We start from the raw sequence: 140,412 nt of genomic DNA, 5'->3' as shown, positions 1-140,412 counted from the left end.
CCAGTTGCCAGCGTCATCCCACTACAGCCCCTATGGAGCCCACCACTAGCTCCTGGGACTCTTGGGAAGCAGCTTGCCCTCAGCCTGGTACTTCTCCTGCCAGGTCCAGCTCCCGGCTCAGAGCAGTGGTGGGAACCACCTCCATTTATCGCAGAAGAAATAGTGCCATCTACTGACATTAATAACTCTGTTCCTAGAAAGCGAGGGGCGGGTGCTTATCTCCCTGATGCTCACGGGCATTCGGGGTCATGCCAGCTCAAGAAACACTCACAAAGGGCTATGGTGGTGGGGCAACCCCATGAGTGACCCACACACAGGGCTGGGGCATGCAGTACCCTGAGACCCCTGCAGACATCCATGGTGGGTAATGGAGATGCAGACCCTGAGCACCCCTGATGGAGTGGAAGGTGGTGGTCACTGACACCCAACAGGGTTGTCCCCTTCACTATAATTAATTAACATAGATAAGCCCCTCCAAAAGGCTGCTCTTTGAGAGTCATCTCCCATCCCATACAATTCTTCAGTGTAGCTTTTTCCTCCCTGATCTCTGGTCCTTCCTCTTCTGATCCTGTGCGGTGATGCTCCTGGAGGAGTTTTTGGAACAAGTCCCTTGGATGGTATGGTAAGGGCTGAGATTTATTTTACTGGTCTTCCCCAGCCTCATGAAAGCCTCAGCACCCATACTAGTCCCTGGGAGGTAACTACAGTCAGCATTATGGTTCCTATAGGAGTTTCAAACTAGATATAAGTGAGAACTTGTTATGATGGGGATGGTGAAACACTGGAACAGATTGTCTAGAGGGGTGTGGATGCATGAGGTTGCACGAAGGTCAGGCTGGACGAGGCTCTAAGCAGCCTGATCTAGTTGAAGATGTTCTTGCTCATTGTAAGGGGGACTGGACTATGTGACCTGTAAAGGCCCTTTCCAACCTAAACTATTCCATGATTCTATTATATATGTATTTATATATATACTATATAAATAGTATATATATTACGCAGGAACTATGGCAGGACATACACCAGTCTCAGACACTGGAAAAGCGGGAGTCCAAAACTGCAGGGAAAAACCCTTCCCTGGGAGTATCCTTTCCCATTCAGGGAAGCACCAAGACCCAGCTGGGAAGACCCCAGTGACAGGGAGCTGATCCCACCCTCCCACCTCCTTAGGGACACGCAAGTCACAGGAGACTGGGTCAAAAGGAGGTGGCACCAGCTGCAACGAGTGCCTGACTCCTGGTGGAGCTGGGCTTGGGAACTGCCCATGGAAAGCAAAGCTGCTGATTTTCTGACTCTCCGAGCTGACCTTCCAATGGAAACCATCAAAGCAGGAGGCGCATTCCTGAGGTCTGACCCAGCACGGAAAAAGTCAAGGAAAGGTTCACACTGAACTCAGCAGACACTGGACCACAGCCACAACACTTACATAGAGCCAAGATTTACGTGTTATTCCAACCCCCCCACACCAGGTTTTATCCAAGGCTTCATCCTGCCAGGGCTCTGTCTCATCCTGCAACAAGGAAGTCAAATTTAACCTACAGGGTCATTTTAACACAATAGATAACCAAATATATATATAGCTAGGAACATTACTGTGTATGTATATATATAGAAAACACACATACATACATACAAATAACCTCTTAAGTGAGAGGCCAGCATAAAAAACAATCGGAGTAAACACTGTAATAATTCTAATTATGCAACATATTCTGCCTTACATATTTATTTTTAATGATAGTTCATTTTAATAGCTCTAAGGCCCTGAATTAGCCCAATATGTTCTTAACTACCTTCACTTTACATACAAATGTTAATGACTTTTTCAGAGGGTCCAGCGCCCTGAATGAGCTTGCTGCACACCAGTATATTCCCCTTTACATGTTTACTTTTAATAACAGGTTTAATGATGCACTTGGGGCCTAATAACCATGTTTAGTCACAAAGAGAATAACCAGCTACAAAATACTTTCTCTAAAAACTAGGCTACAGGGGATTGCTGCACCATTTCAAAGCCACACTGCCCATCCTTTAATGTGCCTCTATGTGTTTTGGCTCTGCCTGCATCCGAGATGGAGACCCTGGTCACGCATGAGCATCCCGGGTTTTGGAGGCTGTTTTAGGGTGACTCGGTGCAGCAGCAGAGCTGTCTGGGGTGATGGATGGCCGCTGAATGTGGCCTCGCCTCCTCCCACCAGCAATTCCTGGTGGTTGGATGTGGGGAGACGCACAGGGCGGGTTTCAAAGGAAGGTGCTCCTGGGTTTTGGCGGAGGCATCCCGGGGCTTTCACTGACGTCGCCGGTAGAGATGTGCCAAAGAGGAGCGCGTTTGAAAAATCACACCCACCATCAACCCAAAAACCCCAACAACAACAGCAGCAAAACCCCAACTCCTACCTGCAGCTTTCCAGCAGCTAGGAATACACCCAACCTAAGAGGCAGCAGGCAGCTGCTCTCTGCTTTTGTGCCCACAACCCACCCAGCCACCCTTGTGTCTCTTGGGACAGGGGTTGGGAGCAGGCAAGACCCTTTGGGCACATCCAATCTGGCCGAGAGGTGCTTTTGGCTCCCCAAAAGAGAGGTTCTCATTGTGGTGCATCTGGCAGGGGTTCATTCTCCCCAGCTATGTCCAGACCTGTCCAAACCCAGACCTGTGTCCAGACCTGTGAGATCTCACGCGCCGGGGAAGATGCTCGGAGCCGCCTCCGTGACCTACAGGAGTAGGAGCAGCCCAACCCATCCCTTTCCATGCACAGTTTGAAGGGTCACCCCATGGGGTTTCACCAATGTCCCTAATGGATGGCAGCTTTGCAGCAGCATGTGCTGGTGGGGCTGAAGCTACCCCAGCAGCAACACTTTTTCCCCTGCATTGGAGCATCCTTAGACATGTATGTTACACCAAAAAGCCTTATGGATGGTCCTAAATATAACTGCGGCAGACCTCGCCTAACTTCAGCTCTGCCTGCATGAAAAACACAAGGCTTGAACCAGCTCTAATTTGTATACCGTCTGCCCCAGGGCCCGAGAGAAAGGGGAGGGTGGAATCCAGTAGCATGTTGTGCATAAAAAGATGATGCCAAAGATAACCTTATTGCTAATAATAACCCTGGAATCCGATCCTGTGAATAGGCCCTATTGAATGTTTGAACACAGGCATTCCTCGGTTAGGGTTTTTTTCTGCCTCCAAATATTTCGCTCGAGTCTTTAAATACTAATCACAGAATTCAGGCGAAGGCTTTTTATCTTCAAAGTGCTGCAGCAAAAAAAAAAAAAAAAAGAAGAAATACATTAATTCATTAATCAAAGATAATTAAAGGGCACAAAATACGCCTTTTGCAAGCGCAGGGAGCCAACCAACCCAGCATGAAGCCATCACGGGGACTCCGAGCATCATTCCCACCGTGAACGTGATTCCCCCGGAGCGGCGCCCAGGCAGTAGCTTTGCTTGTTCCCAGCAGCTCCGCTCAAGCTGTCTTCCTGACATGTGTTAGGCTGTATGTCTGCCACGCAGGAAATAGGGTTTGAAGCTCACAGCCAGGAGCAAAAGCTGAGATTGAGGCTTTAATGAAGCTGGGATTGAGTGGCTAGGGTGGTTCAGTGAAGCAGTAAATGCAAACACATTATCACCTGAGAACTTGCTCCAATTTCACACCAATTAACTAGGAATGAGAGAGGAGGGCTGGGGCTGGCTGCAGAGATGGCTGATAATCCTGTGAATGGGCAGAAATGGCTCGTAGGAGCCGTGCTTGTGCCAAAAGGAGTTTGTTAGATAAGGCCAGTCCCGGCAATTTTGTCTTGGGAAGAGAGCATGTCACTACTGGAGCTGCTTTTATTAGCAAATATTAAAAACATTTGCAGAAATACAGATGCCCGGGAGGGAAGTAGGGGTGGAAAGTAATAATGCAATAGCTGGTTGTTTTATTTCACTGCCAATGCATCATATCACAGGGGGAGGGAAGGGGCAAGGGGAGAGGGAGAAGAGGGTTGGAATGCGAGGAACTGCTGGTGCAAAGCCAGCAGCTCATGGAGGGGAATATCCCATCCTCAAAGAGCCCCTTTGGATGCTCATCTCTGGGTATGGCATGGGTTTGACACATAGAGCACTGCCTGCAGATGTTTGTATGAAGTCCACAACGGGGGCAAGAATACATCCCAATGAAGGACCCATCCATCCCCTCCATCTGCACCCAGGAGCCATCTCACCCTCACTGCATTTTCATGTTTGAGCTATTCCCCTTCTTTCCTGCTGGGATCATTTCCAGGTTAGGAGTTCGGGTGGAAAAGGATCAGTAATTTAGGAGAAGCGCTATTAAATGGGTTTCTATGGGTTAGATACTAAATTAAATCCTGCCTTCAGTGTGTTGGGCCCCACATTACCCCTTCATTAACTGCTGGTTTCGATGCATGTGAGTGACCAGCCTGATCCTGCAAACCACACCGGCCATGAGACATCCTGCAGGTTGAACTAGAGCAACTTCTTGTGTTTAGATGAAATCTTATCTTCATTTTAAAATGCATCAGTGGCAAAGAGATTACTACAAATGCAAGGACAAGGACACCTGGCAGGGTTTCATGGTGAGGCACTGGGCTGTGCTTGAGAAAAAGTGGGATTTTTGGGCTGTTTTCTCACTTGTATTTGAGAAGTTTCCCATGTCCTGCTGGAGAAGGTGTTCCTCATCCTCTTCAGCACAAAGTCAGATGGATGCGCATCATGCACCACCATTGCTGCTCAACTACCAGGCTCATCCCATTCATCAGAGGGATGTGAATGAACCATTCATGAGCAGCAGCACCTTAAACCATGGCAAAGCAACAGCCTGGCTAGCAAAACACAGTGATGCCCTTGGGCATGTGAGTCTACATGGATTGGCTTGGATGCTCTGAGGGGTGTCAGTGGCCTGGCAGCACCCGGGAAGTCGTGTTAACCCTGAGAACTGGCCTATCCTGCTCCCTGGTGGGGAGCTCCCACAAAATAATTGAAAGGAAGCTGCACACAGGGGAAAAGCAGTCACAGCGCTCCTCTCATTCAAAACTGAATTACTCCAGGCTACAGCAGAGACTGAGACATCTCCCTTTAAAATCAGCAGGATGTTTTCTCTGGCAATGGAGGATGGATAATGGCCAGTGATGGACAAGGACAAACCACAGTATCCTAAAGAAACCCCAACTACGGCCTATCTCACTAACAGCCAAGGAGAGTGCTGGGGCTGGGTGCAGTTAATGCCTCATTTCTGGGCAAGGGGTGCTCCTTGCCTCTCTGTGAGTCTGATTTTGGCATCCTGCTTGCTTTAGGTGTCCATTCCCTTCTGAATGGGCTTGTGAAGGAGGAAAAAGCTGTGGATTCAATGAGCAAGAGTCAGTGTCTACGGAGCCAGGTGCTGGGGGATGCTCTCCCAGTGGGATGCAGGAGGATTGCTTGCTCCAGTTGTTCCAACCCTGGGGAGTGGAGTACTGTGGTCCTTCCTCCTTGTGGTGTGCAAACTGCTCTCACAAGGAGGAAAACCACTGCTAAGAGGCAAATCTCCCATGTGTACCATACACAACAGCGCGCCCAAGCCCCAGTGCAAATCCACAGGGCTCTTCCTGGCTGCTCTCTCCAGCCTGTAATTATCTTAAAGGCAACAATTAAAACTATTGAAACGCATGTGATGGGTTTAGGGAGCATAGCCTGGTTAATCCCCACAAGCATCCTGCAGGAGTGGAAGTGAGGAGATCCCAGGGGCTGGATGCTGGTGCTTTGCTGGGTAGGTAGGGACCAGATGGATCTGCCGAGGTCCAAGCTTGCAGTGAGGAGGTGGCAGCAGCCTGGTCCACAGACAGTGTTCGACCATAGGAGATGCCCATAGGCAGCACACAGGCTGGTGCCAAGGGCTGGGTGGGCTGTGGGAGAGTTCCCCTGGTCCTCACCCCATCTTGATGCTCCTCAGGGTCATGCAGAGTCAGCAACAGAGAAGGCCCATCCTCAAAAGCTACTCTTTTGTTTAAAGCTCTGATAGCAAACTTCAATGGCAAAAGCATCATCCTTCTGTTTCCGTGTTGGTCCAGCACTGTGAGTCCTGCTCTATTCCATATGTCAGATACCAAAAGAATGCTGTCTGCATACACTGCCCCTTCTGCCTTCCCCATCCTTCCCTGCAGCATCCCACTGTTATATCATAGTAGTATGCAAAAGGTGCAAACATCCACCCTGCTGTCTGCTCAAGAAGTTCCAAAGCAAGAGCAAGTAGATGAATAATAAAGAATTGCATCAACATCACTGTCCTCCTGTGCTCATCACTTATTAATTACCTTTTTTCCCCCAGAAATAGTTATTTTTGCTGTTTTTCTGATAACATCACATTATATGTGATTTTCCATGCTGCGTTCTTTAAGAAGCAGTTTCTAACCTGCCCTAAAAATGCTGAAGAGCTTTGGGAGCCCCCAAAGTGTGAAATTAAAGAGCAAAAAAGAGAACACAAACTCTTTGTTCTCAGTATCTCATGATCTTAAAGTGCTCGGGGTGATCTCAGGGGTGTCAGGACAAGGACAGAGCCACGCAGGGCAGCCACTGGCTCTCTTCTTTCTTAGCAAGGCAACACTTCTCCTTTCCCCTATATCAGTTTTTTTTTTGCTCTATGGTGTTTTAAAGTTTTTTAAAATTTCCAAAATCTCTAAATTTCCTTCTCAAAACTCAAACACAATTTTAACTATTTGGTCAAAAAATGATTAAATTGGCTTCAAAATATCCTCCTTTTTTTTAGCTTAAAATAGTTTTTTAAAGTTTCTGCTCCAAGTCAGCTCATTTTTTGATGGAACAAACATTTTTTTTTAAAATCCAAAGAAATTCAAATTCATTTTCAAATCAATATTTAATTTTTGAACGCAAGCTTTGTTTTTTTCATTTCCCCTTTTCCCTTCTCATTTGTCTCCCCCATTTCTGAAATACAAATAATTAGGAATAATCTTCTTCTGAGCTAATTCTGCTGCTGCTAACATCAACAGCCCCAAGGATGCTCCCAGCTCTGTACTCCCTTCACCACGGAAGGAGCCTGCGGAGAGTCCAGGACACTGTTCCTTGTTCCCCATTCCCTGTGGGTACCCATTGGGCTACACCAAAACCACAGGACAGGCCCAGACATGGGGCTGGGAGGACAGGAAAAGCCCATGGCAAATCCAGCCTTGAGCTGATAGGAGCCTCAGGGATCATCAAGGCAAAGAAGCATCACTCAGGGTGCCTTAAGGGCTGCACTGCCCCAAATTGAGGACCCCTTGCAGGCAGGCAATGCATGTCTTATATTCTGCATATATTTATTACATGTACTCTACAGATCTCGGGTTATAAAATACACAAATGCATCCTTAAATGTTTCCATTCAAAATAAAACATATGTGTAGCTGCTGAACACAGTTCCTGCTGTCTTTGCCATGGTGAAGCTCTTCATTGTCACTATCTGACAGGCTGATGTGTGGATTTGGTGACCAGCAGGAGCTGGCCCTGTTTCCCCTACACCTCCTCTTATGCTCTCCGGGCTCCCTGCAGTGATTGTGGGACAGAAACATGTCTCTCATGGTCCAGCTCTGAAATGGGCATCATTTGAACGAGCTGCATCTTCCCTTACCACTCTTATAAGTTGTACAGCAGCCAGCCAGAGTCTCTTCATGTATTTATTGATTAGAAGGAGCATTGTAGATAAGTGAAGCCCTGTTGCCTTTGAGGGCAGGAATAACATTGGGTATAGGTGTCATTCAGCATTGTAGGCATATAATAAATTTCATTTGGGGTTGTTTTCCATCACGTGAGCATCTGACTTCTTTATTTGCATAGGGGGCTTTAGTGCTGAGTTTCTATTTGAAACCAGAGAGAAGAGAGGGCAGCAAGGTTGGTGGGAGCTCAGGTCTACCCAGGAAGCGCATCCTACACTGGGTATTGACGGCAGGAGCACATGGGGATGGGGATTTACAGCAATGCATGTTTTTTCACAGCAAGGGTGAGAAAAACTGAGGATACCAGGAAGCAAGTGAGAGGGATGGACTCCTATCTCCAGATCTTCAGACTGAGGTGCTCATAAGCCAGCAAGTTGCTGGGCTCGATGAACATGGCAAAGTGATGCTCAACGCCCTGTGTCGCACGGGAGATCAAACAAAATGATCTCCTCTGCCTTTCAAATGTATGCAGCTGGAAGGACTTAAGGGCATACAAACTTACTTTGATTGCAGGGCCGGGATCTTGGAAGTCACATTCTTTTAATTTCCTTTAGCTGGTTGCTTTCCCCGGGAAGGACATGCACAGAGAGGTGAGTTTCCAATGGAAACTGGTTTTGCTTCATTTTCCACTTCTCTCCTGTTACAAGGAAAGGAGTGCAGAGCTCCGGAGGCCTGCCTGCCTCTTTCTATGCAGACAGAAAGGGCTGGGTGTCTGTGTTTAATTACAGCCTGAAAGAACTGCATTTAAAAGACAACAGCAAGCTATTTAATTAATACTTATCATTAGCACACATAGGAATGCCCAGCAGCAAATTGCAACAACAAAGCAAGTCCTGGGTTTTTTTTCCTTGCACTTGGGATAAATTAATTTAAAGAAAAAAGAGTAAACAGATGATTTACACCAGATTTAAGATGACTTTATATGGAGGGAGAGTATTGGGGTAGCAGGTATTACCCTAGGAGAGCAGAGATCTATAAGAGCAGGCTTTTCAATCTCCAGCTTTCCTGGCCAAGAAGCTTATCTTCATCTATCCATCTATCTTTCTATCTCGGCATTTACACTGGGCTCATCCCCACGTCTGAGCGCCTACTTGTCTTCATACCTGTCCATAAATTACACAGTGCCCCCAGGGCATTATAAATAATAATTCAATTCCCAAACCTCCTGTTTAAAACACTGTTTTAAAGCATTGGCTTATAATTCACCATGTTACGGACTTCTCCTTCCCATAAAGGTAAGGCTGCAGCAGAAGGATGTGACACCACGGTCAGTGGAGTAAATGCCCCCAAATCAGTTCTTTAGGTTGGAGGGCTGGGGTGAGTGGAAGCTGGAAGATGGGGATGGACATCATGGCAAAGCATGGGGGAAGGTTGGACCATTCTGCTCATGGGAAATAGCATCCTCATCTGTAGGACTGGGGATTTCTATATCCCTCTGGATTTCAGCTCAGCCAGTGTTGCAGCCAGCCAGCCATGTCCCCCTTAAATTAATAGCACTATTAATGGTTGGGGTGATGAACCACATCAAGGTTCTGCTGCTAATGTCTCCAAGGGCTGCAATGCTGGAAGGTGGTCACTGGCTCATGGCCATCACTGTCTCCTGGATCATGTGGGTTGGATCTGCCTGGGGTGAGGGCCCTGAAATTGGACTTTTTTTCTGGAGAAAAGCCTAAGCAGTGTTGTACGAGATGAATTATTTCACAAGCCTGTCCCAGGTTTGTGATCAGTTCTGGAAGGTGCAGGGCTAATACATCATTAACCCTGGGAGCACGTCAAGCTGACAGGGCCCGCAGCCACCCATCGAAGTGCCAGGTGAGGAGGTACTGCCTTTCTGCATGACTTTCCTTTCCCTCTTTTCCATCTTTGCATCAAACAAAGCAGTTTCTGTCTCAGCTGGAGACCTGAGGAGAAGCAGGAAGAGCCCTGAGCACCTCAGGCCTGCAACATAAGAAGGATGTGGAGCTGTTGAAGTGAGTCCAGAGGAGACTGAGACAATGCTCAAAGGGCTGGAGCAGCTCTGCTCTGGAGACAGACTGAGAGGGCTGGAGTTGTTCAGCCTGGAGAAATCTCTGGGGAGACCTTAGAGCAGCTCCAGTGCCTAAAGGGGCTCCAGGAAGCCTGGAGAGGGGCTTGGGACAAGGGCCTGTAGGGACAGGCCAAGGGGAATGGCTTTAACCTGCCAGAGGGGAGACTGAGATGAGCTCTTAGGCAGAAGCTCTTCCCTGTGAGGGTGCTGAGGCGCTGGCACAGGGTGCCCAGAGAAGCTGTGGCTGCCCCATCCCTGGCAGTGTTCAAGGCCAGGTTGGACACAGGGGCTTGGAGCAAGCTGCTCTAGTGGAAGGTGTCCCTGCCCATGGCAGGGGTTGAGCTGGGTGAACCATTCCCATGCTCATCCCGGAGCACCCAGGCTGCCACGCGTGGCCGTGCATTGCCCTCTGCGGGAGCACGGCCGCCCTGCAAGCCGAGCCTGTCTGTGCTCCCTCTGCCTCCGCTCCAGGCATGGAACAGGCTTTTCCTGCTGTTCTTCTGCCCCAGCAGTCACAGAGAGAGCTTTTGTAGAGTCCTGCCCAGAGAGCATCTGGTTTGGAGAAGCAGCACATTCACTCCTTAGGGATAGCTGAGAATTAAACCCTTTTCACTTTATATGGGCATCATCTGCAGTAAAGCTGGACCCTTTACCCATCCTACTGCTTCAGGGCACTGGGATGGGAGAGTGGGAGGTATTTACCATGCTTTCTGCTTGCAAAACACACCAGGGCTCTGGTGGGCTGCAGGTTCAGCACCCTTACCCCATCCTTCCCAGTGCTTTCCAGCCAGGGGGTCTGGGTCTGGGTCTGCCCCCTCACCATCCCTTTCTACTCTGGTCTCAGCCAGATTTGCAACCTCTCACTTGGATGCAGAGCTGGGTGCAATTTCAGGCCTCTCCCCCTTTATAGGGTGTCTAAAGCTATGATTAAGAGCTAAATTACAACTGGGCAGCCATCCCTGACCGGGAACCACAAGGTCTGGGGAGGCAGCTATTAAAGGTAATTGAGTCCAACGAGTATAACGTGTGCATCAACCAAAGGGGAGGCCCATGGTGGGGGTTATATGGGATCAGGGGTTCTCTTATGGGCACCACCACTGACTTCCTGCACTGCTCCCAGTGCAAAGCTACCCTTTGGGACAAGGTGATTGCTGAGGATGAGGCTGTGTTACTGCTTAAATGTATTTTGCTGCGTGGTCTGGCTCTTAAAATGAGGCGGACAATGGCCTTGTGAAGCATCAGACCACAGACATCACCAGCATTTTCTTCCCAACTGCTCAACCCATGCTGATAGTGTTAAAAGCATCCAGCATCCAAGCGCTGTGGGTTTTCGCATCACTTTCAACTAAGCTGTTTCCATCATCCCTGTTAATCGTGATGGAGCCACCTCGGAGGAGGCACAGGACCCTCCTCTCCCGCAGGGTTTTGGTGGGATGGAAGGAGGTGGCACGGGGCCACTGCACTGCGGGGGAACTGAGGAAAAGGCTGCCGAGGTGCCAGCAAGGTGGCTGGAAGCCCAGGCAAAGCTTCCCACACATTCTGCAGCATCCCATGCTGATTCACCTCACATTTACCCTGCTGAATGCCACTAAACCTTCAAGTTAATCCTCCCATCACAGGACTTCCTTTGATGTCAAAGGGGGAATTTTATTTGATGGCAAAGGAGGATTTTTTCCCCCTATGTAATTATTCCTTTTTTAAATTCCCCCCTTTTTAGGCACAAGAGATCCCTGCCAGATTCATGACTTGTGGAGGCAGCTCCCACACAAGGTATTTATATATTTATATGTACATGATGCAAACGTGGTACTGAAAGACCTGAAGTTTCAGGCAGAAGATAAGGGGAATTTCCCATTTCCTATTTGTTTCAGTGGAAACTGCCCAGGAAGAGTCTGCAGCAGGATCAGGACCAAAAGCTGTGAGATACGGCACTGGGAAGTAGCTCTTTAATATAAACACGTTCAGGGAAAACATCTTGTATTTAAGACTGAGCAAGTATTGATGCCTGGGAATGATTCCTGCCACTACTTAAATTACAGGCATGGATAAAACAGATCCACTCCAATTCTGCACGCACTTCCTGTTGAGCATCCCTGATGCTGCTGGGATTGCTGGGCTTGAACATCCCAGCATGGATGGGATCACTGAATAACCCTCAAGAAGCTGCCAACTGTGGGTAGCACTAAAGAAGCTTTCTGTAGTAGCCGGTAATGATGGAATAGGTGAGTTTATTCAGAGTTTCAATCAGTTTTTATGAACTACTAGGAAAAAGAGGATACAACTGCAGAGTTCTACTGAAAATGTTATGAAATAGTCTATATAAGTCAATAATTAAGTGTGTCCTTGCTAATAATTCATTGCATAGAGAGAGCATAAAACATGGCTCTCCTGGGAATGGAAAATGAGCCCTATGAGGCATTGGCCTTGCCCTGGTATCTCAGGCCTGTGTGACCCCCTGCCTGGTGATCTCCTGCTGTCCTGGGGATCCCAACCGACTGCTCCGTGCCTCCCACCGCTTTGCTGCAGCTTCAATCCGCTCCCTGAGCGCCTGTGCCCAGTCCTGTCCCCGCTGCAGGGGGATAGACCTGGCCTCCATCGCTGTTAAGGCAGTGATTTCAGGGGGGATCTGGGGAACCAGGCCAGCACGGAGCAGGGCATCCTGGAATTTGACTGCAGAGGCTGGAGCTAAGCAACACCGGTGCGTTCTGAAAGGGAAAGGAAAGGAAGAAAATGATTGATGTGAACGAGTCCTGAGCTGGAGATGCTGCAGGAGCAAGTGGTGCTTCTGCTCCCAGTGCTCCCAGTCGCCGCTGTTCTTACCTGTCTGGGTGTGAGTAGTGATAGTGAGCAGCCACAGCAGAGTGAGGACACAGCTGGTAGTGATTCTCCTTCCAGCAGCGCCGCATGGCTCGCACGATGTCCTCATCTGAGGCTGAGCATGAGCGCAAGGTCTCAGAGAGCTGTGGACCCAAGGGAAATGGGGAGGCTGGCACAGGGCATCACCATCCCAAGTGTTCCCAGTGGGGCTGGTGCTATGGGCACTCAGCAAAGCAGTTTGAGGTGGGGTTCCACAGGGACTGAAGGAAAAGGGGTTGCTGCTGGAGCTGGGGAATGAGGCACTGCTGGGAATGGATGGGGTGCAAGCAGGGGCTTTCCATCCCCAGGTGCTCAGAGCACGAACTAAGCTCCTCAGCTCTGCTTTGTGTTTACATGCTCGGAGGGAGTCTCTGAGGGCTTGTAAAACCCACCTCAGTTCATAGGCTCTTATTTCTTTTAATAATGCAGCTTTTCAGTATTTATCTTGTTGCTGCACAAGCAGGAGTGGGCACTGGGCAAAGGATGCTCAGGGTGAACAGTGTGTGTTGGATGGGAAGAGGCAGAGCTTTGCATCTGGCCCAAAACCTCCCAGTTTAAAAGTTCGGCTTCCACCTCTATTCCTGCTTTGTGCTTGTGCTCCCTTGTGCTGTAACACCGAGGCTGGATTGCAGCACCAAACCCATCACTTAAAGCATTACACAGGCGACTCCCAAAAAGCACCCTCAGTTTGTGCTGCCTCCTGCTCCGTGATGCCTCCGTGCTGGCGCTGCAGTGGACAAGGACAGCGTGGTTTCATATCTTACTTAAATAATTGTAGGTCTTTTTCATTAGTTTTTCAAAGAAGAAAGATGTTTCTTTAGAAAAATATAATTAAATGGGTTTTTAACATCTCCATGCACATACATAGATAGAAAACTTCTGCTCTCATCTCACATGTTTTTGGTTGGAAACTCTCTGCTATGATTTTTTTAATCCAAAAATAAGTTGAGAACAAGTGGTGGCAGTAGATCTCCTCATACACACACATAGAGTGCTGTGTGAATCTAGAGTTTTTAGTCTAGAGAAGAGCAGACTGAGAGGGGATCCCATCAATGCAGATCAATAGTTCAAAAGTGGGTGTCAGGAGGATGGTGCCAGACTCTTTCCAGTGATGCCCAGCAACAGGACGAGGAGCAATGGCCATAAACTAAAATGAAACAATTTCCACCTCAACATGAGGTGGACCAGCAAAGGAGGTGATCCTGCCCCTCTACTCTGCTCCCGTGAGACCTCACTTGGGAGTACTGGTGTCCTCAACATAAAAGGGACATGGAACTGTTGGAACAAGTCCAGAGGAGGCCACGAGGATGATCAGGGGATTGGAGCACCTCCCGTATGAAGACAGGCTGAGGAAGTTGGGGCTGTTCAGCCTGGAGAAGAGAAGGCTGCGTGGAGACCTCATAGCAGCCTTCCAGTATCTGAAGGGGGCCTATAGGGATGTTGGAGAGGGACTCTTCATTAGGGACTGTAGTGACAGGACAAGGGGTAACGGGTTAAAACTTAAACAGGGGAAGTTTAGATTGGATCTAAGGAAGAAGTTCTTTACTGTGGGGGTGGTGAGGCACTGGAATGGGTTACTCAGGAAAGCTGTGAATGCTCCATCCCTGGCAGTGTTCAAGGCCAGGTTGGACAGAGCCTTGGGTGACATGGTTTGGTGTGAGGTGTCCTTGCCCATGGCAGGGGGGTTGGAACTGGATGATCTTAAGGTCCTTTCCAACCTTAACTATTCTATGATTCTATGAGGAAGAACTTCTTCATGTTGAGGGTGTCAGAGCGCTGCCCAGGGAGTTGTGGAGTCTCCCTCTCTGAAGCCATCCCAAACCCCCTTGGACGTGCTCCTGTGTAACCCGCTCTGGGTGGCCCTGCCTTGGCAGAGGGGTTGGACTGGATGATCTCCAGAGTCCTTTCCAACCCCAGTGGTTCTGTGTGATTCTGTGAGTGAGGAACTGACCTTCCTGTGCAAATCCTCCGGCAGCTTCAGGCTTTTTGATGCGCTGAATTGCTCCATCAGCGTTTTTATCAGGCAGCTTTCGGAGCCTGAGAGCAGCCAGAGGACCCTCTCCACGTTGTAAGGCTCCTGGGACAACAAGGCAAGAGGTGAGCAGTGGAAATCCAAGCGCTTGTCTCAATGGCAGAGCACCTGTGTGGATTCTATGGTGTCTGATGAGGGTTGAGGTCCTGCTGATGCATTTGTCTTGGTGGAAGCGGCGGTGGGCTTTGTGCCTTTCCCCCTGCACATTTATATTCCAAGACAAGTCTTTGGGAACACAATGTCTTTCAGACCTCTGACCTGTCAGAGCAGTCTGGCAGTGACCATCAGATTGAGAATAAAACTAATAAAGGGATTACTGATAAATCTAAGGAGTGACCACATCAGTGCAATCACCTTGAGGAACGCAGTCTAATAACACACTGTATTTGAGAACCCGAAATATCCAGCTGTTTACTCAATGCTGCAGCATTGCAGCTCCCTGAAGGGCTGACCCATGATCTTTATGAACACACAAGGCACATATAAGACTTGACTGGCCTGTATGGAGCAATGGGTGTTGCAACACTGCAACAAAACTCGGTGCAAGACCATACAAGAGGGTCTCAATTCACTGCTCGCTGTCTCATTCTTGCACGCTCACACACACCAAGAAACATTAACCCAGGTGAATGTTCACCTTGGCCAGGAAACCTTGTAAGGATAGATAGGACAAGGGGTACCAATACCAAGTCCTCATCACATCTCCTGGGTCCAAGCATTGGTCTTGGTTCAGTTCTTTACACCTCTTAGCAGCTGGCAATGCCTATGACCTTTTGTCTCTTCATCCTGACCTACCTTAGTGAGTCATCAGGACTTACTCAGCCTTTCCTGTCCTTATCTGCATGGCTTATGGCCCCAGTCCTGTTCTTTATCTTCCCATCATCATATCCCAGAGCCTCCAGCCTGTAATCTTCAGTCTAGTTTGGCTGAGCCCTTTCCTTTAGGCTGTCCCCTGGTTTAGGCTGTCCTGAGAAGCTACGTGTCAGAGTGCTTGGACTGCAATGAACTGCTACTGGAGGTGCCTCCAGCACCCTCCTGACACAACTTCCTCCCATCCTTCCTTCTGCTGCTCCCACATCCAGACCTGTCCCTTTCCCCTCCATTCATACCAGCCTCATGGTTTCCACTGCAGAGCATTACATAGACATAGACACCAGGAAGTTGAACTGGGCCAGGACACTGGTACAAGCATTGGCCTTGCTGTTTAAGTCATGAACCAGCTCTCTGGTCTGATTTTGTCCTATGTCTCTGGAGTTGCGTAGGAGGGCAGGTCATGGTGGGGACTGCTCCCAGGGAATGTTTTGGCATGTACATACAAGCTGTGTGGTACTTTCTGACCTCAAGGCCAGAGAACAGCCCTTGGTTAGTTTAAAGTAACGCAAAGAAACAGCATCTGCTGTGATTCTCCTGAGATAGCTCCTTACAAGGCTCATTCATGCTGGACTTTCTGCTTCACCTTCATCTTTTCAGCTAGCATCTAATTGGAAAGTTTTCTCTGCTTTAGCTTAGTCTGCAGAAGAGGCAACCTAAAGAGCCTGTGCACTCTCCATCCTTGAAGGTTTCCAACACCCAACTGGCCAAAGCCCAGAGCAACCCAGTCTGACCTCAGGCCTGACCCTGCTTTGAGCAGGTCCCAGCTAGAAAAGCCCTGAATTCCAGCATGAATGAACTGTTGAACTGTGGAAATATTTGCATGGATGCTTCAGATGTGAGCTGAACCATGACGGGTGGAGAGGGATGTGCAGACGGGTCCACCCATCCAGCTCCTCGGGAATCTCTGGGCATCACCCCACTCAGCTGCCTTCCCTCATGATCCCAAAGTCTGGAATATAGCTAGTGCCCCAGGTACATGGGTTGAGAGTAGCCCAGCTACCCTTTGAGCTTTGAAGAGCTCCATAAATCCATGCCTCAGGAGGAAAGTCAAGCTGCAGACCACAACAGCCTGGTGATAGGGGCGTAATGACTTTTTGACTGCAAAGTATGGCAGTTCCCCCAGGCTCCCAGGTCCTCCCCGGCTGTTTGAACAGCTCTTGGAAAATCCAGGTAGCCTAAGGCCACAGTGATACAACACCAAGTCTTTGTCTTTCACACTTTGATCACTTGTTTGGAAGCAGGTCCAATCCCCGTGGATCACAGGGTAGGTATGAAAAGGGAGGTATTTGCTTCCAGGTGTTTGGTTTCTGTACCTCCATGACTTTTCATTTCTGAGGCCTTTGCCTGCCTGCTCAGACTTGTTTTGCTCTGAGCAAGCTGCACATGGCCATAGAGGAGGCATCTCTGGGCTTCCTTACCTTCTTCCTGGTCTCTTCCTTTCAGAAGCATCAACAAAGCCCTTGAGACATAATGGGATTTACAGCTTTCCAAGTGCTACATTCTGAGGAAACATCCCTCTCTTGCTAACCTTGCCCCAATGAAACCCCAGAACCAGCATTCCAGAATGAAGACTACAAAGTCAAGCATTGAGAAGTGAGGAAGAAGGCATTTGATCAATCTCAGCTCAGCAGTCCACAGCATAAATGCTCATATGAGTCACACCTCTTCATGCTTCACTGAGAGGCATTGCCAGTGGCAGAATTCTGCTCTCGTAAACCAGGTAGAACAAAGTACAAGGGGAAAAACATATCATATTGGATATTTTCCCATTTTGGTCAGTTCATTCCATACCTGAATATCCATGGCTGATGCTAAGGTAGGCTTCACGCTCTCTGACAGTGAGAAATCTCCATGTTGGACAGTCCTGTGAATGATGTCGTTGCTGTTCACCACAGCAACAAGGCGAACTGGGAGACCCATTTTTTGGGCAATGCATCCAGCTCGGGGAAAAAGAAGTGAAAACAAACACTTGATGAAGAAGCATTCAGAGGAGATTTAGCAAGAAGTCATTGTACAGATTCATTGGGCATATAGTTCCCAAGCAGATGCAAATGGCATTCCCTAGTGCAGGGGGCTGGAACTGCATGATCTTAAGGTCCTTTCCAGCCCAAACTATTCCATGATTCTATGACTCTGAGATACCTGGTTTTAATGTTTTGGTAGAGCACCAGATTATAAAGCCCAGGGATGAAATGCTTCACCTGCCATTGAACACTGACCCTTGGGCATCTCCGCCTTTGAAGGTGGATGGGAAGAGGACTGAGAGGTCAGGCAGTTGCTATACAAACAAGAGAGATGAAGCTTTTGGGCTCTTGCAGCTCATTAATGCTGCCTCAGATGGGCAGCCTGGAAGCGCAGTGAATGCACTTGGGTGCATCAAAACCTTTACTGCTCTCATAAGACACTTCTAGGTCCATTTTCTAGTGTGAGGTGTCCCTGCCCATGGCAGGAGGGTTGGAACTGGCTGATCTTAAGATCCTTTCCAACACAAACCATTCTATGATTCTATGTTTTTGGGATTGAGGCAATCAAGAACTCACATTTAGAAGGCCAGATTATGCAATAAAGAGTGGTTCTCTTGAGTGTACTCTATGCAAACCAGAGCAGGACTAGGCAGGACTCCACACAAAACAGAGCTGCAGTATTTTCCCTCCTTTCTGGATCAGACACATTTTATCCTTTTCCAATGTGCCCATCTTCAAGATAGCTACAGTCATCAAAGGGTGGTGTGGCTTTCCTGCACCTTCCAAATCCTCAGTGACCCCTGAATGACTAATAACCATCCATGAGTAATAAAACAGAAGTGGTGCTGAAGAAACCCTACCAGAGAGTGGGTGTATAAACAGCAATACACAGCATCTGCAATGTGCTTTTAGTCCATAGGTCAAGCACTCTCTTCCTTATCTAACCTATCTTTTTCCCTCTTTACCTGTGATATTTCCTCCTCCTCCTGTTGGCACAACAATTTCCACCACTGGCAGCGGGGTGGTACCCAGGGATGGGGCGCATTGGAAGTAAGCATAGAAATGGTGAGCAATCTGCACCATGATCCTGGACCAGTTGACTGAATTCAAGCTCATCAGATTGTATTTTCGGGCAAAATCTACATCGGCGAACAGTTCCTTGATGGGCACATCAATTTCATCGCTGTTCCCATGAGCTGGCGGAGGGAGAAAGGGAAGATTAGATCTGCCAACATCAGTGCATCAGGCACAAGGTATTTCTGCTCAGAAATGGGGTCAGCCTCAAGCCCTGCTGTGTGCTGCAGCTAAGGATGTCCTGAGATGCCCACCCGCCTTGGGAGCCAGTGGTTGAGCCATCCACTGCATGGATGCTGCATGGTTTCTGCAGACGTTGCACTCTAGGCTCTTGCTTATCCCAAGTATGTCTTAGCCAGGAAGGCAAATACCTGCATCCCCTATGAGATGACACGGTGAGACCTGGCTGAGCAGAGGCATCCATGGGACAGCAAAGAGCCCAGAGGTAATTCCTAACCATGGGGACAGCATGGTGGTAAGGGATGAGCCACCATGAAGATGAGGGGACGGGAGAAGGGGTGACCTTCAATCCTTCTAGTACCAAGAAACGGTCCTAATTCAGTGCAGCTAAACACCAATCACCTGCATAGAAGCAGCTCTGATCTATGGCCAGGAGAAAAGGAAGCCTTGAACCACTTGGTGATCAAACTGAGGATATGTGCTACAGGCTCCAGTTAGCCAGATATCTGGGCATAGTGACCATGGTGGCAATGACCTGGATGGCTGCAGCTACTAAAACTGCAACTCCCTGAGACTTCTAGAGTCATGGTTTGACACAGAAGAGCCATAAACTGGGCATTCCAACAGCAACACCAACCAGCAAAGATGTGGATGTTGTCTTCAATGACGGTGGTCATCTGAAGCTCTTGTATCTGGGTGCACAACCCCTTGGGCAGCAGAACAAAGATGTCTGTGTTCTTCTGTCCTCTCACGCTCTCAATGGCTGAGCTCCCAGTGTCCCCTGAAGTCCCTGTTTCGAGTGAGGGAGAACCAAGAAGAGCAAAAAGAATTGATGTGTCAGTCAAACCTGCATCACTGCACTTGAAGAATAAGATGCAGAGATGTTCCCTGAGATGCTTTTGGCTGGAGCAGCCACCCTGCCGTTGCCCACAGGCCATTCACCAGCCACCTATGAGGCAACATCACCCAGGGCTTCTATGGGGAGGGTCATAGGATGATGGCAATCAAGGTAAAGACCTCCCCTACACAGAGGCACACTCACCCACCAAAACAGTGACGTGCTTCTTCCTTTTCTCCAAGAAGTACTGTAAAAACTGCCCTGTACAGGACAAGGACAGGTCCTTAAACGCATAAGTAACCCCGTGCCAGAGCTCCAAAACATTCAGCCCATCTTTCAGCCTGGATAGATGGACGACATCCTTGTGTCTGAACCTGCTGAAGGCCCTGTCGACCAGGTCTGTAGGGAAGATGGTTAAAGGAGCTTAGATTGGGTAGAGGAACGTTTTTCTGACCCATGCCTTCCTGCACCATTCACACACAACCAAAGACTCTCAGTTGCTGGAGAGGTGATAGATACCCAACAACTTATTCCTAGCTATTGGGAGTAAACCAGCCCATGTTCATTGTGTTGGACAGCTGTACACAAGTAACCCCAGCCGATACCTGACACAATCAAAGCTGTGTTACAATATAAAACACAGGAAACCAGGATTTGCCATAAGGTGCTACTGCGGCAGAGGTTGTAGCTGCTCCCTGGTGCAGTGATAGCTGTTAAATGCTGAAACCACTAAAAACCAGTCTCAATGGGAGTGTGCAACAGCAGAAAGCCCTGGTGGAGGGCAGGTCTGGAGCACCCCGCAGCAAGCAGGGCCACAGCATCAGCTATCACTGTTGTAGTCACCAGAATCCCTATTTGCACAGACAGGACACCTTTTCCACAAGGTAGCAATTCCCAGCAAGGGGAGATTCTCCTCCCAGACAGAGAATAGGGTACAGAAAGCAGCAGGGAGTGATGCAGCAGGCTCCAAACTCCAGTGGCTGTGAAGAGGATGGAGCGAAGGCAGGCAGATGCATTGATCACCCCATTGATCACTCGCATCCCTGCGAGCAGCCGGTTGAGGCTCACCACTGAGTGTGCTCCGTGGGACCAGGTCAGCAGTGATGAAGAGGGAGCACAGCTCCTTCACCAGCTCCACGTAGGAGAGGCTGCTCCATCTCCGCAGGGTGTCCCGATCCAGAGAGGGGATGCGCTTGGGCATGAAGAGGCCCCCATCGGATGCGAAGCCGGAGAAGAGGGTCCTCTCGAAGTCGACGGTCCCTGCGCCTCCCCGTGTGCTGATGTACTCCATGGTGGTGCTGGGGAGACACCGCAATCACTGCCAAGGCCCTGAGCACCCCTAACTCGGAACAGTCCCGCATCCCAACCTTTGGGATGCTGTGAGGGGTCCCTGCCCATGGCAGGGGGTGGAACTGCATGGTCCTTTCCATCCCAAACCATCCTATGGTTCTATAGAACTTCCCACGCGGGCAGACAAATATCCTCAGGGAGGAAACCGCCTCCTCCCCCCAAAAGCCACAGGTTGCTGGAGTAGCCGGGGCTGGCAGAGGGCACACATGGTTTTGCAGGCACTGGAAACGCTGCCTGAGGTTTGCACGGAGCCTCCCGATCCCGCTTTCCCTGCGCCATTCCCACCATGCCCCGGACACACTCCCCGGCTTAAGCAAAGCCCTGATGGCGCTGAAGTCGCTGTGCAAGCACGTCATGTCCCCTGCGGGCTACTTGCAAAACCTGGAGCTTTAAAAGTAGGGAGATAAAGGGAAGGGAACGACTTGGGGCTTTTGAGTCTGCCAAAGGGGTTACACTAAAGATGGGATTTAACTCAGTGTAGGAAAGGCCGAGCTAAACCTCTGGATTCATGCCGCCAGAAGCCCCTTTTAACCCCCTGAATCCCATGAATCTCCATGGCTATTCCCACCTCGGACACTCAAGCAGCCCCTCGGCACGGCCACAACCTTCCTGAGCCCAACGCAGAGGCAGGGAAAGCAGCCACGAAACTCACCCCCAGCACTTGTAACCGGGCAGCCTCTGTCTGCACTTGTGCTCACGGGAAACTTCCCCCCCGTTGCCACAGGTCAATGTTCCCCTCGGCGCACTCGGTCCTCCCACACCGCTTCTGGGAATGGGAATATGTGGGAAAGATGGAGTTGAGCTGCTCCTGGTGCGGCCGGGCAGGAGGCACAGGCTGCAGCAGGGGAGAAAGCTGGTTCAGTGTTAGGAGTTAGGTTTTAACCATGAAGGCGATCAAACAGGGCACAAGGAGCTTGTGGTCAGTGTGACCCCATTAGAGCTCAAAGTACAGCTGGAGAAGCACTGAGATACACCTGATTTAACCGTGAGGTTGGGTTTGAAGCTGAGATTGAACCTGCTTAAAGCAGGGTTTGGGTGGGAAACCTCCAGAGGTCCCTTCCAACCAAAACCAGTCTGTATTCAGCTGAGACGGTGAGGCTGGGATGTGATAACAGCTCTATCCCACCGTTGGGGAAACTGAGGCACAGGACAAAGAGGGGGCATACGCAGGGCTGTGTAAAAAACTCAGTTCTCCTTTGCAGGGAAGGGCTGTGCATCCTTTTTCTTACCTTTTAGCTTAATAAAGAAGTGTTGTTTGAAGGAGAAGGACCACAGGACTGGTGACTGCGTGGACCCAGGGTGCAGGAAGGTAAGATGCTGAGGTACAAAGCATGGCTGGTAACAGCCAGATGTGACTCAGGAAGCCCACATCTGCAGTGAGGGATACATGACTACCACAGCATCAAAGTCCAACCCAACACACAATCCTTCTTTTACTCCCATGAGTAACCAGAGCCATGAGAAAAGTCTCTGGTAGAGAGCAGTCCAGTCCTTTCCCTGGGCACTGATATGGAAACTGGCTTTTCTAAGCCCAGCACATAAAAAGCTTGCTCATTTTCTGACCACCTCTAAGAAATCAGCTAGAAATGGAGCTACTTGCCTATACTTCTATGTATTCTATCTCCCAGCCAGCCCATATCTCCCCATTGCAGGGAGATCTCTGTGTTCAGTGTTTCTCATCACATTGCAAAGATGAAGCCTGAGCCACCCAAACCTGCTGTAACCCCAGGGTCCTCTCTGCACCCACAGCCACCAGGTCCTCTTGGCACATTGGCATGTAGTGGGATGCTGAACCTGTAACGGGGGTCCCTTCTCATTCCAGATGTGCATCCAAGTCCTTCACAGGGCACTAGAAAGCACAGGCAGCAGAGCTGGACCTTGTTCTTCACAGATGATGTTTAGATCAATGGTGAAACCTCACCAGATCTATCCTTGGAGTCACCAAAAGCCTCCAGGGTCACTGGGCAATGTCCGCAGGATGGAGCCTTAGCTCCACATCATGCTCCAGTGGCAGCTGACACAATACTCTTCAAGTAGCATCTCTGGAAAAGAAACAGTGAAATACAAGAAAATACAAAATAGAAATGAATATAATCAACTAGAAATATGCTAAAAGCTGCAGGATACAGCACTTTGCCTCCTCTGACCTCTCCCATGACAGAGTGCCAAGGTGAAGTCAGGATCTTCTTCCTTTGCAGCAGTCTCTGCCCATGCAGAGGCAAAGCAGGCTTTGAACCCAGCTCAAATTTAGGCTCGAACAAGGAAAGGATCAAATCCATGGGGAAAGCTGCACAAGCTGATAGCTTTTATTGTTAATGTAATACTTTAATATCACCAATGAGCATCTGATTGTCTCCACAAGGGTTACACAGCGCATCCTCCCTACTCCCACCACCATGAGACTTTATGCCTCTGGGTATTCATTTACCCTACATCTAACACTTTCAATGTGCACACTACCTGTGTGAGACCACTGATTCATCTAATGTATGTATTTATTTCATGTCAAGAGCTTATAATGAAACTTAGGAACCCTTTAGCATTAGAACCCTGCAGGGTGCATATGGGAACCCTGCAATAGGAAAATGGGTTAAATCAGGTCACTCGTTGCTTCCCATTGACAGAAGGAAATGGTAGCAGGTCTGTTGCCCCAGCTTTATCTATGTCCTGGGCCTATCAACAGTGATAGCCCTTGCTAATGAGGTTATTGATCGGTGCTTTGATGCTAGGGATTGCTTATGTGGCAGCTATGAGTGAGTATAGAACATAGGGGGAGCACGTAGGACATGTACTGGGATGACAGAGCTATTCACTGGGAGGGCTTTTCCCATGTTTAGCCCTGCAATTTCCATCCATTTGAGTTTAAAGTCCTATTGCTTTAATATTACCTGGATCTGTAAAAGGAAGGACGGGAATGGAGGCCCTGTGCTGCTGCTGCACACCAGCCTGTCAGGGCTCATCCACTGCAGCAACAGATCCAGAGCTGGAAAACGTAATAGCCTTTAATTAACCTGGTCTTACTCAATGCCTCCATATTCCTGCTGGGATTTGCACTTCCACTTTGGACCTTGCCTCTTCCTGAGCAGTTCTGACTCTTTGGACTCGCATGTCAGGAATCGGCTGTATTTGCAAACCTTAGCTAAGGCTGCTCTCAGACTTTGCCAGCTCTTTTAGTTGTACTGCGTCAGTTTTCATCCCTCCAGGTGGAATTTCCTCAGCCTTTCCCTGCACAAAAGGCATGGTAAGGACCAAGGAAGCAGAAGGGCACATACAGCACATGTTCCTGCACACCTTACCCCGTATTTCAGGTCTCACCCAGAGCATTGTAGCACTCACAGGAGAGCACTGAAACACTCGGCTCTGTGTTTGCTGAGCAGCCTTCTCTCCTCTCCTCTCCAGCAATGGCCCCCTTCTGTGTCCCAGGCACAAGCAGTGCATTGGGTTTGGGTTCCCTCTGCACACACCCAGCAGAGCATCCCCAGGGATGGGTCCAGAGAAGGGCACTGAGCTGGTGCAGGGCCTGGAGCACAAGTGTGATGGGGAACGGCTGAGGGACCTGGGGGGTTCACTCTGGAGAAGAGAAGGCTCAGGGGGGACCTGATGGCTGCCTACAAGTGCCTGACAGGAGGATGGAGCCAGGAGGGGCTGGGCTCTGCTCCCAAGGAACAAGGGATGGGACAAGAGGAAACGGCCTCAAGCTGCACCAGGGCAGGTTTAGATGGAGCTGAGGAACAATTCCTGCCCCAGAGGGTGCTCAGGCATTGGAACAGGCTGCCCAGGGCAGGGCTGCAGTCACCGTCCCTGCAAGTGTTCACACAGCGTGGAGACGAGGCCTCAGTGCCATGGGTTAGTGGTGGCCTCAGCAGTGCTGGGCAATGGTTGGACTGGATGAGCTTTAAGGGCCTTTCCAACCTATTTGATCCTCTGATTCTACGGGGACCGCAGGCTCTGGCAGCGCCACCAGTGCATCCCCATGTCACTAGATGGCGGCAGCGCCTCGCATCCACCAAGGAATGTTGTCCTTCCACCAGCCCGCCCTCCCCTCCCTCCCTCCCTCCAGCTTCCCGGCCGTGGATGCACAGCATCCCACCGGGATTTCAGGCAACAGCCAGGAAACCCCTCTCCGAAGAGCCCCATTTGGGAGCCGAGGAAGAGGAGGACCAGGCAGTGTCCTGCAGCAGGCAGCCAGGCTATGGAGCGGGGTGAACCAATGCAAAAGCTTGTCGGGGTGAGAAAGTGATTGCTTATGTTCACCCCATCTTCTCCCTGGGGTCTATCACCCCCCTTCCAGGAGGGTCTCTCATCCCCTGGGTGTCTCTAGAGCCTAATTCTATGGAGAGACTCAGAAAGGGGCACATGGAAAGACCCCCGGCCAAGAATGCACCCAGTTTAGTACAAGAGCATCACATGAGATCAGTCAGCACAAAAATCTCATATCTCCCTGTTCTGTCTCTGCCCATGAGTTGTCTGAAAACCACGCACAAACAGCAGCTTTCAGACCTATAAGGGAGCCAAGCAATGCCAGGCAGGTCCAGTAAGCAATAAGGATGTTCGGGGTTTTGCAATGCCCTTTACCACCCCATACAGACTGCTTCCAGTGGGAAGTGTGTTATGTTGTCTGAGAGAAAACACATAAGCCTGTCACAAGGGGTTGCTGAAGAAAATCTGTGTCTCCTGCCTTCTCATGCACAGAAGTATGAACTTTTACAGCGAAAACAGAGAGATTCCAGGGACAAACTGTAGGGGTTTGGCCAGAAATCAAAGTATTTCAGTTCTGCCTTTCTCAGAGGCAGACCCACACGTAGGTGAGGTTCCTAGATCTATAGCAGGAAGGGGGCTGTCTGCATCTGCACAGGCAAACATGCACCCAGAATCATTTGTCTGAGCCTCGTGTCAAGGAGCTATAAGGCAGAAATGTACAGTTGTGGATGAATTAACATGCATAGAACTGCCCCGTGGTTACAGCGAATGGGGCTCTTTCCCCCTCTTTCTAGCTGACCTGAGATAGTTCTACGTGGGACAACACCTTTTCTCACCTACAAACATACACACACACTTCTCCACCTCCACTTGTGGTGATTTTGCAGGGCAAGGAGCTGCCAGCACATCGGCTGGGTTCAGTGCTCTTTCCTCACCCTGAAGTCTTTCACAACAGCCTCAAGGACATCCCTGTTGTGGTTTGGGTCTTGGAGACCAAAGTGCAGGACACACTTGTAAAGGCAGAGCAGAAAGGGAGTGTGAGGGTGGGATAGTGCAGTGCTGGCTCCTCTGTTGGGACATTGAAGACTCTGTTACCTGGAGCAGGTTGTGCAATCTGCTCGTGCTGCATCAAAGTTTGCATTAAACCTCAGGGATAAATTTTATCTCAATGTTTGCAATCCCATAGGATGTGGGCTCTGTGACAGCTCATTAGGGACCCAGTAAGGAAGAGGCTGTGGAGGCTGAGCAGTTACAGCTCATTTGCTTTATCACCTTCTCAGGTGACTTTGGGAAAGTCAGTGTCTATGTGCTCCATTATATGGAAAGCAGGGATACCCGTGCTCAGGGAGGTGCTTGAACTAAAGCAAACACAGCAGCAGCATCAAGTGGGACATGCACAGTGGCAATCTAGACTTTATCCACAGCTCTGGCCTTGCTGGCACTGTGCTTGTTTCCCATGGAGCATCCCCCTGGCCCTGGACCTCCTGAAATCTCAGACCTCATTCAGCCTCAAAGCAGTGTTCTGCCTCTGCATTGCACCTGTGCCATTGCTTTCCCCAGCCAAGGAGCACCATCTGGTAGGGAAACTCTTGGGGGTTTTGTTTGGACTTTCCCTTATGTTTAAACACAAACTGTGGTTGTATATTTGGCTCAAAGAGAGAGGAACAGTGGTCTATGGCACAGAGCATCCTCACGTTCAGTCTGGAGTGGTGAACGTAGAAGAGTGATGATCACCCCTGAGGCTCCACTGGGTATCATGGGTCTGACACACCAAGTCAACTGCTTTGACAGTGATATTACATTAATGAAAAGCCATTTCAGGGAACATGACATCCATACAGTGCGTGTGTGTGGTGAGATGGGTTGTGCGTCAGGACTCACGTGCAAACAGCAGGGCACGCACATGCACAGGCTCCTCCTCATGTCTGTATGGGCCTGAGAAGCTCTCCTTGACTAATTAGCGGCAATCTGCTGGTAGCAGTTATTAAGTGAGCTGCTGTGATTGATAAATGAAGACTGGGGAGAGCACGGGCCAGCTGGAGAGGTGACAGCCAGGACTTGAGTTCATCCAGCCTCTTGGAGGCTGCTGCTCTTTGCGTCCCATCATGCAAGTGTACACTTGGCCGCATGAAGGTTTATGTATCCCCGCTGCGTATCCATGCACCTGGGTCAGATGGAGGCATCTGCACTGCAGCCATGTGGTGGGGTGAGATGAAACCCATTTGCATTGGTCAAATGTTCGATGCTGTGCTTTGTGGGGCTCTTCCAAACCTCCCTTTATTCAAGAACATTAACTGAAAATGGCTCCATTTCTTCCCCTGCCCTGGTTCAACCTAGTTCCATAAGCAATGAGCACCATTTCCAGTTCCATAAGCTGGACAGTGGCATGGAAGACATCATCCCACCAAAGCTGCAAGGAGAGAACAGCAAGGCAAAGCTCCATGTGCCTGGGAAGAGGCAACAGCACCACGGCACATGTGTTTGAGGCAAGAACATGGCACAGCCAGCAGCTTTATTCCTGCAGCAGGACAAGACCCCATCAGTAAAGGCCAGCTCTTCTGCAGGCTCTGCTCCCCACATGATCATTGGTAAGCAAAGCTAAGCCAGTGATAGGTCTCATGCTATCAGTGAAACCATTGCCTTGCCCTTGGAGAAGCAGCACTAAGCCTTTGCTCCTTTTTGGACCTTTGTAATCAGATGACAAGAGCTGATTCCTCTGCTGGATTTCGGCATTCATGGAAAGCTTTATCAAGCAGCAGCTCTCTGTACAAGCAGCTGCTTTCGGCACTCTTATCAAGGCTCTGATAGTGGAATATCTAATCTAAGCCAACATGAACTGGCGCTTGCATGTCTATGGCTTGGAAGTTACAGCTTGGAGGCAGCCAGGAGACTCTGATGGCCATTTCAAACAGAGAAACGTAATGGGAAGGGTGCTGAATTTCGTCTCAGTGCTGTCTTGGTAATGCAGCACAGTGAAAACATGGTTAAACCAAGATGATCAGGGGGATCGCAGCATCAGCACCATCTTCCCCATCCCATCCAACCTTTCCAAGCAATGCCATCATTTGGCCCGCTGAAGAAACCTTTGTTCCTCAAGGTTAAAAATAACCTGACCAAAGATGTGAACCGTGGGCAGGAGACCAAGTTCCCAGGTACAAGTAGAGCAGAAATAGGAACAACCAAGCAATAATACAGGTTTAGACAGAAGGAAGTCCACCTGGGGATCTCTGATTGGCAAGGATGTGACCAAGCTCTTAAAATAACTGGGTAGGAGTTCTGGGGTGTTCAGCTGGATCTGTATTAGGGAAACCCATGACTGAATCAGCAAAAGCCCTGGCTTGTAGCCTGTCACATTTGGGCTAAGCATATCCTAGTGTAGAGCCCTGCCTCAGCTTCCCAAAGCACTAATCTGAAATCAAAGTCTGGGAAGTCACTGGTGGAACACCGTTCACTATACCAGGTTGTTCCAAGCCCTGTCCAACCTGGCCTTGAACACTTCCAGAGATGGGCCAAGTCCTTTTCGTAGTTCAGAACTTGAGAGTTCTACTTCAACCTGGAGGATGCAGAGAAGGATTTTTGCTGCAGGAGTCCTGAGACTCAAAATCCTGTTCCCCAACACACCATCCAAGTTGTCAGGAAGCAGTGCATGCAGGAGGGTGGTTTCCCAGTGCGCTGCAGACACTGAGTGAAAGTGGGAGCCAGGACCAGGAATCCCAGGGAAGGGTTGAGGGAAGAAGGTGATAACAGCTTCCAACTGCTCCACGGGCAGCTGCACAGATGATGGGGCCAAACAGTTCTTGATAATGGCAGATGTAATAACACGAGTGCACTTTGGGAGGTTTGGGTTAAGCATCTCCTTCAAGAGGGGGGGTACAGCCCCAAGATGGGTACCCAGACAGGTAGAGCAGGTGGGGTTTGAGATACAGCCAAAGCCATGGCTGAGCTGACCTGGTGTTGGTGATGCTCTTGCTTTGAGCCAGAGGTTGAATCAGTGGCATTCAGAGGGCTCTCCCAGCCAGCATTTCCCTGATTCATCACCTTGGGATGTAAAGCAGAAATGATCCTACACTGTATTTCCAAAGCAACTTAAGCACAAAAGTACCTGCTGGCTTCCCACAAGACCTTCCTCTTTTCTCTTTCTACAAACCAGGTCCATGTTTTGGGGTAGGTATTTAGTTTTAACCAAATGGTCAATTAACGTGGCCTCGTGTTAATGCAAATCAGGCACACGTTCCTCTTCCTAGAAAGATAAATTGAAGTCATGTTTGAAGAGATCCTGGTGGGGAGATGTACAAGTATTCTGAACTTTGCTGTTGAGATTAAGGTTGTCTCACCTGCTGTTTGCTCATCAGGCCTGCCTAGATAATCATTACCTTGGCCAAATTTCATTCTGTGAGGGCTTCTTCTAAGAACTTCTGCATTTCTTTACTGGGGGATGTACCAGAACATGAGTCCAACAGAGCAGACAAACCAGAGAGGTTTTATCTTTGATCATTGATTGAAAAATCAGTTGATTGCAATTCTAAACTCGCCAGCAGTGATCCATAGTCCACATTTATCCAACCCACCAAAGCTGGGAACATAGATATGTCATAAGTAGAAGAGGATACCTGCAGAAAGCAGCTTTGATCTCAGATGTGTGTGGGGCTGTTCAGCCTGGAGAAGAGAAGGCTGCGTGGAGACCTCATAGCAGCCTTCCAGTATCTGAAGGGGAGCTATAGGGATGCTGGGGAGGGACTCTTCATTAGAGACTGTAGTGACAGAACAAGGGGTAACGGGTTAAAACTTAAACAGGGGAAGTTTAGATTGGATATAAGGAGGAAGTTCTTTACTGTGAGGGTGGTGAGGCACTGGAATGGGTTGCCCAGGGAAGCTGTGAATGCTCCATCCCTGGCAGTGTTCAAGGCCGGGTTGGACACAGCCTTGGGTGAGATGGTCTGGTGTGAGGTGTCCCTGCCCATGGCAGGGGGGTTGGAATTGGATAAGCTTAAGGTGATAGAATAATATTCAGGTGTTTTTTCAAGTCTGAACCTCCTTATCCATCATGTGAAGAGAGGGGACCTGAACTGCCTGGAGGAGCAGGAAGAGGTCCAGGGCAGGAATGCCTGGGAGGCACACATGTGCTTCCAAATGGCTCATGGCCAGAGGACATGGTGAGGGGCAGGGAGCTGCCAGCTCCATATGCTGCCAGGACCCAGCCTTAGAGGTCAGTCACCTCCAGCCCTATGAAGAAGAAGCTGAAAAGGGATGTGTGGCCCCACATGACCCCAGGTCATTCACCCAGCACAGGGAAAACATGTCATGCAGTTCCCAAGGTGATGTCATTCCTGTTGGAATGTGAGGGATAAAAGGGATGTTTGGGAAACTGCTGAATCAACCCACCCTCCATGTGTGCCTCTGAGCCTGCCTGGCCCCCTCCATGGTGCGCAGGGGTGATGTTCCCTATGGATACCCTCCAGCAGAGGTTTTCCCTCTCCTGCCTCATCAGGCTGATGCTGCCTGTACTAATTAACCAGAAACTGAGGCTGAATGAAGCCCAGCACTGTGCAGCACAGAGAGATGAGGTGGCAGCAGCCCTGGGCTGAGCCTGCTCCTGCAGGATGTGTGGCTGCAAACGGCTCTGACAGCATCTCTGAACTGGAAGGAAACAGAGGGGTTTTTGCATTTATCCATGATTTCAAAAGGCCAAAGGTGCTGTGAGAAGGTAGAATGGAAGAGTTGCCAAGGGGAGAAGGAATGTGAGTGAAAAGGGGGGAAATCCCTGAGCTGGTGACTTTGGGAGGGAGGAGGAGTTCATTGGAGCAGAGCATGAGGTGGGAGCAAGAAGCACAGCCTGGGAGTCCAGACCCAGAGAATGGCTGCCCTGAAGTCACTCAGCAACCCAGGATGCTCAGCCAAGGGGACCACACTGGATTGGAGCCCAGCTCTGAGCCCTGCTTTGGAGGAAGGAATGAGGCTCAGCTTGAAGGCTGCTGCTGGCCCTGCTTTCATGATGTGGCTTTTGGCAGAACCATGGCTCTGAGGGCCAGAATGATCCTTCTGTACACGACCGACTGTGGCTCCCATGGGGAAAGGAGAGGGAATGGGGGTTATAGTGGTGGCTCCTGGCAATAGCCTCAGTAGGTCACTAATGGCACCAGTCCATCTAATCCACACGAAACCCCTTTCTTTGAGGCAAGGCCATTAGTGATGTAGTCTGAATCAACCTGCAGCCTTCAGGATGAACCAGGTGAAGCCCAGGATTTGATTTTGAGTCGTGTTTGTTCCTTAGGAGACAATGATGAGTGGTAAATGCTCCATCCCTGCCAGTGTTCAAGGCCAGGTTGGAAGGAGCTTGGGCAACATGGTCTAGTGTGAGGTGTCCCTGCCCATGGCAGGAGGGCTGGAATTGGATGAATTTAAGGTGGTTCCCAACCCAAACCATTCTATGATTCTCTGATTGTAATGGCAACTTTGTGACTACTGCTGCATCTGGGTTACACCAAAACCCACTGCTACAGTGGACCGCGAGGCACGTGAAGGAGTGAGCAAGCCAGTGTGCAGCCACTACTCCTCATGCCAGTGCTAAAGACCCAGCATATCAGTGAATAGAAACCCCCTGGAGCCATAACCCTAATCTTCCATCACTTTCTCCCCTTCCAGAGGTGTGCTCCCAGGTGATCTGGCTTGTTCTTTTGATAATCAAGCTCTCTGAACACTTTATTCCCCATTTGTTTATGGATGCCACGTTGCTGCCTCCATAAAATGGGCTCATGGGATTTCCCCTGCCCCCACGTTGTAAATCGAGGTCCGTCAAATGTACAACAGTTTATCACTGACCATTGCCCAGTCTTGTGTTAATGTTTGAACATGACCATAAAACAAATACATCATCTTACCTCTGACCAGCCTTTAAGGCAGAAGGACCTTATAAAACCAAGCTCTGCTCACCAGCAAGGCACCTTCTCTTGTGTTGGGAGCACAGAGAGCCTTTCCATCATGAGCTTCACTGGGAAGTATGAGCTCCAGTCCCAGGAAAACTTTGAGCCCTTTATGAAAGCCATAGGTAAGTACCTGCATGTGCTAAGTGCTGCTTTGCCTCTTCAGGTCCCACTGGTGTTTGGGAGTCCCACTGATGCACTGATGATGCAGATTGAAACCATCTCTCAGATTTCCTATTTCTGACTGTCTTCTTGCAGTTGTTGGTTTTTTTTTTAATGGGTGTGCATGGAGATGTGATCTCAAGATAGAAGAGAAAGCATCTCCCTGGCTGGTGGCTGGAGGCCAAAGATGCTGGGTGAAATACATGGCTTGCAAGAAAATGGTCCTAGCAGGGTCTGCAGTCACAGCAGAATGCTGCATTCATGGGATAACCCAGTAGGACCTGGGTGGGTCAGGGAGACTCCATCAAGCTGTGATATTTCCTTTCTAATCCTAACTCTTCAATGATTCTATGGTTCTATATTTGAAGGCCAGCAGGGCATCGCTCAGCCCGTCATGCTGCTGCTCAGCGATGCCACAAAGCACCAGATTCCACCATTCATCAGAAAAAGCATAGCATCACCATCGAATGGTTTGGGTTGGAAGGGACCTTAAAGCTCATCCAGTTCCAACCCCCTGCTGCTAGAGCAGGTTGCTCCAAGCCCCATCCAACCTTGCCTTGAACACTGCCAGGGAAGGAGCATTTGCCACTTCTTTGGGTACCCTGTGCCAGTGCCTCAGCACCCTCACAAGGAAGAGCTTCTGCCTAGGGTCCAACCTGAACTCCCCCCTTTTCAGTTTGAGTCCATCACCCCTTGTCCTATTGCTACTGACCCTGATGAAGAGATTGATAAAGAGACAAAAATAGTTGGGGTTTTTAAATGCTTAATGCTGAATGTGTGTGACTACATTTCCACCCGTGTGCATGCCAGGGAATGTGTTCCCACAGGGATTCAGGAGACTGCACTATTTCTGCACAGTTACGTGCTGGAGGGGCTCTACCTGTCAGACCAGATTCAGGCTTTTGGAGAAGACTTCAGTGAACTGGTTCTGAGGGACACTGAATCAAAACCCGCTTGGTTCTCTTATCCTGCCTCTATTTATTCCATTTTCTCTGTTTGCCAGAGGAATGAAGAAAATCAGGATTCTTTCTATCTGATGCTTAGGCAGGGAAGAATCTGCTCTGCTCCCAGCCAGGTCAGTGAGACAAGGGAGATGTCTTACTGCCCACACATCAGGATGACAGTATTTGTTATTCTTCTTCTCCATCAGACTCAGGGCTATGTGACCTTTGGGAATCATCATCATCATTGCAAGGTTTTTCCACACTGGAATAGAAATCCTTTCAGCTGTGCATCCCCAAATCCTGCCACATTCATTCATTCACTTGGGGATTGGAACTGGATGATCTTAAGGTCCTTTCCAACCCAAACCATTCTATGATTCTATGGTTCAGCAGCAGTGATGTGCTTACTGATGGCTCCAAGGTTGACTTAATGTCTCTTGTTCTTGGGCAGGGGTTCCCGATGAACAGATCCAGAAAGGGAAGGACATCAAGAGCATCTCAGAAATCGTGCAGGATGGGAAGAAGTTCAAAATCACAGTGACCACCGGCTCCAAAGTGATGCACCAGGAGTTCACCATCGGGGAGGAGTGCGAGCTGGAGATGCTGTCAGGGGAGAAAGTCAAGGTGGGTGGTGAGCTCCTCCTCTGCCAGGGCTCAGGGACATTAAATTCCCTTGCCAGCCATTCCCTCTGCACTTGAGCAAAGGGAATGACCAGACTATGGGTGTTAAAGCTGACACAGGGAGAAGACCTGAGTAGCTCCGCAGCCTGGTTCTGTCTCTCACAGTTTGCACGCATGATTTCATGTAATGGGAAGGGGCTAATAGCTGAAACCAGGTCTGCCGATGTGACACCACTGCCCTGCTCCCTGCAGGTCCTCAGCAAGCCTCTTAGGGACTCATTCCTGAAAGTGGCAGCACATTTCTGAGCCACCCTCCTGAGAACCTCAGAGCCTGAGACTCCAAAGTTGCCACCTCTTTGTTTTTACATCGCAAGCTCCCCAAGCAGCGCTCATGCAGATGAATCCCTGCCTTTCTAAATTCAGTTTCTTGCATTTCTCCTTCAATTGCCAGTTTGGAAGTCAGTGCTTTAACAACCCATTTGTAATGGGGGGGGGGGGGCTTTTGTTTTTTTTCTGACAGCAAAAGGTCTGCAAGATTCAAGGTAGTGAAGGGCTGACTTTCTGTCATGTTGCAACACAAAATACACCCCCGCCTTTTTGTTGACTTAAAGGTAGTGCAGGAAAGTCAGCCAAGAAACCATAAACCAATAAATCTTTCCCTTGACATCCCAGTTGCTGGTCTCTGCTAGCTTTTTCCATTGCTTCTGCTGACACTGGGTGAGAGGATTTGGCAAGGTGAGGAGTTATCACCCTTGAAATCAGGCCAGCTCCCATTCATTAGTTTGCAATGGCTCCTAAAACATCAAGACAGCGCCACCAGCATTATTGCCTCTCACCTCTACCTCAGGAGGAGATGATATTGCAGGGATAGATGAAATCAGGAGGGATGATCATCAAGGAAATACCCCAGGGGTCTCTGAGAGCCGTACCGGCTTTGTGTACCGTATCACAACTTCCAGCATCATTGAAGTCCCTTGGGCATAAACTAGGGGGAAACAGCTATTAGAAGAGTTTCACCCTCCATCAATCAGCAGCTCAAGGGCAGATGAACAACCCTTATAGCTGGACAGGCAGAGGAACAGAAATGGGTTTGCTGGGTTATTTATCTGAGTCATATCAATGATTGCTGCCCTGGAGGTGCTGGTGCTTTTATACGTGCAGCTCCTGAGCGCTATAGACCCAGCAGATGTGCCTGTCCTTCCAAGAGCTTTCCAGCCATGAGTGAGTCTCTTAAAGCTCATTAAACAGTTTCCTACCTTGATCAAGACTCCCCCCATTGCCATGCTGTCACCCAGTTCCCTGTCACCCCATCCCAAAGGAGGTTGCTGCAATAGGTGCGTGATGGACAGGAGATGACATGTCCCAGTGTCCCAATTCTTTCCTTGGAGGTGTGCAGCTCCTCTTAGTCTGGGTGTTGCGTGAGGAGCTGCCCCAAGGAGCATCAGGGCAGCATCAGCAGGGTGAAGATCCTTCCTTGTTCTGCCCCAAAGCTCATGTGTTTGTGTGATGCTAAGGGATGCCAAGGATCTCTGCTCTGGCATATATCAGTACGTGAGTGAGTCGCAATTAGAAGGGGAGACAAGTAGGTACGATGCCAAAACCACATCCCAAAGTAAAGATCCACACCCCTGTTGCATTGCAGTCACCATCAGCACAACCCTCTCTCCTCCTCCTCTCAGGAAAGCCAGAATCACCTGGAAGCAGCTTTCCCCAGGCAGTCTGCAGTAGGAATGGTGGCAGCTCAGTGCAGAAGGAGCAGGATAGGATCATAGCATCATAGTTTTGGGTTGGAACTGAGATGGTCTCCAGCAATAACATGAACACCTCTGTCTCCTCCTACCAGGCTGTTGTTCAGATGGAAGGTAACAACAGACTGATTGCAAACCTGAAAGGGATCAAATCCGTCACCGAACTCAACGGAGACACCATCACCCTTGTAAGTGTAGAAGAGGACAATGGCTGATGTAATGGTGCATACAGATGCCTTTAGTGTCTGGCCCTGGAAAGCCTATAGAGACACTGGGGACCTTAGGGAGGTGTGGAGATGAGCACGCAGGCTCTGCAGCCAAAGTTATCAGTTGGCCAGGCACTGAAGGCAGTTTTCCATTATAGTCTGATCCCAAAAGTCCTCTTCAAGATGCCAGTATCCATTGATTAACAAAGTTACATGTAATGAGGGCACATTTTCACCCACACAGAGGAAGAGATATGTGTGTGGACCTGGGACTTTTAAAGGAGAGGTGCATCAGACTGGTCCCAGTTGAAGGATGCCAGCTTATCTCTACCTGCTTTGGGGTACTCATGAAGAAATCCAAAGCTTTAATAATTCGGTTTATAGGAGATAGACTGGGAGCCAGTCCTGGTTTGATTTGTAAGACCAGACCCTTTCCAAGTAGAGTTAGGAGGCAAGCACCATGATGATCCTTATGGGTTGTTTCCAATGATTCTATGAAAAGCTGACACTCTCCATCTGTTTTTCAGACTATGAACATGGGAGACATCACCTACAAGAGGGTCAGCAAGAGAATCTAGAACACCCCCCCCCCTATCATTTTACTGTGTAAAATGTGTCCATTAAAGTAAAATTTGTATTAAAGGCCTTTTCTTTATCATCAGCCTCTTCACTGTCGCTATAAAGAGATGCAACACTGAAACTCACACAAGCCTTGGTAGAAATCAGGCAACAGGCTGAGCCAAGGCTCTGCTGATGTTGGTGAATGGAGCTTGACAAGGGCAGAGGCTCAGAGCCATTGAGTGACCCGCTGAGATGTGCTCTATGATGATGGGCACTCTTCCTGGTGCTGGCATCCTGCTGGGAACGTCCCGGGGGGTCACCACTGTCTGGGTGGGTGGAGGAGAACTGGGCAGGGAAAGGGCTCTGTTCCCTTTCCTTACAAACGTGGATAAAGTGACAAGATGAATGGCAGGGCCAAAGGATGGGGCAGGTGCAGTGGGCTCAAGGAAATGGTGGTGGTCCTGCCTGGAAAAATGCCTTGGAAAAACAACCAGCATGGAGACAGTTCAGGTGTCCAAACCACCATTTCCTACTGCAACAGGATCTGGACACTCCATCCCCATCACTTCCCCACACCTTCTCACCAGACAGCGCTCAGGTATCCAATGTGTGTCTCACCCCAAACCACGCCTGATAAGTTGGGCTGAACTGGAATTGAACACTTCTTCCAGGGAGAAATGCAGGTTATTTTTGTCCTGGTGGGGATGGACACTGGTTGTTCACAGGGTAGGCACAGAAGGAGCATCAAAGTCACCCCCACACTCTTGCTTGGTGCTGCAGGTTGGATGGAGATGTGGTTTTCTGATGCACGTAGGAGAAGAAACTCTCTTCTCAGCTGTGCTTGGACGATGACTGGGAATTGGCACTGGGAAATGGGTGTATGACTTGTGTGATATACTTAGCTGGGAATATGTTCTTACAACAGCTCAAAGCTAATCAGGGTATTAGGGAAACACAAGTGCTTCCTCACCTCCTCCTGCAACCTCAATACGTGCCATTAAAGCACCAATTTGTCCTCAGCTGCATCTCTACCATGACTCCTCTCTCCTCAATCTTTGTGTTTCATGTTGACATAGGGCAAGGGGGAATGGCTTTAACCTGCCAGAGGGGAGACTGAGATAAGCTCTTAGGCAGAAGCTCTTCCCTGTGAGGGTGCTGAGGCGCTGGCCCGGGGTGCCCAGAGAAGCTGTGGCTGCCCCATCCCTGGCAGTGTTCAAGGGCAGGTTGGACACAGGGGCTTGGAGCAAGCTGCTCTAGTGGAAAGTGTCCCTGCCTGTGGCAGGGGTTGGAACTGGAGGAGCTTTAAGGTTCCTTCCAACACAAATCGTGTTGTGATTCTATGACTGATTCTCATACTGAGAACTGAACCAATACAGATTGTCACACTGGACATCGGATGGGCACCTCATGGACAAATGGAAGGGCTTAGCTCAATCACACCTAAAAAGCAGATGTTGTCTCCAGCAAATTTATCTCAGATCTGGAGAAACATCAGTAAAACCACTGAGACATTTCACAAAGGAAAAGCCCTGGGTCTGTTTTCTTGCTGTTCTGCTGAGGAACAGGTAGGGGATTCTTGAACAAACTCATCCCTTTCCATCTCTTGGCTGCCACTGAAGGTGTGGAGCCAACCAGTTGGATTTTGAGATAGACAGGCAGCAAAGACGTTTTTATCTAGAAATCTAAGCATTGCCCTTCGACTATTCCTTCACTCCATTGGCTGCCCACTGGCAGCTGGTCCATGGACTGTCTGTATTTTGCCTAGTGCAAAATGGATTAAACAACTGTCAAAGCTGAAAAGCAGCACTGAAAGGCATTGGAGTCCCCAGCTCACTGCTTCTTCAGTTAGAGCAATGAACACAGACAGTGCACCACACCAGTGCAACTGGCTTCTGGCACGGAGTCATCCCCTGACCATCCCCTGCCATCACTGCAGTCATTTCCTGGTTTTTAACTAAGGAGACTCATATACGCTTATTAATTTATCTGATGTAGGAATTGCACTAAGTCTCACGTACAAAGTGCCCACAGTTTGATGTGGCACCAGTATCAGCTATAGATGGATTTGTCAGCAGTTCTCCATCAGAAAAACACCACTTTTCACCAAGCACCATCTGTGGGTCTTATTCAGTTTGCACTCACTGCCCACAGGCATACAAGACACATTTCAGAATCACCTTCCCACTTATACCATCCCTCGGGCAACCACCCATGGACATCATGGAAAGAAATGATGTTATCACAAGGAAGTGATGGGAAAACCCCAAAAAAAGCCAAAACCTCTTAGGAAAGAATCCATTAAAATTTAACCAAGGATTTCAGGATCAGGACTTGTGCAGAGAGAAACAGGCCTCCAATGAGAATGTAAATCATTTTATAACAGGTTTTTGCTTTGATTTTTAATGCTAATGGTAGAAAAAAGATGTTGTTTTTGCCAAGATCTCTTCTGCTTTGAGCCCTCAGAAGATGTTTCGGGACTCTTTCCCAGCAGCCCATGCTGTCAGACTGGTGCCACTGGAAACAATCCTTATGCATATATCACATATCACATTTGCAAAGATTGCAGGTGCCACAGGTGATGTTGTGCCACAAGCATGAATCTGTGTCAAGCTCAGGGTTTATTCCTTCTTGTGGAAGAGGCCTGGTGAGGTCTCATTGCTGGGTTCAGGCATGACTTGAATCTTTTGGTTTTTGAGGGCAGCTTCCCTCATCTTGTAGTACATGAACTCATTCTGCTGGAACATGCGCAGCTCCATCTCCGTCTGGACACGCATGACCTGAGGGACACAGGAGGTAACAATCTGTGATCTCAAAGCAACTGAATAACACACTGTCTAAAAATGGGGACCATCCAGGGGGGTTGGAACTGGATGATCTTAAGGTCCTTTCCAACCCAAACCATTCTGTGATTCTATGTCGTAGGCCATGTAATGACTGATGCCCTTTAAGTGTCCCACCAACGAGACCAAAGCTAAACAGACACAGATACCCAGTTCCGTTCTCTAACCTGGTTGCCTGTGTAATGTGAAGGGACCTGCACCCAGCTATTCCATAGGCTGCTGGGAAGCCTTACGGTCCCAAACATGATGCAGGACCTAGAGGTGATGCTGTGCTGAGACAAAGAGTGAATGTGCTTCCCATTCATTTCATGGGGCTGACCCTTGGCATGGCTCAGCACCAGAGTGGGAGGCATCTCATGTGGTGGAGGAGGAGGAGGATGCTCAGCCCCTCTTCAAACACATTTGCACCCTCTGGATTCACCATAAGCAGAGTCACTCCTAGGGCTGCATCAGAGCAGAGGCTCAGAAGGGATTTTAGGAAATCTTCTTATATTTGTTTGAGTTTATTCAACCCTCAGTTTGGGAGCATAGAGATAAGTGCCATACATCCACTATCTTCCAGTGGGAAGGGAAATACAGAAATGGAGGTGCTGGGGTTTCACCCTCTGCTATGCATAGGAAACAGTCAACAGACAGGTTGGCTTTAGGTATTAGATACTCATTTTTCTGCTGATATAAAATTGCTCTAATACAGGTTATAACTCTACTCTAATGGTGAGTAAGACACCAATAAAAGATTTCATTTGGTATTGTGTAATTTTTTGGCTAATAAAAGAGAATGCTGTAGAGCAAACAGGTCACATTGGGCGAGTTAAAGGCTGAGGAAATGATAGATCCCCAGCTGCAATTACAAACAGTCCCTCATATCTGAGCAGATGCAGTTCCCTGGGATCTGCAGCTCTTGATCTAAGCTAGGAAATACACCTGTCAGTCGTTTGAGGGAAAAATACATTGCAGCTTAGAAGGACTGGGGAGTGGTAAATAAAGAAGAATAGACTCTGATAAAGAAAATCAGTTGTTAAACTGGGAACCTCTACCGTATGTGCTTTGATATAGTCAGAGTGCAATGCCATTCATCTGAGAGCAGTGAAATCAGGTTGTTTGAAGAATGGGAGGCTCTGTCCTTGGGCACAGCAGTTTCAAGGGGGATTCAGAAGCTGAGCGGTCATTTTTAATGCAAGTCCTGGTGCAGGATTAAAGCTATTTTTCAGGGGTGAAAACAGACACATATTTCTCATCAAACTGTGACACAATCTAGAGAAAACCACAGCGTTAGTAAGAAGTGGCCATTATTGATACATCTCTCAGCTCTTACGGATGGATTGTTCCTATAGCTTGAATGTAATTTTGCCCAGGTAGACAGCAGAGACAACACAGAGATGACACCTACCTCCAGGTCTTTGGTAATTGGGTGGGAAGGCCCGTGGGTTATCAGGAGAATGGCATAGGCTTTACAGATCAAGCCATGCCCGGCCTCAATGAGGCCAGCATGCCAGTGGGTGACTCCTGCCCGCATCACGGCCATCCCCAGCTGCGCGTTGTTGGGATGGTATATTTTCCTGCAAAAACATTGAGTAATTTGAGTTCACGAAAGATCCCGGTTCCCAAATGTTTGTCAGGGACATGTGTTTGCCAAAAAAGAACTCACTGTTTACTCAAGTGAAGAGCCTGTTGCATTTGGTGCCACTGAAAAGTGCTGCCCTGCTTAGAAAGGGGCAAGCACAAGTTATATGAGGACACAAGTTATATGAGGACATGAGCTGTTGTGGAAGAGGGTGAACAACCTGCAAACAGGGAAGCTGGAACCCAGGTTGGAGAATGCCAAGCTCTTTCATTCCATATTATTTTGGAAGAAACAAAACCTAGATCTGACCAAAACCTAGATCTACAGCCCAAATGGCACAAACCTCACTTCAGTCACTCAATGCAGTCCCTAAACTGATTATGCAACAACCACCAGCTTCTCATTAAAAGTGGGGAGAGAAATAGGTGGTTCCAAACCTACAGAAATACTCATTTCATGCCCTGGAGATGCATCTTTGACTCTGGAGACTGTCAGATCACTCCCCTATGGTCAGCACCTGAGGTGGGAAAAATGAAACCTGCCCTCTACATTCAACATTAGAAGCTGACAGGAGCTGCTTGGACTTACCTGCAAACCTGCCTTCAAGGGCTTATTTGGCATATTGAACTGGCAGGTCTTAAAGCAAGGAAGGGAACTGGGAGGGAAGCAATTTCCTCTGCCATTCAATTAGCTCAGTGCCAGGGCTGGGGCATGAAGTGGCTTGTCAGGCCTGCAAGCCAGGGAGGTGACTCTGTCACCCCTCTGAAACAGAACAAAATATCACAGGCCTTTTGGGGTACAACTGACCAAAATAACAAGCTATGGATATGAGGTGCTTTTTCTATTTAATACTCATCAGTCCTGTAGTAAAACCTCGATAATAATAAAGCACATCACTTTTATTGTGAGGTTTGCTCTGGATCTACTTGAACTTAGACTGAATTTCTTTATTCTCAGAGAGTTTGTACCATAGGACCTGTGTATACTAATGAGCCAAGCCAAAAATCCGTGTATCATTCAAGAGTGAAGGGGTATCTTGAGTGACAGCCATGTGAAACAGCTTTTCTTTTCTCTGCAACTTCTCCTTCCTGCAGGGTGCAGGGGAGCAGATTATCCCCGGCACTGGCAACCTCTGTCCTGCCCCCAGGCTCATGTCTTGCTACCAGGGCAGCCCTGAGATGCTTCCAAGACAAAACAGAAGATGTACCAAAACCATTTGTCAATTACAGTTTAGTAAATGAAGGTGGTTGGAAGCTCTTGTGCATTTAAGAAGGGGTCTTCTTCAGTCTAGTGATATAATCAGGTCCCAATGCAAATGTCAGAACTGCTGCCCTAATGGGACGAGACTAAGAAATTCATTCCTATAACACACTGCCTAACATTGTATAACCACAGAGAGCTGCCAAAACCAAGGCACAGACATACATGTAGCCATCCACCATCTTCTTGGCATAGTCAGCTGCTTCCTCAAACATCTGGAGGTAGGAGAGCACCTCGGAGGCAATGCTGAGGATCCTCAGCAGGTAGATGTTCGTGTCCCCCAGCACAGGCTCCTGTTTCTTCAGGCACTCACGGCACATCTTCACAACCTGCGCCCAGAGGAAGCAGGGAGAGGAAGGGCAACTTTAGTCTCAAAGCTTTCACACCAAAGCCCTGTGGATTGCATGGTCCATACCACTCCTAGAGGCCAAGTCAGTCTCTGTGAAGGCTGGGGAAGATAGCACATGCTTTGATTTGTTGAAACATCAATCTGTCAAAGTGATTCGTGCTCAAAGCTTTGCCTCTCAGGGTTGCATTCATAAAACTGGTGAGGAAAAAGCCTTTTCCCAAAGTAAATTCAAACCCAGAGGCTGTTGCTCAACCTGAAGCTGTTACACTCTGAAGAGAACAATTAAATATTTCCTAGGTAAGCAAAAGAGGGAGAAAGGACAAAGGCCTGTGCTCTGGCAGGATGTGAGTCTCTCACACCACACACCTATTCTCATCACCCAACAGATAAGCAAGATGCAGGAGACAGGAGATGAAAAGGACATCAACACAGGCAAACATGGCCCACAGCTCAATGCAGTAAGTCTCATGAGTGTCCTGTCTCTCTCCCAGACCCACTGTCCTCCTTTTTATGAGGCCACCTAACAGAGCTGACTCACTACACTCACCCTTTAAGTCCTGTTTTTTGCCTGGAAGGCACTTGGTTTAACACCTGTGTCAATTGGAGGTGCTGAAGTCATTTGAATCTCCTTGCATCATCACTACAATATAAATCAATCAGCCTGGGATGCTGTCTCAGGCACAGTTGTGCTTTACATAAGACAGAAACCAGCATCAGCTTTTGCAATTTGAGCTGCCAAGAGGGCAGGAAGCACATGGGGATGTTCAGGTAACAACAGTGAGGGTTTGTTTCATCCTTAAATCATTGACATAGAGGAGCAAGACCTGCTTTCCCTGGTAGTGCATGTAAAGCAAGAGAACAAAAGCACTGGGACTCACCTCGTGGTAAAGTCCCTCTATGCGGGCCTTGTTGATCTTCTCCAGCGTGTCCTTGGAGAACTGGACCACTTCCTTCACTGTCTCTGCAGAGGGCTGGGGACAACGTTAGGAAAGCCAGTGAGGAAAATGCACTGCCTCACACATGCTAAAATAACCTGGTCGAAGGGATGCTTGGTCTGGGAACCCAATGCAGCTCAGCGGGACACTTCCCAAATCACCTTCCTATCACTGGTTGTGCATACCAGTGTGCCTCTCAGATCCCTCCAAGACAAGGCTGAAATGGTCCTGCAAGAGGATATTACCATGCTGCTTGTCATAATAATATCCATGAACATCTGACATGCGTAACTGGGTTCCTCAACTCTTTCCCCCACTTCTCTCCCTTGGAAAAGGGACAGAATTCACCTTGGACCTCGGATGTCTCTCAAGATGCCAAAGAGGCTATGAAAGCCATCAGCTGGTGTGTATCAGGCGCTCACAGTGCTGCTGTCTTAGAGAAATGAGGGTCTTGAATGGGTGGAATAAGGATAGGAAAGATAACTACATTTTACCCACTCTGAGAAATACTGCCATTAGGTCCAAACATCATAAAAGAGTTGACCTCAGATTTCAGTTGCACCCTGAGAGTGAAATGTGTCTTCCCACACACCCCACCATGTATTTGAAGACGTGATGCACATCTAGGCATGCCTGGCAAAACACTAACCAGCTCCTCGTTAGCTGCCTCCTCCTCCTTCATTTGATGCTGAAATGTAACATTACGATAACCAGCTCCATCATTCATCTTCGTCTTTTCTAAGCCTTTCAGATTTGCATTTTCAGACTATTCTTGCTACCATGACCTTCCTTTTTGTAACTAGGAAACCTGAAATCAGCCCAGGACTGACCCCAAGGGCTTGCAGGAAAAGCCTGGTCTGGAGACATGCAACAGAGCCAGAGCACAGGAAGGACCCAGCAGCTCAGGAAGGACCTTTGGGTGCACATCAGAAGCAGAGACCCAGCGTAGCAGCAAAGGATGCAAAGATTTGGAGGCAGGACCACAGGACTGTCCTGTTGGCTTTTAACACATCTGGTCTATTAGATTTTTGAGGAATCTGTGAAATTCATCTATATGGGATAACATCTTGGAAGTTGAGCATGAAAGGAAAACCAGTAGCTTTCCAGAGCCATATACCCCCCATCTATTTATGGGTACATATGTCTGTGTTATGATGTATTATTCTGTATTATTAGACTGAAGTTGTCATAGCTAACCAGATTTTGGCAGCTGTTTGAGCAGCACACAGGGTCTCCTAGAGCACAGAGCACACTCAAAGGCAACGTTAACATCAGTGCAAACCACATCGCTATGCTGTGTGAGTAAAGACTCCCAGAACAGGTACTTTAAACAGCACTTCCGTTGTGGCTTTGCCTAATAAAGATCCTTGCACTTGCTAGGTCCCTAAGTCTGTTGCCCTTATAAACGATGGGAATGTTCTCCCAAGTTACAGGGGATAGCAGAAGAGGAAACAGGCTCAAGGTGCACCATGGGGGGTTTAGACTGGAGATTAGGAACAATTTCTTCCCTGAGAGGGTGCTCAGGCATTGGAACAGGCTGCCCAGGGCAGTGCTGGAATCCCCATCCCTGGAAGTGCTCACACACTGTGTAGATGAGGCCCTCAGTGACATGGGTTAGTGGTGGTCTTGGCAGTGCTGGTGTAAAGGTTGGACTTGATCTTACAGGTCTTTTTTAGCCTATTTGATTCTGTGATTCCATTTGGAAGGGGTGAAGGCCCAGAGGTCAGAGCAGCTGTTGAGGATGTAAGCTGTCAATCCTGCATGTATTCATAGCATTGTTTCCATGCAGCTGTGAGTGTTGCTGCTCCCAGGCACGTGAGCCTGGATTCAGACAATGTGATACAGCCATGCTCTGCAGATGAGGTCAGCCTGGATACTCACTGTCTGTGCAAGGAGTGTATTTTTAATAGCTGGACTCATGCACCTTGCATAAATACAGGCTTTTCCTGCATGAGCACTTCAGATGGTGGAGGACATTTGCCCACTGCGTGCTGCAGAGCATCTCTAATGCTCACAAAAAGGGGATGGTGCATCTCACAGCTCAGTCAGGGCTTGATAGCAAGCGTTCTGTGAGAGCTGGGATTTCTTTATGCCATCCATTGGAGGAGGTGGTAGAAAATACTTGCACAGAAAGTCAGATAAAAATGCTTCTGCATCATAAGACTGAGCTCTGGAACAGCTTTAAATTGCAAGTGAGGCATTTCAGTAGTCAGGGTTAGCTGTAAAATGAATGCTTGGTCATTTAGTATTGGGATTAAAAAGCAGGGTCTTCTGCACTAAAAGAGAACCTGATCAGCAAATAAAGAGTCTCCTCTAGTCCCATGTTCTGTCTCCTATGGGAGCCTCCTGATACCCATTTGATCCTGTTTCTCCAAACCTTTATCAAGTAAAGACTTACACTCTGCAATATATATTGAGAAACTAAGCATGAGCCAGCAGTGTGTGCTCGCAGCCCAGAAAGCCAACCGTATCCTGGGCTGCATCAAAAGGAGCATAACCAGCAGGTCGAAGGAGGTGATCCTGCCCCTCTGCTCTGCTCTTGTGAGACCTCACCTGGAGTGTTGTGTGCAGTTCTGGTGTCCTCAACATAAAAAGGACATGGAACTGTTGGAACAAGTCCAGAGGAGGCTACGAGGATGATCAGGGGACTGGAGCACCTCCCGTATGAAGACAGGCTGAGAAAGTTGGGGCTGTTCAGCCTGGAGAAGGGGACTATAGTGATAGGACAAGGGGCAACGGGTTAAAACTTAAACAGGGGAAGTTTAGATTGGACATCAGGAAGAAGTTCTTTACTGTAAGGGTGGTGAGGCACTGCAATGGATTGTCCAGGGAAGTTGTGAATGCTCCATCCCTGGCGGTGTTCAAGGCCAGGTTGGACACAGCCTTGGGTGAGATTGTTTAGTGTGAGGTGTCCCTGCCCATGGCAGGGGGTTGGAACTGGGTGAACTTAAGGTCCTTTCCAACCCTAACTATTCTATGATTCTAGTCTATGATTCTATATCCATCCTGACTGACACCTATATGAAAGAAAGCACATGGGACTGAGCTCGGCTTTCTGGTAACTGTTGAGCTGGAGGCTGAGGCTTTTGCACTCCTCTCCTGCTGGCAGTGCTGGTGTGAGGTGATGGTTGCTCATCCCACCTTTGCTGTTTGATCCTGCCTCACAGCATCCCCTAAGCAGTACTCTCTGATTCATTATGTGACTACACAATCGTGCAGATCAATGACTTGATAATAGACTAAATTACCCTGCCTTGTTTTGCCTGCCCTTATACACTTCATAAAGCTTCCAGGAGTAGAAACCCCCTGAGGTAACACTCCCACAGTGGACAAAAAAATACCAGCAATTACATCCTTGGGCAAAGGATGGTTCCAAGAGGAACCAAAAAGTAACTCTCAGAGCTACCAGGATGCTCATAAACTGGAGCTGGTGGCCAAGCAACACATCCCACTGCCACCAGCAAGGCACAGCCTTACAGCCTCCCACTCCGTGGCTTGTGAGACCTCCAAGGAAGACACAGCTTACTTAAAAATGAACAGTCAAACATGGCAATTTTTCACAGTCTGCCCACAGCAACCATGCACAAATGTCAAGTGATGGTGCCTGTACCTGTGACAGGCTTTTGCAAGGAAGGACTGGAAGCTGAGGGTTCCCACCTTCCTGTGATGGTACATGTGTTACAAACCATACAACTTCAGCAGCGCTGATTAGCACTGACACCATGAATCACCTGCATCACATTTTCCCTCCTGCTGTTCAAAGCTTTGATTCCTCTTTAGATCCTAAAAACCCACCCCAAAATCTAATCCGGCATTTTTCTCAGCTCTACCCCTAATTTCTAATATTTTAGCATTCTGCCCAGTGATGGACTTTTAGGTTAGAGCCAAAGTCAACTTTTGTGGGCTTTTTTAATGTAAAAACTGCACTTACAAGTTTAAATCCATCACCCCTTGTCCTATCACCACAGTCCCCAATGAAGAGTCCCTCTCCAGCATCCATGTAGGCCCCCTTTAGATACAGGAAGGGTGTTCTGAGGTCTCCATGCAGTCTTCTCTTTTCCAGGCTTGGCTGTGCATGGTGGGTTTGAACTGTTGTTGTGCTCAATGGAGGTTCAGTTCCATTCTCACCTTTTACACTGGCACTAGTCAGGCTTCTACTAAAATCTGATTCTGTTCCTATTGGGTGTCTCCCTGGGCTGAGGGACCACGGCCACAGAGACACACAGAGACACAGCCAGCTCTGGGTTTGGACACAGGAAGACAACCCATACCTTGCTTTCTCCCTGCTTCACCGCCAGCATCAGGTCATCCTTGATCTGCTTCTTGCAGTGCTCGCAGGCGCAGTCGAAGTAATACTGCTTCTTGAGCTGCTTCCGCCGCTCCTCGCTCACGTTGAGGAAATCCACATAGGAAACAGACAGCTCATCCCCTGGAGAAATCTTGCTCAGCGCCCGCAGCTCGATCCTGAGTGCAAAGGAGATGAGATGTGCACTGGGAAACGCAACAAAAGCAAGGGTGCAGCCATAGAGTTGTCAGGGGCAAATCCTGCCCCAGCCTTGCAGAGTTCTTGCCCTTGGGTGTGCTTTAGCTCTTCAAGGAGGCAATGCAGAGATGGACAGCAGTTTGGTGAACTGAATTCAGAGGAAAAACATGGTCGCACCATTTTCTCCTGCCCCTCTGCAAGTCCCTGGCTGGGATACGTAAGGATCTGAGCTATAAACAGATTATGGTCCATTACTGGGCTGAACATAGACATAAACTTCTGCAGGAGATCAGCAGAAGAAATCCCTAGGATCAGGAATACCCAACAAGCCTTGTAAAATGCTGAGTTTGGACTCGAGGTCTTTTTTTAAGTACAGCTTTGCACATTCCTGGCCAGACTCCCAAATCCCAGGCTGTGCTGTCTTCGGGATCGTTTTCACTCCCAAAAGTTAAGACAAATTCCCTCTAGGTGCTGTGTAAGAGATGCCCTCACCCTGTTCGTGCTTTTCTACATAAAAGCGTATAAGCAATTCCCTGGAAATTGTCTAGTTTTTAATAGCTCATTTGATCTGATGCTACTATAAACCACAACTCAGTTGCCAGTCTGTGTTACTAAGCCAAAATCCATGCCAAGCCCTTGATGACAAGCTTTTGGAAGGACAGACATTTACACCTAAGTTTCTCTCATGTCATTCTCTGCAAAGGTCTTAAAAAATGTGGATACTTGCTGTTCCATTCCCAGTTACTCTGGGCCATCTCTCAGCAATTTGGCCATAATGGGAAAAAACTCCATCAAATACAACTGTGAGGTGTTACTTCTGTATCCATCTACTCCCCCATCTACTAGTGACTCTACCCATGGTTAGAAATAATTCACTGCACTTGAGATCAGTGATTTCGGGCTCTCTGCTCAATCCCATTAGTTGGTTACACAGATTTTTGCAGGTAGGAATACTTACAGGTTATCAAAATGAAGGCAGTCCCATGGTCTGATCTCCCACCCTACCATGTGCTCCATCAGTCCTGGGACTCCCTCACTGTGGACAGCATGACTTGTTCTTCCTCCTGCTGAGCTCAGCAGTGTGTTTGATGTACACACCTGCTATGAGATGTACCTGGGGGGACCTGCTGTCTTCCACTTGAACATGAGGTGCTCTAGACAGGACCCAATGAAGGTCTCACCAAAGGCATAAGTGGCATAGCACTCGAAGGTCTCACCACGTGCATTAAACATAAATCTCTTTTGGAAGGACACGACTTTTTCTGTGTGATCATATTTCTGCATAGGAATTGGTAATTCTCTTGTAGTTCCCTTTTCACTCCCTTGTAATTCCTATTACAAGCTCTTAGCTCCAAGGGCTTAACTCTGAGCTCTTCAGCTGTGCTAAAGCTGCTGTGAAAACTACTCTCTGAGGCTGGTCTTACCCTTCTGTGGGTGTTAGATCATACCAAGAGCATATTTCATACAAAACTTATCACTAAACCTGCCATCGTCGTGAAGGACAGCTCTTAGTTATGTCACAGCCACAGGAAAATGACAGCTGGAGAAAGAAGCAACCTGCTACTCAAGGATAAAGTGCATGGAAAAGAGCAATTGCCATCAGAAAGGTTGATACATACACACATTCCTGTTCACACTCGACGGGATCCTCGTTAAAGTGAGTCATGCAACCAGAGAAGCAGAATCAAGCCTCTGACTTTTATGATGCCCCTGATAGCCTAAGCACTGTAGGTATATTTTAAGCAGCCACCCCTTGTGTGGAGGAGATTGACAGCGTTTGGGATAAGCCTGGAAACGCATGGCATATTTTAAATGCTATAGTTAAAGAGACACTGTCAGCCAAGGGCACCCCACCACACTGATGCTGTGCTTTCCCCAGTGCCTGCCCCAAGCACTAAGGACCTTGAGAGACGCACACAGACATAGTGTGCCTGATTGATAGCTCAAAACTCAAACTGCCCCAAAATAGCAGCTCTAAACTGAAACTCATTTGCCCCTTTTTATCCTACCTATAGTGCACCAAGAAAGTGTCAGTGGTATTTCATGTCTTATTTGAGGAAAGACAGGTTTGCTTGAAATGAATGTTTAAAGGCAACAGTGTCCCTTTAACAGGGCTAACTAAAATATACCACGTGCAGTGAGCTAAGCAGAGAATTTTTCTTTCTTTGCACATAGTTTTGTGATTTCTTTAGTTTGGATCAGGTAACAGTGGCATCATTAAAAGGTGAAACATTAATCAGGTATTATGATAAAAGAGGATTGAGACCTACATCTCATAGTACTGCTACTGTAGGCAACGGATTGAACAGGCACCGCTTGTCACAGAAGAAACGTGGACTATTTAGTATGTCAGTAATGCAACCATTTCTCATCTCCTAACACACAAGGGTTTATTTTGGGCTGTACAAGATTAGCGAGACCTTGTTCTGACTTTCACGCTCTTGCTGTAGTCAGGGGAGGAGAAATGAGAGGTGAAGAGGGGAAATACTGACAAGGAGGAAGCCAAGGGAGAAGGGTTGAAAGGCAGAAGGGGAATTCACCATAGGGGAGACAGTCAGAGGATTACCACTATGGTTTTAGGGTACTACAAAATGCAGAGTTAAGTGAGGTTTGGGTTTAGTGGGGCTTTACATGGGGGAGAAGTGAACCCCCTCGGGCTGTTTGCAGCTTTTCCATTAAACACAGGACATGAGGGGTACAGGGCAAGGGGGGAGGACGATGCTTTCGAGACCGACCCACCTCATCTGTGTGTGGAACATTGATCTTACAGCCTCATGACTGAAAGACAAAACAAACATCTGCAATTTACACAGGCGCAAGTACATCAAAAATATGGGTGCACGGTATAGGGCATCAGGAGATCATCCTGACAGGAGACAAGGGGTTCCCCGTGCCTGGCTCATGTTTCATTGAATGAGAGCTTCACTTCTGCTGTGCAGTAGCCATCACTGAATTGTCCATCATTGGGCCATGGAGAATTGTCCCACGCTGTGGTTTTAGGAGGGGTTTTGGCCAGGGGTTGTGCAGAACCCGCTTCTGAGGTTTACAGGCACAAGGGGGGTAGTTCTGCACATAAATATCTCCACTGACATCAGTACTGCTCTCTAAAACACAGCTTGAAATGGAAATCAGACTGGGATAGCAAGGACTATGCACTACATGATGAGTTTAGTGGGTCCTCAAGTCTGGTGTTGTGCCTTGATAGACACAACAGGGGCTTTATCATCAGGCTTGCACAGGAAGGCAAGAAACCTTCATAATTCACTTTGCCAATAACCAGATGGTCAAGTTTAAAGTCAGTAACAGGATACATGTGGGAGCTTCGACAAGCTGCCGGGCGAACAAAATGCCATTCCTCTACTTACCACCCAGAAACTCAGACTTATCACTGCTAGTTCCTCCTCCACTTCCCAGGCTGGCTGGAGAGGCTCTTCATCATCCCACTAAGGATCTGATCCAGAGCAATTGGCTATCAGAGCACAGACTCCAAGCTGACTTTGGATCAGACCCTGTTTCCCAACATAAGTCATCCTAATGCAGCTTTGTTTTCGCTTTGCTCGTTTATCAGCTGCTTGATAAACGCTTGTATAGTTTTATCAGGTAAAACCAGCAGCAATAACTTGAGTGCGCAAGCAATGTGTTAGTTCAAGAAGGAGAGGCTGAGGGGTTAACTTGTAGCACTAAACGTTGGTGAGCATGGGAATTTGTACAACCTTAGTGGAAAATCTGGATGAAATACTGCGGCTGTGCAGCTTTGGCAAGCAGATCCCTAACAGTTAACGTCTTGTATGTGATGCAACTTGATGGATCAGCTGCAGTTCGTACCTGGAGGCTGGGAAGGGCCAAGGCATCCATCCTATGGGCTGCCCCAAGCTCTGAGAGCAGCAGCCTCCGCTCCCAGCTCTGTTGAAACATTCCTGCATTTCCCACTTAATCTCTTTCCATCTCATATATCCCACAGAAGTTTTTTTACAGCACTTGGGTGGGAATGAAGAATGCCCTGCAGCTTCGGGCATCCTGCACTCTTAAGTGACTCGGTTTGAGGATAACAGTAACAATTGTCATTAAGATCCCCCCATTGCTAAAGAGTTAATCAGTGATTAATAAATATGGAACACTCACAAAGATGAGGGTTGTGCTAGAAATTATTATAAACACATCAGCAGATAGTGATACACAGCTGATTGCAAGCTTTGGTTATGAAAAACTCTTGAACTGTGGACCTGATACAATATTTAATAATTTATTAACCATAACTGTTCCTTAAATAAAGCCTTAATATAAGGGGTCATCTAGGCAGCTTCTTAGTACTTTATCTGCCTATCTTAAGTCTGGTTTCAAACCTCACAGAAATCAGGGGAAAAGCCAGTTCACTGGATTTGGGGTCAAACCTTGTGTATTTGTTTAGTGCATTGGACAATAATGAGAGAGAAAAGATTTCCTCTTTAAAAAGAAAATCCTGATATATCTTTTTCTGAGCTAGAGAAGGGACCAAGAATGGGATTTGACACTGCGCAGTTAGCCAAGTCTGCTGAGTTGCTTGTTAGGATGCATCCTCACTGTGCCTGAGGAAAGAGATCCACTCACTTGCCATTGTTGAAGATGACGGTGCAGTTGGGCCAGCAGTCATGGTTGACCTGGCAGAGGTTGGGGAAGATTCCCACACCAACAGCCTGCAGTCCTCTTTGGTCACTGAGGGTGAAGCCGTTGCAGCTGATCTAGTCCCAGAACATAGGAAGGAGGAAGCATTAAAAGAGGAAAAGCTGAACTTGGCTACATTAAGGATTTCTCAATTCCCACTGATGCTTTAGAAAAGGTATATCTCCAGCATCCCATCTCCAAACTTTAAGGAGGAGGGAGTGCCTACGAGATCATTGCAGAAGGTAGTTGTAGGAACAACATCTTTAGTTGGGATAAAACATCAGAATAGAAGCAATTCTATTCTTCTTCTATAGACTCATTCAGATGGACCAACCCAGAGCAGAGCTGAGTAAATGTTACAGAGTATTTGTTGTTAATATTCATTTGGGATGGCTAATGTAACTTTGTGCTGACAATGCGTTGGTTGCCTTAGATTCACTTCCTAGAAATAATGCAGAGAAAGGTCACAGGAAAATGAGTTAGAGGCCATTCAAGCAGAGGCCTGGCAGAAAGCAAAGTTCACCCTTATTGAAACAGGTATCAGTTAGAAATTAACCTTAAGAGCTGCATTCAACCGGGTCATGTTTGCTGGGTGGCCCACAGAGCTTATAAAAACCAACTACTACTGTTTGAGTCCCAAATCATTCTCACAATGACTACTTTTGCTTGACATTTATACCACAAATGAATTATTACACTTTTCTATAGCGTGCATTATCACCACATATGAATGGAACCGTTTTTAGTCACAGACACTACAAATGAAGTGTTTGCAAAGGCAAAATGTGATAGGATTTAATAGGGTATAATTTAAGCAAATAATTAACTTGGCTGCTAATTATTTTACTCTGCTAATAGTTTTATTTCCTTTCTTAACTGATTCTGTACTTCATCTGTACTTCCTTAGTTATGCACGGGCAAGCTGTGCCGGTCACTAGCAGATAGATCTCCCTGCACCTATTGGACTGCAGGGAGATCTTTTCTTTGCAGGGTGGGTACCAAAGGATGCTGTGCCCCCTCCTCGTGCAAAGCCAACTTCTCCACACCAGCCACCAGCAGAGGTGCCAGCAAAGCATGTGTCTTGTCTCAGCTCACCCTGCTCCTTTTGGCAATGTGCTAGCTGAGGGGTTAGTGCAGCCCAGGGTACACTGACTTGCACGAGGGCTGGGGCAGAGCAGCTCAGTCTGAACTGGCTTCTGGTCATTTCCCTCTTGGCTATACTGAGAATAGAAGTTTGCAGCTAAGAAGTTAGTAATGGGTATTATTAAATATATTTAGCACATTTTGCCTATTTTTATTATATATATAAAACATGCATTTACAATATGCATGGAAAAAACGAATGCACGCAATATACAATAGACATCAATGTTTATACTAAAACAGATCTGCTATATTAAAATATATTGCAAGTATATTTACTAAAACATATTTAAATATGCATTTACATGTATTTGAGGCAGGTGCAGAGATATATATAAATATGTATCTGCCAGGTACACAGGGATGCCCAGTGCGACCTGTGATGACAGTGCAGCACCTACAGTTGAGCAAGCCACATGCCTGCATGTTTAGACAGATCAAGTGTTTCAGACCTTGCCCCTGCTGTGCCTGTTTCTCAGTGTCAGTACAGAAGTGATGCAGATGGGGAATGGGCAGTATCCAAACCACATGCAGCAAATTCTGGTCAGTTACCCCAATAGCTATGGCCTCTTAAGGGCACCAGAGGGATGAGCTCATACATCCTCAACTCAGACTTTCTCTGCATTAAAAGCAGCCCCCCATTTGCTCTCCTCCTCCGTTCCCTCCAACATACCACTCCAAATACATGGGAGATGTACTGCATGCCGAACTGCTGGCTCTGAGGTGGCCAAAACTCGAGGAAGCTCTGCACATCAGCATGGAGCTCCTTCTTCTCCTCCTCGCCAAAGTTGTCCACATGGTTCTGCAGGTCATCGATGGAGACCAGGCAGCCCTCTGACAGCCCGCTGCCTTCCCTCTCTATCTTCCACATGATGCGGGCAGCCAGCCTGGCCAGAAGAGAGACCCACGTGTTAGCAACACCACCAGCCACTGCAAGGAGATGGATCAAAGGGCCATCAAAATCCACTACATGGGTGGGAAATTGCATGCAAGCAGGCCAAGACAGGCTCAGCATCAGATGGCTGATGGCTGGGAGCCATCCACAGGCTTTTGAAGGAAAGGGAGATGCAGGGGTTTGCCCCAGCATCTATGTTCTCAACTGCAGAACATAGGTTCTAGCTCTCCACAATGGCTCTCATTTCCTTGGGGATTACTCTCGTTTTCTTACGACAGAGCTAAATCAATGTATCCTATAGACAAACAAGTGGGGAAGATCCCATATCCTCTTCCACTTTCCCACATACTCCCCACTTTTCCACACCTTCTAAACCACCCCAGGCAGGTTTGCCTCCCCACATTCAACTGCAGTAGTTTTCGGGGTCCATCACCAAAACCGAGAAGCAGAAGCACAACCCTCTCACACCCCAGATGCTCCTCCAGGTCCGCATCCCCTCAGCTCAGGGATGCTCCTGTCCTTTCCCAAGCCATCTCCCACTCAACTTCTAACCCTGGCCACCCAGCTCTTCCTTGCCACCCTGTCCTGTCCTGCTGTGCCCAGGTTCAGTTGCTGGGGTCCAGCTCTCACCTGATGTTCTCAGTGGGTGCTTTGCCATGCTTCTTAATGGCAGAGCACTCATTTTTGTGGTTGAGCCAAGCCGCTCTCTGGCAGGTCCGGTCGCAGTAGTGGGCAAACTTGCACTGGCCACAGCGATGGAGCCTCTCCTGCCTCTTGAAGCAGGTATGACAGACGACATGTGTCAGGCTGGAAGGACAGAAGGACCCATTAGCTCGTAGCTCAGTGAAGGGCCAGCTCCACACAGCAGGGGTCCTGCCAGCTTTGCATCCCTGCGCTGCCCACAGCCACTAAGGATGAAGAAGCATCCCACCAGGTTATAGAATCATAGAATCATGGAATGGTTTGGATTGGAAACCACCTTAAGATCATCCAGTTCCAATTCCCTGCCATGGGCAGGGACACCTCACACTAAACCATGTCACCCAAGGCTCTGTCACAGTATCACAGTATGCTAGAGATTGGAAGGGACCTCAAAAGATCATCTAGTCCAATCCCCCTGCCGGAGCAGGAACACCTAGATAAGGTTACACAGGAATGTGTCCAGGCGGGTTTTGAATGTCTCCAGGGAAGGAGACTCCACAACCTCCCTGGGCAGCCTGTTCCAGTGCTCTGTCACCCTCACTGAGAAGAAGTTTCTTCTCAAGTTTAAGTGGAACCTCTTGTGTTCCAGTTTGTACCCATTACCCCTTGTCCTATCATTGTTTGCCACTGAGTAGAGCCTGGCTCCATCCTCGTGGCACTCCCCCTTTATATATTTATATACACTTATAAGGTCACCCCTCAGTCTCCTCTTCTCCAAACTATAGAGACCCAGCTCCCTCAGCCTCTCCTCATAAGGGAGATGCTCCAGTCCTTTAATCATCTTCGTTGCCCTGCGCTGGACTCTCTCCAGCAGCTCCCTGTCCTTCTTGAACTGAGGGGCCCAGAACTGGACACAATATTCCAGATGGGGTCTCACCAGGGCAGAGTAGAGGGGAAGGAGGACCTCTCTCGACCTACTAACCACCCCCCTTCTAATATACCCCAGGATGCCATTGGCCTTCTTGGCCACAAGGGCACAGTGTTGGCTCATGGTCATCCTGTCATCCACTAGGACCCCCAGGTCCCTCTCCCCTACACTGCTCTCTAACAGGTCGTTCCCCAACCTATACTGGAACCTGGGGTTGTTCCTGCCCAGATGCAGGACTCTACACTTTCCCTTGTTATATTTCATCAAGTTATTCCCTGCCCACCTCTCCAGCCTCTCCAGGTCTCGCTGGATGGCAGCACAGCCTTCTGGCGTGTCAGCCACCCCTCCCAGCTTAGTGTCATCAGCAAACTTGCTGATAGTGCACTCAATTCCCTCATCTAAATCATTGATGAGATGAGGGATCTCATCAACGTTGGCAGTGTCCAACCTGGCCTTGGACACTGCCAGGGATGGAGCATTCACCACTCCTCTGGGTACCCTGTTCCAGTGCCTCACCACCCTCACAGTAAAGAACTTCTTCCTTATATCTAACCTGAAGTTCCCCTGTTAAAGTTTGAACCCATCACCCCTTATCCTGTCACTGCAGTCTCTAATGAAGAGTCCTACCCCAGCACCCTTGCAGGCCCCCTTCAGATACTGGAAGGTTGCTATGAGGTTAATTCTTACGCACTTGCCCAGTGCTGTTGCTCTTCTGTCTCGCTATGTCAAAGAGACAAATATATTGCTTAAAGGAGGACAGCAATAAAGCATTCCCCAGCTCTCAGCCCTCTTGTCTGCAGCGCATCTGCTCCTCCCCAGCACTGTTAATAGGATTCTTAGTATGTTCTCATTTGTTCCAAGCTGAAGCACCAACCAGCCCTTTGCTGAGCAGAAAGCAGATGCCTCATGAGTCTGCAGCTTAGGCGAGCACAAGGAGGAATCTGAAGGCAAAGGGCCATCCTGAGAGCTTCACCTGCCTGCAAAGCCTCTGGATTTGGATAAAGTGAGCCCCCCACAAATATTAAAGCTCTCCTGGGCCCCACAGGGACCAGGGCACAAAACGGAGCTATGGACTCCACCGTGCCCAAGAGACTTGGGAAAACATGGGGTGAGAAGAACCAAGCAGGAGCATGGCTCTGAGCCATCCTAACTGCTCTCCTGAGCTGTCCTTAGGCACAGGCATGCTGTAGGGATAACAATATACATTAGAAGTGCCCAGCTAGTGAGCAGACCAGAGGTGTTTCACAATGAAGAAGACTGATAGATCAAAGTGATTGTATAGGGAAACCCTGATTTTGTGCTGCTTGAAACCAAGATGTTTCCATGGATTAAAAAGCATCTTTGCTTGTCACTTCTTTGTGCCATTGGGCCAGAGGTATAGCTGTTTTGGAGATATTCACTTGGCAATTGTGGCTTTGTGTTGGAAATTACATGAGGAAGACAAAAGAACACCCTCCTTCAAGGTAGATCTTCTCACCATAGAGTGTTCTGTGCCTTCTCCTCCTTCCTTCAACTGTGGCACATCTCCTGCTGTCCACCGTCAGAAGACATCAGCGCAGAGCACCAGGCTGGGTGGGTTTGAGACTCTTCTGGTCCCAGTGACTCCAGACATGTTCACTGTGGTTCAGTGAAGTTCTGAGGGACCAGGGCAGGATTCCATCTGCTCAGCAGATCCCTAGGGATGAGTGCTGAGGGACAAGTGGGTTTTCAGCTGCTCAGGGACAGACAAGAAACACCAAAAGATGAAGACAGAGGAAAGAGCTGGCAGGAGCACTCGCTGGGGTAGGACATGGAGTGGGCTGGCTGTAATGTCCAGTTTAGGGAGCAGCACTTGTATTTATGACCACCAAAAGATTGGATAACTAAATCCAGGGGATCTTCCATTCACAAGGCTGATATGTTGCTGAGCAGAGAACATCAATGACTTAGGGCTGATCAGTGATGCAGAATATGCCACCAATGGGGATGTTAAACACTAAAGGTAATGAGCACAGTGTCTGATGTAAGGATCTGCTCTGAGGGCATGGAGTCCTCCGTAAAGCTGGCATCATCTTTAGCCATATGCTCTTTAAATTACCTAAAGCCTTCCTGCAGATGGGCAGGTGATACAGATTTCTGCTCCAAATCTAGAAGCCTGACGTGTGTTTCTCCAGTGAATAGTGAATAGTGAATGCTGCTCATTGGCTATTCCTGCTCCTGGCTCTGTGGTTCAACTGTGAGTTAGGTCATGGGATAACTTGGAAACACTTTTCAAAAGGAGAAGGCTTCTTCTTTGCAGGATTCCAAACCAGCTTTCCAAGCAGCATCCCAGAGTTGTATGCATGTGACTATAAGACCAAGGCCAGGGTAGGAATGCAGCAGAGGATGCTGATGAAGAAGTCTAACCTCATGCCCTCCCTCTGAGAGTACCCAGGGTCCCAGACCCTGTGTCCCTTTCAGTTGTCCTGCTGTTTGCTTCTAGGACTTAATTCCTAGGGAATTCCCCTAGGAAGGAGGGGAAAACACTCTGGGCTCCTGCCCAAACAACTTTGAGACTTTCCCCTTGCTGCTAGAGAAGGCTTTTCACTGCCTGATCTGGAGTCCTAAGCTATCTGCTTCTCCAGGCAACTGCCCACTTTATCTCTGCCTCTGGCCAGGCCCCAGAGTACAGGAAAACTTGAATTCCCATCACTTAGATGCTACTGGTCCCAGGAGAAAGGTTGTCCTCATTGCAAAGATCTCGCTGACCATAGAGGCTTCATTACCAAAGGATTTGCCCTATAATGTGCCCACAGCCCATAGTGGGGAAACTGAGGCACAAGGATCACACGAGGAGGATGTGCCACAGGTGGGAATCAGCCCCACAGCCCCAAGACTGCTTCTCCACTATACAGATATATACATATAAATGTATGCATGCATATTTATACCTATCGATCACAGTACAATGAAAATGCAATGTCATTACGCTGGCAGTACTGTGTGAGCTCCTGACACAATCCACCCTGCACCTTGGCTCCTGCAGGATGAAGAGGACCATTGATTTAAAGCAGGACGACCTGCAGCAGACAAAACCTTGTGCAAACATGAGGTATGGAAAATGACAGCGAGCAATGCCAAAGGGAGCCCAACACAAGGCAAGCACACGGGATGGGGCAGGGGGGAGCACATCTCCGGGAAGGGGGATGCATCCAGCTCCATTATGTCAAATGGAAGAGCTGGGAGCTGGTGAGAAATGTGAGGCTGTGCTCTGTCAGCTGTCAAGTCAGGGGGGCAGAGAGGTGCAAGAGAAATTGCACTCCTTGTAAGGCAAAGGAGAGCCAGAGAGCTGATAAAACCTGTGAGGTTACATTGCGCCGGGAAGCACAGGGATACATCCCACACAGGGAATGGAGTTCCCTCCTGCTGCCTGCATGTTTCAAGGCAGTCAGAAAGCAAAGAGGCAGCTAAAGAAGTTTCCTTGTAGAAAGGAATGGCAGCTTGGAGGGGAACACAGTGCAGCAAACCCAGGTTCTCAAATGGGGGCTTGTTCTCTGAGAACAGAAAGATACTGGAATGTTGGCTTTGCATTTTGCTGTTTATCACATAGGGTGTCCAGAGCTTCCAAAGCAAACCCACCCAGTGGAACTCACTGCCTGGAAAGGCCTCATTTCTGAGGAGATGCAGAAATGCACAGAAAAAGTTATACAAGACTTTCCAGGAAAGGAAAGGAACAGCTCATGTGGCATTGAAACTGCAGCCACGGTTACTCATAGGGAATCTGACTGGCAGGTATAAGAAATAGAGCATCTCTCACTAAACCCTCATGGGATCCTTATTGCTTCAGAATGGTTTAAAAGAAGACTGGATGTGTTGATAATGTGCATTATCAGGATTCCAGAGGCCCGGGCTCAACTCTTGGCATGGTAAAACATCAGGAGTCAGAGGTACTTGAGATCTATAGCACTGCCTGACCCTGCAAGCACCTAAACCCTCCCCAGTGCCCTTAAGCAAATTGCTTCTGTCTCAGAGGAGCTGAGAGATGGACACCCCAAAAGGGGATGGCAAAGTGGGGCTCTCACTTGGCCCCAGGTCTGGACTTTACACCAGGCTCTGATACCACCTATCCTAGAGGTTGACAACACCAAAGGCACCAAAGGCTTGCACTGGTCCACAGCCTCCCCTCTCACCCCTCTGCAATGGTTGAGGTGCCCCAAAGACAGAAGGAGCAGCCTAAGGTTAAACCTAAGTCTATAAAACCTTCTCTGCCTGGCCTAGAAAGTGTTTAACACAACCTGAAATGGCTCCAGGTAGCGCAGACTTCCTCTCCCTGTAGACAGAGCAGCCCATATGGTCAGGGTGCTGCACAGCCAGGCAGCACTGAGTTTCTGGAGAGAAACCTGGGTAGTTACCTTGTGGTGTGGCACCTACCCAGGAGCTTTGGAGGTTTGAACCCTCATGGATTCAGTGCTCAGCCTCACTTGCTTTAACACAGGGATAATACAAGAGCTTCCTGCTGTGTCTGTCTACACCATGTCCTCTAGGGTGATCTCTGCTGTCTTCCACACATAGTGAGAACTACTTTTTTCCACCCTGCCCAAAAGCAGCATCTTCGTTAGCACAGGGATGTCTCCAGCCCATCAAAGCCCTGCTTTGATCAGGGATTTAGGGCTGACTTGCAGGGCAGGCACTACTAACTCACTCACTACATGACTTTCTGGGGAGCCTCAGGTTTCTTTAGCTTCTTAACCAAGCACCAACCGAGCTGAACTCCCAGGGGCTCATGAGCTCAGACATTACATAGATGAGACACACACCTACTAATCCTGGATGTAGCTACAGTCACAAAAGCAACAATTCAATGTGCCAGCCAACAAATACAAGACGTGACAGAGTGCTTTCAACTAAACCATGGCTCTCAGCAGAAGAAACAAATAGCTCTTGTGGCTGCTTGGATTGGATTCAGATGGATTAAGATCTGTCGGACCTGCCAGGACAGAGGGCTGAGCACTGCCACAGGAAATATATTACCCTCATCTCTGAGACATGCACAACCCAAAGATCTGCCAATCATTTGACATCCAGCACATCTCAGTCACTGATCTGGAAAAGCCAGGTGAGATGGCTTATAGGGGAAAGAAATAGAGGAGGATTTCACTGAATAGCTAATGGACATGGTGAGAAGCTCACAAACTATTTAATATGAGTTTATTCTATTCTGTACATCATAGATAATACATACAGGTGACCTAACTTACACCGAAGTCCACCCGCTTCATATTTACTGTTGGCTGGCATCTCTCTCCTCAATGTCCTACAAAGGACAGCATAAGAATAGCATAAGTTGTAGGCAAAGTCCACTTGGCTTTTAAAGCAGAGACTGCAACACATCCTAAAACACAACAGCCCAAGGAAAATCACCATCTATTTCAGCACTGAAAGAAAAAGGGAGGTATTCAGTAGCTGAGGATAGTTATATTGTTGAATTCTTAGCGCAAGAACAGTTTTCCTCCTTTAAAAAGGGGGCTGGATCTTAGTACTTTCATGGTTAAATGTCGGGGATGACACATCCTGGTTTGTCTGATTGGAGTGGAGGGTTTATTTTAGACTCTCTTATCTTTAGTCTTCCATTACAAGACTTCTCAGCCTCCTTTTAGAGGTGTGGGGGTGCTTTTCTTTAAAAAAGCCAGGTTTCCTCCCAGGTTTTATTTAAGCTTTTATGAACAAATGGGATTAGAATTTAAAAGATCAAACACCAGAAATATATAAACAATGTGAATATGAGCCTTGGGTGACATGGTCTAGTGTGAGGTGTCCCTGTCCATGACAGCGGGTTGGACCTGGATAATCTTCAGGTCCTTTCCAATCCAAACCATTCCACGATTCTGTGAACACATCAGTTCTCAGTTTTTACTGGTATCAGCTCACAGAATGTTCCCACAATCTTCTCAGAGTCATCCTGCAATGGAAAACTCTGAATTTCTTTACTCCTAGGTCATCCCAGCTCCATGGAGATCCCCACATTTCCCTTGGAAGGTGTTTTGGGCCTGCTTCATGCACCAAAAAGAAGCACAACTATTGCATGATCTTGTGTTGTTAGCAATGTGCAGATCACTCATCAAGCAGATCTTCAGGTGACCTTGGCTTTCCACACCATGACACTGTTTGCCTTGACTACTGTCTCTCAAACCCCACTGGTTAAAGAGCAAACCTGCTCTTGATGAAGGCTCTCAGAGACCTATCAGGCATCCCCATGCCCATAGGACATGTAAACTCTTTCAGCTTGAGAGCCAACTGACATGCCAGAGGAGAAGGTCACATACTGTACATTGAACCCAGGCAGTAGAAATGCCATCATCCCAATGGTGAAGAAAGCAAACCTTCAAAGAGAAAGTGAGGAGGGAAGAAAGGATTAAACCCCCACATGTAAGCAGGGCACTAGAGAAAGCTTCAGTGAGAGATAACGTCAATGGGGAATGCACAAGGGCTTTGCAAATTGAAAAATGACCCCACCAAAGGCAAAGAATCCCTTGGGAAGATATATTTACAACCTTCTGCATCTATTTTAGGGCAAAGCAGGCCTGACACTGGTGTTTTCTCATTGCTATTTCAGCTTGATAACAGCAAGGCTGATTCAAACCCAGATCAGAGTGTGTGTCTGCACTTTATCCAAACAGCAAAATATCACACTGAATTCTACACCTTCTTTTAATCAGTATTCACAGTCTCTCTAAGCAGCCTGCTTTGGTTCAGGCAGAACAGGATTAATGTAGGAGTCAGGATCGGGTAACCATAGCATTAAAGCAAAAGGTTGTAGAATCATAGAATAGTTTGGGTTGGAAGGGACCTTTAAAGGTCATCCAGTCCAACCCCCCTGCAATGAGCAGGGTTAGTTTGTGAGTCATACCCTGGCCTTAAAATCTAAGAAACTATGAGCTGGCAGATGCCTGTAGGAACTTTCTTTAGCTTCGCTTTGAGTTTTACGTACTTCTGGACTAAAGGTCTCTGGCGCTGGGGAAGAGACCGCTGCTCAGATGACCATCACTCTGCTAAAGAGTACAAGCCCTCGCTTGCAGATTTAGACACCTTAATATGCTCACCTGTACCTTCAGTGTCTAAGCAGAGGTTCCATCATAATGCTCAGTGGGGTCTGGAAAGTCACTCAGCTCAAAGGTAGGTTTCTGTCGGTGCACGTTATAGAGCTCCATCGATTCTAACAGGCTCTTAGGGCTGGATTCACTTTCCAGGACATAGGAGCTTAGTGTTATTTTAGGCTCTGCACAGGGACATCTGCCCTGAGAGGAGGTCTGATTCTCATAAATCCTGGTTTGTACCTGTCAGCTCTAAGAGGATGTCTCAGACACCCTGGGGCATCTCAAATGGCATTAAACACCTACAGCAACTGAATCCTGCCTGTAGCTCTATGCGAACACAGCAGACCTTAGTTTGGGGTGTCTTCATTTGCAGGCTGAGTCTCAAAGCATATTGCTGGACGTCACCCTGCAGGTTGGTGCAGTTAAACTGATGGATTGCTCAGAGTATGATGGCATTTTATAGATTTTTGTCAAACGAAACATTTCTCCATTTCCTAGCAAAAAAAAACCCCTCTCAACAGCTCCATAAACTCAACCTCCTACTGAAAGGCAGACTTTCATACAGTGCACTGGGATGACAGCCTCAGGTCCAAATTACTGCAGCAGATCCTCACATCATTATATAGAGAAGGGTCACTGTATCATGTAAGCCCAAATGTAGTGTATCCACACTTTCTGCTGTGAGTAACACTGGCACCAAGATTCATTGTTCAGGTTCCCTAGATCCCTGTACAGTGAGGGAAAAGGGGTTTGTTCTTCTGGTAGTTTCTCAGAGCATGAAAGGTAGGTTTCTGCTACACAACCGCCATATGAAGGGGGTTTTCACTCACACACCTGCACTTAAACATCTATAGCAGACAATGCAAATATTTTATTTCATAATGATGCTCTTCACCAGCTCAAACAATGATCAGCTTTTATGGAGCTCTCATTTTCTGAACAGTAACACTCCCATCTCTTGACAGCCTTGTGCCTTGGCACAAATGCAAGCTGCTTTTCATCCTGCAGTAGGGCCAAACCAAGAAGTACTTAGTAGGAGTAGAGCTGCTCCTACTAACCTGAACTAGAGACCTTCACTTCACCTGCTGTGTCGCCACATCCCATACAGCCATGCAGGAAGCACACTGTGGACACCACAGTATGACTGACATCCATATACATCACATAGAGAGCTTGATTTCAACAGCAAAGTCAGGGGCAGAATTTGAGAGGCTCAGCATCCATGCTGGAAGCACACTTCCCAAACGACTGAGCTCTTCATAGGGCTGCAAAGTACAGACCAACTCTGCACTCTAACGATTCTGTGGTAGCCTTTATATATAAAAGAAAGCTGAGCTCTGGAAAACCTGGTCACGTATTTGGTGGGACCTGGGCCAAGAAAGTAAACCCACCAATCACTCATATATGAACCCCCTTTCCATAATGAAGATGCTGAGTTCAATTAGGATGAGATACTCTGGATTTTGAGTTTCCCAATGCAGGGTAAGACCCTTTTTAATAGTGTAGACTCAACACTAATTTTAGTACCTATATATGTATGTTAGTGGGCAAGGAGAAACACATGCTCTTCAATGGACTGTTCATCCATGCAGAGGTAACAGCATTTCTTTCAGGGCAAAATCAGGCACCATGGTCTAGCAGGAATTCATTCTTGCAGGTCCTGCAAGGATCCAGGCTACTCTGATAGCAATCAAGTCGGTGGGGTTTTAAGCAACTGAATACCCTGGGACAACAGTAGAAGATACCTTCAAAACCAAAGACCTGTGTGTGTATAGGAAAAATATCAGGGCAGTTCTCACAAGAAAAATGTGTGTTTCCATTATATCCCCTGCTAAGCACTAACCAACAAGCATTTAGCTGGCACTGCCTGCTTCAGGCATTTTGGGAATTCATTTGCCCACTGATATATATGAAGTGCTTTGGTATGAAATGTGTCATGGGAGGGTAAGAGTCTGTTATTGTTGTGCAGTAGCACAAAGAAGCAGCAGTGAGATGAGAATGAATGAAGCCATTCCCATACCCTCAAGTCACAGAGAAGGGATGTGCTTGCTTGGCCTCCTCACTGCTCAATGTCTGGACCTCCCCTCTGGGAGTTAAATGAGCCCAGCCAGGGGAGGGAGGGAAGCCCATCTCTCCCCATTCCAGGTTTTCTGTTGGAAACCTAAGCCTAAAACACAGTCCGCAGTGTAAGAGCTCTGAAATTGTAGCTCTTCGCTATGGGCAGCTCTACTCTATGTGTGATGCTCACAACATTTCACATAGAAGAAAAAACAATTCCCAACCAGCAATCAAAAGTCAGAATGTTTTCAATGGTTTAAAAGATAATGAGTACTTTTAATAAGGCATGTGGGAGAAATAATTGCCCTTATGCAATCCTAAAGTGAACGGTATCACAGTAAGATTCTAGCTAGTGACACAAGACCTAAAAGGACACATCAAGGAGAGATGGTTTTGTCACTAACTCCTGTAATTAAACTGAGGGTTAAGAACTCAAGAACTTAACGTTTTAAATTAAAATTACATTTTTAATGTGAGCTTTTGCAATGATGAATTAAAATCAAAACTAAAAAGTGTCATTGCTGCTATTGTAAAGATTCATAAACACATTCACCCACTGACAGTGAAAAAGTTAATGAAAGACACAAAGAAAGTTATATCCTCAACTCTCTGCTATTGCCAGCTCACTCAATAGCACAGAATCAGCTTCTGCTACAAGATGACCAGGATTAAAACAGCAGCACGAGCATTACTTGCGCTCTAGATGTTGTTAGAGGAGCTGATTCCATCAGGGAAAGCTCAGCCAGGCAGAATCACTCCCTGCCTATTTAGTGTGCAGAATATTCACTAGTAACTGACAGTTTGAGGCAAAAATTCAGTCTCAGGACACACCATGACACCTTTGAAGAATGCTCATAAATATCCTAAGGCCAGAATGAAACATCCAGCTCCTCAGTTTAACAGTTTGGGGCAAATTGTTCTCAGTTAGTGCATAATAAGGCTGAACAAATTCCATTCATGTCTGAGGCTTTATTCTAGATTTATTCCATGGGAGATTAAGGAAGAAATCATCTCTCTGCGTCTTTTAGCTTTCAAGGCATTTAAGTGAATCTTCCACTGCTTTGAAGGGCAGAAGCGGGCACCTACCAGCCACACCAGCACCACAGTTTGACCAGATGTTGTTCATCCTTGAAACAAGCAGTAAGAAATAATGCATTTGCACCAGAATTCAGTTTCTGGCTACACCAGTGCGAACACAAAACTTAAACCCAGTCTCGTGCAAGAGTGAAAGCAGAAACCTGTCTGCAGTTAACTCAGCTAGCTATAAATATAACATCACTTTAACACACACGGTATCACTCTCAGATCCCCACTAGCTTCTAGTTTGAAGGCAATGGGCAATGAAGCTGTGTGTACAGCTGGGAGGTGCTACAAGTGAGCAGAGCACAGTGTAACTTGATTTTGTCACGCATTATGCATTGGGGGCTTCAGCAAAGCCAGTTTGGGATTGCTGTACCTGAATTTCACTAACTCCTGGCAGTTCACCAGAGCGAAACATGGGTCCGGTTTGGTGTGCCACTAAATACACACTACTTTCAACACATTTGGTAAAAGCTGAGGGCATTGAGCACCTTGAAGATCACATCCTGGAAACAGACTGCACCATATTGAAAGTGAAAAAGCTGATCTGAGCCTTAGGAAGCACATTCACTGTGAGCTCTGAATGCGTGTTTACAGAAGGGCTTCTGATTCCCTTTGCACCCTCCTCTGATGTTGTCCAGACCCTTCCAAACTTTTACATACCCGGCCAGATGAAATTCTGCATCAAGATTCCTTCTGGTCTTTGTTTTAAAATGCTTTTTCTCTTACCTATCAAACACCACGGCTGCATAGGCTGGTTCTGCAAAGATGACATCCCCGGGCAGGAATTCCTTCTGCGCTTTCAAACCCCTGCCTTTGCCTTCAGACGTGAACACTTCAACCGACTCCATTTCCCCTATGGTCATCCCAGGGACTCCAAGGCTTGGAAGTGGGTATCTCGGAGCAAGCCAAATCTCCTGTTACTCCTGTAAACTTCAACGTGCTGCTAGACCATGCTTATAAAGGGACTGGGCTCCCCCCCCCTCCTGGCCACACTGTTTCCCATAGGAGGACAAGGGGGTGGGAGCAGGAGGGGCAGGAGGCGAAGATCCTCCACGCACTATCACCAGACTACGTAGAGAATGCACAGGGCTGGGACTTGTGCTTCATTAGGAAACCCCTCTCTGGAAAATGACGTTTGGAATTGTTTCTCCCAGCCACAAGCAGTTGTATATGTTACGACTCGGATTAATTTATACTCTCCCATTGGAGAGAGAATGTATTCTCTTCGCAGGGTATTTTTAGCAGCCACATGTTTCTGTCTCTCAGGAAGCAACAGCTGAGACAGTGGGACAGGGAGGGCTGGTATGCATATTTCCAACCCCTTTCCACTGTCATCTGGCTTTTTCCAGAAATTAAACAATGCTGCTTTATTTTTATCCTCTAGGAAATGGAAAGCGTGTTTAGAGGCAGGGATAAGAGTGAAATACATGCCTTGAAATCCTCAGCATCATCTGTCGCCAATGGAACCTGGAAAAGGGGAGTCATTTTCCAAATGGTGAATGGAGCAGCATAGAAGGAGCTGGAAGGACAGCAGCAGTTCAGCATGGGCTGCGGAAGGAAGCAGGGCATTTTAGGCACTCACACAGTTTTGGATGCACTAAACCTTTGCATCTGAGAGCTCTCCCCACCTCCAAGTACAAGAATAAATCTCAAACCCAGCCCAGACTGTCATTCAGCATTCCTTTAATAGCACTTTGCAGGGCTGGTTCCTGCTAATCTCACCCTCCCACCCCTAGGAAATCTGATGCTATTTCCTCCTGGATCTCTAAGCATCGCACAGATACCAAAGCTTACAAATCTCTTCCCAAACCTCTCTGCTCCATAGACAACCTGTCTGATTAACAGCGAAAGTGAGGCACAAAGAAAGAAAAGGTAATTTCTGTCACAGCCAAGGGCATCCTCAGTGGCTGTGAAAGAAATGCTTTACCTTGCCAAGGCCTTATCGCTTGCAAGGGAAGTATCACTGCGCTCTTCAAGACATGGAACTGCTCAGTATCTTGTGCTAAAAGCATCTGGCAAATTTCCTTGCCTGCAGATGAAGCACAATACTGTGCTTCAGAGTAAATATCCTGTGTTATAGTTTGCCTGTGAGTGCCAAGCACAAACGATATCAACCCACAACTCCATAAATCCAGGGTGATCCAGGTCTTCATGTGGTTATGAACAATCCTCTCCCAACAACCAGACTCCTCGCTTGTCCTGATGAGGGCAAGAGCTGTCACAGAGCCATCAGCACAAACCTCCCAGTGCTTATTCTGTGCAGTGTAGAAAAGTTACTACAGGCAATTAGCTCCTACATGCAATTACAGTTTTAATGGCAAGGATCTGCTTGTGTGATACGTGATGTCAGGATGCTCTGGTCTCCTCTGTGAGCCCTGTTTAACTCCCCTGGGTGTAAACATCTTGTAGATATGTATATGTGCCAGTAGTACTTTAGCACCTCAAAATTAGATGCTGATTTCTTTTCTCCCTCAAAAAAATACAATCTGGAGTATAGCTGTATTGCATTCAGTCATTAATCACACTGCTTCTGATTCACATAACAAAGGGGAGGGGAGGGGAGGGGAGGGGAGGGGAGGGGAGGGGAGGGAAGAAGGGAAGGGAAGGGAAGGGAAGGGAAGGGAAGGGAAGGGAAGGGAAGGGAAGGGAAGGGAAGGGACGGGAAGGGAAGGGAAGGGAAGGAGGGAAGGGAGGGAAGGAAGGGAGGAGGGAAGGAGGGAGGGAGAGGAAGGGAAGGGAAGGGAAGGAGAAGGAGAAGGAGAAGGAGAAGGAGAGGAGAAGGAAGGAGAAGGAGAGGAGAAGGAGAAGGAGAAGGAGAAGGAGAGGAGAGGAGAGGAAGGAGGAGAGGGAGGAGAGGAGAGAAGAGAAGAGAAGAGAAGAGAAGAGAAGAGAAGAGAAGAGAAGAGAAGAGAAGAGAAGAGAAGAGAAGAGAAGAGAAGAGAAGAGAAGAGAAGAGAAGAGAAGAGAAGAACGATATCTTTTCAAACTAACCAAGTAAAACCAACAGATCTGAGTCTTTCTAGGACAGAGTTACAGGAGACCAGGTCTCTGCATGTGCAGACATCCATGGTGTACTCAGTATGATGCACTCCTCACATCACAAAATCCCACATTTTGGCTGAGATAGAGTGTGACAAAAGTGTCATTTCTCCCCTTCCAGCCTTGTGAATACCATGGTGGTGGGTGGTCAGCAAAGTCATACCAGAAGAGATCAGCTATGTGGCTTGCATCACACCTCTGGTACCACCAGGCCATGGTTTCAGACCCACATGTGTGCATAAATACAGTGGCAAAACTGTCAATCTGAAGATAAATCCAAGCCTCAACACCAGGAAAATTGGAGAGAGGTTGGATAATGGGGATTCCTGCTTTTTAAAGACCGATTTGGAGCAATAAACTTACTTTCAACCCTTGGAAACACTGAATTTCAAAGCCAACTGGAGAGGTATATGCCAGTTTTGGAGGGTCAAGCAAGGGTGACCCTTCAACAGCAGAGTATTCTGCACGTTGGATTTATCCGGACACTGGGCTGGAGGGTCGAGTGGCCCCATCCTGAGAGGAGAACAAACAGCACCCTCTACTGCCCTCTGGAAAATCATCCAAAGCACAATTCCAGCAAATTTAATCACTGGAGAAGTACTCAGGTATGTCGTGAATTAGAGTGAAGAAAAGAAGGGAAAACCCCTATCCTAGACACGTGCTCCTGGGACTCATCCTCTTGCTATGGTTCAACTTTAGACATTAAATATGATCCGGATGAACCCCCCTTTTGGGGTGACAGTGAGGAAAATTTGGGGGAACTCAGTGTAACAGAGGCAGAGAGGAATTCAGTTACTAGGCAGGTATTAGGCAGTTACTAGTAGTTACTAGGCAGGCACTAAGCTACTAGTCTAGATACTCGCCTACTAGTAGTTACCGGGCATTTACTACAGTGTTACTGGACTCTTACTAGTAGCTACTATTAGGCAGTTACTACTATGCTTTTATTACTAGTTACTGGGCAGTTATGGGGTACTAGTAGCCATGAGGCATTTACAAGGCAGTTAGTAGCTGTGATGCAGATACTAGACTGATACTGGTAATTACTAGTAGCTATTGAGAAGTTATGAGGCAGTTACTAATAGCTGTGATGCAGATACTAGGCTGATACTGGTAGTCACTAGTAGCTGTCGAGCAGTTATGCAGTGGTTACTAATAGCTCTGATGCAGATATTAGACTGATACTGGTAATTACTAGTAGTTATTGGGCAATCATGAGGCAGTTACTAGTAGCTGTGAGGCAGATACTAGGCTGATACTGGCAGTCATAGAATCATAGAATAGTTAGGGTTGGAAAGGACCTTAAGATCATCTAGTTCCAACCCCCCTGCCGTGGGCAGGGACACCTTACGCTAAATCATATCACCCAAGGCCTCATCCAACCTGGTCTTGAACACTGCCAGGGATGGAGCATTCACAACCTCCCTGGGCAACCTATTCCAGTGCCTCACCACCCTAACAGGAAAGAACTTCCTCCTTATATCCAACCTAAACTTCCCCTGTTTAAGTTTTAACCCGTTACCCCTTGTCCTATCACTACAGTCCCTAATGAAGAGTCCCTCCCCCTAGAGGCCCCCTTCAGATACTGGAAGGCTGCTATGAGGTCTCCACGCAGCCTTCTCTTCTCCAGGCTGAACAGCCCCAACTTTCTCAGCCTGTCTTCATACGGGAGGTGCTCCAGTCCCCTGATCATCCTCATGGCCTCCTCTGGACTTGTTCCAACAGTTCCATGTCCTTTTTATGTTGAGGACACCAGAACTGCACACAATGCTCCAGGTGAGGTCCCACAAGAGCAGAGTAGAGGGGCAGGATCACCTCCTTTGACCTGCTGGTCACGCTCCTTTTGATGCAGCCCAGGATACGGTTGCTTTCTGGGCTGCAAGCGCACACTGAAGCCAGCTCATGTTCATTTTCTCATCAACCAACACCCCCAAGTCCTTCTCCGCCGGGCTGCTCTGAATCTCTTCTCTGCCCAACCTGTAGCTGTGCCTGGGATTGCTCTGACCCAGGTGTAGGACCTTGCACTTGGCATGGTTAAACTCCATGAGGTTGGCATCAGGCCACCTCACAAGTGTGTCAAGGTCCCTCTGGATGGCATTCGTTCCCTCCAGGGTATCAACCGAACCACACAGCTTGGTGTCATCGGCAAGATGACACTAGTCACTAGTCACTAGTAGCTATTAGGCAGTTATGAAGCAGTTAGTAGTGGCTGTGAGGCAGATACTAGGCTGTTACTGGTAGTTACTAGCAGCTACTAAGCAGTTGTGAGGCAGTTACTACTATGCTTTTACTACTAGTTACTGGGAAGTTATGAGGTACTAGTAGCTATGTGGGATTTACAAGGCAGTTAGTAGCTGTGATGCAGATACTAGACTGATACTGGTAATTACTAGTAGCTATTGAGCAGTTATGAGGCAGTTACTAGTAGTTGTTATGCAGATACTAGGTTGATACTGGTAGTCACTAGTAGCTATTGAGCAGTACGAGGCAGTTACTAGCAGTTGTGAGGCAGTTACTAAATTGATGCTGTGATTACTAGTAGCTATCGAGCAGTTACGCGGCAGTTACTAATAGTTGTGATGCAGATAGTAGACATACTGGTAATTACTAGTAGCTATTGGGGAGTTATGAGGCAGTTAGTAGTAGCTGTGAGCCAGATACTAGGCTGCTACTGGTAGCTACTAGCAGCTATTAAGCAGTTGTGAGGCAGGTACTAGGCTGATACTGGTAGTTACTAGCAGCTATTAAGCAGCTGTGAGGCAGTTACTAGGTGTGAGACATATACTAGACTGCCACTGGTAGTTACTAGTGGCAACTGAACAGTTATGAGGCAATTACTAGTAGTTGTGAGGCATATACTAGGCTGTTACCTAGTAGCTACTGAACAGCACGAAGCAGTTACTAGTAGTTGTGATGTAGATACTAGACTGATGCTGGTAGTCACTAGTGGCAATTGAACCGTTACGAGGCAGTTACCAGCAGCTGTAAGGCATATACTAGGCTGTTACTGTTAACTACCAGAAGCTATTGAACAGCGTGAGGCAGTTACCAGTAGCTGCGATGTCCGTCGCAGACTGATACTGGTAGCTACCAGCAGCTATTGGGCAGCCCCCCCTCAGCCTGGCGGGCTGTGGACCCCGAAGGGAGGCCAGGCCAGGCCGGGCCGGGGCAGCCACTGAGGGCGGGCACAGCCGGGTTACGGTGCCCACGGCGGGGGGCGGGTTACAGGGCCCCGGTCGGGTGGAGGCGGCCCGCGGGGCGAGCTCGGAGCGGGCGGGCCGGCAGCTGCGGGCCGTTAAGGTCGCAGCCCCCGAAGGGGGCCCTGCAGAGCGGCTGTGGCGGCGGCTCCCAGCCGGGGCCATGGAGGAGCGGGGTGAGGAGGCTTCCGCCTCCCTCACAGGTGAGTCAGGCCCGGCCCCGCGGAGCCATAGAGGCCGTGAGGGGAACTGGTGGCAGAGGCCTGTCATAGTGCGGTAATGGCGTGTTAGAGCCTTTCCCAGCTGTGAAATAAAGCGTGTTTTCATGATGCCAGCAGTGAAAAGTGATGGGAGTTCGGTGCCAGAAGAGCAAAATGCAATCATGGAATCCCAGAACTGTTTGGGTTGGAAGGGACCTTCAAGTGTCATGTAGTTCCAACCCTCTGCAGCGTGAGTCTTGTCTGTGTTTTCATGTGGAAGGAGCAGTGAGGTGCCTGCAGTAGACCCAAACTATTTGGTATACAGCTTGTAAAAGTCAGTCTCACATTTAATTCTGTAGTGCAAAGAGGCTTTGCTCTACTCTCATAAACTAAACATGGCAGGTAGGTGGTTGTTATATAGCAGAGCTGTGATGTAGAGCCCTGGAATTGAAGTTTAAAGTGATGGGAGCTTTCCATGTCCTCTCCTTCCCTGATATTCTCTCCTGAGAGAGGCATCATCCTGTTGAAATCTGGCAAATAGCACCCCAAAATAAGTGTTGAGCTTCCAGGCACACCAAGCCATTCAAAATGAGTATAAACCACTTCGTGTTGAAAGGCTTTGCTCAGTGGTTTATGAGCATTAGCAATTGTACAATGAAAATCGAGTTAAAAAAAGAAAAGCCACACATTTAGCAATGCATAAACATAGGCCTTTTTCTTATTATTAAGTATGTGAAACATCCTTTAACAGAGGTTTCCCCATTGTCACATTTAGTAGTGCTGTTGAACAGAAATAACTCCAGTGGAATGAATCACTCTCTGTAGAACACTGACAGCTATTTTAAACAGCTTTCTAGAGGGAAAAAGCAGCACAAGTATATATTCTCTTCAAAAGAATATACTTGGGGCAAGTTAGGAACTTAGCTTTGCTGTGTTTAGGTTTTCAGTTCCATTTTTCACACCCATTTCATCATGTTCCTGAGCTCCAAAATGGGCTCTGGTGTGTTAGGAGCAAAGCCTTTAACTTTAGAAGGATTTTGACCTCTTGGGAATTTAAGGATCTGGAGGTTGTGTTTCCTAAATTCTTAGTGTCCAGAGGTAGTTCACACCCTTATTTTTAATGCTAGTGCAGGTTTTGTTGTGAGCCAGACACAAAGGACTGCTGGGTTGTGCTGTGCCAAACAGAGCTGTGGAACTGGATGTTATGGTTTGATAGCCTGGTGGGAAGGGAAGGTATCCTTTTCTTAATGAAAATTAACAGCACTTTCGGCTTTGGAAACTTTCTGTGGCCTTAGTTCTTGCTCATTTCTATGCACACAGACCCAATGGAGGTTTTTGTTTGTATCTTTTAGCCTAAGGGGTTTCTTTTGGCTCAGTGGCAACAAGATAAAAACCCTGGGTACCTGTGAAAGTGTAAGTAATCTTTAGTTACAGCCATGCATCCTTCTTCTAGACTCAGTTTATAGTGCTCTCATGCTATGAATGACTACTTTTCCCCTCTTCCTCCTTTTTTAGTCTACACATCATCACTAATGGAGGGAGGGGGAGGAATAGTAGGGTATTAATTCACTGCTTATATTTTCCTCACCCCACATTCCACAAGCCTGTCTTAAACAGCCCTGAGAGTAGGCTGAGAAATAACATTGCACAAACTGCTATGATACAGTTGTATGGGAGCATTTATATGTCAGGAGGGAGCTGGGCAGAAGGGTGAGTAACTTGTCTTAACCTGCCTCAGAGAGTTTACAAAGTGGGGAGTGGGAGGTGTATTTCTTAGGTGTTCTTAAGACCCAAGAGGGATTCAACCATGACAGGGTAGAAAGGGGAAAGGGTCTTTTATCCAACAGAAATAACTTGATGCCTGCCAAGGAATCTAACAGCTTATCCTGCAGTGTTTAATAAGTCTAATGCATTAGATCCTTCGTCAGAAGGAACCAACCACCCAGCATAGACTTAATCAGTGATTGCACCCTGTTCACATTTTGATGTGTGTTTCAAGAAAATGTAAGTATGGCCTGATCAAACTATGCTCACAGAAACAAAAAACAAAACCCAAAGACTTGTTTTCTGAAATCCTGAGCAATTTATTGCAGTAAAATGATTTGACACTTGAAAAAAAGTACAGCTTTTTTGCTGGTAAAAGCGGAATAGCTGATGTCAATCTGCTTCAGCTGCGAGAGGCTGACCCAGCTCCGGTGGGTGTGATGGGAGGCAGGGAGCAGAGGTCAGTGTGATGCTCAGCAGGGACAGAGAGAAATGTGAGAACAAGAAAACATGGACCAACAGGGAGAAAAATGAAGAGAAGCAGGGAACTGTGTTGCAAGAAGCGAACACCTTAATTTTATTATTGAAGATTGGTTTGATCTTAATGCTTTAAAATGCTTTCTGCGTCCTGTCTGACCTGAGAGCTCTGTAAAAGCAGGTAGTCTCTTGTTCCTTGCTCACGTTGGGCAGAAGGGGGAGCATTGTTTTCACACCAGTTCTAAGCCGCTGTTGTGAATCGGAGCAGATCACAGATCCGTTTATCAAGGCTTTTAGCACTGCTTTGGTTTAGTTTGTACGTTTGAGAAGGTTTGGGCAACGCTGGGTTTAATCCCTCTTTTGGTAGTGTAATTATATGCTTCAAAGGCCGTCTGTATGTGTGCAGGCTTGGCCATGTGTCCTAGTCAAAGCTGTGATAATATGTAGTACTCAAAGATGCATATAACTGCTTGTAAGTTCACTTCTTATAGTAGTCTGTGGGGGAAAATCTAGTTTGAATGATGAAACTATTTCATGGAAACATGCATTTGCTTCCAACCAAGAGGGTCCAGTTTGGCATTTCACCTTTTTCTGATCACCTGAGCTTTGAAAACAAAACAAAGAATCGTTCAAAAGGATATTCAGTGCCTAAACTCGCTGAGAAAATGAAAATCTAGTGCTACTACAGTGTCATTTCCTTGGAGAAATATTTTTGCTCCTAACTGTGGGAGTCAAAATCTCTCTGGTTCAGCTTCCCTCGTATAGGGAATACAGTGCAGTAAAACTGCAGCTCTGTGTGTTTGATAAGGGGTTTAAAGTTTGTTATCTTTGCGTGGCCTTTCCCTGGATATCTGTGGATACCTGAGGTTATTTCTGAGACTTTCTGATTTCTCCTATACAGGGACTGTGCTGTCCTGCTGTACCACAACCAAAAGTGACTGGATCTCAGGGATACTGTTTGCCCATAGTTTTGGACAGCTGATCCTCTATAAGCATTGAAGCTCTTGTTCATCTTTCATCTTGTTACAGAGTAGTAATATGATTGCCTGATGACAAGCAGCAGGGTTTGCACATCTGGTGAAGTTACAACCTGTCAGCTAAGATAACTGTGTGTGCAGGTTCTTGTCTTTCTTGCTTGCAGAATAAAGCAAATTAATATAGTGCACATGATGTATATTAACCTGTTCTACTTTGCAGCTGGGACAGGCTTCAGCATGCACCCTCAGTTACCGTAAGCCTGACAGGTAGTAGCCTGGGAAGATTCTCCACCCCCACTGCTTGTGCTTTGGAGACAACCACAGGAAGGGGCTTGTAAAATGAAGAAAATATGTGGGTCAATATTTGCTCTTGAGGACTTGCAGCTGTTGAACTTGATTCATGTGAATCCATCCATTTCTCATTAAAATGCTGGTGCTGTTTGAGGGCAGAATTTAGCTCTGTCATTTTGTGGGTTTAGTACCTTCCACTTGAAACTTTATGCCTTTGCCTTAAGGGATTTGTCTAGCCTAGACTTTTTTCTTTACTGCATTGTTCTGCTTTATGTCTTCTCTACCCTCAAGAATTGGGGAAGAAACATTAATAATAGACTGAAGCTTGGAGCATTTCCTTTTTAATCAAGTGGTAGAAAATCCTGTGCTGAAGAGGCTTTTTGAAATTACCTGGTTTCTGACATTTTAATTAACGTTAGTATTTTTCCTACCACATTTATACTGCCCTGAGGGTAGACTTTTTCTTCCCCTGCCTTTCCTGTATGGCACACCACAAAGATTCCTCTACAATTAACTTAGCAAAAGTAAGAAAGCAGATAGCAAAGGTGTAAAGTTAAAAAGACATCTTTGAATGTCTCCCAAGTAGTAAAATATCCAAGTACAATAAAGTTTAAAAGTCCCTAAGTCTTCTTACGTCAGAGTTTTATTGAATTGCTGTGCCATTGAAGATTTAATATTAATGAAGATTGAAGATGTGCTTCTAAGATCATAACAGAGAATCAAGAAACAGTAAGGAAATCATTATAGACTCACAGAATTATGGAATGGTTTGGATTGGAAAGGACCTTAAGATCATTTAGTTTGACCCCCTGCCATATAACCAAATGAATTCACCTTGCCCCATTTCTCTGTGCAGAGGCATCATCTATCTTTCTAGCTTTGCCCTCTGTTACTTCCTCCCACTTCTGCCTGCCTTTTCTGTTAGGGCTCCGTAGTCTCTGCAGTGCATCTGGAATTTGTCTCTGACTGTAAAGCAGCCTGTTATGAAAATGCCCAAGTATCGGATGAGTACCATAAATTGTGTTACAAAACCAAGAAAGAATACAGAATTACTTGTGTATGTATGTGTTTTGCTTTTTTTGGCATTCTGTAGACATTTTGTTTGATAAAAATAATCTTTCTGGCACCTATTCTGTGTCCTGGATTTTAAGCTCTTGAATCACAGGAAGAGCTGAAGTAATCACAGAAATAACTATAGTGACTGCTGAGAATTAATAGTTGAAAAGAATAACCAATATTTGATTCCTTTCTTTGGAAAGAAAATGGAAAATTTCACCTGTTTGTCTAGCTTTTCCTTTGGGGCTATGTTGGTTCTAACATGGATCATCACTAAGAGAAGCATTGTTTCCAGGTTCTGATTTCTTCTGGTTTTGCAGTCCAACAACAATAATATTTTCTCTTTTTTTGTGTCAATATCTTCTGTTTTAAGGATAGCTTATAGATAGTACATTCATGGAAGTCTATACTGTCATGTTTTCCTTCTGGGCATACAAGTGAAGCATGATGAAACAGGAAATGTTACCTGTTTTATTACTGGATTTTCCCCTTTGTGCCTGGGTGGTACTTGAATGCTCATTTCTCATTCCATCTAATCAGCTTTGACAGGTACATTTCTCAGCCCTGTTCCCTCTGAAAAGATGTATTTCTTAAGAGCTTAGGAAGGATAATGGAGCAAAGCAAATGCTACAGGTGAGGCAGATGGTATGTTGGTGAGCTGATAATTTGCTTGAAGTAAGAAATCTCTACATACACATAGCTAACACGTGCAGCCTCATGTTACTGCAATTGTCCATTCTCATCCCGGCTCCTTTCTGTTTGTGTGCATCCTTCTGCTGTGATCAGTGCCACCTCAGAGCAGAGCAGAAGCTTCTTTTCACTTCTTGTAATGCTTGTACTCTACCCACTAAAAGTGGCCTTTAATCACTCTTGGTGTTCTAAACACTTGTAAATCCAGCACTGCACTCTTGTTTTCAGCCCTGTGTGGTCACATATCTTCCTGTAAACAGAGCACCCTCAAGACTACTGAAGCCTCAAAGCTAATCATTTTAATCTACTATGTGAGACCTGTGTCTTCTAGTGACAGGGGCATCTGTGGCTCATCTGTGCTTTCAGAAGCTATTCTGCCCAGGACCAGTCGTTGCTCTGAGGTGACTCTGAAAACAAGGCCACTATTGAAGAGAGGTTCCAATCTGGTGGGATTTCTGAGCCCAGAAGCCAGAGGGAATTGTTACACTGCTCTACACTTACCATGAACATGGAGTTAAAACTTTGAGGAATCTTTGCACTTCCTTTAATGGGAATTTGTGATTATCTGAGGTTAATCAGCTGTGCTAAAGTCACTTGCAAAGCTCTTCTTAGCATTTCAATGGGATCAGATTCATCTTTTGATTGCCAGAAACCCCTTTGTGCTGCTTCACTTTGTGCATCCTTTTAGATACATAAACTGCTGTTAATATTTGCTGTTGCTATAATATGTCCTTTTCTTAGGATGTCAGTGGACTTCACAGAACATGAGATCTCACAGCATGTCTGTGGCAGTACCAGGTACCACAGGGTTCATGATACAGCTGAGGAAAGAACAGGCCTAAGACCTACTAAGAATCACAGGAGAAATTACTACCGTTGGGTGATTAGTAAATAGGAGGCTGGATTAATGGCTCCAGATAGTCCAGAGACCTGTTATTCCTCCAAAGTGTGGGCTGTTCACAAACCTAAGCAGTTGTTTTGGGGAATAGCCTAAAAATAAAGGAAAAACCACACTGAAAATTACTGGTTGACTTAATCACAAATCGTGAATGATTGTATATTTTCTTAAAAAAAATAAAAATCAATCTCATGTCTTATATTTCTAAAACTTTTTTAACCACATGCTTTTATTAAGGATCAGTCCCTTTGTGGCAAACAGCTGTTGGTCTGTTCTGCAGTGAACCATTTAATGACAGAAAGTTGATCCAAACAGTTGCTCCAAATTCATGTTACCAGTGCTTCTATGTAAACATTTTGAAGGCATGTAAAGGTCAGTGTGGCAGTTGTGTAAGGCGACTGCTTTTGCTTGATTCTCTGAAAGGTTTCTGGTAGTACAGTTGCAAACTGTAAGGGGAACTATTTCCTTTACAAAAGTTTTCTTACTTGCCAGGAAGGATGTTAGTCTGAAAGCTGAAGGCCTCATGTTCAGCTTAATATTTATGGAACTGGTTGCACACAGGCAGCAGTAGCATAGATTTTCCCATGCTCTGTCATTTCTGTGTGTTGCAAATGGTCTTGAGGCACAGATAAAAGGAGAAAGGGCAGGCTGCTTTTTGACCCTTCTCTGGAAGGGAGCAGAGATGTGTTAGCAAAGGCTGTTGATGTGTGTGCTTGCCATTGGGAAGGAGCCTGCAGTTGCGCAGACCGAATTGAACAGCATTTACAACTCGCTGCCTGATTGGGATTTAAGTGAGAGACATATCTATTTATTCCTGAACCTGTCTCCATGCAGTTTGTCAGAAGACTGGATGGAAATGCATTATCCAAGGCATATGTATGTGACTAAAAATCCACTAACCATATAGAAAATAAAAAGCAAAAGGCTCTGGTTATATGTATAGGTGTTCATGTGGTTTGGGCCTGAAATTCAGATCAGGGGTTTTAAAAGTGGCAACCCAGCATTCTCAGAAGTGCTGGCTAGCTGTGCTCCTGACCAGCTTTACTAGCAGCTGCTGTATCCTGCTTGTAGATTGGGATGTTCTGGCCTTGTTTGCCTTAAGGAAAGCAGGTGAGGTTATGCTGTGCTTGGCTGTATCATACTGGCAAAGCTGAAGCTGAATTCCCATGTATTTGCTAACATAACAGCATGTGAAAGCCAAGAGCTGCATTAAAGCATGGTACATTGTCATTCTCATGGTGCTGGCCGGTGCTCCCCAGCCAAGTTATTGTTTGGGAACCCTGCCTGTTTCATGTGATACGTGTTAATAGTCATCTTGTGACCATGGAGAAAAACTGAGTAGAGCAAATCTTTAAGGGTCCAAAACGAAGACAAGTGTTGTGAACTCTGTGTCTTTATTTTTGTAGCTATTTTTCTTGGGGGGGGATCAATTCTTGCGTTTAACAATGGTACAAGGGTTAGACTGAAGTAGGAGGAGACTTTACTGAGATTATGGTAACTCTGCATTCATCACTGCTTTACCTTGAGAAAAGACTGAGCTAAAGCAGGGGGAAGACAATGTTAAGAGGTGAAAAATAGAAAGACTTAATGAGAAATTGAAGACACAGCATTATGAAAAGAGGGCTAAGATTTAATAAATTTCCAAAGAAGAATCTTAAGTCAAATCCTGTCACCTTTTCACAGTATTGAAGAACGAAAATGGCTCTTGTAACAATAAAGAGCAATATTTGAAACATCTCTAGAATATATTTTAGTGCAATTCATCAGGTAGTACAAAATGCCATTGAGGACAAGGACACAACAGGGTTCAGGATGGCTCCAAGAGGCACAACAAAAAGTTACTTGGACAACCAGGCTTCTGCTCCCTGTAATCCAAGCTTTTCCTGCAGTGGTCATCCAAGAAAAAGCAAGTTTAATTTCACATTCTAATGTTCTTAATTTTTCATGTTATTCTGTTTTTAGGGTATTTTTGTAGCAAGCATTGATTGGGTTTTGTCCGCCAAGAAGGCAGTGGAATTCAGTGCTAAGTCAAGGAAAACATGCTTAGGATAGTGTCCTTAAGTAATATAAAGAAGTCTGTCTTCAAAACAGAGATGTGTTTTACAGTGAGAAGCTATGCAAATTGAAATAGAGTGATAATAGCATTTCATAGCCTTGTGCCTGGTTACATTGCAGTTGCATTTATCTTTCTCTAGGGAGCTGGTTTTACAGCTCAGTACACTTGAGCAAACTGGTGTAATTTTCCTAAGTGGCTTTTTCTGCTACAGACATTGGCAGTTCATGTGCTTTGGGTACAAGATGGACTTTCATCTAATGCCCAAAACCAAGTCATTGGATATTTTTGTGTATCAAGGTATTGTGTCCATCCTTCACTCTTCTGTTTGAAGGGGTTAAGTTATGTGAATCAGTAACTGTAGAGTATTGAGCGTTTCTGGATGGGTCGTACTACAGAATACAAAAGCTCTAAAGGACAAGGCACCTGGCCTTTGTACCTCATGAAAATAAAGGTTTTATTAGAAGGTGAATTCTTTCATTGGTAAACCGTGCCAGACAGTGGCATTTTGATACCCAGTCAGCATGGCAATCGCAGCCAGAAGCCTCATCAGAGCCAACTTTATTAAGACGTGTATGTTAAACATTTCACTTTGGGAAGGCAGAGTGGGGTTGGCCATGCACACAGGCTGAGAAATATCTCTGTGTCTGCAATTTCTCGGGTTTTCTCAGTGCCCATAGAGCTGCTGATAGATTCTCAGCTGGTTACGCATGGTTGGCATTCTTTGTTTCGGGCTTCCACTGAGGCTACATTCCAGCTCAGTTAAAGTATACAGTATATATATAAAGTATATAGTTTGTACCAAAATTCATGCACTGTGCAAAGCTTTTTCCTTGTGCAAAGGTGGCAGTCGTGTGTTGTCCCAGGGGACTGGGTAGACTCTAGTCCTTCCTTAATCATTTGTTAACTGATCATCCCACAGCTTAGCATCATTATTTAGAGTTACAGGACACAATACACAGTATTTGATTCTGGTTTTTAATGTTCCCTTGGACTTTAATTTGGCAAGAGGCCCAGAGAGCAATCTTTAGAAATAATGGTGAAGGCTGATTGCCTTTATGGCTTTCTTGATGCCTTTTTGGCACCGAGCCTGGAGACCACAGGGCACAGTGCTTTCTGCTCCAGGCTGTGTGCAAAGCATGGAAAGCCAACTGCTCTATACATGGCTTCCAGGATGGACCATTGGGTAAACTGAGATGTTGAAGCTCAGTTACAGAATCATAGAATGGTTTGGGTTGAAAAGGACCTTAAGATCATCCAGTTCCAACCCCCTGCCATGGGCAGGGACACCTCACACTAGACCAAGCCACCCAAGGCTCTGTCCAACCTGGCCTTGAATGCTGCCAGAGGTGGAGCATTCACTATTCGTTGGGCAACCTGTGCCAGTGCCTCACCACCCTCCCAGTGAAGAACTTCTTTATCTCTAACCTGAACTTCCCCTGTTTCAGTTTAAACCCATAAAGTTAAGACATCACAATACTTTCCCCAATATTTTCTCTTCAACCTCAGCTTTGTTTGAAGAGCATGGTTTAATTGAACTGTAGTTATGTGGCTTCCTTTATTTTTATTTTAAACTGTGGCTTATTTTTAAGAGCAGGGCATGCCAAAAAGGGGTATTCCAGCTTAGTTGGAATTAGTGTGACCTTCCTAGGATGAAAAAGAAATAGGTAGTCAGAATTTGCCAGCACAAAAGCAGCTTTGGTGGTGTACAGCATGGGTAGACTTGTTCCTTGAAAGCATACTGTATTATAGAGAAGTGTTTCAAGCTATGTAAGTTAAACTGGCCTCTCTAATGGACTGAGGTGTGTTGAGAAAGAACAGGAGTGGGGATGTAGCTTTATCTTTGTGAGGGTTTTGCTAGCACAGCTGTGCTCCTCTGAAGGGTGTGTTTAATTCTCAACTGACATGATGTTAAGTACTACTTTTAAGTGCTTTTTAGAGTGTCCCCTCAGTTCAAATGTGCCTGCACATACGATTATTCAGGAATAGCTTCAAGTCTGGGCCAATATTAGTATGAATTAAAGTGTATAGAGGCCATGAGTTAACTGGGAAAAGGGCAAAGAAAATCAAACAAGCTATTGGAGCAATTTTTCCCATATAACTAAATCGGTTAAATTGCTGTAGGGCACATGGGTATAACCTCCCTAAGCATCTGAGAGCTCTTGGGCTTTTTCATGCAGTGAGCTACTGCCAAGCTTTCTATAAATCTCTTCTTTAAGGAATATTCCCATATTTAACTGACTGTGTGATCCAGTCCACTTAAAATTGTTCTTTTAAAACTGTTAGTCAAGTATTTCTGATATTGTGGCCTATTTGAAGCAGATTGACAACCCAGTGAAAAGTCTGTGTTTTTAAAGCCCAGGTACTCTTATAGCAGTACTTCATACATCCATGAGAACAATACTTTGGTAAGCAGGAAGGTTCCAGTGGCTTTACAGCATTTATTTGAAGCCACCGTGAGGCACAGTGTGATTCAGTGGGTGAACATTGGTTCCTTCATCCACTGCTACATGTGAATGTCAAAGGGGTTGATGTTTCATATGAGCAATATATCTTGTCCTAAAAACTGGCTGATTTTTGTCTTTTGCTGTTTCCATTTAGAGGACATTTTAGATGAAGCAACAAGGAGAGACCTTTTCACCGACACTTACTGTAAGGTTTGCAGGGCAGGGCTGCAGTTTGAGTCTGAAAGGATATCACACTACAAGGTAGGCTGGGTAGGATTTCTCCTAGCACTGGGGCTTTGGTTTGTTTGGGGTTTCTGTGTAGTGTTACAGAAGTCTTTTTATAGTGTGTTTTTCAAGGCTTATGCTTGGCTTTAGACATTAACCAGACTTAAATGTTGTGCAGACTGCGGGTTCAGTGATAGTGAAGGGCAATCAGCTGCATATTGTAGCATGACTTCAGAAGGAAGTGAGCAAATTTAGGCCATGCTGTATATGGAATTGAAGCAATTCTGTACCACATGAGGCAGGATGCATGTACAGCACAGGGCAGTGCTATGGAGGACCAAGGTCATGCTCCTGTCTCTTCACCCAACAATACATGTGCTGCTCTGTACACCATTAAGCAGCAATTGTGCTGTTAGGACTTGACAGGGTTCAGACCCTCAGTTTGATGCTCTGTTTCTTGGATCTAAATCCAGCTGAGGATGATGGATGCAATTGTAAACTTACCTGATTCACCATTATAGATCAAAGTGATGCAAATAAGTAACTTTTTCTTTTCCTCGCTTGTATTAACTAGCCAGGCATGATAGGACCCCTTCCTCTTTGATAATATTGTTATAATGTCTTGCACTGCTCCTCAGAATCCTTAAAAGACATCTGAAAAGCATCACATCAGAGAAGGCAATTCTTTTGCTTTGTAGGTTCCCACTGTATAGGTTATCATGAGGGTGTGTTACAAGTGCAAGGGTTTGAAGGTTATGGATTGAGAGAGCATCTAAGAATTAAAAAGTAATTGCCTCTGAGGGAAGTATACATTAACACCCAATGTTAGTTACCTGGACTGTTGTATCCTCAGTAGAAAGGTGCAGGAATCTCTGCAGGCTGACTCCAAGCTGGAGATAACTTTAACTCAGCTTTCCAGGGAAACTTGTTTCTCTCCACTGACTCTCTGGGGAGGCTAGACTTCTCAGGTAAGTCATTGCCTGTCATTCTTCTGTGTCAGGACAGGGGACAGCCTTGATATCAAGCCCCCAGGCTCAGTGGTAAAGCAGCACAGCAGACCGGCTTTGTGGCATGGCGGCGTTCCTTTCCTTTCCTATTTTAGCATCCCTATTTGTAAGGGGACATGTCAGCATTTTTGATTCCCCAAAGAGTTGAAAGTAAATGACTCCAAAGGCTGCTGAGGCAAAATGCTCTGAGTAAAGCTAAGTACTACATTATTGATTAAAGTATAGTATTGTGCCATGAACTGGCATTTGTCCACTTGTGGCTCTGCTTTATACAAACACAGTTTGGCAAATGTTGAAAGTAGGTTTTGATGACTAGAGTCCCCGTCACTGGATATATCACTTGTGTGGATCCTTATTACTGAAACAGGAGTAATTCTTCTCTTCCCAGGGCAAAAAACATGCTCAGAAAGTTCATATTTACATCCAAATGCATGGAGATAAGAGACAGAAGAAAACAGATGGTGTTGATTTTCAGGTGACTGTTCCTCTTCATTGCTAAATAAAGCTTTTCCTTGTATACTTCAGTGAATGCTTCTAACTGAGCTTGCCCTTGTCTGCTTTCAGATGGATGAGGGTGAGGCAGTGAGCAAATACAAGTACTGCAGTCTCTGCAACATGTTGTTTACTTCCCCAGTCGATGCTTTGTCTCACTACTTGGGAAAGACCCATGCTAAAAACGTGAAGCAGTCCTCCAAGGAAGCCCACATGCCAGCACAGGACATGCAGATTGTTCCTGGTAAGGACTAAAGAGTTTGCTTTGCATGTGTTTTCCTGTCACTCTCTGAAACAAATACAGAGAAGTATCTTCCTACACTTGCCATGTCTCTATGCTTTTCAATGCTGCCAAAGTTGTGGAGCTGTCTTGCAGTAACTACATAGGTGAATAAACAGTGATGCTCCCCTGCACAGCTCTGAAGCCATGGAACCTTGCTTTCAAATTCCCTTTCATTGACTGAAACTAAAGGCAAATATTACTCATTTTTTATTATTGAAAGGTGATTGTTGTTCTGAGAATTCACTGCAGTGCCAACAAGTTGTTCCACTCATAATGAATATGATAAAAAATTAAAACAACAGTCCATGAGCAACACTGAACCGGTGTTAGTCTTGTAAAAGTTGCTGAACTGTAAGGGTGAAGCATAGTTTATATGCTCTGAATCACCCTCTGCAAGGGTTCATCTCTTGGACTGTATAAGGACCTTAGAGTGACCAGTCATCAAACACAGCTGATTTTCAAGTATCTAATAGTGGGGATTCTGAATATTCCAGGGTTATATTCCTTATATGTCTGTACATTCATATCAAGAACTGAGATACTTTATAGTCTATTAAAAGTAGTTCAGCACCCAGCAGATTGCTCTGTAGTCTATTTTGTTCCTTGGAATTGTTTTAGCCTTCCCTGTGCTGTCTCTGCTTCCATGTCTCCAGCTTTACAACAGCCACTGGGTGAGAAGCCCTTGCAGCCTTCAGGAGCTGAAGAGTCTTCATCATCCTCCAACACAGGATTGATGTCCAGTGATCCAAACAAGTTCTGCAGGCTCTGCTGTGCCTCCTTTAATAAACCAGTTATAGCCCAGCAGCATTACAGTGGTAAGAAACACAGAAGAAATGAAGCACGTAAAAAGCTATTGGAGGAGCTGGGAGACAAAGCTGTCCCTGCAGAATCCAGCACAAGTGGTAAGCAGAATGTGAGCAAGTGTTGCAGTCTCTGAGTGTAGCTTGGGTTCTCACTTCTGATTTGTGCGAGGAACTACTCTGGTGTGTGCAAGGAAATGATAGGCTTCTCCTACGGTAGAGAAAAAGTTCATTTTTTCCTTTCTGTTTGGTCTGTGAGCTGTTAAAGTTCTCTGTAATCAAATTCAGAGGGTTACAGACAATACCCCAGTCCCCTAAATCCAAGGCCAGGATCAGTTTTGTCTGTCTCATTCTTAAGATGTTCATCCACCTTGTTCTTAAAAACCATTTATGCTGAAAACTCCACAGCCTCCATAAGGAACATGTCCCAGGTCTTCTCAATGTTAAAACTTCCTACTAACATTGAACTCAGCTTACTCTGACCACAGTGTATTTCTTCACTATGCACAGAACAAGAAGCAGGCACAAGAATTGAATCATTTGTTTCTTTTTTTGTTTCATTCTTTAAATAATTGAAAACTGGTGTCATGTCTTCCCTTAATCTTTTATTCATGGAACTGCTTGTCAGATGTATTTCAGTCTTCACACATAAGGAAATCTATTTCCTAAACATTTATTGTTCCCCAGCCTCCCATTAGGACTGTCTGCAGCTCAAGAACTGTGTCCAAAGCCAGGGCCCTGTTGCTGTGCAACTTCCATTACTTCTGAGAGGGCATCATCTGGTCCTGTGCAACAGAACTGTCAATGCTTTCTTTAGTAAGGAATTAAAATGCCTACCTGATAGTCAAAAGTCATTGTTAACAGTTCTCATTAAGTCATGCTATAATTTGAATAATATACTTTGATGTAAAGCAATATCCTGATGGAATTAATGCTGCTAATGGATGAAGCTCTTGGGTTTGCATGGGGAAAAGGGTTGCTCTCTGATTTCAGAATACATAGGTCTATGGATGGGGAAAAGGGTTGCTCTCTGATTTCAGAATACATAGGTGTATGGATGGCAAAGCCTGTAGGAGAAAATAATAACCTAGAAAGCACAAGGTGTTTCCTCGTCTGATCTTATATTTGCCTGAGGCTCCATGTACCATATTCATACTGTACTGTACGGACAATTCCCTCTTCTCAGGTTTGAACCAAAGCTGCATGAACATTTGAACAGGTAGTGTTTAAACTGATCTCATTTTAGTTAATTCTGGACTGACTGGGCTGGTATCTGTTGGTACTTGCTTTGGGTCAGGTATATACAATAGTATTGAATTTTTCAGTACAGTTCGTTCTCATCAGCATTTGACAACAGTTAATGGCATTATGTTGGATCACTTCAGTCATCAAAAATATAATCTTTGGTAGTGTTTAAACCATGGTTACATTGCAGCTGGACACCTTACCAGCTCCCTTCAGAAGTATTATTCTAGTGTAAAACTGCAGCAGAGACTCTTATCTGTCCATAAACACTGTTTATGTCATCATGTTAGGACTCTTGCATGGGATGGGATTGTGATGTGCTTTGGATTTTGCTTTTCGGTTGCAGTCTCTCAAACTTACATGTTCCTTCTTTGCAGCAATTGGAGTTGGTTATTACATTTGCCCTGTATGTGATGTCACACTTACATCTATAGAAACATGGCAGTCCCACCTGCAAGGAAAGAAGCACAGGATTAAGTAAGTCAGTCAAACTATACTAGAAGTTTTCAGTTTCAAACTTTTCCACTAGTCCTGTTGTTTGCTGTTAAGTGACTTTGATTAGCCTGGGGGGGGTTTGTTGCTGTTGGGGTTGGTCAGTTTACTGGTTTTAAGGTGCACTGTCCATTTAAGCATCATACTTGTGACTGAAATTCAGTGTTAAGAGTTCTCCCAGTTGCATCTTCAGTGACAGCCCACAGGAAAAGTCCTGAAACCTGTACAGTTTCCCCACTTGTTTTGCTGTCTGGGGATAGCAGCACCTATTTTGGTACAGCATCTTCAGTGCTCAGTCTAAAACGAAATGATCTGATCTTAAAGATTCCTATTGGCAGGGCAAAGAAGACCATAATCCTGAAAAGCACCAAGTCTCCATCAGTTGTGTTGTTTTCAGAATTCATCAACACGTGTCTTACATTTGGCATAAGATAATTTATGGGATAGATTATAGCTCTTGTGCTTTCCCTTTTACCCAGAAGAGGGCTTGTAGACTGTTAATTGCAGAATGGATGTTGTGGTGAATTAAGAGCTGTGTTTGTAGGCTAAATATCAAAACTACTTAGAAGATAAATGTTTTGATAAGACATGTTTGAAGTGAAGGCACAATAATAATATAATCACAAGACACTGATATAGAAGTGATATTACTTCAAACATTTGCTTAGTGAACAGGATTAGAGTCTCCAAAGACAGGAGTATAGGAAACTGCTACAGGGCTACAGTTTAACAAAATGAATGTATAAAGCTGGTGAATTAAGGCAGAACAAGATACATTTAAGGTATGGGTCTTTGGAGCTGCCCTTCAGGGAGTATCTTTGTCATCTAACACTTTATCTTCCAGCCTGAGGAAAGAGAGAATAGAATATAAACTGACAAGTAGTTTTGCCTTCGGGACCACGTTTACCTTGTTAGGGTTTTAGCCATCTGGGTTGGTTGTTTCTGTGGAGTCACACAGCTTGCCTGTGTCCTGCAATAGTTCAATAGAATGGATCTCATAAAGAAATGAGTAACTTCATTACTTGACGGTATTTAATGTAATTGCTTCTTATCTGCAGCTAACTGGAGATTAGTTCATAAGAGAGAATATTAAATTTGGGCGTTTAGGGGTAGTTTTAAAATGTATGCAGTCTTTTGAAAAGCAGCTTATTCCTGCAGCATCTCAGCTCACAAGAAACTCATTTGATGTTCAGGAAGTTATTCTGGATCTTTAGTTTTCACAAAGAGTAGAATTTGTACCCCGGAACTTCAGCTTTACAGATACAATTGAGTGTAACAGGGTCTATGTGGTTACACAGAACAACACACTTGGAGTATGTTCTTTTTCTGTCTCTGGAAATGTGACCTGTTTATTTTAACTCAACAGATGCCAGTGAAATCAGTCAGTATTAATAACTAAGACTTTCTGTCCAGTTTACGCAGAGAAACAAAGCTGGCTAATGTCATGAAGAAACCAAACAAAACCCCTGACTCCTTGCAAGATGAATTAATGGATTGCATTGAAGTTCAGGAGGCTAAAGGGCAAGAGCCAAGGGAGTGTTTAGTAAAAGTAGAAGAGGAATGGATTCAAGATACAAGCATTGAAGGTGAAGGTGACCTTGGTGAGGTTATATCTTCAAACCCTGTGTGTCAACAAGGACATTCCAGCCTTATCTCAAACACCGAGTCACCTGCAAATACTGGGGAAAAGAGATCACTAAGTTGGCCATCAGCATGTGAGCACATACTGGAAATGACACCTAATTTTTGCTATAACAAGGGATACTGTAAAGAAGAGCAATCTGAGGTAGCCATCATCAGTGATAAGAGCTTCAGCCTGTTGGCTGCAGAGCGTATAGACTGCTACAGTCTTACAGTTCCTGAAACTTCTACCAATTCCTACGGGAAAGAACAGAAATCTCAGATAAAATGTTTCAAGGAGGAGGAAGAATCCATCAATGAAGAGGTGAAGTATGAGAAAGAAGCCCCAAAGTGGAAAAGAAAGAAAAGTAGTGAAGGTGCAGATGTTGGAAAAGAAAAGGAGAAGTTGAATGAGAAACAAAAGAAAATGAAAGTTGAGATGGGCTTGGTGAGTAAGAAGAAATCAAGACCTTATAAAGACAAGATACTTAAAGAGAGCCCTGCTGAAGAAAACAGTAAAAATCCCAAGGAGGATAAAGAGAAGACCCAAAGAGGGGGCAAAAGAGAAGAGGAGCTACTTTGGGTTGAATCTTTGGGATATTGATAAAGGTTTTAAGAAGTTGATTCTGTTTGTATGCTCACTTACCCATTTGATACCATAATATCACTTTTGGGGGTTTTAAAACAAAAGGTTTTGTTCCGATCTGGGGGTGAGAACAATCCTGTCTTCTGAAATGTTGTGGCAGTAGTTAGGAGTCAGTTTTAATCTTACACATACGGTAGCCATTGCAGTTATGTGAGTTTAAAAGCTTGTAACCTCTCCTGGAATATACCACAAATATGGGGCAGTAGTTTAAAGAATACTGTTGGAATTTCACCAGATACAGGTTATTTGTGCTGTTAATGGTACCTACTGTTGAGGTGTCTGTTATTGTTCACTACAGTGTTTCCAGCCATGTCTGTCACCATTTCTGTGCCAGAAGGAGAATGTGAAGGGCTTTTGGTTCCAGATCTTACTTGCTGTTGGGTCTTTGGGGTGTTGGTATTGTTTTGGCTTGTTTGTCACCCAGTTGTGAATGGAAAATGAGCCCATTAAACATGCAAATGGTTCTCAGATGTACATCGTCTAGTAGTTTTTTTTCGTTGTATTGTTCATTTTTAGTTTAATTTAGGAAACACAGAAAAGGTGCAAACATGAGGCCAGTGAAGACAGGCTAAGAAAGTTGGGGCTGTTCAGCCTGGAGAAGAGAAGCTGCATGGAGGCCTCATAGCAGCTTCCAGTGTCTGAAGGGGGCCTACAAGGATGCTGGACAGGGACTCTTCCTTAGGGACTGTAGCAATAAGACAAGGGGTGATGGGTTCAAACTTAAACAGGAGAAGTTTAGGTTAGATATAAAGAAGTTCTTCACTGTGAGGGTGGTGAGGCACTTGAATGGGGTTGCCCAACAAATAGTGAATGCTTCATCCCCGGCAGTGTTCAAGGCCGGGCTGGACAAAGCCTTGGGTGACATGGTCTACTGGGAGGTGTCCCTGCCCATGACAGGGGATTGGAACTGGATGATTTTAAGGTCATTTCCAACCCAATCCATTCTATGATTTTATGTTTCTATGATTCTACGAGGCTATGTTCTGCTTCATGCACTCAAAGTGATGTACAGAAGGAATGGAACATTTGTGACCCAAGGTTTGTGATCCAAACCATATCCTGAAAAATCTGTAACGGCTTTGTATTCCCATTTTAAATGTCATGACACCACGCTTCCATTCATGGATTTATGCCATTGTGGCATAAGCACTGATGTCCTACATATATGCAATTAATTGAGAAACTCAAATGATGGTGTTTAAGCTCTTGTGTTGCTCCCAGGACTCTCAGATGAGACCTTCAGTAAGCCATGGACACTGGAAATGCAGCAGTGTCTACAGAGCCAGGGACAGGCAGGATGCCCAAGAGAAAGAGGGGAGTTGCATGATCTCTTTGCACTGTTGAGCTGGGATTGCGTAGACGATTTGAAGCCTGTGTGATGTCTTACTGAAAGCTGCTGGACTGAGTAAATACAGTTAAGTTCTGACAAGTGATCATTTAAAAGCAGTTTCATAAGACACCATTTAACATCTCTCTTACTGCCTGCAGGTTCCAAGGAAGGTTTTCTAAGCCTTGATGTGGGATCTCAAGGCCATCATGCTCTCAGTTTGCACTGCTCAGGCTGCACTTTCCCCTGGGTTAGTCTGTTTGTAGAGGCACCTGTGCTGAGCTGCTGCTCACAGTAACGCTGCCCAACTGAAACTTTCTGTTGTGGGTTGTGGTGTGGGATGGAGCAGAGACCAGGGCCCTCAAGCCTGTCTGATTTGTCTTAGTTTTGGTTTAGTAAGTATAAGAAGTAGGCTGAAAAGCATTGAAAACAATGTAGTCTGCTTCATTTTTTTCAGGATTTGTGTTTTGTGGTTGATTGCAATCTTGGATTTAGATTTTCCTGCTGCTGATAAGGTTATAAATCTCAGTAGTTGACATCTGAGCCACCAAGTAACTCAGTCCATCCTCTAACAGACAAGTTGAACTAGATACATGTACAGCTAAACACCACTTAGCAGGAACATGTAGGTGGCAATAACAGTTCATTTGCCAGGAGTCTCAGGAACCTGAACTCAGAGCTCCATGTGGATTCATCATTAAGTTTTAAGTGTGCATAGGGTCCTTTTTCTGGTCCCCTTTCCTAATCTCTCCTTGTCTTTGTTTGAGGGTGGTGATGCCTCTGCTTTCTTCAGTGCTCTTTTTCCTCACTCAGGAGTTACATGCCTTTCTGTATCTTTCCAAGGATACTTCCCATGGCTTTCCTTAGCCTTTGCTTATCTGATGAGGGAGTTTCAGGTCACACGGTAACTGCTTTTCTCATTATTTACTTGGGCAAACATCATGTATTTATGCTACTGATGACGTTTGTGAGCTGTTGTAAACTGCCAACTGCAGGCTGCCTGTATTGTCCTACGGTGTAACTGGGGAGGTTTTCAAGTGCTTTCCTGTATCTACTCTTTGCAGTGAGAATACCGTGAGCAGCACTGCAGCTTGCTCCCATGTAAGACAAATAATGACTTTCTCTGCTCTCGAAACATCTAGTTAAAGACATTGTAAGATCTCTTTGCTATTTCTGCCACTCTGTCAAATAGGCTTGTACAAATATGGCCAGTGTCTTCATTGGTGGGGGAACCCTGCTCCATAGGGTCACATACACCTCCTTGCCTTAGGAAGTCAGTTTAAGAAAACACACCTCCAGCAGATGGAAAGGCCACAACGTGGTACCCCACTTATACACAAGGAAGGGAAGTAAGTACCAATTTACTACCTTCTGAAGTTGCATTTTTGGAAGTCAGGAAATTAATGCCTCTGAAAACATAGTAAAAGTGTGAGTTGACAGAGCAAAGAGATGGTTTTGGTTTTCTCAGTGATCATTCCCAAATCTGTGCTTGAACTCCATACCTTCCTCACCCACCCACTGGAAAGCGGTTGTACAAACTAAGTTGAATAGCTCTAAACAAAGTTTCCTGATATCAAACATGAAAGATAAGAACTCCGAAGAAGCGTTCCTGCCACATTTTGAGTAAAAAATGATTAATCTCTGATGTAAATGCTGTAAATGAGCCATACCAGGTTCTCATCTAGCAGAAGTGACTTACAGCTCTCATTTAGATAAGTGATAGCCAATTTTCTAAGGCCATAAATAGCAATTATTGTTCCTGTGTTTCCTGATTGCCTTGTTCCAAACCTTTCACATCTGTACCAATAGTCATCTACATGCTACGCATTTTACAATGCTAGGCACAGACATTAATGATGTTACTTACCCTTTAGCGTAAATGTATCTTTTTCCATTCCTCACTAGCAAAGGGATCCACACTGACTGTAATAAAGCTAATTCTGCTCATCTGTTCCTCCCAGTAAAACTGCCAAAGCATTACAATTCTGACTGGGGAAACAAATTCAGCCACAGATCTTTCTGAGCAGAAAGAGTTGCAGATCTGCCTGGAGTCAATGGGGTTCTATGCGGGTATAGATTCCTCTGTGAAACACTAAATGTGATGTGTCTCCTCTTCCAGTAAACCTGTGTGCTGCTTGGCTTTATGAAAGAACAGCTGTATAGCACAAAGGCAAGTTAAAGCTGTGTACATGGAGCAGGGCACAAAACCAAGGTTAAAACTGCTGTTACAGGTTTGATTGCGGCTAAACTGCTGTTACAACTGCTGAGCTTAAATGAAGGCTTCTGCATTTCAAGTTTGTCTGTCCCTGCTTCACCAGGTCACCTGGATCAGGTACTTTATTCTTCTAATGCCTCTTTTTTATCTGTAAATGGTGCAAAAGGTGACTCTGGAGATTTGCCCTGCCCATGCTGTGCCCCTGAATCACGGAATCATAGAACTGAAGCTGACTTCTGCTACCAGTTTCCCCCTTGTCCTGTCACTACCATCCCTGATGAAGAGTGTTCTGTGTCCCCCCCCAGCATCCTTGTAGCCCTCTTCAGATACTGGAAGGCTGCTCTGAGGTCTCCACGCAGCCTTCTCTTCTCCAGGCTGAACAGCCCCAACTTTCTCAGCCTGTCTTCATACAGGAGGTGCTCCAGTCCCCTGATCATCCTCGTGGCCTCCTCTGGACTTGTTCCAACAGTTCCATGTCCTTTTTATGCTGAGGACACCGGAACTGTACACAGTGCTCCAAGTGAGGTCTCACGAGAGCAGAGTAGAGGGGCAGGATCACCTCCTTTGACCTGCTGGTCATGCTCCTTTTGATGCATCTCCTTCTCGTGTCTACCCTGGTAACTTGTCCAAGCCTATTTCTGTAGAGACCAAGAGGCTGAAATCAGTGAAAATCACCTGAGTGCAATGCCTTGAGCTGCATCTCAAATTTGCCACATACCTGTGGAATCAGAGCTCAGTGTAAAGCAGTTGTTTGAAGTAGTTGTTATTACAGTTTAATTAAATCAAGGTATTTCAGCTCTTGGCCAGCACTGCCATCCAACACGGAAGCTGACAGGGTGCTTAATGGTTGTATTTATTAACCAGAACACCAAGATGAAAGCACCAGGGTGAGGACTGGGAGGTTTGGATTCTCTTTCCAGCCTTTCCACCAGCTTCTCTGGTGATTCACATCTTGCCAGGAACATGGTGATGCAGCTGAGCTCTTCCATCTCATGTGCAGCTTTTTAACCTTCACATGTTATAGCTGCTGGCCCTTCACATATGCTGGTGGAAATGAGCTGAGGGAGGAGGTTACAGCCTTGTCAGATGTGCTGGTGACTTTCCATCTGTATCTGTTTCCTATCCTGGTCACAAAAAACTAATAAATAGGAAACCATAAATAAGTACAGAGCCATAAATCTGTGGGAAAGCTTTGGGAAAAGACCAGCAGTGATCCTCATCCCCAGATAAGTTCATGTCCTTTATTTCAAAAAGCTTAATTTACAGTTGAGAGCAATGAAGTGCTATTTCAGCCAGTTATTTCTGGCAGAGCAAAGGGTTAGGCATTGATCCCTATTAACTTTAAGGAACCTCTGATTTGATTTCAGAGTGCTGCAGCACACTGCCTGCTTGGCTCTGCTCCTGGCAATCGCTCCTGCTTGGAATGGAAGAATTTGGCATAAATCCCAATTTCCACAAGTGACTGACACCTCCAGGAGTCCTGAGTGCCTGCAGGAACCTGCATTGTATAACATGGTGAGGACCACTTGTCTCACAGTCGAGCTTCATCATAGGATTGATGCTCAACAAACACCAGGCAAAAACACAGACCCTCAGCTCCCAGAGCTTTTCCTCTTGCACTGACAGCTCAGGTCCTTGCTGTTTCTGTACTTGAGGTATGAGAATCTTAAATAAACCCAGATTCTCAGCAGGGGGAATGTGGAATAAATGGGACATTGTATTTTGGGGGGTTTTCTCCAAAGGCTGTGGGGAAAAGTGGAAATCTGTGTGTGGGATGGAGGGGAGATTTGAAAGAAACCTTTAAAATGAAATAGGATTTCCTACAACTCACAGTGAAACTGTTCACAGCAGTGTCCTGAGCACTCACCTAACAAACAGCTGAAATAAAGCTGTTTTCCCCAAAGCTAAGTGCTTCCAAACCATCTGCTTTATAAATTCAGCTCCACAGGCTGAATCACAGTTACTGATACTACTGTGCTGTGTGAGAAGCATACTGGCTGTGATACCTCTTGCTCATAGCTAAACTTCTTCCCTCTAAATGCTTCTTTTGGAATTGCATTATATCAGTCTCTACTGATGCTATTTCTGAGCCACAGTAGCAAAACCTTCCCTGTTGTAGTCAGCAGAAATGATGATTTCTATTTCTCTTCACTCCCTCGCATCAGTGATATGTCAGCAGTACATAACACATCAATGTACCATGGTGTATATGTACAGATCCTTCTCAGAGTGTTAATCAGAACTCTGAAGTCTGTATTTCTATATTTATTTCAGTTCATGTGTAACTGAAGTCTGTGCCTCAAGAGCACTATGGGAGAAGCTGTGTGAATTCTTTGCACCAGCTCAGTTCTTCCCTACCTGCCTTCAGCCTTTCTGAATCCATCTCTCGTGCTTAAAAATAGATCACTCTGCTTTGCTCAGCTTCACCCCACTAATGCTTCCTGGCTTGCTTTGCACTCCCATGTTGCTGCAACATGAAGCAGCTGGTTGTGACTCTGGCTGTGAGTCACCCAGGGAAGGTGGTGTGTGACCACTGAGATGGGAGACCTCCCAGCAGCATGCAAGGGTTGGCTCTTTTGACCACTTCACAGAGGAAAGGAGATGCTTCGATACTGTAGCTTTAAGCAAGTGCAGATTAAGGCACCGTTCAGGATGCACTCAGCTCAAGTGGGTTTCCCTTCAGCAGCAACATCTGTGCATGCACTGAGGTTCCTTAGAAGTATCCTCAAAATGAGAGGATTGTATGGAAGGAGCTTTGTGGAATCTCTCCTATGGAGCCAGGCTGAGAGAGCTGGGCTGGTTCAGCCTGGAGAAGAGAAGGATCCTGAAGGGCAGACCTTAGAGCAGCTCCAGTGCCTAAAGGGGCTACAGGAAGCCTGGAGAGGGGCTTTGGACGAGGGCCTGGAGGGACAGGACAAGGGGAATGGCTTTAACCTGCCAGAAGGGAGACTGAGATAACCTCTTAGGCAGAAGCTCTTCCCTGTGAGGGTGCTGAGGCGCTGGCACAGGGTGCCCAGAGAAGCTGTGGCTGCCCCATCCCTGGCAGTGTTCAAGGCCAGGTTGGACACAGGGGCTTGGAGCAAGCTGCTCTAGTGGAAGGTGTCCCTGCCCGTGGCAGGGGATTGTAACTGGATGAGTTTTGACGTCCCTTCCAACCCAAACCATTCCATGATGATTCTATGATTAAAGAAAATCCCTCTCAAATCTGACAGAGAAGCTGATGCTGCTCAGCTCCTGCCTTCTGGTGTGTTTACATCTCATGTTTTATTCTTCTTTTTTCTAGCTCAGCAAACGAAGCAATGAGCCCGCACACAGCACCCATGCTCACTTAGCAGTGCTGCTGTGCTGAACCTGGTGCTGCACCTGCGGTCAGGGTGTTTTGTCACCCAGCCCGAGCAGAGCCGGTGCTGCCTGTGGTGCAGCTGTGAACGGGGGTCTCACTGTGCACCGGTGCACAGCCTGCCTTTCATCTTTCCACACCAGGCTCAAAGCAGCAAGAAGCACCAGTTGGTGGGGAAAAAGAGGTTGAGACAACGCCCCTAAGCTGGTGTTATAAAATCATAGAATCCCAGGCTGGTTTGGGTTGGAAGGGACCTTAAAGCTCATCCAGTTCCAACCCCTGCCATGGGCAGGGACACCTTCCACTAGAGCAGCTTGCTCCAAGCCCCTGTGTCCAACCTGGCCTTGAACACTGCCAGGGATGGGGCAGCCACAGCTTCTCTGGGCACCCTGTGCCAGCGCCTCAGCACCCTCATATTGAGGTTTTTCTCCTTATCTTCTAACCTGCACTATTCCAAGTAACTTTATGTCCCTTTCCAGGTACCTGTGACTCTCATCCACTGGTAAAACCGCTGAGAGCAGCTGAAGGAATAAGGGTATTTGCCCTATGCTATGGAAGGCCTAATACTTAATCACAGTCTTGTGTTAGCTTTGCCAAACATCAGGCTAACGATGAATCTCTCTCGAAACTGGAAATTGTTTCTAATGTGTTTCATTTTTCAAGAAGTAAGTGAACACATGAGAATTCCCTGCATTTCCCTCTGTGGGGTGTAACATCAGGCATTCCATCACTCCTAGGAGTAAATGAGCTCCCTACTGAGTTATTCATGAGCAATTCTCAGCCAGGCTGATATATATCTGATCCCTTCCTGAGGAATAAATCAAGCATCTCCCTTCATGCTGAGAGTTGGCACATCACTGAATTCTCTGGGACTCTACATAGCAGAAAAGAATCAACCCAAGCCTGAATCTGTCCCACATCCCCAGTGAGGTTGGTTTAGCTCTCAAACCAGCTTCCTCATTCTGCCTCTGAGCTCTGATGCTCTTCTATATTCTGCCTCCTAAAACTCATTTTTCTATCCTGCCCATACATAATAAATCATGATCAGGCAGGATATAGCACACTGCACTACATCTCTGTCTGATTGTATCACTCCATCCCCAGGGCTTTCGTGCTCTTCCCTTCTCATTGCTCTGCTATATGGGTTGTGTCTACAGCAGCTTTACAGATTGTAAATATTGGGGCTAATATCCAGCTTCTCTGTGAATCACTTTGTGTGCTCTGGGGTGAGTAAAACACTTGGGAGCAGAAATAACAGCTTCTACTAATGGGACTGGTAGGAGTAAGATATATGTTCTCAACCTAAAAGTACCTTACCTTTAGGTTGAGGGATCACAACTGGAGCTCTGCAGCAGTGGTGCATCGAGGTTGATCCCTCCAGGGTATCAGTCCTCCTGCTATTACTTTTGCTTTTATGGGGTGCCTTTGGTGAACTTACAAGATGCACGAGTTTAAAGGACATCAGCATGGAGAGTTTCTAAACCAGGTTAATCCCCTCTCTGTGAATGTGCAGGTACCTTGTAGGTGCTGGGTGAAGGAAGAGCTTTGAAACACTTCCCTAACAATGGAGGAAAGGGATAGAGGTGGGAAAGAGGGAAGAGAAGGCAAAAGAGGACAAAAAAGAGCCATGTCCAAACATTGAGTCTGAAAGGGCCTGTTCATGCTGGAGTGTGACATGGGTCAAAATAATGATGATGCATTGGGAGAGGCAGGAATCAGCCAGCCTGGCCTGTACGAAATGAGCCTTGACAGGCTTCAGGGCTTTAAAGGCAGAACCCCCCAAAATTCCAAGCTCTTTTGAATGTTTCTGTGAAAACACAAGGCTGTTAACCTGTCTGGGCTGGGAAATCAAAGTCTGAGCTTTTTCTGAGCAACACTATCTAGTACAAGCCTAGCCCATGTCAGAGGGTTGGAAACGGATGATCTTAGGGTCCTTTTCAACCCAAACCATTCTATGATTCTATAAAACCAGGCTCACATTCCTTCTGCATTTGATTGGAGCCAATGTAGGTTGTATAGGCGGCTGTAGCATCATCCTGAGGACAATCCCTGCTGTGTCACACTGTCCCGCTGCAAGTTTGCGATGGAAGAGTGGGTAATGCGAATTAGCTGTGATTCCTTTTTCCCCACAGGCTTCCAAAACAGGTTAGAGGGGTAAAGGCTTTGTATAAATGGGTGATTATTCACAAGGAAATGGATTCTCATGAAACATGTAAGGTGTTAGTGAGTAAGAAAGGTGCTTTAACCAGAAGGTGTTTTCTGTGAGGCTTTGTGATGGGTGAAATGAAGGGAGCAGCAGAGCGTGAAGACCAGGTCCCAGCCCTTTCCAGGGGGGTAGGAGGGTTGGGGGGAGAGTTCAGCCTCCATCCCAGGGGTGAAGGGGGTGTTTTCATGGTGCTTGGAGAGGGGAAAAAGATTTCTGTGGGTTTAGACAGTGATTTATTTATTCACATGTTCCTAAGCTCAGTAATAAAGTGGTTGTTAAAGAGAAGTGTCTTTATCAAACCCATATATTGAAGTTTTCTTTAAAATCAAGTATGCCTTAGCAGTATGCTGTTTCTTTGTGCTTCCCAGCCCAGTGATTGTGAAAAGTGAGGTTTTAAACCCATTTCTCAAGCTAGCCCAGAAGTTCCTGCTGGGTTTAAGCCCAGTTCTTTAATGTTCTTATTTCAGCGTGGATTGCAAAGGACTTTTTGCCTGTGTAAACCCCCCATTCTCAGAGAGAGCAGCACCTTGAGATCAGTCCCATGAGGTGCTTAATCGAGTTTTTGGAATTCTTAATGTTTTTAAGTTGTTTGAGAACCCCTTTGTATATTTTATGGCTCCTTCTGGATTTAGTGGCAGGGAGTGATCCAGGTCAGAAAAGGCAGAATGAAGGAGGGGAGTGGGTTTGTGCACACTCTTCAGCCCAAGGCAGGAATCTTTGTGTTTCAGTGAATATTCTGCAGGCAAAAAGCAAGTGAGGGCCTAAAAAGGGGGGGGAAATACCCAAACCCACATCTTTTCACTAGAATTTCTCTACCAGTGTAGCCAAGGGTATGAGCCAGGGTAGACAGCGATTGAACAGGCAGCAAGATAGACACTAACAGATAGACTTTATTGAGTGCGTGCACAACTAAGCAAAGCAAAACAAAGCAGTGATGTCCAGGCTCCAAAAACAAGATCTCACCAATGCACTGGCCAGGTGCACTGGGAGTCTTGGGAACCTGGAGATAGATGCTGCAAAGGTCCATGTGGATTCAGCTCCTTTAAGTCCAAGGTGATTACATTCTGCTCATCTTTTATCATCTTTCCAAGTCTTTGAGGCTGGTAACACCACTGCCATCTTCAGTGAGTGGTTTCCAGGCTCTAGCATGATGTTCCCTTCTCTTCACTTCCAAAGACACAGTCCTTGGCTTTCCTTTTCTCCTTTTCTGCTTAAGGAGTCTTATATCACACAAGAGCAGCATCTTGACATTAGCATGTGAGGATGGGAGGTTCAAACACAATAGTTACTTATTACTATTATTACTTATAATAGTTACTTATGCTAACTTTTGCTTTTTTACTGTGAGGTTGATGAAACACTGGTGCAGGTTGCCCAGAGAGGTTGTGGAGTCTCTATATGTGGAGACAGTCAAAACCCAGCTGGATACAGCCTGGGCAGTCTGGTTTAGGTGGCCCTGCTTGAGCAGAGGGATTGGACTTGATCATCTCAAGAGGTCCCCTCCAACCTCTACCATTCTGTGATTCATGCCAACCACAAGCTGCTTGGCCTGCCCTTCCCTCCTGGATGGCCCTCTTATACCAGAGGAGGCCATCCCTCACATCAAGGTCTGGCATGGCATGTGTCCCCACCGCTCAACGCCTACTGGGTTGCAGCCAACAGCGGAGCTAAAGGTTCTTCTTGGTGGCAAACACAGAGGCCAACCCAGTCTTGCCCTTGACTATGGCAGGAGGCGTTTGGCCAACCTCAGTCCTTGCACCTCTTTGTCAATGCAGAGTTTCACCTGTCTCATCCAGTAACAAGTCACTACCATGGCAAAGCACACACAGATTTGCATTAGCAGGATAACTACTACAGGGTGCAGCAGCGCATTGAAGATGCTGGTGGCAGTGGGGGACCAGCCAAAGAAAATTTCCCACCAGTGATGTTCTCCCACCCTCTTTATTCGTTCCATTACCTGCTTTATAACATTACCATCGTGATGTACAGTTATTAGGATCTTTCTAGCTTCTGCCTTAGCATCTTCTAGCAGCTGCTGTAAATTTGCATGCTCTAACATCTCTTTTACAAGTGACAAATCCATACCGATAGGGGTTGGGGTTATACTACGATACAAGGTGTAGTTTCTTATTAGCAACTGGCTAGTGAATACAGGTGGCTTATACACAAAATCACAGCCTCTAATAACAGCTACATTGCAAGCACACATATTTGAGTTGTTAAACACGCTCTGGTTATAGACTTCATTGATCTGCACGTATTTACACATTGTTCTGAAGCACACGCACCCTTTCCCTACGTACACCAACACGGTCTTATTGCTGCTCTGGGGATTGATCTCAAAGTGGCACACCCCCTCTCTGGTGTCAAAGCAAACGTCACTTGCTTTAAGGGCATCATCTTCACATATGAATCCCAGCCCCCTTTCCAAAATGCAGGCTTCCAAATCTACCGACTGCCATTTCCCATCAGACACCCTCGCCCACATGCGGTGGTCCAGGGGGTAGACCACAGACCCATTTGTGTTAACCCCCAGGGCCACAACAGGGTAGACCTTTTCGATGCGAGCCTCTGTCACAGTGAGGACGTAGGTGATGACTGCATTGAGGACCTGGTCATGGGTGAAGTTGACAAGCCTCCACCAGGCTTGGAGCTTCCGCTCCTTTTCTGTGGCTGCATCCCACACGATCTTTCGGATCTCGGTGGGGAGGATACCGTTGTCCCCATCTCTCAGGATACCTGCAACGACACTCTGCACCCACATCTGGGCCTGGATGCAGCTAAGAGCAAGAGAGACGTTATTTTGTTCGATGCCCAACGCTCGCAACAGCATCTGGTGGTCTTTCTCGTTTATTTGTTCCCAGGTAGGCAGCACCTCTGACACGAGCCACTGCCCCATCCCAAGGCTGGCCAGGGATGAATTCAAGGGGTTGAGGAGCCCCTGCACACCCGAGGTGACAGCCTCCAGCTTGTTGGTCAAAACCTCAACGTTCATAGTGTTGAGGACCCCCATCCCAGCAGCTCCTCCTCCCAGTGCTGTGGCCAGCAGGTCTCTCCTGGCCCGGGTGCCCTGGATGGAGCGGCTGTGGAGCCATGCCAGCCAGCCTGTGTGGAGCGTGGAGAGGAAGGGGGCACAGTGAGGTCTGACAGATGAAATGTTAACAGTGGACAGGGACAACACCACCTTCTTCAGTGATCGGACAGGCCCCGTCAACAGCTCTTGGATGTGATTTTGCTTGACTACGTAAGGGCCTATTTTGGAAATGAAGGGGCGTAAGACAGCAATGATGGTAAACTCCTTCTTAAATCCATCAGGACCTCCTATCCACCACTTCCCTCCAAGCTCAGAGGACATGTCTATGCTTAGGCTTCCTCGACACCATACCTGGAGGTTTATGACCAGGTGTGGACAGTTTCCATAATCCTGATTATACCATGAAGCTTCGGCACCTAATTCAGATCTATTAAGCGTTTTGGTCTCACGGAGGCATTTTACTGGCATGACCCACTCGCGGCCATGAGGGTCAGTGATGGTCATGATGGTGCCATCAGTTTGCATCGGGTCAGTTACACTTTCTTGGGAATATTCAATTTCCAATTTTACCTGGTTGCCAACTTCAGCGTATGGGGCTGCGTGCCAGGCCAAGAAATGGCACTTGGAGATCTTGACGGCAGCAAAGGAGTGTGTCGTGGTGCTAATCTGGAATTTAAAGGACAGCCCCACGCTGTTTTGTGCCCAGAGGCAGACCACAAAGACTGGCTGGACCAAAGTAAAATTGCACCAACAGTCCCATTTTTCTGCAGCACAGCTCTTTTTCTGATTCTTCTTAGTTTTTACTTCGGTTACGGAGATCTGACTTACTCGCTGGTGAGTGGATCCATTGATAACCCTGCAGCCTACCTTTATGTGTTGTCCCACCGTCCCCAGCAGCTGTGGAAGTCTGTTTGTGCTATCCCAGCTCCATTCATTTTCCAAGTACACCTCCGACCCGTGCATCACCACCGTTGACAGATTTAAGCCTTTGTTAGAATTTAACCCCATGCTTCCTGTGTATTTTATGTGAGCTTGAGACCAGGGCCAATCAGTCTCAGTTTTTGTGTACCTCCTAACCCTGTGCTGGACCCATGTGTCGAGATGCCTTTCTAAGTGGGAACGACTGACTCTTTGCCTGGGGTGCTGGTGGGTTGGTTGGGCACATTGAGTGCTCAGGGCTATGCACATACCAGAGAGCAAAGCAAATCCTGCAACCACAAATCTGAAAGCATTTTCCCCATAGCGCAAACAGGGTTGGTGACGCCACGAAGCTCGCCCTTCCCGCTGGTCACAATCGCCTTCCATTTTCCTTTATCTGCAAAACATAAACAAGACGGGCTCTCCAGCCCCGTTAGTTTCCCTTCCATGCTTTTAATTGTGAAGAATGGAACCACTTTTCCTGCCTTTTTGCCCCCTTTCTGATTTCTACCTGGTACATGGAGGGGCTGGCCTTGTTCACCACCCTAATGGGCCCCATCCACTGGGGTTCCAGCACCTGGTTCTTCTCTCTAACCTCCCGATACATTACCAGGTCCCCTGTGTTCCACTCCATGGGGCGCAGCAGCGCTCCCAGCTGCTTATCCATCTTGGGGATGTTGGTGTCCTGCCCTGGGGCGAGCTGGTGGTACATAGCCAACAGGGTCCTCAGTATGTCCTGCACCCACTTGTCCATCAGCACACGGGGCTGCACTTCATCCGGTGGCTCCCCTCTTTGCCACCAGTGTCCCAACAGCTTCGGGTCTCCTGCAGGAGGCAGCTTCTGGGGAGAAGGTGCTTGAGATGCCATTGTCCCCCGTAAGGCCAGCAGGACCAGTGGGAGCTTCTGATCCCAGTCTTTCCTTTGGTTCACCAGCTTCCTCAGCGCTGTCTTCAGGGGCTGGTTGGGTGCTTCTGCCAAGCCAGGCTTCTGGAAATGGCCAGTGATGTGAAGCTTCTGCTTGATGCCCAGGGCCTGGCACACTCCTTTTGTGACTTCTGTGATGAAGCGCTGGCCATGGTCCGAGTCAATCTCCTTTGGAACTCCCCAGCGTGATAAGATGTGCTCCACCAGGATATTAGCGGTTGCGCTGGGTGTGTTGTTTCGAGCTGGAAATGCTTCCACCCAGTTGGTGAAGGTATCACTGATCACTAAGCAATACCTATTGCCTTGGGCTGTTTGGGGCAAAGGACCAATAAACTCCATCTGCAACTTGCTCCACGGCCCAGAAACCCTCTGATGACCCAGGAGGGCCTTGGTCTTTTTGATGTCAGGATTGTTGGCCGCGCAAGTCAAGCAGTTGCTGACGTACCTCTCCACATCCTCTCTCATCTCAGGCCACCACCCAGCGCTCTGCAGCCTCACCATGGTCTTGTCTGTCCCCAAATGCCCTTGCTCATGAGCCAGAGCCACCAGCTCTGTCCGGACCAGCTCAGGCACCACCCAAACTGGGAAGTCTGCCCCTTCCCTTCTTGCCAGGACCAGACCAGAGACATCCTTCCACACCTTGCATCCTTTATACACCCTGCCCTGCGCTAACTCCCGGACGCTGGGGTCTTGTGCCTGCAAGCCCGGCAGGTCCACCCTCTCCCAGTGTCTGCTGGGAGCCACCAAGATGGAGGTATTCTCCATGGGCTTGCTGGTCTTCCACATCAGCCCTTCCTTTGCACCTTGCTTGGCTTTAGCATCCGCCTCCTTGTTCCACTTGGCCTCCTCTGTTCCCTTCTTGTGCCCCTTCACTTTAATGATCTGGGTTGGGTGCGCTCTCTGCTCCGCCAGCCTCGCGAGGTACAGCAGCTTTTTGGCGTAGGTGACAGGCTTGCCGTCAGCAGACTGCATGTCCCTCTCCCTCCAGAGCGGCAACCACTTGAGTGCTGCTCTCACCATCCATCCCGAGTCTGAGAACACGGCCAGGAGCTGGTCTGCTGCTGTGTTCTCAAGGGCGGCCGTCACGGCCACCAGCTCAGCAGCCTGGATGGAGTGAGGCAGGCACTTCCCCTTCACCACCTCCCCGGTACCCTGGTTGACCGCAGCGTAGCCTGTGTAGGGCACCCCTTGCTCGTAGTAGTTGGACCCATCCACGAACCACACAACATAGCCTCTGTCCTTGGCCTCCTGCAGGCTGAGGCTGCTCTCAAACAGGGGTGCCCGGTGCAGCTTGGGCTCAGGCAGGAAACCCCCTGGTTCCTCCACATCCCTGTCTCCACTGATCACCACCCTATAGGCACCGGGCGAGGGGTACCCAGGCACCCTCTTGTCGGTCAATGCCAGCGCCCAGTTGGCCATTCTGGGGCGGCACAGGGGACCCTCGTCCCCCTTCTCTGACAAGAGATACCTCACTGGGACATGGGAGGTCCTCAGCAGCACTGGGGCTGAGCCCACCAGGTACTCCCAGTGCTGCAGAGCCCAGGTCAAGGTTAAAACCTCCCTCTCGTATTCACTGAACTGCTGTTCAGCCGGCGTCAGCAGGCGCGACGCATGGGCAACAGGGAGGAGATGGGCACCTTGCTGCTGGCCCAAGGTAGCCTGCAGCCCTCTCCCCGTGCTGGCCAGCTGTAGGACATAGGGTCTGTCCCCGTGGGGACGCACCAGCACAGGGGCTTGTGCCACGCTCTCCTTTAAGGACTTCACCGCCTCATCCTGCTCTGGCCCCCATTCCCAGGGGGTGTCCTTCTTCAGGAGGTGGCAAAGGGGGGCAGCTTTCTCTGCATAACCCTCAACAAACTCCCTGCAGAACCTTAGGAGAGCCAGGAAGGACCTCAGGGTGGTGGCATCGGCTGGCGCTGGCACCTTCTGTATTAGCTGGACCCTCTGCTTCTCCAGCGAGCGGCCTTCCTCCCCTAGGGTCACCCCCAGGTAGGAGACCTCCTTCCAGCATAGCTGGGCTTTCATGGGGCTGATCTTGAAGCCTGTCTTCTGCACAGCCTCCAGCACCTCCGCCAGCACCTCCAGGTTCTCCTCCTTTGTCCGGGTATGGATGAGGATGTCACCAGCACAGGACATCACGCTGTCCCGATGGCTGAGCTTCTCCCACATCCTCACCACGTGTGTGTGGCAGATGGCAGAGGTGTTCTGGAAGCCCGGGGGCACTCTGGTGAAGGCAAATTGCCGTCCTCGGATGGTGAAGGCAAACTTATGCCAGCATTCGGGATGCAGGGGGATGGCAAAGGATGGGCTGGTGAGGCTGAGCACTGAGAACCACTCGGATCCCCGGGAGATGGCTGACATGATGCCAGGGTACTTGGCCCCTGTGGAGGTGTGCAGTGGGGTGACACAGTGCAGGGCACTGAAGTTGACTGTCAGCTTCCATGTTTTCCCATCAGCTTTCCTCAAGGGCCACACTGGGGCATTGCTGGTGCTCTGCAGCTCCACCAACACCCCCTGCTCCAGCAAGGTTTTGACTGTGCCCCACAGGCTGGCCTCAGCCTCAGCTGGGTACCAGGGCTGCGGCTGAGGAGGGGGATCCGGCCCTTTCACTGCTACAACAGCATCAATGTGCCCACAATCCAGCTTGCTCCTTGCCCAGACCCGGGGGAACTGCTCCGTGACCCGTTTCACCCTGGGTTCCCACTCAGGGTGCACCAGGAGCTCAGGGGCTTTCACTGACATCACCCTATGGCTCGCCGGGATGACGGGCACATCGCTTTGGGGACAATGCAACAGCACTTGGTTTGCCAAGTCCACCATCACCCCCATCTTTGTCAGGGTGGAGATGGCCAAAACACCCGTTTTTTCCCCTTTCATTTCCATTTTCCCAAATCTCTCAGACCCTTTGGCAGTGCCAATTTCAAAGGGCACAGGCCCCGTAAAGGCCACTGAGGATTTTTGGCCATTGGGCCCTATCAGTTCGATAATTTCACAAGTTTGGAAGGTCCTGGCTTCGCCAGGGGCCAGATTCAAAATGGAATAAGTGGCACCAGTATCAATTCTCATCACTTGTCCAAGCACCCCTCCTCCAATAGTTATATCAACTATCAGGCGCCCCCATGCATCGGTCTTAATCGGTGCCACAAAGAGGGGCGATGCGGGTGCCTGGCAGCCCTATTGCTGAGCCTTAGACCCCGGGTCGATGGGGTGGGAGCTGCTGTGCTTTTTGGCCTCGTGCAGGGCCAGTTTACGGAAGAGCTCCGCATCCGGCAAGCCATCGATGTCCTCCTGCTTCTCATACTTTATCAAGCGCTTCCGCAGCTCGGCGCGCCAAGGGTTGGACTTCTGGAACCTCAGCCCTTGCTGGTTCTCCTTCCCTGGACCGCCTTTGCCATCGGGATCTTTCCGGTTGTCCCCTTGCATTTTTCTCATCCCTGCGTTTTGGTAGGGCATGGCTGAGGTTTTCCCTTTCTTCCCCCCCGGCATGTACCCCGGGAACGCCTGCTTCTGCAGCTCAAAGTTCTGGGTCAGGATCTGCTCCAGCTCCAACAATGGCTTTCTAGCTGCATCCCCCCCAGCAATCACCCGCAGTGGGGGGGTCAACCCCACCACCAACGGCTCCTTGAACTCAGGCCTGTCAAAATCAATGGGGGACTCCTTCGACCCGGGCAGCCCAGCCATCTGATAGAGCATCTTTTTACGGTTAACATAAGCATCGGGCCGCTCCTCGGGGCTTTGCTTCTCCTGGTGGAACAGCACTAAGGGGTTAATCTCTGGGAAGAACACCTTGAGCACGGCCAACTGGACATCCCCGATGTCCTGGACGTTCCCCATCTGCACATCCCCCGGCAGCGCAGCAAAATCATCCGGTTTCATGCACTTCCTCACCACGTCTATCAGGTCACTCACTAAGTTGCCACTCTGGCACCGGGGCAGCCGCTGGGCCCTGGACAGCCAGTTGACCGCTGTCTCCTTTGTCAATGGCCCCAGCATCTTCCCCACTGTCTTGAGCTGCTCGGGGGTGAACCACAGCACAGCCCTGTTGGTGTCTATGGCCTGCAGAGGCCCATGGCTGGCGGGCTCATCGGGGGGGTTCTTTTTAGGTTTGGAAGCCTCCACCTCCCCTCCTTGCATCTGACACATCTCCTCCCGCAAAGGAGCATAAGGGGACGGCCTGGTGGGGCCATTGGCACCCCACACATCATCCTCATAGTCATAGTGGGGAGGGTGCGGGTCCAGGGAGTCCTCTCCCTGGCTATTCCCGAACCGGCCCCTCTTGCCTTGGATGGCAGCCACGATACCCCTCGACACCCCCAGCTCCGCCTGCAGCTCCTGGATCTTGGCATGGCACACTTTGTGATCGGGACCGGTGCCGCGGTCCCGCTGGACATCCTGCAGGACCGCCCGCACCGCGCTCTGCGCATCGTGGGTCTCCCCTATCCATTTGCCAACCTCCTTCTCCAGCTCCTCCGTTTTCAGCTTCTCGTAGCCCAGCTTGCTCTCCAGCCGGGTGATCTCCACCGCGCTCCGCAGGGAGTCCCCGCACAGACCCTGCACCTCCGCACGCAGGTTGTCCACCTGCACTTTGAGCTCGCCCTTAGCCTGCTCCAAAGTCTGCACGTTCTCGAGAGCCTCCTTCAGCAACTTCGACAACTCCCTGCCCACCATCAACAGCCCCTGCAGAGCCGCTCGCTTCTTGCATTTGTTTGTGGGTTTGGGCTTTTTGGACTCCTCCGACCAGCTCTCCCATTGCTGGCAGAGCTGCTGGTACGCCTCCGGGCCCTGGAAGGACCCTGGGGACCAAACCGGAGGGAGACACTTCTGGAGCACAAACTGCTCCAGCTTCCAATTGCTAACGATATCGGTCATCATAGTGATGGGGACAAGATGTGAGACGGCTCCTTCTCAGGGCGAAACTACCCTAACAAACACCGCCAACCCACCCGCAGAGGAAAGCTGCAGCTCCACAACCCAAAAGCCACCCAAAAAGCCACCCCAAAGCCACTCAAAAGCCACCCAAAAGCCACCCAAAAGAAAGGGGGGGATGCAGAACCTGGTAGCAAGGGAAAGGGAAGGTAGGGATGAATGGCGGTGGCCACCGCGACCCACCGGGGTCCCCGGGAGGGGAAGGGGAGGGGATGTGGGAAGGGGTGAAAGGGAGCAGAGGTGTATAGGACCCCAATAATAAGATCTCACCAATCCTTGGATGGATCCTGGCAGTCCTGGGGATCTGGAGAGAGACGAGGCAGAGTTCCGGTCGGTTGAAGCACCTTTAAGGTTAAGGTGGTTGCAGGGTCTCAGCCTGCTGGTTTTTATAGCCATGGCAGGTCGGTTTTGGGGGCTGATAATGCCCCTGTTTACTTCTATGGCGGGTCTCCCTCCTGCACATGTTTCATCTCTCCCCCTGTCTTCCCAAGGACACTATCCTTGTTTTTCTTTACCCTTTTTCGGCACTGATTAGGGAAGCAGGTGCGCTGCCCCTTATCTGTTTTGGGGGGGCCAGGATTAGTCACGCTCGCTTATGCTCACTTCTGCTTGCACCAAATGCCCTCAAGAGGGAGAGCTGGAGCTTGTCCGCTTAGCATCCATCCTCCCCATTCCCCCCAGTGCCCCCCCCACTTGCTGTGCACCCCATTAGCACCTGGGGTTTGGGGGGAGATCACACTTGGGGCTCACATCTGACATCTGTAACACACACGGTTCCCCCTAAACCTCCCCCCCCAAGCACAGGGGGGGGAGAGGAAATGGCAGGAAATTCACACAGTTCCTCATTTAGATCCATGCAGGCGCATGGAGTTCAAAAGCAGCATTTTCCACGCCGCAGACGGGCTCTCCACATGCTGGTGTGTACCTTGGGGGTACCCCACGATGTGTCCGGGGCCTCAATTGTGCTATTGCATCAGCTGAATCACAGCTGTAAATCTGCACCTGCAGAAGGCAGCCGGAGCCCCCAGCCTCGCCCTACAAACCACATCTTAGAGCAGTTTAGAACAGAGAACTTGACCCACTTGATTGTTCTACCTGCCATTGCACTAACCCACTGAAATGCTTTGTTTTCGTCGCTGCTTTTCCCCCTAATGAAATACTGCAGAAGCTGCATCTTTTGCTGGAATAAATCATGTTGAAAATGTGGCTTGTTGAGTCCTGAGGCGTTTCCACCCAGCATCCTGTTATCCCCAAAGGGCCCTTATAGCCCGTTACTGCAGTACTGGCTGTGTTGGACCAGGCTTGAGGCTGAGCAGCCTTTCCCAGTCCCAAAGATCACCTTTTGCAGCCCCAAAAGCAGAGAGGGACTGGATTTTCCCTTATTTGTTGAGAGCTGTTTCTCCAGCCTGGCATTTACAGCTGCAATTACCCCTGCTGCAACAGAGATGAAGCTCCAGCCAGGTCCTGCTTCTTGTCTGTAGACCTCTTTGTTCTACCCCAGTGCTTTGCTCCAGCCCCCCAAAACCAAACACTTTGCTGTAAGAAACCCATCATAGGAGAGACAAGAAAGAGCCAAAACTGTAATGAAGCACAGGGAATTAGTGTCAGGATTAGTGCACTGGATGAAGGCTGAGATAAAGGAGAGGGGCTGTTTTCCCCTGGGATGGGCCATAGGGCAAGTACCGAGATGGGGCAGGGAGGTGAATGGGCTGGGGTCTGGGGTCATTGTCTTTCATTTCATAAAAAGAATAAATCCCCCATAGAAATTGTGCATCCAAATAACTCAAATACACCAAAATTCATCGATTCCCCACCACCACCACCACCCCCTTGGACCAGCCATGGGCCAAACACTCCTGATTTGGAGCCGCTGCACCCTAGCAAGGTCACCAACAAACCTTGTTTGTGCTAACAAATCAGTTCAACCGACAGCAGGTTTTACTCCCCTGTCTTCTTCCCAGGACAGCAGCCCCAGACAATGTGGGGATGTCATAAACAGCAGCTGCTCTCCTGCACGTTCCCTCCATGCTTTATATTTGTTGGTGATAAAGCTGCCAGACAATGGGATCCCACCTCTGGAATGTTTTCTCTTAGGAGCAACACCGAGCCCTGAGAACAGTCTGGACACTGGGAAACGGCTCAACTGCACAGAAACAACATCTTCAAAGCCAAACTAAGAATTAAGCCCTGTTTCAGCACACACACCATGCTTTACATTGCAAATATTCCCTTTTCTTTCCATAGGAGAAACCCTACAGGTAAAAGCACTGCAGGGAAGCATCTCTAAAGCTGCTGTAATGTGCTGGGGAATCCTCCAAAGCCAAAATACCTGCTTAGAAAACCCAGTGTCACCAGCCCTGCAGCAGCCTGGTGTCATGTGCCCCATGTCTGAGCATTTAATGGTGACAAAAGCCACCTCTATGTGCACTTTGGTTCTAGCCAAGGGGCCAGAAGATGCTCGAGGTGACAGCAGCAGTGAGAAAAGGAGGATGCAACCGTTGCTGCAACCAGGGACATCAGGCTCAGCTCACAACTACACTGTGAGGATGAAGGGAAAATACACTCACAGTGGCAATTCTCATGTTAAGCACACGCACCCCCCAAAAAAGAGGTCTTTATACCCCGTTCTGGAGAGCTCCCAGTTCGGGAGTGATGTGAAACTAAAGGGGAAAGGCGAGCAGGAGGTAAGGAGGGGAGAGGCAGGGGTTGCTGCACCCCATGCCAGGGCCTCAGCTCTGAAAAGATGAGCTTTTAAGCACTGACATGTGTTTGAAGGCACTAAAAGTACTTTCTCCTGCCAGGAAAGGGTTAAGGAGGGATTCAGCTGAGCCCTTTGTGGCAAGGCTTTCCGGCTAGCAGCCCGCTACGGGCAGGAAACTATTGAAACTGAAATGGGGAGGGGATGCGTTAGAGCAGCACGGGGACATCTGGTACAACACAGACCAAAACCTCACACTGTACAAGGTGCAACATCACCTTTTCCTATTCACCTGCTTGCTCAAACCCTGGGGGACGTTTCCTGGTGCCCCCACATGAGAGTCCTCAGGGATTCCCCCCCTTTTGCTCAGGATCCAGCTATGGGGAGATGCTGAGGCTTTGGGAGGACCATGAGAGCAAGCTGCTCTAGTGGAAGGTGTCACTGCCCGTGGCAGGGGTTGGAACTGGGTGAGCTCTAAGGTCCCTTCCAACCCAAACCAGTCTGGGATTCTGTGTGATTCTGTATCTGCACAAGGAGGGAGGGGGGCATAAAAGAAAACCAGACCCTGCTTGTTTGATATAAGGGGAACAGTGAATAAATACAAACAATAAATCCCAGGCATGGGAATACCTGGGGCTTCTGCCACCAGCTCACACTGTGCACATCATGCATTCCACTCTTCAAAAACTAAATCCCAAGTGCTTCAAACCTCTCCCTGCTGAAGGCATTTCAAAGCCAGATTTTCAGCCACTAAATTTGTTTGAGGTTTCTTGGTTTTGGCTTTAAAGCCTCGTGCCTCTGCCTTTATGGCAACCTACTTTGGTGTTCATCACTTTCCAGGCCTGGAGAATAACACCTTGTGCTAAAGATTTTGTGGAAGAGAACAACTGCACAGCTCAAACTGCATCTTTTCCTTATTTTGAGTGCTTTTTGGTTTCAAAGGGGGAGAAAACAGCAAAAGTTTATCCCCTCCTGCTTTCATCTTTAGCGCTAAGCTCCTACATTTGTCATTTTTCAATTGCACGGAGCTAGATATAAAGGAGGGGGAAAGAGGTGATGAAATACGAAGTAATCATAATTAAAAATCAGTGAGTTCTCCTTGGTTTTATTCCTAAAGGGGGTCTGGGGGGATCCCAAGCTGGAGCAGTGCATGGGGCTGCTGCCCTGATGCACACCTGGATGTGGGGCTCAGCGCGCAGGGACCACGTTGAAGCTCTGGGCGCTGCCGCAGATGCTCTTTGGTAGCTGCTGGTGAGACGTCTACATCAAGAAGAGGAAGAACCTCTTGGGGTAAAGCCAGCCCTACCACTAAGAGGGGACCCTGCGTGGAGAGGGGAGATGGCACAAAACCCCTCCATCACTGGCTCCACCACCATGGCCCGGCTGTGGCTCCGTCTCTGCATCTGCCTCCAGATCCCAGGTAAGAGGGGTGCATCTCTTAAGGGTTAAGGGCATCTAAAATCATGCTGGAGCCTCTCTTCCACCCTGCTTTAGCACGTGGGATTTTACACAGCATCTGCATGATGGAGGTTTAAATGTAGGATAGATTACAGGATATTATTACCTATATTACTGCCTATCGTTGCATAATTTTGTACAATGCCCTTAATAACATGCTTTAGCTTCTGGTCAGTGCAGAAGCTGGGGCCTGAAGTGGTCAGGCAGTTGAACTTGATCACTGGAGATCCCTTCCAACTGAAATAGTTTACTCTCTACTCTACTCTACTCTACTCTACCCTACTCTATTCCAAGTGCAATATATAATGGTATAGACACCACCGAATTCATTTTTCCTGCACCCTCTTAGTGCAGATGGGCTGTGGGATGCTCCTGATGGAGAAGTCAAAGCAGCACCTATCTATGCTACCACTGTAACATGAAGACAATAACCATCCCATCAAATTTTCCTCTAAATCTATCCAAGGATTGAATGTTCCCCAAGGGCCAAGCTGGAATGGGTGTTATAAAACCATACTGCCTTCTGCTTATTGCAGACAGGTTGGAGGAGGTTTGAACTGAATTTATAGTCGATGTCACGGCACAGTGATAGAATTGTGCTCTAAGGGACAATTTTTGCCATCAGTTCTCAGGTAGAAAGTATTGGAAGCTTGAAACACAGCTTTAATGTATATATTCGAGTAACAGCTCAAGTTGGTCCCCCAAAATGCTGCCCAACATGGGTCCAAAGCTGCCCAGCACCCTTGCTGGAGGCTGTCAGGACCGCAGGGTGTTTCTTCACATTGTGTGATGGTCATCCAGCTACAGCATAGCACAGCTGATCAGGCAGCAAACAGCCTGAGGCACTTGCGTACAGGTAGTAATATCCTATAGATCTATGCAGTGGGGTCCCTGCTGAGAAAGCCCCAATAAATCAGCTTGCTCTGCACATGCAAAGGGAAAAGGGATCATTTTCGAGCTGCTGCATGGTGGTGTAGCTAAACACATGGAAACAAGCCCATCCCACCCCAACTCCCTGGGGTCTCCTGATGGAATATACATTGGGAAAGGGGACGGGTAGGGTTTAGGGAATGAAATTGTGGCAGAGGATGAGCTTTTCTGCTCTGGCTCTGCCCCAGCTCACCCCACTGGAGCTTGACCACTGACACAGAGCTGAGCTGAGCCTTTGCCAGGATCCCTTCTCCTCCATGTGTTTGCCAGAGCAAAGTTCACCAGGATTCCACTCCAAAACCTGAAGATCACGTATTTTATCAATAAGGAGACATTTATATTGTCACAGCACCAAAGGGTGCGGTGAAATGCTGCAACTGCATCAATGCTGCCTTGAATTTGGCATTGGAATATTAGGGCTGAAGCCTGCTCGTCTGTGAGGTGCACCAACAGCGATGGGGTCATTGGTGTGGGGACAGAGGAAGGCTCTGGACCTGTGTCAGTCACCAGAGCCCTCTTCTTTGCCTGTCCCCATGGGGGACATCAGGCCCATGGGCTTCAGACACAGGTCATGCAAACCTGGATTTGAAGGCTGCACGAGGCTGTTTGCAACAACTACTGGAAGCAGTTTGGGGATTTTGAAGGAATAGGGACATTTTAAGGTAAAAAAGGCCCCAAAATGTATTTTATTGAGGTTTTTGCACAGCTTCAAAGCACGTCTGGGAAACAGGCGGGGGAAGTGGGAGCACCCTTATCTTCAGAGGGCTGTTTTTCACCTGGTCTCTGAGTTATCTGCAGCTTTGTAGGCCTGTTTGCTTAACAGAAAGGATCACAAGCCGCTGTTATCCTTGGCACAAGGACGCATCCTGGCTCTCACACAGGCACAGCTCCCATCTGCCTGTGCCAAACACGGCTCAGATAATAGCAAAGGAGCTTCAAAACTCAAACAGGGCGATGCGGTGCCAAAGCCAAGCTTTCAACCCCACCGCCACCCCTCATTCCCCCTCCCTTCCTCTCCAGCTCCTGAAATTCATATGAAACTAATGTAATTTGAAAATTAATAACAAATTGGCTCATTTTGAGGTGTTTTGCATGATTTGGGGTCTTTTTCTGCACCTGCGGTGAAGTTTACCGGGGTTGCATCTGTTAGAACCAAAATGTGGCAAATAAGTTAACAGGCTCAAACAAAATCTGTTGAAAGAGAGGTGAATCCTCTCTGAAAAATGGAAGAGAAAAGGAGGGGAGAGGGGCATCCATAGGAGTAGGTGGGGATGCTCTGCCCTGTACATACAGTCCTGAGGACACCCTAAAATCACCCCTCCATCCCCATGCACGGCATTAGCCTCCCCCCTAGATGAGTGTTTAGAGGGTATAGTCTGTCTAAATACGTGTATACTACCTAACTACAGATACACTACCTATTTAGGTATAGATATACTACCTGTCTAACTACAGATATACTACCTATTTAAGTACATGTATGCTACCTGTCTAACTACAGATATATTACGTATTTAAGTACATGTATACTACCTAACTACAGATATACTACCTGTTTAAGTATAGGTATACTACCTGTTTAAGTAAAGGTATACTACATGTTTAACTAGGCTTGACCAAAAAAACAGCTGGAGAACCCAAAAAGTCCTCTGAAAGAATATGGGAGCATCCTGATAAAGGTGCTTCTGTTTCTCAGTCGTGTGATCCCCTGGTCTGTAACTACCTGGTCCGTTTAATCCCACAAAGAACATCTGTCCTTAGCATGGAAGAAAAATAATGAGAAGCAAATAAGAACTCCTCATTCCTGTCCCTTTTTCTCTTAGGTTTCTGTGCAAACCTCCTTTTAACCCAGACTCCAAAGCACATTACAGCCCAAGCTGGCAATGAAACACAACTGCTGTGTGAGCTGCGGAGGGAGCACGCCGGGGTGTACTGGTACCGCTGGAGCCAGGAGAGGCAAAACTTTGAGTTCTTGATGTTTTCCAGCCCCATGGGCAAAGTCACCTACGGCAGAGACATGAGCCAGGAGAAGTTCAGTGCCCATGGAACAAGTTCCCGCACCTCCTACAGCCTGCGCATCAGCCGCCTCCATGCCTCGGACAATGGGATCTATTACTGCTCCATCTCCCAGTCCTCCCAGCTCATCCTGGGCACTGGGACACGGCTCAGTGTGGGTAAGCATCACCCCTGGGGGTCCAAAATGTACCAATGTGATGAGCAAGGGCAAGGGGTGATGCGTGGCAGTGGACCCTTCCCAATCTTGAAGTGCAAGGATGGGGCTCTGGGGTTTGAAGAGACCTGTGAGACTGGATAAGGCAGAAAACACATCTAATAATAGCTACATTTCAGGTCAGCTGCATGTAATAGTCCTTTTGCCACCAGCAGTTGCTCTGCTGTGGTCATGCCTTGAGCACTGTGTTCGTCCTAGTGTTTTAGGATTCCCATGGGAAGACCCTCATCCCCTGATACCCTGTGCTTTCCTCATCTCCTGTGGTACTTCGGGTGAGAGGTTTGATGTGTGCCCTGTTTCTTCCCTACCCATCCATGTGAAAGAGCAGCATTAAGGCCTGAGGACATCATCCCTCACATCTCCGGGTGGCTCAGGCTGCAGGTTTCGAACCTGTCCTTCACAAAGAACATTGAAATGGGATTTATTCCTCAAAGCCACTGTTACTGGGGAGCTCTGACAGTAAATCAGAGCTCTCTATGGGTGGCATGGGGGGGGTAATGATGCTTTACAGACCCTGGGTCAGGATGCAGCTCTTTTCAGCCCATTTTCCCCTTGACCACAGAGCATGAGGATAAAATGTATCAAAACTAACATGTTTGAAGCAGGATTCAGCCCTTTCTTTGTAGGCTTTTAGGTAGGAAAATCACTTATTTAACCCAGATGCAGCCCCAGAGTCCCAGACTTTCTGGGTTGTTTTTGTTGCAAATGCACCCTGCACCTCGAGCTGGCTGAGAAACCCCTTCTGGACCCTTGCTGGATCAAAGAAAAGCCGTTTGCAGATAAAGGAGAACTGGTTTTCATCAGCCGAGCCCATATCTGTGCAAAGCAGGGCACGAAAAACAGGGTTGAAACTCAGCACCATCAAGGACGCTCTAATTAGAACCCAAACAGCAGCAGGTGCTCTGGGAGGATCAGGCTTTGCTTTTCCTCCTTTGAGTCCTCTTGATAAAACAGGTTGTTTGTAAGTTCCTTTTGTTGAAGTCTGTTATAACGTAAGGGAAAAGTTGTCCAGATAAATCCCAGGCACCCAATGCCTCACCTTTCTATGTAAAAGAACAGTGATTTCCATAGGAATGTCAGCCCTAAACCAGAACAAATCCGGTTTGAATCACTGCAGATTGTGCAGTTTGAGCAGTCAGGTTTAATGCCATTTTAATTTCATTTTATTGGGGTATTTTAATGTAGTATTCCTGGGTGCTTTCCTGCCCACCTTTACAAAGAGGTGAATGTGCCCCATTGCAGATCAGATGCACCATAAGAATTCCTGCCCTCGTTTTATCAGGAAAGAAACAAACAATCCAATTTGGAGCCAAGATTAGAGGGATCTGGATAAGAAAAGACCCAGGGATCCCTCAAACCCCCCCAGTGCTGCTGAAATCTGCTGCCCAGGGGTTTGTGCAGCGTTGAAGAGGTGATGCCTGGCAGTAAAGGGAGCTCGGTGTAAGCTTCTCCTCTCCCTCAGCCTCCTGCCCCTCATTGCCCTGTACATCATTTCATTGATGCTTTTACAGGTTCTTGGTAACTTCTGTGGCCACTGAGAGGTTCAGGTCGAGCTCCTGGCCCCTCCAGCCCTTTGCAGGGGTCAATGGATGGGGCTAGGTTGAAAAGCCCAGACCTGCAGCCCCTCTGACCTGCTCCCCACCGCACCAGTGCCGCACTGACCGTCCTCTTCTCCTCCTTACCCACCAGTTGATGCCTTTCCTCTGCCTTCAAAGACCACTCAGGCCCCACTCTCCACAAAGCCCCTGCAGTGTGTGACCAAAAGCAAAGCTCCCATCAGGAAAGGTATGAGTGACGCCGGGTCTGCTCAGTGCAAAAGGGGTGTGCTGAGCTCCTGAGGTCCCCAGGGTTCAGAGGCAGTTTGTCCTGGGGGGGGGCAATCACAATGTTACCCTGTAGGGATGGGCACCTGGATCTGTGTAAACCCATCACTCCGGATGGAGCTGACCTCTGCCTTTAGGAGTGCTCCCCTGGGATGTACACGGATTTCGGGGCCTGAATGTGTTTCAGTTTAGGCACCGTGACTCATCTCTGAGTTCCCTGCAATGCCCTCGGGTGTAATGCATCCTCCAAGGGATACCCCAAGGTGATGGTCACGTTCCCAACCCTTCCTCTGAGGACCTGCCTTGCTTTCCTCCCTTTCCCACCTCATGCTCCATCCCTCAGAGCTGATGGTGCTGAGTCCTCTCCTTCCCTCCAGGTGCCTGCAGCCCCCTGGTCTGGGTCCCGCTGGCCTCCACTGTCCTGGTCCTCCTGCTGAGCCTGGTCCCCATTGCCCATCGCTTCCACTGTAAGCATCCTGCCGGGGGACCACGAGGGGTGTCAGGGCCTGGGACAGCCCAGGAGCAGGATGGGGAGCTGGGAGCGGGTCCTGGAGCTGACTGACACCATCTCTCCCCAGGTATGAAGCGGAGGCTGTGGCTTCGCATCCACAGGCAGTAAATCCCACTGGCTCCTCGGGCAGACAGGGAGAAGCTACGGACCCCCCTGCCTGGACATGACCCAGGAAGGATGTTACAGGAGACAGACATAAGCTTGTGCTGCCAGACAGACATTTATTCCCTGTGACAGACCATGACTTTAACAGGTTTCCTTACCACAACAGCTGGCAAAGGGACCAGGCTGAGCACTTCTCCAAGGTTGCTGAGCAGGGCAAACACCATGGCTGGCTCTGCACTGGGAGTACCGGGGCTGGTGTACCAAAGGGGTTCAGGTGGGCTGGAAAGGTGCTGTGAGCTCCTTGTCTCTCCTCTATGTTCATCTATAGGACAGCATGAAGGTGCTTTTGCTTTGCTCCTGCTAATGCTGGTTGATAGGACTTTGGTAATGAACGCTTTGAGAGCAACAGGTAGATGGAGGGGCAGTTCTCTGCACAGCTTGTAAAGGCCCTGTACAGACATGTTTGTTAGCAACAGGGAATACAACTCTTAGCCATTTTGCTTTATAAGCTGGTGTCTTGTGGCCTTGCTCAGTGGGAACATGGATGCAGAGCAGGCAAGAAACCATGGCCTCTGCCCAAGCAAGAGTTAAAGCAGAGCGAAAAGCTCCAGGGGGAGCAGGTCTGGGAGGGAGTCTTGTCCCATGGGAGACTGCAAACAGGCAGGAGTAGGAGATGAGAGCCAGACAAAGCCATGTGTGCAAGGACAAGCACCTGGCACAGCCTGAAGGCCAACAGCACCTCTGGGAACAAACAGAGGGAGCCGGGGCTGGCCCTGAGCCCAGCAACTTGGCACAGCCAGCGTGGATTGCTCCGAATGATGCCTGTGTGTGCTGAGCCCTGAGTGATACCCATGTGTGCTGAACCCTGAGTGTGCTGAGCTCCAAGCAGTACCCATGTGTCCTAAACCCTGAGTGATACCCGTGTGCTGAGCCCCGAGTGATACCCATGTGTGCTGAGCCCCGAGTGATACCCATGTGTGCTGAGCCCCGAGTGATACCCATGTGTGCTGAGCCCCGAGTGATACCCATGTGTGCTGAGCCCCGAGTGATGCCTGTGTGTGTTGAGCCCCAAGTGATACCCATGTGTGCTGAGCCCTGAGTGATGCCTGTGTGTGTTGAGCCCCAAGTGATACCCATGTGTGCTGAGCCCTGATACCCATGTGTGCTGATCCCTGAGTGATGCCTGTGTGTGCTGATCCCTGAGTGATGCCTGTGTGTGCTGAGCACCGAGTGATGCCTGTGTGTGCTGAGCCCTGAGTGATACCCGTGTGCTGAGCCCCGAGTGATACCCATGTGTGCTGAGCACCGAGTGATACCCATGTGTGCTGAGCCCTGAGTGATGCCTGTGTGTGTTGAGCCCCAAGTGATACCCATGTGTGCTGAGCCCTGATACCCATGTGTGCTGATCCCTGAGTGATGCCTGTGTGTGCTGAGCACCGAGTGATGCCTGTGTGTGCTGAGCCCTGAGTGATACCCATGTGTGCTGAGCCCCGAGTGATACCCATGTGTGCTGAGCCCCGAGTGATACCTGTGTGTGCTGAGCCCCGAGTGATACCTGTGTGTGCTGATCCCTGAGTGATACCCATGTGTGCTGAGCCCCGAGTGATGCCTGTGTGTGCTGAGCACCGAGTGATACCCATCTGTGCTGATCCCTGAGTGATACCCATGTGTGCTGAGCCCTGAGTGATACCCATGTGTGCTGAGCCCTGAGTGATACCCATGTGTGCTGAGCCCCGAGTGATGCCCATGTGTGCTGAGCCCCGAGTGATGCCCATGTGTGCTGAGCCCCGAGTGATGCCCATGGATGCTCAGCCCTGAGTGCTGCCAGAAGCAGGGTAGGTCCCCCCAGGGATGTTAGCAAGGCTCAGCCACTGCTCAGGTCTGCAAGATTTACATGTGGCTGGAAGTCCAGCATGGTGCTGAGCGCAGGGCAAACACACCTCTGCTCAGCCACAGGCACCAGCACAAGGCTGCATCGGCTACAGCGATTGCAAGGGGAAGGTGGCGCAGTGTGGGTGGGAAAGCCAGCAGCTTCTCTTTACTGCTGGGCCCTCCTGTCCTGCACACTGCACGTGTCTTTACAGCTGCCCACAGGACAAGGGCTGATGTGGCTCCACAGACCCCAGGGCCAGGGCAAACACTGGCATGGGAAGAGCTTGTGTGGGTGTAAAGCATGACAGTGGCACCGCAGCATCCCTCCGGGCTCCCTCCCTCCCCTCCCAGCTGCTGGGAAAGGCTGCTCTCCACGTTAATACAGGTTTCTCTGGAGGGCTTGGTCTCAAGCCCAGCTCCTTGGATGGATGTTTCCCCCAAGTGATGCAGTGATAAAGCCATCAATGGACCACACCAAGCCAGCTTCCTCAGCCTGGGATGCTCACCAGGCTCTCGGGCCACTCCAGACCCCATCCCACCAGAGATGCTGCAGTGGGGGTCCTGTAGAATCTCCTCTCTGACACACCATACCAGCAGCATATTTTAGCCTCTGTGAAAGCTCAAATGAACCAAACCCACCATTGTTCTACCCTGCAAGTGCTCAGTGCACAGAGCTTCACCCCAGGAGCAGATGATTGTTATGATGTGTGTTTTGTACAGGACAGATACGAGGAAACCCCTTTGGAACTCCCCATGGGCACAGCTTTGTTCTTTCAAACCCAGGGTTTTCCCTCTGCCTGCAGCTGCTTTTGAGATCCCAGCTCTATTTGCCATGCTTGAGGCACCCTGACCTTAATGTCCATACCTGCTTCACCTCTCGGCCAGCACAGGAGATGCTCTCCTATGTCCAAGCAGCCAGGGCAGCAAAAGGCAGGCTGTACCAGTACAGTCCCCCTCTCCCACGGGAAGATGAGCAGCCTTAGGGATAACCCTGCCTGGTTCACTCCTTCTCCCTCCATCCCCATGCTCAGGCCATCCTCACAGTGTCCAGCCCTCACCAAACCCCCCCAGGACAGCACCACCTTGCCTTGATAGCCTTCAGCCACCCAACTCCAGTAACACCCATTCAAAGGATGGGGATTTACCCCTCAGCTCTCTGGATAACTCTAACAGGCAGGAAGAGTTTGTTCAGTGTCCAAATTCTCCAATTTGACTTTGTTGTTCCTTTGAAATTTGAAAGGAAAAACCCTAAAAACCCCAAATTCCACATCATCTGTGTGCAGTCAAAACAGGAGAGGTCAGGAATGTCCCCAGTCCTGTTGATACGCAGGTTTGGCACTTTACCAATGGAAATGATGAAATAAATTGCTCTAATTCCTATACCCCTCAGTAGGGTGTTTTAACATTAAACCTTGGAGGGATTTTAGCAGCAGTTTCACAGCCATGGGAGCCAGGGGGAAAAAATCACCTCCATTTCATAGACTTTTCCCAGAGCACACATAAGAAACAGAAATGCTAATAAAAATACGCTTTTATGTCTGAGAAAATGACCTGGTCCCTTGATACCTGCAGCTTCTTTGGTTTTCTTTCCTACCTTGGCATTGTGCTGAGAGCACGGTGGTGACACCAGCCAAAAGTCAGGGATGCTGAGTTATGGCACATGGGGGAAAAGGGGTGATTCCATCATGCAAACTAATGGGAATATATTTCTGTGCATCTCTGCTAACGGCTTGGTGCCTGCATCCATGGATGGAGAGATGCAGGTAACAGAACTGCCCATCCCAATGCTACCCAGCCACAGTGCCCTGGCAAATGAGAGGCCCTGATTTATTCCTCCTTTCCTTCTGAGGATGGAGCAGCCATCTGCTGTCCCCCACTGTCCTCCTGCTCCCCGCAGCAGGGAACATCCATACCTAGAAAGGAAAACACTGGGATTTTATCCATGACCCCAAACCCTCACACCAGCATAAATGATTGCTGTCATCTTACATGACAGAAGGAGTCAGCCCAAAGACCGGACAAAGACAAAAGGGCTTTGAGTAGAACAAGGAGTTTTTCCCAGATCCTAAGCACAAAACATTACCTGTGTTGTACCCATCCCTGTGAACCACTGGGCAAGGAGTTGTAAAAGAGGGCAAAATTACACACTGCAATGATCTGCTGTTATTATTGCTTTATTATCTTAATGGTTTATAGTCTATATAGATATATATTCTATGTATATTCTATACTCTATCTAGAACATATTTGACATATATACGTCTATATATGTCTATATATTACATAGACATATATACAATATATATAATATATATGTCTATATATTATATAGACTTATAATCTGTACACCTTCATATATATACACATATTCTATATTTTCTATATTCTATGTATTCTGTATTTAAAAAATACTGCCATTATTCTTTCAGCAACAGTGCATGCATACCATGAAAGCATTAAGATATTCAAAAGACAGAGAGCAGAGCAGGAATAGAGGTATTTCAGGCACTGCAGTAAGTAGTCTTAATGTAGAACTTGTGCACACAGATCTTGAAACCCTGTCATCCTTACCAGAATGTGTCAGTTGCTGATCTAATATTGGCTGTGCTCCATTTCTCTTTATTCTTTTAAGCTGCCCAGTCATTTTTATGTGGCTATTCCTTGTATTATTATATACCTACTTCTTTGCATTTATAAGACACGGAAGTAAATCAAATCATGTTCAGCTGAAAGCATTCAATTGAAAACAAGATAGTGACACACAAAAGGAGAAGTTGGATCTGATTTTAAAGCTCCTAAATATATAAAGAGTCATTTTGCAGGGTCATAAACACAGCCGAGTTGGGTTGCACTGATGGAGAAAGGATGAATAACATCTCTATTAAGTGATGGAACTTGAAAGCTGTGCAAAGGGAAAGGAGATACACATCATAGAATCATAGAATCATGGAATCCCAGGTTGGAAGGGACCTCAAGGATCATCTGGTCCAACCTTTCCAGGCAAAGCATGGCCAAGGTCAGGTGTCCCAGCACTCTGTGCAGCCAAATCTTAAGTGCTGGGGAGTCACTTCCCTGGGGACATTATCCCAATGGCTGATCATTCTCACTGTGAATAATTTTCCTCTTGTGTCCAGTCAGAATCTCCCTGGGAATAACTTGTGCTCATCACCTCTCATCTTTTCCATGGGGCTCCTTATAAAAAGGGAGTCTCCTCTTCTTTGCAGCCACCCTTTAAATCCCGGAACACGGTGACAAGGTCTCCCCTGAGCAGCCTTTTCTCCAGGCTGGAAGTCCCATCTCTCTCAGCCTTTCACACAGCTTCCCAGTCCTTGGATCATCTTTGTGGCCCTTCTCTGGACCCTCTCCAGCCCGTCCACATCCTTTTTGTACAGTGGGGACCAAAACTGAACACAGTATTCCAGCTGTGGCCTGATGAGCACTGAGCACAACAGGATAATCACATCTTTATCCCTGCTGGTGATGCCCTTGTTGATGTTCCCTGGCATCCCATTGGATTTCTCTGCCACAGCCACAGTGTTCATTCTTGCTGAGCTGGTGCCCACCAGGATCCCCAGGTCCCTTTCCACAGAGCTGCTCCCAGGGCAGATCCCAGCCTTTGCTGCACTCTGGGATTGGGTTTACTCAGGTGCAAGATGTGCATTTGTCCTTGTTGAACTCCATTGGCTCTTGGTACCCCACTCTTCCTGCCTATGTCCATGAGTGCTGTTTAAATTCCTTCTGATTAATCCTGGGTCAGAACAGCTCCGTGCACAACAGCTGCTTATTGAATACATCCTCCTGGTAGGAAAAATGGATTCCCAGCAGGACATCCAGCCCAGACCTGTTAGATGGGAGCTCTAAATGTGGTTCTGCCACCAGATACGTCCGAGAAGCTGCAAAAAAAGCCCAATTCTCACTTGCTTCTCCTGAATCCCTTTAGCACATGAGACAGCCCTACACATGAGCAGGGGCACGGGCAAGGCTCTTCCCCATCTATCAGAAGCATCCGACACGCAAAAGCCCTCCTATACTCTCAGCACACAGCAGCTCATGGTGGTACTCTGCTGTTTAGGCTACCAAGCAGTTAACAGGAGTCTTAAATATAGAAACGTTGCATCATATAGATTGAGAGCTGGTTATAGCAACTGGTTTTCTAACTATGCATTATTATTATTATCACTTATAAATTATATGTTATGTTATGCATTATACGTTATATATTACAGTTGAATATAGTATATATATTAAAATAGTTATATATTATGTTACATGTAAGCATATATATATTAGGTTACATGTAAGCATATATATGTTTACAATAAATATATAAATGTTTATGTATAGTAATATATAATATATAAAAATATAAAATATATTGTGATATAATTGTATATTATGTAGTTATCATTATAATTATATTATTAGACTATTCAATTATATTATACAATTATATAAGTAAATATGTTAATTTATTGTCATTAATACTACATTGATTATATTATTATTGCATTAATTTTATATTACTCTGTATTACAACTATGATTACAATATTGCAATGTTAATATATAAAAATTTATATTATAGGTGTATGTATTCTAAATAAATGTGTTAGATTTAAATATATATATATTTAAATGTATTATAAATGACCATATCATTTATTATTTCATATATTGTGTTACGTATTATATAATATATATAACTATATATATGTGTGTTACTCTCTATGTACTATACGTATATGTTGACAGTTACATGGATTGACATGGATTGACAGATACCTATAGAAAAACCCCACTGGCAGCACAAGTACTTCTTGCCCATGTATCCCTTATTGCATTTCATTCACTAGACCAGAAACAGTAACAGATTCAATTTGTGCTCTGCATAAACCAGACACTGTCTCTTCCAAATTATCATTCATTTTATTCAATATTATTTCTGGTTATTGAATTAAATGTTATTTGCTGGAGCAAAAGCTATTTGTGCCTATCAGTGTGTGTACACTGTGTGCGCCCAGCGCTGCAGCTCCTGTGGAAGTACATACAGACATTGGTTATTCCAGCATTCATTTACCTGGAGCACGCATCAGAGCAAGTTACACATCCGTTTGTGCAAAGCATTTTGCTTCTCTGCCACCTTGCTCTGGGAAAGCTTACCTGGAGTTTATACACCAGGGCTCCTTTTCCATGAAACAAAGCTCTCCCCATGCCTTAAATGTTTGCAATAGGAGGTTTAATATTCCTCCCCTGCTAAGACTCAGCTTCTCATCTAGGTTTTAAGGTAAACAAGTGTATGAAGGGGACTGCATCACTTTCAGGCAGCTGAGCATCACTGTTGCTATTTGCACTTTCTGATCTTGTTAATAAAGTAAAACCAGTTGTGAAACACCCCAAAAATATCCCAATGATGGCATCAGCACAGAGCTCTTTGCCAAGGACATCGTGTCCGTGTGCTGTTGCAATGGGGCTCTCACACAAACAACTTCAGCCCATTTAACATGAAAACCCCAAAAGCCCTAAGACAAGTCACTCACAGAAAGCAGCTGGAAGTCAATAGGAGAAGGAAACCTACTTCAAAGCCCTCTCCATTCTCTCCACAAAGCTCCTTGGAGGGGTTGGGAGCCTTTAGGCTGATGCAGGGACCCATAAGCTTGTCTCCTCCTACACTATTGGCTGGTTTTGGGTCGGGCAGTAACGAAGAGCTAAATTTCATCTTACCCAAACCAGACTGAGCCTCTGCATGATGCAGCAGAAAACCCAATCCTGCAGAAACCTTGGGTGTCTGCAGGCAAGGTTTTACAACATTGACTTCTTCCAGGGAACACCAAAAAAATTGCCTGATGATGCACCCGAAACAATTGCCAAAGGATGCACCCAAAGCAAAGCACTGAGCCCACAAGCTGGTGCCAACCACCAGCACTCTGCCTGCTGCAGTCAGCCCCGTGTCCCATCCCACCCCACACCTTCCTCCACGCTACAAGCACAATGGAGCAAGCCTTACCCTGCCCAAGCTGCAAGCCACATTGGTTTTCCTGCTCTTCTTCTCTGCTAGTTGTTAAAACATCCAGTCAGAGGTTGGGTACCAAAACACCGGGTACATCACCCTCCCGTCATGAGGCTGTGCAGGGAGGAAGGCTGTGGCTTAAGAGACATCTCTGTCCCCAGAGCTACGTGTGTGATCGTGCCCACCACATATCCTGTTGTTCCCTTCCAGTGCAGAGAGCTGGAGCCATGCAGGCAGCACAAAATACAACACAAAGCCCAGGTATGGGGCAGATGTCTTTGGGGAGAGGCAGGGCATCATGGGAGGTGATGGGTATGTGCTGCTCTTCCACACTGCAGCATGGCCCATGTCAGAAAGCCACCACATCTGACATCTCTTTGGGTACCACCACGGGAGGAGATGCTGATGGGGGCCCTGCGTAGAGAGTCATGGGCAGAACCTCTGTTGTTCCTCAGCAAAGCTTAAGGTGCAACCATTGTCCAGCATACGCACAAGGTAAACTTGTTGGTTACCAAGGAGCTGTGCTGGGCTGTGCTGACACCCAGCTCCAGCGCTTCACATTCTGCCTTCACATCAGCACCGAATGCAAAATCCAAGTTGGGATATTTCCTATCATCAGTCTCTTCAAAGAAATTGAGACAGAATATTCCTGGGGCTGGGATTGTGTATTCCTGCCCTGAGCAACAAGCTGCAAATGACACTGAAATATATGCTCCAAGTCATCCTGATGCAGGAGGTAAAGAATCAGAGCAGCAGTGGAACAGCCATTAGTTATAGACTAAGGACTGCTTTTCCTTGCATGCATCATTTCACATTCACCTTCTCCAGAGAGACCCTTGTGCGGTTCGCAGCATCAAGTGTGGGAAGCCTGTGCAAGGAAAACTCGTTGCACATCCTTATCAAACTCAAAGCTGAGGTACCAGCAAACACGGAGATCAGGGAGATCTCCAACCCAGTGACCAAGCTAAAGGTCAACACCATGGAGAGATGAAGGCTCAGGAGCGCTTGTGGTTTGCACACTGTAAATGAGGTGTGTGAGAGTACACAGAAGAAAGGGCAGTGTTGGCCACCGAGTTGGAAACAGCTACAGTGGAAAGATAGCATCTGGTGTGTGACAGTTGCACTTGACATTCTACAAACCCCTTTGGTGGTGCAGCTTTGCAAAGAGGGGGGCAGCAAGCTGCTCATAAACCACAGGCTCATTTCACACAGGAAAAAGTTGTGTGCTTCAGTCTCAAGATTCTTTTTCCCCTCTGTTTGAAACAAGATTGTGTGATCTGGGGCTAGATTTTGAACTCTTCATTAGAACTTTCCATTCCTCCTCATGAAGGAGATCTTCTAAAGGGTAATGAGAGGAAGAATCAGCAGCACTGAAGCACGCACAGTCCAGCGTCAATCCCATCACTGATCACTTGCAGGGACCAAGCAGCGCTTGCTCATCATCAGCAGCGCCACATCAGTGCTTTGCAATGGGGAGCCCTCCTGAAGCACTATGAGGAGATACCATGGACAACAGAACAAGGGACCTCAGAGAGGATGATCATTTTGATGCTCCTTTTATGTCTACCAGCTGTCGATCGCAGTGTAATTCCCATGTCCTGAGATGTGCTCTTGCTGAGGCTTCCACGTGATGTCTGGTATTACCGATGCTCAGAAGCTGAAGAGTTTCTTACCACCATGAAGAAGTCACTGAGATCCTTACCCAAAATGACTGAGAAATCAATCATATGTGAAACTCAGCATCTCCTTCAGCAATGATGCCCTGAGCTCCTTCTCATTTCCCTGTCTTCTCTGTTCAGTGGATGCAAGCAACCATAGAGAAAGTGAATCCTGAACTCACCTCCTGCCAAGCTCCATTCAAGAAAGGCTTCCAACACTCTTGTCAGTCTGTTCCCTGCATAATTTTGTCTCTTCTCTCCTTTCTCCTGTCTCCTTATGCTTAATTATTTGACATTCATTAAATACAGCCCTAAGCTGGTCCTAACATATAAAGATAAACCTCTGTCAAAGGCAACTTAGGTTGGAGTTCACCAGCAATCAGAGCCCGACAACCTTATCTATGAGTAAAATAGCTAGGTTTGGGAAAAGAGAAAGGAATTACCTTCTACTGGCTAACAAACCTCTTTGGTGCCCTGACATCTTATATGATGCTCTGCAGAAGCAACTGGTTGAGTTTCTCCTTCTTCCTTTGTCACAACTGTGGCACCACAATAGAATATGTTATATTAATATACATTAATATATGTTACATTAATATACACTACTAACGTGTTACTAATGCTGCTGTTTCACTGGTCTGACTTAGGCCCCCAGTCTAACAATGCCAAGTCTATTGCAAAATACCATCTAGAGGACAAAACACCAAACTAGACAGACATTCCTTAACTGATTTTATTGGCCACTTCCTGCTCCCAGTTTTGGACCAGGTGATCAATATAAAACTTACATCACTGACGTAAATCCTTTATACAAGTGTTGGTTTTAAATGGGAGCTTTTCCTGGAGGTCCTGCTTGTGCCTGGACATTTCCATAATCAAACAGTGCAACTGGTTTAGCTGTCCTTATTACTCTGTGAAACAGGAGCAGCTTCACGCTGAGCCATACCTAACCACAGAAGCCAGAAGCTCTTGACTCTTCGTTAGGGACTGTAGTGATAGGACAAGGGGTAACGGGTTAAAACTTAAACAGGGGAAGTTTAGATTGGATCTAAGGAAGAAGTTCTTTCCTGTGAGGGTGATGAGGCACTGGAATGGGTTGCCCAGGGAGGTTGTGAATGCTCCATCCCTGGCGGTGTTCAAGGCCAGGTTGGACAGAGCCTTGGGTGACATGGTTTAGTGTGAGGTGTCCCTGCCCATGGCAGGGGGGTGGGAACTGGATGATCTTAAGGCAGTTTCCAACCCAAACCATTCTATGGTTCTATAAACAAATGATCCCTGCCCCAGCTCATTTATTATTTCAGAGCCATGAGATGGGGGGACAGGAAAGGGGTGGTCTTGTCCAATCATATACAGATGTCTCTGTTGGAGCTACACTTGCCTGGATCCCTCTGGCCAACAGAGTGTCCATGCAGAAGAAAGATGTGTGACACCCCCCCTTGCAGCTGTATCTCTCTGCTGACAAGAAGCTTTTGTCTTGCCTTTAAAGGATATATTTATGAGCAGTCTATTGCAGGCAGCAGAAGGGAATAGCTCCCCCTGAAGCCATCTCCTGTGACTCCCCAGCACAATGGGCAGGAGTCACAAGACACAGGGGCTGGTGGCACCATTCGTGCAGTGATGAGTCACAAAGCGCTTCAGCAAGTACGTGTGTGAAGAGAAAAAGGAGAATGGTGACACAGAGTCTGAATGTAACAAAGGGAACAGTGGCCTTGCATGGAAACCAGCTCAGGCCATGAGGACCAAGATCTAGGACACCTCTACACCCAGGAGAGGAACCTCTGCGCTCCGGTTTGTTACCCTGCACTGATCCATAGAATCATAGAATCAACCAGGGTGGAAAAGACCTTTAAGATCATTGAGATTCATAATGAAGAGAGATAAGTAAGATGTCCTTGCTAAAAGGCAACATCACCTCCTGAATGAACCTTTAGATGTATAGCACATCCATCACTATACGTCTGAGGACACACTATGCACTGTAGTTAAGCATCCACACCCTACATCAGAGTGAGAACCTGGTCCTGACAAACACCTGAACCACCCTCTTTTGCCAGCAAACTCACTCCCATTTGAACCATACTGAAAAATGGGAATGAGGAATTTTCCTACTTTGGTCTCAGGTTGTACTTTGGAAATTGCTTCTGAAATCCCATTTGCTGTCACTGAGGTGTAGTAGTGATGAAGTTAGGAGGCACCCACACAACAGTCCTGGTGGATGGCAGGGACCAGCTCACTTCTGCATCTCAGAAAACGTAAGACTCAACTGCAGTCATCTACAAGGCAGGCCATGGTTTCAGTTCCTTGTCTATATTCCTCCATCAGCTTATGGAGACAGACAATTCCCAAGAGCAGCTTACCCCATTATAAAGGGAAGGTGAATTCTACTTAGGATCAGGAGAAAGAGCTGCCCACTGAAACCAGGAGGAGCCTATGCAAGTATCACCACTTGATGTCCCATCTGGAGATGGACATCACATCATGGAGTGCTCAGAGGTGACATAGAGCTCAAGTCTGACATTTCCTTGATGGGACTGTGAGATCCAGATCCCTGTAATGGCATTTAACTGATGAAACCCATTTTATCTTCCTTTTGCCAAAACCTGCTCTATTTCAGGCAGACATCACAAGTCTCACAGCCTCAGTATGAATTTCACACATCCCAGCAGGGCCTAACAGCAGCTTTCCTCACTCACCAACACGCTTTGATGCCCAATGGAATAAAGCCAGCTCCTAACCCATTTTCCTTCACTCATCATTAAGCAGCAGCCGCAATAGCAACGGCAATGGCATCAGCAGCACCTGGTTCCTGACACAACCAAGGAAAAAGGGGGATTTCTGTGCAACGGAGTCATAGAAAAACACCTCCCACAGAAAAGCAACCAACAGGAAAGCCAAGAAGTGCCAGTAAGAAGATCTATAACGCACCAGCCCACCAGCATCGCAGTTCAAGGAAGCATCACCCATACCCATGTGCAAGTGGTCACTGGAGGCAGCAGCAAGGGCCCTCCCGGTTGAAGCACGCAGGGGTTTGCTGGCAGGGCGGAAGACCCTGTGGTTCCAGAAGCAAACCACAAGATGTCAAAAGCACAACTCGAGGGCATGGGCTCTCTCGATGGGTTTCACATCACAGACCACCTGCCTCGCGCTGAGCGGCTTCTGCAGAGCAACTGCAGAGAGGGGTTGCAAAGAGAACACCCCAGCAGCACCTGAAGAGCTCAGCTGCAGGGCAGCCACACGTGTGCTCGGGGTAAACAACACTTGCCATGAAACACCCATGTGGTGGTGAGACAGGGTGTGCTCTGCCATCCATGTGAGACGCTGCGGGTGAGCACAAGCGAAGGCAGCAGAATCCCTGCAGCCTGGGGCCTGCAGCCAAAGCGTTGGCTTTGTCCATCACTTGTGTGGAGCTGGAGCTGCTCTGAACCCCCAGACGGCTGCAGGGGCTGATCCTATCTCAAACATGAGCACCATCAGTCTGGATCTCTAGGGGAGTCATTGAGGCAAAATCCTTGCGGCACCGTTAAGAGCTGCAGTGATAAATGAGCCCGAATTCTGGATGAGAGCTGGTTTTCTTCAGGAGTCTCATTTTTCTCCTTATTTTGCTGCAGATGTTGAACATCGCCCAAGAGGGCCCTGGTGACATCACATCCTCCCCAAAGAGCAGCACAGCCTACCCAAGTCAAGCAAGCAAGATCAGCTCTGCTCCGCTCCACCAAGGAGATGACTGGGGCTCCTGCATTGCTCCTGCTGCTCACACTGGGGCTCTGTGAGTATGGACACTATGGGGTTGTGCATCACCTTCACCGGGATGGGCAAGTAAATCCCTGCCCCTGAATCCAAGAAACTGGGCTAAATGGTTAAAGGGAATGTAAAAAGCAAAGCAAAAAGGGTGGCTTTGAGGTTTGCTCGGTGGAGGTGAAAGCAGCACGGATGGATGGGTGGCTGCAGCATCATTTGTGCTGGGAAGGGAGCCTGGCTGGAGAAGTGGCTCTAGAGGGGAGGGGGAATGGGAAACAGGGGGATTTAGCAGTCAGTGTTTTTAAGGAGTCACTTTGGGAAGGCTGGGAAGGGGTAACACGCCTGAGAAGGCGGCTGGAAGGCTTTAAGGGCAGCACTCACCCTTAAAGCCCAGGTGGCTGATTGCTGAGCAGCCTTCATGCACAGTCCCAGCAAGGACTCCAATGAAACCTTCAAGTCATGCAGGCAGCATGGTCCTCCCTTTGCATTTGACCTCACGGACAAGGAATTGGTTTGTCTGGAAGGAACATGGCTCCTCCAGAGTGGTTCCCACAAGGATTCCTCTCCCACAGGCTGCCCTGGGATCCGTGGCCAGAGGGATACGATGAAGATCCACAGCATCAGGCAGCCCCGGGTGGGACAGCAGCTGGTGCTGCAGTGTGAGAGCAGCAACATGGACAGTGGCGTATTCTGGGTCCAGCAGGACAAGGCTGGGACCCTTCGCTTCATTGGCTTCACCTCTTCCCTTTCCCGGACCACCTTTGGGGGGAATAGTATGAGGACATCCGAACGCTTTGAGGCGTGGAAAGACAGCAGGTTCTACCGGTTGGTAGTGAAGTCTTTCACGCCACAGGACGAGGGGAACTATTTCTGCCTCATGAACACCAACCAAGCCCTTTACTTCAGCCCTGGCCAGCCTGTCTTCCTCCCAGGTCAGCAACACCTCCACCCAACCTTGATTGGCTCTGCCAAAACACCCAGCACCTCTTGTCCCTGCCTGTTGTAACCGGTCACCTCTCCCACAGACCCCATTGTCCCTGCTTGCTTGACCAAGGTATTTCATAACCAGTGCAGCCAGAGGCTCCCTGATTGCATCTCGTGGCCAAAAGCAAAGGCGATGGGGCAGACACAGCATCACCTCTCCCCATCCCGCTTCTCCATCCCATTCATGGCTCTTAAGGGATAAGACTAAAGCAAAGTCCATCACCACCCCCTGAGCAGGGAGTGAGAAATAAGGAGCCTGCAGCTCCTTACTGGGTCTTGGGGGAGTCACAACCCAACGTGGGCTCTATGAGGTCCCCTTGGACCTGAGCCCTGTGGCCAGAGGCATGGCCTGGGGTGAGAGGGCACAAAGGCAGGAGGGAGATATTCACTGTATTCTACATCCATTTTCACTTACAGTCACCACCACAGTGGCACCCAAAACCACCCCAGCACCCACCACCCCAGCACCCAACATCACCGAAAGGGACCCCTGCCTGAAGACCCCGGATTCAGGTAGCTCTGCTGCATGAAGGGAGAGGGAAAGAGCTGGGCTCTGGTCCATTGATACCGAGGGGGATCCTGGAGGCGTTTTGGGGTGTGGGGAGTGTGAAAAACCATGGAGCTTTAGCAGAGTTGGAAGGATCAAACTCCAGCGTTTCATCCTGTGTAGGAAATGGTGTAAAAGCATGAGTGGGTCTCATGCCTGGGCACACTGGGAAGAGGTGGAGGGAGGTTTGGGGATGGGTTTGGACTCAGCAGGGGACACAAGAACACCGTTGGCTACACGTCCTCCCAGGAACTGCTGTGCCAATTCCCTCTCAAGTCACCAGGGTTCTCCAGTGACAAACACCACTCACGGGTTTACTTCTGCCTTTTGACACTGATGTGAATGATCAGCAGTAACTGATGCACTTGTGGAGGTCACTGGCGGGGCAGGGGGAACCCTCTGCTTCACCACCAGCCTCACCGAACACCAGGCAGGTCCCCTGGCTCCACCAGCGCATGGTGGACCTTCCCCTTTCTCTCTTCCTGCAGAGACCAGCGAGGAGAAAGGGCTGGATTTGCTATGTGACATCTTCATCTGGGTTCCCTTGACAGTCGCCTGCTTCCTGCTCCTGCTCGCCCTGGCAGTCACCATCATCCTGTGCCAACGTAAGCATCACCCGTAACCCTCTATAGACATTCCTTTAGCCTGAAACTGCAGCCCTGGCCTTCAGGGGAAGAGATCTTCCAGCTATCCCCTTTACATAGGCACCAGCTAACCAGGACAGCCAGCCCTAGAGAAGGACCGCTGCTAAAATCGCTGCATTGTACTCACCAGTAGGCTTAGGCTGAGAAATAGTTACCAGTTTAGAACCACAGAATCATAGGGACTGGAGCAATAGGACAAAAGGTGATGGGTTTAAAATGAAACAGGGGAAGCTCAGGTTAGGTATAAGGAAGAAGTGCTTTCCTGTGAGGGTGGTGAGGCACTGGAATGGGTTGCCCAGGGGAGTGGTGAATGCTCCATGCCTGGCAATGTTCCAGGCCAGGTTGGACAGAGCCTTGGGTGACATGGTTTAGTGTGAGGTGTCCCTGCCCACGGCAGCGGGTTGGAACTCGATGATCTTATGGTGGTTTCCAACCCAAACCATTCCATGATTTCTATGATTTAGGTTAGAAAAGCCCTTTATGGAAGAAAAACAGATTATAAGTAGAGAAAACTTCACTCTACCAAACTGTATTGGCTCTACCATGCTTATATTGGTGAGTCAAAGGATGAAAGTACCAGAACCTAAACACTTTGACAAAATAAACCTGCCCTGGCACACAACTTGTGAATTCAAATGCCAGGACTCTCGCTAGCAGCTTGAGCTGTAACCGAATGAGCAACTTAACCCCACGGGTTCAGAGGCTGCTGCAGTTAAAGCAGTAACACAGAATCTCTGGGTAGGCAAAAAGTCCTGTGGTGAAAGCTCACCTTTCACTACCCTGAGCAAGCAGCAAGTGCAAATGTGTTGAAATCAATTTAGTGCTCACTGAAACCAGTTCAGCTTTGAGGTACCCCAGAGGTTGCACTGATTCCATTAAACCAGCTCAGCTCATTTGCCTGGAACACCACAGTGGTTTGCTGTTGAATGAACCCAACTGGATCCTCACTCTCCCCACAGCCTGGAGCTGGTGGGAGATGAATTTACCAGCCGAGCCAGCTGAAATATCATAGAATATCATAGAACCACAGCCTGGTTTGGGTTGGAAAGGACCTTAAAGCTCACCCAGCTCATCCATGGGCAGGGACCCCTTCCACTAGAGCAGCTTGCTCCAAGCCCCTGTGTCCAACCTGGCCTTGAACACTGCCAGGGATGGGGCAGCCACAGCTCCTCTGGGCACCCTGTGCCAGCGCCTCAGCACCCTCACAGGGAAGAGCTTCTGCCTAAGAGCTCATCTCAGTCTCCCCTCTGGCAGGTTAAAGCCATTCCCCTTGGCCTGTCCCTGCAGGCCCTTGTCCCAAGCCCCTCTCCAGGTTTCCTGTAGCCCCTTTAGGTATTGGAAGGCTGAAAATTAATTTTTCAGCATCCTTCAGCCCTGCAAACTGCTCAGCATCAGGGCCTGCAGCAATAGGAAGGAATGCAGGAAGAAAACATTGATGAGCCCAAGCAAAACATCATTCTCCTTGAGGGAAATGGCTGATGCTGCAGCAGAGTGCCCGGAGTTAGTGCCAATCCCCTCTGCACTCACCAGGGTCCCCAGTTAACCTACAAACACCGCTCAGTGATTTCTTCCTGCCTTTTAATGCTGATGTGAATGCTCAGTGAAAACCCATGAGCTGCAGCCCATCGCTGCAGCCCCAGCCCTCAAGGGCAGATTCCCCCCGCTCTTATACTAAAATGAATGTCCAGGCATTGTATTTTGCTGAACACATCCCAGAGTAATCACCTAGATGCTAAAATGGGGAAGAGTTGCAGCATTCCCACTAGGAATTAATTGATGCCAATGGGTTTTCAGCAACATGCCAGAGCTGCTAGAGACAGCAAGGAAACCTGCTTCCCTGTCAGTGCTCCCAGGCTGATGCTGGTACTGTGACTCATGTGAAAACCTGAGGGGAATGTGAGCTGCAGCACTGCTTCCTTGCATGGCTTTCCTCCAAAACAAGCTGGGTTTATCCATCTTTATACGTCCTGAAGATAGCAAGCTGATGGGGAACGCCAGCCCTGCCTCACTGCAGCGTTTCTTTGCTGAGCTGTGAGTTGGTGTCTTTGAACTGACACATTTTCTTCTTCATTTTAGGGACCAAGAGACGAAGATGCAGATGTAAAAGGTTAGTGAGTGACAGGGTGCGTGTCTGAAACTTGGCAGCGTCTTACCCGCAAGGGATAAAGCAGGCAGGTGCCAAAATCCAACCTAAACCTTCTTCATCCGATACACAGTGGCTGGGAGGGGGATGCGTAGTGAATTAAGGGCAAAAAAGAGAGGTAAGATTCTCTTCTCCCATGTCTGTTTCTTTAATCTTAAGTAATTCAAATCACTGAGCACTGACTCTGCAATAGAAAGACATGAGGTGTTTGTGGCAGCTTTTGTGCATCACTTGATGCTTGTAATGAACCACACTTGTGTGCTCCCAGGGCAGGCACAATGTGCTCCTATGTGCCTCCAACCTGAGCCTGGGGTGACCGTATTTCAGTCCTTCCCCTCCCCAGACTGTTCATTCAGAATCATCATTGGAGCCATGGATTAGATTAGATAAAAGCTATCGCATCCCAAATCCCCCTCTGCACTATTTTGGACCACCATCACCATGGCTTTGTGCCTCTATTTCCCCAACAGGCATTAAGGAACAGCAGCAGAGGGGCTGGTGCAGCCTTAGATGACTTTCTTAGATGACAGCAGTGCAGATGTGTATAGCTTTACAGTTAACCTATCTCCTCGGGCAGACAGGACCCCTTTCTTTATGGCCTCCCCCATCACCCTGAGTCAGCAGGAAAACCCTATCAGAATAAGAACTGCAATTTGCCACTTTGGACAAAAATAAACCCTTTTATCCATGAGGAATTCACATTTTGCTCCTGCACATTGACCCCCTGCTCTGCACAAAACCAGGTCTGGTGCCAAGTGCACCCAACCCAGGGCTGGTGGCAAGGGAGTGCTCCAGCACCAAAATCACTGCTCCTGCTCTGGCCGGGCTCACGCTTGGAAAAGCTGGGTTACCAGAAGGTTTGATTCACATCTCTGAAGCCTTATTCTTGTAAATCAAGCGTCTTTTAAATTGGATACAGACAATTGTTGTACATTTATGGGATTCATGGTAAAAAATAGGGGGGGGTTAGCTGTCCAAATTAGTACTTCAGAAAGAACCTTCCTCCCCCTCAATTAACAGGAATTGGATCCCTACAACTCTTCATTTCTGAAAGGCAGAACACATCAGAAATCACTGCTGGAATAACCTTGGAATGGTTTGGAATAATAATACAATAGCTTGGTATAGAACAAGAACAGTGTGCAAGGAGAGAGGCACTGAGCAGCAATGCCTTTGCCCCTTGGGTGTAATCTTATATCAGAATACAGCTGCAGCCATAGACCTGTGTTTGCTTTCACCTGGCTGAAGAAGGGACCAGCCTGTCCTGTTTATGATGGATATTTATCCTACCCAGCCCTCTTCAGATCCCTGCCTGGCTTTCCAAGGGCTAAATGCTAACAAAGAGCTGCTCTTTCACCCCTTTGAGGGCGAGGTTTGCATCCTTCACTTACATCAACCCCTGTTACCAGCCCTGTGCAAAGATGCCCTGCTCCTAAGGGGGAAAACCGCTCTGCACAGCTCCGTGTTGCACCGATGGGGCAGCTGGCTTACAAGTGCCTCAGGAAATCAGCTCCTCGAGGCCAGCTTTGCTTCAGCAGCGCTGAAGTGACACAGCTCTGGTTTAAGCAATTGTAGCCGATGTAAGCTTTTATTTAGAGAGGGCATTCCTGCTGCTCCGCGCAGCTCCCAGTTATTGAAATGAAGCGCTTGGGAAGTTAACAGCGCAATCCACTCAATTCAAGAGCGCCTCAGGGGCTGGCCTGGGATTCTTGCTGGCAGCTGAAGGATTCATTTCCCCCCCCCCAGATGAATGTGCAGTGCAAACCGGTGCCAAACCCTCAGCTCATTAAGGCAGCAGCAAACCATCAGTTGCTGGAGCCCAGTGACTCCAAGCAGTTTGGGAGCACACCCTAACCCCAACCCTAACCCTCCCCTAAAACTCCTCTTCAGGGAACAGGCTTGCAACAAGCAAAAGTCCTTGTGGATTGAGAGCAACTTCCCTAACTCCAGGAAGAGCCCTGAGCTCTTCTTCATTCACCTCTGAGTGTGGGGAAAGGCTCACTGAGAGGACAGTGCACAAATCAGAGGGGTACTTAAAAAGCCTTTCTTAATTAGTGTAACAATTCATTATCTTCATTAAATAGGATAAGGAGGACCTAAAGTCCTTCTACTGCCTGTATCTAGCTGAAATGTTTGCCATGGATTTAGGAGCACTTCGCAGCCTGCTCTTGGAGGTCCCAGGCTGCAGACCAAGGCTAAAGCAGCTCAGCAGCAGCCATCCATCGAACACCTTCTTGTTCCTTTCACATGAAAGCAAATCAACCCCTTCTCCCCTCTCTAGACCTGCAAATGGGAAGCCCAATGTGAAACGTGGCACACCAGGACCACATGCATGAGCATCTGCACCATCTCCTGGAGCTGGCACCGCACAGGCCCATCACCTGCGTTATCCGCAATGCTACTCCTCATGCACTCTATCCTAAGTTGAAGAGAAGATGGAGCAGAGACACACGGGCAGCAGGCGGGCACTGCTGTGAACTGCACACTAAAGCACAGCTCCTTCCACAACATGAGGCTGTCAAATTAGCTCCCAAAGCTAAACACCCTCTCTATTCCCAGCGATGGAGCTCTGTGGCTCAGGCAAAAGGAACAGGTCAGTCCTGATGCTGCTGTGCATCAGTGAGAACCTGATGAGAAAGAGGGATATTTGCTGGACCTTTGTTTGAAGGGGGTGTGATATTACTTTCCAAATTGAATTTGCTACAAAATGAGGTAGAAATGCCCTCACTTCAATCACCCTCTTTGATTATACATGTAATGTATATTTGATTTTTTGTGTAATGTATATTTGCTTATACATGTAATGTATAATCAAAGTGCCATGTATGTCCTGGGAGTTTGCTTGTTTCATCTCATAGGGTGGTTTGGCTTGGAAAGGACCTTAAGATCATCCAGTTCCCAACCCCTGCCATGGGCAGGGATGCCTTGCACGCCTCATGTAACACAGTGCTGCACTGAGAAGGTAATTGTGGATTAAAGGACTTCACTTTTTAGGTTTATACAGTCCTGGGGGCTAAGGTTTGCTGCTTCCTCTCCTGATGCCCTTGTTCTGCTGTGAGCCCCCACTTCCACTGACTTCAGCAGCAGTTCTGCCTGAATCCTGGTGGGAAGAAATGGTTGAGTGGTTCACTTCACTTTTGTTAGGGAGGACTTATAGCATCCTGACCTGAGACATGTTGATTGAGTGCAATGAGTTCTGTTTTTTACAGCTCTGTATACGATGTAGGTATCTCCTTACTACACTTGCAAATCATGAACAGAGACACAAAGCAATAAAACACACTTTTGAGTCACACTCGATGATGTTTCTTTCTTTCTTCGCCTCCCAGCCTCAGAAAAGCTAAAATCCTTTGTGAAGAAAACAAATGAGGGTTTGAGGCCGTGATTTATGCACCAGCCTGAGCTTTAGGATGCCAGAGCTCAGCTTCCAGCTTACCACAGCCTAAAACAATCTGAAGTATCTTCCCAGGGACTTGAAAACAGGCCCCATAACACTCCCCCATGGCAGGGAGCTGCTATGAAGGTGGAGGAGATAAAGGCTCTGGAGGTTCTCAGGTGTTCATGCCAAGGGGCTGATAAAAGCCTGGGGGGGAAAGGAAAAGAATGCAAGAAACCCTTTGCTGGTCTCCTCCTCTGCAAACGAGCTGGGAAGGAGAGAAATCCAGAGGAAAACAAAGTCCTTCTAAACTTAGTTTGCTTTAATATGTAAACATCAGGGACTGGGTATTTTAAACACCTAACTGTTCTATGATACTATGTACCTACATCAGTATGAAGTAAGAGAAAAGCCTTAATACTGCAATGACTGGGTTCACAGGCACTAAGAAACACTGAGATTCATTCAACCTAGTAAGGGTGAGCTCATTCAAGCCCCAGGGGCTCAGCTGGGGAGAAGAGAGGGTCTCACTGCAGGTGTGGTGCCAGGCTCTGCCCCATGGCAATCAGCTCCTCACCAGTGTGCAGCCGCAGTGTGAGAGCATGAAGCAGACCTACTCATCAACCTGCTCCTAAGCAGGCTGGCTCCAACCTTTATTTTAATATGCAATAGTTACTTAAACCAGGTCAATCTCATCCTAGAGTCAGCTCTAACCATGCAGAGGAACAGCTCACACCTTTCCCCTCTCTCCTATAAGCATCAAGTTCATTATTAACTTGCCCCAAGTC

At 47.6% G+C, this 140,412-nt stretch overlaps 7 protein-coding genes and 1 long non-coding RNA gene across 11 annotated transcripts; 4 read left to right on the top strand and 4 right to left on the bottom strand.

Moving 5' to 3' along the window:
- Positions 1-1,422: 1,422 nt before the first annotated feature.
- LOC134166576 (uncharacterized) lies at positions 1,423-4,131 on the bottom strand. Its single transcript, XR_009965919.1, has 2 exons — positions 3,355-4,131; positions 1,423-3,253 (listed from the first exon to the last, which is right to left on the bottom strand). It is a non-coding gene; the product is annotated as an uncharacterized LOC134166576 (long non-coding RNA).
- A 7,786-nt stretch (positions 4,132-11,917) lies between these two features.
- On the bottom strand, positions 11,918-21,539 carry THNSL2 (threonine synthase like 2). Its single transcript, XM_062624312.1, has 9 exons — positions 21,445-21,539; positions 20,595-20,824; positions 19,731-19,925; positions 19,326-19,478; positions 18,400-18,630; positions 17,262-17,410; positions 14,517-14,642; positions 12,530-12,669; positions 11,918-12,414 (listed from the first exon to the last, which is right to left on the bottom strand). Exons 2-9 carry the CDS (start codon positions 20,815-20,817, stop codon positions 12,147-12,149), a joined length of 1,485 nt encoding a protein of 494 aa, XP_062480296.1. The 5' UTR covers positions 20,818-20,824; positions 21,445-21,539; the 3' UTR covers positions 11,918-12,146.
- Positions 21,540-31,796: 10,257 nt separating this feature from the next.
- FABP1 (fatty acid binding protein 1) lies at positions 31,797-36,335 on the top strand. The gene is made up of 4 exons (XM_062624326.1): positions 31,797-32,121; positions 33,554-33,726; positions 35,567-35,659; positions 36,205-36,335. The coding sequence occupies exons 1-4, from the start codon at positions 31,926-31,928 to the stop codon at positions 36,253-36,255; spliced, it is 513 nt and encodes a 170-aa protein (XP_062480310.1). The 5' UTR covers positions 31,797-31,925; the 3' UTR covers positions 36,256-36,335.
- Positions 36,336-38,527: 2,192 nt separating this feature from the next.
- On the bottom strand, positions 38,528-67,245 carry SMYD1 (SET and MYND domain containing 1). 2 transcript variants are annotated; one of them, XM_062624305.1, is made up of 10 exons: positions 66,838-67,244; positions 54,979-55,155; positions 54,127-54,340; positions 52,257-52,387; positions 50,409-50,447; positions 47,458-47,650; positions 43,130-43,222; positions 42,068-42,231; positions 40,469-40,637; positions 38,528-39,015 (listed from the first exon to the last, which is right to left on the bottom strand). In XM_062624305.1, the coding sequence occupies exons 1-10, from the start codon at positions 66,972-66,974 to the stop codon at positions 38,857-38,859; spliced, it is 1,476 nt and encodes a 491-aa protein (XP_062480289.1). In that variant the 5' UTR covers positions 66,975-67,244; the 3' UTR covers positions 38,528-38,856. The 2 variants fall into 2 exon arrangements, with proteins under 2 accessions (XP_062480289.1, XP_062480290.1); XM_062624306.1 differs by lacking the exon at positions 50,409-50,447 and having other exon boundaries at positions 66,838-67,245.
- A 5,248-nt stretch (positions 67,246-72,493) lies between these two features.
- On the top strand, positions 72,494-90,484 carry KRCC1 (lysine rich coiled-coil 1). 3 transcript variants are annotated; one of them, XM_062624307.1, is made up of 7 exons: positions 72,494-72,550; positions 83,355-83,461; positions 84,821-84,907; positions 84,997-85,168; positions 85,861-86,109; positions 87,630-87,729; positions 89,167-90,484. In XM_062624307.1, the coding sequence occupies exons 1-7, from the start codon at positions 72,511-72,513 to the stop codon at positions 89,966-89,968; spliced, it is 1,557 nt and encodes a 518-aa protein (XP_062480291.1). In that variant the 5' UTR covers positions 72,494-72,510; the 3' UTR covers positions 89,969-90,484. The 3 variants fall into 3 exon arrangements, with proteins under 3 accessions (XP_062480291.1, XP_062480294.1, XP_062480295.1); XM_062624311.1 differs by lacking the exon at positions 72,494-72,550 and adding an exon at positions 84,124-84,393 and having other exon boundaries at positions 83,353-83,461; XM_062624310.1 differs by lacking the exon at positions 84,821-84,907.
- Positions 90,485-99,968: 9,484 nt separating this feature from the next.
- On the bottom strand, positions 99,969-109,320 carry LOC134166561 (uncharacterized). The gene is made up of 2 exons (XM_062624304.1): positions 109,172-109,320; positions 99,969-103,447 (listed from the first exon to the last, which is right to left on the bottom strand). Exon 2 carries the CDS (start codon positions 103,435-103,437, stop codon positions 100,819-100,821), a length of 2,619 nt encoding a protein of 872 aa, XP_062480288.1. The 5' UTR covers positions 103,438-103,447; positions 109,172-109,320; the 3' UTR covers positions 99,969-100,818.
- A 3,009-nt stretch (positions 109,321-112,329) lies between these two features.
- On the top strand, positions 112,330-118,842 carry CD8B (CD8 subunit beta). Its single transcript, XM_062624303.1, has 5 exons — positions 112,330-113,019; positions 115,811-116,161; positions 117,907-118,002; positions 118,418-118,507; positions 118,619-118,842. The coding sequence occupies exons 1-5, from the start codon at positions 112,938-112,940 to the stop codon at positions 118,657-118,659; spliced, it is 660 nt and encodes a 219-aa protein (XP_062480287.1). The 5' UTR covers positions 112,330-112,937; the 3' UTR covers positions 118,660-118,842.
- A 12,684-nt stretch (positions 118,843-131,526) lies between these two features.
- Positions 131,527-138,962, top strand: CD8A (CD8 subunit alpha). The gene is made up of 6 exons (XM_062624302.1): positions 131,527-131,958; positions 132,503-132,862; positions 133,332-133,427; positions 133,950-134,066; positions 136,182-136,212; positions 138,530-138,962. Exons 1-6 carry the CDS (start codon positions 131,913-131,915, stop codon positions 138,582-138,584), a joined length of 705 nt encoding a protein of 234 aa, XP_062480286.1. The 5' UTR covers positions 131,527-131,912; the 3' UTR covers positions 138,585-138,962.
- Positions 138,963-140,412: the final 1,450 nt, after the last annotated feature.

This window comes from Pezoporus occidentalis, unplaced genomic scaffold, assembly GCF_034315485.1.
Source record: "Pezoporus occidentalis ecotype Australia unplaced genomic scaffold, CSIRO_AGI_Poc_V1 ctg265, whole genome shotgun sequence".
In the NCBI taxonomy this organism is placed as follows: Eukaryota; Metazoa; Chordata; class Aves; order Psittaciformes; family Psittacidae; genus Pezoporus; species Pezoporus occidentalis.
Note: the sequence above shows the minus strand (reverse complement) of the source record. Positions and strands in the feature narration are given on the sequence as shown.

Coding starts and splice junctions, on each gene's coding strand:
- KRCC1 (XM_062624307.1), top strand. CDS start 72,511: ATGGAGGAGCGGGGTGAGGAGGCTTCCGCCTCCCTCACAG. Junction 83,462..84,820: donor AAAGGATATCACACTACAAG/GTAGGCTGGGTA, acceptor TTCTCTTCCCAG/GGCAAAAAACATGCTCAGAA. Junction 84,908..84,996: donor CAGATGGTGTTGATTTTCAG/GTGACTGTTCCT, acceptor GTCTGCTTTCAG/ATGGATGAGGGTGAGGCAGT.
- CD8B (XM_062624303.1), top strand. CDS start 112,938: ATGGCACAAAACCCCTCCATCACTGGCTCCACCACCATGGCCCGGCTG. Junction 116,162..117,906: donor TGGGACACGGCTCAGTGTGG/GTAAGCATCACC, acceptor CTTACCCACCAG/TTGATGCCTTTCCTCTGCCT. Junction 118,508..118,618: donor CATTGCCCATCGCTTCCACT/GTAAGCATCCTG, acceptor ATCTCTCCCCAG/GTATGAAGCGGAGGCTGTGG.
- SMYD1 (XM_062624305.1), bottom strand. CDS start 66,974: ATGACCATAGGGGAAATGGAGTCGGTTGAAGTGTTCACGTCTGAAGGC. Junction 54,341..54,978: donor GCACCCACTGAGAACATCAG/GTGAGAGCTGGA, acceptor TCTTCTGGCCAG/GCTGGCTGCCCGCATCATGT. Junction 52,388..54,126: donor TCTCCCATGTATTTGGAGTG/GTATGTTGGAGG, acceptor TTCTGGGACTAG/ATCAGCTGCAACGGCTTCAC.
- THNSL2 (XM_062624312.1), bottom strand. CDS start 20,817: ATGGAGTACATCAGCACACGGGGAGGCGCAGGGACCGTCGACTTCGAG. Junction 14,643..17,261: donor CATCAGCCATGGATATTCAG/GTATGGAATGAA, acceptor TTGTTGTCCCAG/GAGCCTTACAACGTGGAGAG. Junction 12,415..12,529: donor CACTACTCACACCCAGACAG/GTAAGAACAGCG, acceptor TTTCCCTTTCAG/AACGCACCGGTGTTGCTTAG.
- FABP1 (XM_062624326.1), top strand. CDS start 31,926: ATGACCATAAAACAAATACATCATCTTACCTCTGACCAGCCTTTAAGG. Junction 32,122..33,553: donor GCCCTTTATGAAAGCCATAG/GTAAGTACCTGC, acceptor GTTCTTGGGCAG/GGGTTCCCGATGAACAGATC. Junction 33,727..35,566: donor TGTCAGGGGAGAAAGTCAAG/GTGGGTGGTGAG, acceptor TCCTCCTACCAG/GCTGTTGTTCAGATGGAAGG.
- LOC134166561 (XM_062624304.1), bottom strand. CDS start 103,437: ATGGAAGGCGATTGTGACCAGCGGGAAGGGCGAGCTTCGTGGCGTCAC.
- CD8A (XM_062624302.1), top strand. CDS start 131,913: ATGACTGGGGCTCCTGCATTGCTCCTGCTGCTCACACTGGGGCTCT. Junction 134,067..136,181: donor CACCATCATCCTGTGCCAAC/GTAAGCATCACC, acceptor TCTTCATTTTAG/GGACCAAGAGACGAAGATGC. Junction 136,213..138,529: donor CGAAGATGCAGATGTAAAAG/GTTAGTGAGTGA, acceptor TCCCCTCTCTAG/ACCTGCAAATGGGAAGCCCA.